The sequence below is a fragment of the Panthera leo genome, chromosome A2 (assembly GCF_018350215.1).
Source record: "Panthera leo isolate Ple1 chromosome A2, P.leo_Ple1_pat1.1, whole genome shotgun sequence".
In the NCBI taxonomy this organism is placed as follows: Eukaryota; Metazoa; Chordata; class Mammalia; order Carnivora; family Felidae; genus Panthera; species Panthera leo.
The window spans coordinates 96,085,058-96,229,236 of NC_056680.1; the positions used below are offsets into that span (position 1 = coordinate 96,085,058).

General features: G+C 36.9%; 3 protein-coding genes and 1 pseudogene across 4 annotated transcripts; 2 read left to right on the top strand and 2 right to left on the bottom strand.

Annotated features, from left to right (window-relative positions):
• Positions 1-69,441: 69,441 nt before the first annotated feature.
• On the bottom strand, positions 69,442-74,103 carry LOC122213172 (annotated as a pseudogene).
• A 3,992-nt stretch (positions 74,104-78,095) lies between these two features.
• Positions 78,096-81,772, bottom strand: TFPI2 (tissue factor pathway inhibitor 2). Its single transcript, XM_042917917.1, has 5 exons — positions 81,366-81,772; positions 80,881-81,063; positions 80,072-80,251; positions 78,684-78,854; positions 78,096-78,317 (listed from the first exon to the last, which is right to left on the bottom strand). Exons 1-5 carry the CDS (start codon positions 81,451-81,453, stop codon positions 78,235-78,237), a joined length of 705 nt encoding a protein of 234 aa, XP_042773851.1. The 5' UTR covers positions 81,454-81,772; the 3' UTR covers positions 78,096-78,234.
• On the top strand, positions 81,081-100,048 carry GNGT1 (G protein subunit gamma transducin 1). Of its 2 annotated transcripts, none has more exons than XM_042917934.1 (3): positions 81,081-81,104; positions 95,388-95,493; positions 99,920-100,048. In XM_042917934.1, exons 2-3 carry the CDS (start codon positions 95,398-95,400, stop codon positions 100,046-100,048), a joined length of 225 nt encoding a protein of 74 aa, XP_042773868.1. In that variant the 5' UTR covers positions 81,081-81,104; positions 95,388-95,397. The 2 variants fall into 2 exon arrangements, with proteins under 2 accessions (XP_042773868.1, XP_042773862.1); XM_042917928.1 differs by lacking the exon at positions 81,081-81,104 and adding an exon at positions 91,788-91,825.
• A 6,821-nt stretch (positions 100,049-106,869) lies between these two features.
• Positions 106,870-111,289, top strand: GNG11 (G protein subunit gamma 11). The gene is made up of 2 exons (XM_042927580.1): positions 106,870-107,374; positions 110,869-111,289. The coding sequence occupies exons 1-2, from the start codon at positions 107,279-107,281 to the stop codon at positions 110,992-110,994; spliced, it is 222 nt and encodes a 73-aa protein (XP_042783514.1). The 5' UTR covers positions 106,870-107,278; the 3' UTR covers positions 110,995-111,289.
• The last annotated feature ends 32,890 nt before the right edge of the window (positions 111,290-144,179 follow it).

A 144,179-nucleotide genomic window follows, 5' to 3' on the forward strand; every position in this document is an offset into this window, starting at 1 on the left:
AGGACTACTTTATTCTTGAAGCAAGAAAAATAATTCTGGAATAGAATAGTGATAGTGATAGTCAAGGTATGAGCACATGTCTACCTTCACTCATGTCTATCTAACACTGTGCTAGAGAATGCTTTGTAAAAAGCCCTTAGAGAAAGATTTTAAATAATAAGTTGTCCTGTTGAGGCAATTAGGTGTGCTGATGAAGTCACGCTGACAACTTCTTGTTTCGTATCATGTAAAGCAGGATGTTGTCAAAGCCTTGAATCTATTGTCTGTCATTGCTACCATATTTTATTTGGAGAATGTTAATATCTCCTAAAAGGTAAAGCTGAGAATCTTTTTTTATTGTTGTTAGATTTGCTTGAGAGATGGAGTAACATGCCGATTGTCTGTGGCGGTGGGGAAATGAAACTGTCACATCAATTACAAAAGCTGCTAAGTTGCCAGCAGGAAAAGCATTGATTCTCAGTGAGCTCAGATCTGTAATTTCAGATACCTTTGTCATCTCATTGAATGGAAAACTTTGAAAAGAAAATCACTTCTTCCATTCATAACAATACCCATCATTGGAGTCTTTGGAGGAACTGATAAGATGAAAATTTATTTTTGAAATGCCCTCAGTTGTTAATTTTTACTTATAATTTAATTTTCATTTTTCCTTTCTTTGAGGTATCAGTTTATCAGCTCTCTAGATTCCTAGCAGGACTCAATATGACCACACAGTAGTTTGCAAGTTTATTTCAATATGCAACTAAATAAGAGTGATTCAGAATTGTGTACATTAGTATCTCAAAAAAAATTTTTTTTAAAAAAGCATTTATTTCTATTAGCAGTTTAAATTCTGGCCGTAGTTTGTTTCTTCCCTCTTGTTGCCTCCATCTCTGGTCTCTTCACAAAATAGAAATCAAGATATTTAGAAAATTTAGAAAGTCTTTGCTCTCTACGAACCAGATCAAATTGTTCTAAAGTAGTCCAAGGAGACTTTTGGGGAGGGATGGCTGGCGGGGATGACAGAAGGAAAAATGAGAGACACTATGGCAGGAAGGGATTGGCTGCTGTTATTTATCAAACATCTTTATGTGTCCTGCCTGATACATTTATCCATTCCCAGCATCTCCCCCTTCTACCACTAATGACCAGGTTTCAAGGGTTCTGATGACAATCTGAAAAGTTTAGGAGTTGCATATTTTGTTTAGGGATTGTGACAGAATCATCATCTTCTTCTCCTTCTCCTTCTCCTTCTCCTTCTCCTTCTCCTTCTCCTTCTCCTCCTTCTTCTTCCTGAACACAGAGGGAAGGCTGTATTTCTGAGTCTCCCTTGAAGTTAGATTATGGCAACATAACTGGATTCTGGGTAATGAGTTGTGGGTAGAGCTGTTGTATTGATTTTGAAGCCTGCCCTAAAGATCTTCTGTGTGCTTTTCCATACTCTTCCTTCTGTGGTTACCATGGAGGCCATGTTTTTAAGATGGCAGTGTTATACAATGGAAGGAGCATAGATTCCTGAGACATTCTGGAAGGAGTACTAGCTAACGTGTAGCCAATGGCAACTTGAGAAAAATTTTTATCAAGCCACTGAGATTTGGTAGTTGCTTTTCACAGTGGGTGATATACTTCTTGTTCTAATACAAGATACTTTTGAAAATGAGAAAAGGTATCCTAATATGTTCAAAGTTTAGAATAATATGGGAGAAACAATAGAAATCCCTTCAAGTAGGGCTTCTAGACTCCAAAATGATACTTAAAATTGTTAATACTACATCATGACTTGCATAAACTATAGCTGTCACATGGGTTGAACCAATATTTAAGAATCCTTTCTAGAGAACTGTGGTCATCACTTTCCATCTTAGCTTAGAGATAGAGGCAAAGCTGTAGCATGTTTATTACATAAAAGTAATATACAAATCCAACGAGTCAAAGAATAAGTTATAGCAAGTGAAAGAAAAACTCCATAAAAGGAATCGTGACTTTTACTGACTCGTACTAAAGAAATATTTTTGCAGAGTTGACTTAATTCAAGGAATGAAATGAAGAAATCAGTTCTGCTTTTAAATTCATTACAACCAAGTAGCAATTTTGCATCACTAAATGTAGGTTCATTGAAATGGAAATGGTTTGTAGTATTTTACTTCTCAGTTTCAGATAGATTTTCATGCATTCCCAACATCTCATATATTTACTCACCTAGGAAGTCTGTCTTTTAGCCTTTTGTGTATAACTTAGGTGCTGAGGGGCTTGACAGTTGATTTGAGCAGCATGTTGGTATGACACATGCACAATTTTGAGCTGGTTGCATTGGTTTGTGTGTAGCCTTTTGATGAAAAGAAAAACAACCTCCTCATAATGCTGTATCAGTTCAATAAAAAAAATCCCATTAGGCTGCTAAACATCACTTTTTTGACCTTTTTGCTTCTGTAAGCTGTAATTAGAGTTTTAAAAATTTCTTCCTTAAAAGCCAAGTTTTAGCACAGAGACGAATGGGTAGTGATTCATTATTGGAAAATGTAGTATTTTTGGCATTTCATTTCCCAAACTATTTCACGTGTGGCCCACATGACAGACATATTTTAAAAGCCATTAGTTACTTTCTTTAACTTTAAAATCTTAAGTGGGTCTACGTGTTCGCACATTGAGTCACTCTTAGGGAATGGAAATGAACAATTTTTAAAATTAAGTTACCAAGCTAAGAAAGCTTATCAATTGTGGCTCTTGCATCTTTCAGTCTCATATACTTATAAGTAAGGGCTGTGCCATAGAAAAAGCCCTAGTCTACAAAACTGAAGCCTGACTTTTCTTCTAGCTCCCCACTTAGTGTGACCTTGACAAGGTCTTTCATAATGATAAGTAACATTTGAATGATACTTGAAAAGCCTCAAAGTATTTGTGCATATATTTCACCCTATTTATGAATCAGTTAGGATCATAATTTTAGTTTACTAGAGATTCATCAGAACCATCTAATTTTAGAGGAGAGCAGGTACTATCCCTACTCAGGTAAAATGTCATGTCACCATGAACTTATGTGACAGATCATGCTCATAAGCTATAGTATCTTTCTATAAACAGGATAATACTACCCATAATATAAGGAACCATCTAGTTATAAAGTCAAAGATCTCTTTTATTAAATTTTGCTACATTCAGTTGTTATGTTAAATGAGAACTCTGGCTAATTTCATAATTTGTTGTATCAGGTTTTTTTCTTATTATTTATGAGTAATTTATTAAGCCAAACCATGAAAGCCAAGCTTGTCTCACAGAAATTTATGGTAATAAATTCAACCCTTGGAAATATTTGATTACCAAAGAGATAAAACCTGGTCATACCTTTCTTAAAGTTCAATTTCACAAATAAAATCTAGAGAAATACACTGAAGAAGATTCAGACTTGATTGCCTTATGGTCTTTAGAATATAAATTCCATAAGAATAAAGACCTTTCTGTCTTTTTTTTTACTACTTTATCCTTAGTGCTTAAAATATAATAGATGCTCAGTAAATATTTGTTGAATGAAACAAATTATCTTTCTTCTGTTGGGTTCCTATCACTGATTTCAAAGAAATAGAAAATCGGGTGAGTATAGGATGTGAAGGGAGATGAATGAGGAAAATGAGCATATTATAGTGCAGCATGGGAGAGGGTGGGAGATGAATGACCATGTACCCATGTCTTTCCTCCAATATTTTGCTTTAAAATTTCTTAATGTGTATTCATTTTTGAGAGAAAGAGACAGAGTATGAGCAGGGGAGGGGCAGAGAAAGAGGGAGACAGAATCTAAAGCAGGCTCCAGGCTCCCAGCTGTCAACACAGAGGCCGACACCACAAATCATGAGATTATGACCTGAGTCGAAGTGGGACATTTAACTGACTGAGCCACCCAGACACCCCACTGAGCCACCCAGCTGCCTATTTTAACTACCTGTCAGTGAAGATGTTAACAGATGAAGTTGAGTCTCGCTCACCATGACTTTGATATAAATAAGGGACAATTGCAAATCTGAAATTCTTTACATCCCAACAGTGATAGGATGGATGGACATTTTGATCCAATTTTGCTGGTTTGTAAAAGTGAAAATTATTTATTTGAAAATATACAAGACATCGAAGATGGAACATTCTGCTTGTCACTATAATCTTATTTCTTTCCTATGATTGGAAGAGGAATTCATTTGAATTTCCTCTCCCTTCCCCCTTTGCCCTCTTCCTAGAGAAACCTCTAATCCATAGCATGCAACAACTAATGAAACAATAGAAGGGGTGGTTAGGAAGAATCTGAATTTAGAAATTAAGAGAACAGGCTCAGGAACTCTGGTTTTGAATATAACCTTTGTCTTGTAAGAGCTGTAAGATTTCTAGAAAAATGAATTCACTTTTGTAAGCCTGAATTTCATCTGTAAAAGTAGATAATAATGGTCCACAACTCACAGGATTAAATGACCTAGGAAAAGAAATGCTCTTAGCCCAGCAAGAATAAATAATAGTTATTATTTTAACAGTAAACAGAATTCTCAAATCTTGAATTATAAGAGAAGACTTTATATTAATTGCAAGTGCTAACTAACTAAAATGCATTCAGTACTATCTGTAGGTTGAGATGGCTACTATTGGGGTCTGTTTTATACAAATACCCAAGTATCAGCAGAGTAATGAGCCTAAAGTAGGATTTAGTCCTCTGCACAAACTGTAAAGTGGCAGGCTAGGGAGTGATCCAACGGTTTGCAGAAGAAGAGCAAGAATATCTTCACTACCAATTGAGCAATTAATGTTTCCATATGAATGTCAGTCTGAGGGCAAATGTTTGTGCTGTTGACATAGCTGGAAAACAAGGGTAACAGCACAGCAGGACACTGAAGTAGCAATAGGAGGTAGTTCTCCTTTAAGTTCAGACACATTACAGTTAATTGATTGGCAAAAGCAGATTCCTTCTATCCAAAATAAAAGAAGAAATTAAGCCAAAATGACTGTATGTAAACTTTTTGAGGTTCACACAATCCATCCAATCAACTCCAGCTCGTAAAGAAGGGACCAAATTCTTTTCTGTGTTTTATCATACGTCTGAAGAGTAAAATTTCTTCTCTAGAAAATAGTTATATCTTTTTTTGTTGTTATCAATACTTCATAAATACTTCAGTATACTTTTACCCATCACAAATTGTGCTAATTCATTTCATACTTGAAATAATGCCTACATATCTTAAAACCAATCCCAAATGGAGAAATAATAAGTCTTGCAGGTAATTTTTAGAAATCATATGATTTAAATTATTCTAATTCAATTTGTATTTTGGCATTGGCTACATCTAAGTTGACTTGGACATTTAGGTTTGTGTTTTTGTTTTTGTTTTTGTTTTTTGGTTTGATTTGGTTTGGTTTTGGTTTCTCTTTTACTTTTTGCTAGCCACCATCTGATCCCCCTTCCTGGGTTTGCAAACTCCCAAAATGAAAATTCCAGATACTTACTTTTTCAGAATCTCAGCAGCTGGTAGCCTCAGCTCAGGCACATGAAATGATAGTGAGGTAGAAAATACATATTTATTTATTGGGGCGCCTGGGTGGCTCAGTCGGTTAAGCGGCCGACTTCGGCTCAGGTCATGATCTCGCAGTCCGTGACTTCAAGCCCCGCGTCGGGCTCTGTGCTGACAGCCCAGAGCCTGGAGCCTGTTTCAGATTCTGTGTCTCCCTCTCTCTGACCCTCCCCCATTCATGCTCTGTCTCTCTCTGTCTCAAAAATAAAATAAATGTTAAAAAAAAAAAAAAAAGAAAATACATATTTATCTTCTAAGATCATGAAAGACAACTGATGCAATCCAGACATTTCCTTAATGAGATACTATATAAAATACCAATATTATTTGACCTATGTCTATATGTCTCTGTTACCTTGAGTCAGATTTTAAAACTCATGGTGAAATAATTCCCATTATAGTCAAGAATAAGAAGTTTATATTCTGTGACTGCTATTACTCATCAATGTTTAGGAGAAATTTACAGCTGTGATATAGGTATAAAAATTTTCTATATTAAAAAATAAGAAAGTTGTTAAATTAGTGATCTAACTTACACTTCAAGAAACTAAAAGAAGGGGCACCTGGGTGGCTCAATCAGTTAAGTGTCCGACTTTGGCTCAGCTCATGATCTCACAGTTCATGTGTTTGGGCCCCACATCTGGCTTTGTGCAGACAGTGTGGAGCCTGCTTTAGATTCTCTGTCTCCCTCTCTGTCTCTCTGCCCTCCCTCACTCCTACTGTCTCTCAAAAATAAACATTAAAAAAAAATTTAACAGCAACAACAAAAAACTAAAGGAAAAAAGAAAAAAAAGCAAACTGAATCCAAAGCAAACAAAAGGAAGAAAATAATAAAAATCAGAGTGGAATTGAATGACATAAAAAATACAAAAACAATAGAGAAAAATCAATGAAACCATAAGTTAGTTCTTTGAAAAGATCAACAGAATTGACAAAACCCTAGCTAACAAATTTGTATGCTAACAAATTATATAACTCAAATGAAATAGAAAAATTTCTAGAGATTCCTAGAAAGAAAAGTGAAATGGAAAAATCAAATAAGACAAACTATGGAGGAGCACCTGGCTGGCTCAGTCTATGGAGCATATGACTCTTGATCTCAGGGTTGTAAGTTCGAGTCCCATACTGGGTGTAGAGATTACCTAAAAACAAAATCTTAAAAAAAGAGAGAGAAAGTATGGAAACTGACTGGAGAAGAAATAGAGTATCTGAAAAGACCTGTAACAAGTGAAGTGACTGAATTAGTAATTTAAAAACTTCACTTAAAGAAAAGCCTGGATATACAAGACTTTACTGGAGAATTCCACTGAACAGTTAAAGAAAATTTAATACCATTCTTTCATAATTATTCAAAAAAAAAATGAAAGAGAAAGGAAAACTTACCAACTCTTTCTTTGAGGCCAGTATTACTCTGATACCAAAACCAGACAAAGTCAGTATGAAAAGAAAAACTCTAAACTAATGTCTCTTAAGAATCTTGATGCAAAAATCAACAACAAATTCAACAGCACATAAAAAGAATTATACACCATGTCCAGGTGAGATTTACATATGAAAATCAATTAATGCAATTCACCACATTAATAAAATAAAGGACAGAAATCACATGGCAATAATCTGAATATATGCAGAAAAAGCATTTAGTAAAACTATCTCTTGGTAAAATCACTCAACACATTAGGAATAGAAGGGGTATGAGAGGGACTGTTAATGAGCGTTGGATTTCTTTTTGGGGTGATGAAAATGTTCTAAAATTAAGGTGTGGTGATGGTTTCACAATTTTGAAAATATACTAAAAACTACTGAATTATGTACTTAAATGAGTGAATTTTATGGCATGTAAATTATATTTCAATAAAGCTGTTAAATATCCATGTCTAAGTAGCAATCTATGTCTAAATAGCAATCATTAGGTAAATATAATGTAATAAAAAGGTTTCCATATACAAAATATGTAAGAATAAGCTGTAGCAAAAATGGACAAAATATATATGAAGAAAGATTTAAATGGCTACTGAGAGACATAAAAAAGATAATCCTTTTATATAATAAAATCCACTATTATGAATTTGTTATTTTGCCCAAATTAACATTTGAGGCTACCAATAGAAAATACTAACATGGCATGTAGGCAAGAAGTTAATTTGATTCTCAGATTTATTTTAAAATTTAAAATGTGGCCAAAATATCAGAAAAAAAGTATAAGACAGAATTAACCTACTAGCTCTCAAACGATATCATAGAACTATAACAGTACCATTGTTTATATGGAACATATTAGGGTCCAAATAGCCTCAAAAGCCTCAAAAACATATGGAACTTTGGTTTCTACATTGGTTTACTGAGCAAGCTGAAATCAGAATGAGAAAGCAGGAGGGAAATTTATTTTTATCCTATTACTGTCTTTAACTCATTCCGTCAGATTTTTCTCCCACTCCTGAATTCATTTATTCAGTATTTTATAAATATATACTGTGGCTCCACCATGAGCCAAACACATTCCTAAGTTCTGGGTGATAGCACTGAACAAAACAGGCAAAATAACCTCCATTCCTCAGATTTATATTCTACTTTAGGGACACAGACACTAAACAAAACAAATAAGAAAGTTTATAGAAGGTTAAACGTGATAAGTATAGTGGAATAAGATAAAAGAAATGAAGAGGATAGGGAGAGCTAAAATAGAAAGGTTTTAAATATGTGGTCTAAAAGAGGATATTTAAACAGACACTTGAAGAAAGTATAAAGATAAGCCCTGTGGATATCTGGGGAAGCTTCTCCCAGGCACAGCAACCAGCAAGTGCAGAGCCTGAGATGGATGTTTGCCGGAGGCATTTGAAACTAGAACAAACTGGGGGAAGAGGGATTGATAGGAGATGAGGTCAGAGAAACAACAATAATCCACTGAAGCATAAGGGCTCCAGCTCACACAAACACCCCTCATCTCCTATATCCTACCTTATGTAGCACATAGCTGCTTTCTCTTGGGGTCACCTGGCCCCGACAAATAGATGTCTTTCAAAAGAGCTCTAGCCCAGTTGCCTTCTATGGCATTCACTTGGTTCATGAGAAAACTCAGGACCTCCGCCCTGTCAAACTCAGGTAATACAGACTGCACCTACTCTTGTCACCTACTGTCTTGTCACCTAGTTTTGCTCCTACTCTCTTGTCACCACCAGCTGCAGCCAGCTTTTCTTATGTGCTGTGTTCAAGTCAAGAGTCCAGCACCTTTACCATTCCTCACACTCTCCATGGACTTAGGTCAAAATCTCCCAAGAGCCATCACACCACACTTTATTCTGCTCTCCTGACAACACAAATGTCCATGAAATTCTGTAACTTGGCAAGTAGCCGAACAGGTATAAGATTTCCGTTTCCCCTGCTGGCTGACATTCTGCTCTTTATGAGTGGCTCTCTTTCTCAAAGAGGACACTAGAAACACAAACAATTTTGACAGTTCAGTTCAAAGAAACCCTTGTTGAACAAGTCCCTGATCACTCATTACCTTACTCTTATTATGATCTTGGGATGATGATGAGCTAAGGATTGCAGAGTTGGTCTGACAACAACTATTACGAAGACTTGCATAGGTGGCTTAACATGGGTGGCCGTTATTTGAATATGGAGATATGTGCCCTACACCATTTGCAGATATAACTTCTCAGCTGAGACTGGGTAGAATTTTATGTAACATCCTATTACAGTTAGCAAAGGCAGCAATTTAAATCAGTGGTTAAAAGATAGATTATTTAATAAATGGTATAAAGACATCTGGCTAGTTCTCTCTCTCTCCCTTTCTCTCCTGCTCCCCCCAAACACACACACACACACACACACACACACACACACACACATTTCTAAGATACCCAAAGATTTACATGTTAAAAAATGAAACAGCAAAGTACTAGAAAATGGATACATGTTACAACATGGAGGAACCTCAAAAACAGTGTACTAAGCAAAAGAAACCAACCACAAAATACCACATGTTGCCGGATTCCATTTATATGAAAAATCCAGACAAGGAAAATCTGTGGAGACAGAAAGGTGAGTAGTGGTTGACAAAACTACAGGGAGTAGTGTCTACAAATAGGCATAAGGTTTCTTTTTGGGGTGATACAAATGTTCCAAAATTAGGTTGTAAGGATGGTTGTCCAACTCTGTAAATTTTTAAAAAGTCATTGAATTATACACATAAAATAAATAGATTTTTGGTATGTACTTCCATAAAGCAGTTTTTTAAAAGTATTAGAAAAAAAACTTGAAGAAGTATGCCTTCCTAAGTATGACACAGCACCAGAAGTTATTTTTAAAAGTTACAAATTTAACTACACAATAATCTAAAATTCTTCTTTGACAAAAATTATAAAATGTCAAAAGATAAATGAAAAACTGGAAAAGAGAATCCAGTCAGGATTCAGGGCAAGAAACAGAAACTGTCTGAGGAATATTAAGAAGAAAGCAACTTGGTGAAGTAAAGTATGTATTTACAATGGCATTAGAAGGTGAAGGAATGACGGGGCGCCTGGGTGGCTCAGTCAGTTAAGCTTTCGGCTCTTGATTTCGGCTCTAGGTCATGATCTCTCAGTGTGAAAGTGAAATAGAGCCCCATGTTGGGCTCTACACTAACAGCGTGGAGCCTTCTTGGGATTCTCTGTCTCCACCCCCACCCTGTCCCTTCTGTGCTATCACTCTCTCTCACTCTCACTCTCACTCAAAAATAAATAAATAAAAATTTAAAAAAAGAAGGTGGAGGAATGAGCCAGAGGCTGGAATCATCAGCAGTCATCCCAAGAACACTGTTCCATTGTCCCACCAGAGATAGTTTTACCTCCAAAACTACCACTGTGAACAACCAAGAGCACACCCATGTAGCTGGAACTCAGGGATCAGGGAGATAGGGTCAGGAAGCTGCAACAACTATTTCTTAAAGACACAAAGCTGGCACACCGACACTGGAACATGAAGTTTACCTGTTAATCCTAGCACAAGTGCCTCTCACCACCCACAAAATTGGCAAATAGGCCTGGAAATACGGGATTCCACTGTGTCTGCCACCAAAACAGCCCCTTTTCATTGAGAAGATAAGGAATAGCCAATACTGTGTATAAACCTCACATTTCCATAATTTTACTTAAAAGCAAAATCCAGTCAAAATGTCAGGAGACTGAGTACAGATTCACTGTTAACTGTTTCCCCCAAATCTCATCAAACACCCCTAACTGCAATACCAATTTACTATAGAAGCACGGCTATAAGGTGCTCTGGAAACATAGCTATTAGTTTTCTTATAGTTGCAGAAAAGAAGGCATCCTAGAGAGAGGGGGAATAGAAGTAAGTAAACCAGTCCACATTATCACTTGTAAACATGTATAACAACCAGTGGCTCATCCTTCAGTGTGTAAAGAGATCTTATGAGTCAATAAACAAAAGATGAAAATAAATACAAAGTTCCCAAGAAAACAGATAGAGATCTTTTATAAACATGTAAAACAGCACTCAGGATCACTCATAATAAATAAATGCAAATTAAAAATATAGCATTCTACCTCTCAGATTTTAAAATATCAACATAATTGAATTGAAGAGAGGTTATGGAAAAAACTATCTCTGGAGGGCAATTGGTGATATCTATTAGAATTCAAAGTGCACTTATGCCATGGTTATCAATTCTAGGAATTATTACTGGGTACATATAAGTGTGTTTGCAAAGACGTATGTACAAGGCTGTTTACTGAAGTACTATTTATAATATCAAATACTGAAAACAAACCTAACATCCATAAAATGAAGTGTAGTAAGTCCTAACATGGAATGCCTGGAAAATATATTGTTAAATTAAAGAAGCAAGAAAGCAGAATGGTATGTGTAGCTAGTCATCATTCACACACATAGAAAATGGACAGATAATTATATATATATGATTGTATAGGAAGAAAACATTTTTTAATAATAGTTATTGCCTCTACGTAAAGCAACTATAGGCTTGTATATAAGGGGTGGGACAGAACTTATTAATTGTATCATATGATATTTGAATTGTTTCCATGTGCATTTATTATCTGTGCAAAAATACAGAAAATTTAAAATATAAGACACAGGTACCCATAAAATTAGTGCAAAAAAGGAAAGCTATAGCACATTATAAATTTCTCATTATATGTTTTTTTTAGTGAACTCCTGTCAGCCACGCCAAAATATTATGAGATTGACAGTTACTTTTGCTTATGCCTCCTGGTACTGATACACAGTTTGTAGAAGTATTGTCTGTTAAATAAAACACTAAGATAAAAGATTGTATTCTTGGGATCATTTGGGATCACTTAACAATTTTTTTAAACTACAAAGGTAATTTATAGGCTCATTTGCTAAAAACTCTAGAGGTACTGCTAGATTCACCTGAGTTTGATCAGAATTCTGTTTCCTTTCTCTGCTGTTTTCTTGACTCTTCTAGTTTTCTATTACCTTCTCTATTATCTTTATTCTCAAGTCTCCATTCCTTAAATTAGCTAACAGGCTTCATTCAGCTCCAGGTAATACCATCCAGAAGACAAAAGAATTTGCTGTGCTCAACGTGTAGGCACAAGTCCTGGACTTTAAGATGAGTGGGGTAACATAAGTCATACATCCCTCCTTGAGCCAATCACTGTAGCAAAAAGATGACATTCTACTAATTAACTTCAGGCAATCAGTGCTCATCCATAGATTTTCAAAATGGTGTCAACCTAACCAAAAGCACATTCCTGTTTTTATAATCCAAATACACAATAAATACTAAGTAAATACTTTGTTGTTGTGAGGGAAGGGTAGGAAAGGAGCCACAATATTCACTAATGTATTATTTATTTATTTTTAGGTTGCTTCCAGTGAAACACTTTTTTTGGAAAATATAGGATTTTAATACAGGTGGTGTGCTTATTTTCCATTGCTGGAAATTTATGTAGTCACCTTCTTTCTTTCCAACCTAGGGCAGAACACCAAGTCAAAGCCTGAGAGTTAGAGGGAAGAGGGTTTTCTCACCTGGACTATAATAATGGTAATAATACCTACCTCACAGATCTGCTCTAGGAATAAACCAATACATATAAAATGTTAGACTAGTTTCTAGTATATTACAACTACTGAAAAATAGCTACCAATATCTTTTTATTTTTATTTATTTATTTTTTTAATGTTTATTTTTGAGAGAGACAGAGACAGAATGCAAGTGGGTTAGGGGAAGAGAGAGAGGGAGACACAGAATCCAAAGCAGGCTCCAGGCTCTGAGCTGTCAGCACAGATCGCGATGCGGGACTTGTACTCACGAACGGCAAGATCATGACCTGAGCCGAAGTCAGAAGCTCAACCGACTGAGCCACCCAGGTGCCCCAGCTACCAATATCTTTTTAAACATGATTATTCATCCACAAACATGGCAGAAATGTTAGGCTTGTCTGACTTACCTAACAAAGATTTTCAAGTAGCCTTGACAAAGATGCTTCAACAAGCAATTACAAACACACTTGAAACAAATGAAAGAATTAGAAACTTTCAGCAAAAAAGCCTAAGATATAAAAAAGACCCAAATAAATATTTTAGAACTAAAATAAAAATACAAAAGCTGAAGTAAAAAATTTAATGGATGTATTTAACAGCAGAATTGGTAGAAAAAAAGGAAAGAATCAGTTAACTGGAAGACGAAAGAATACAAATCAATCAATGTTAATAACAGAGAGACAATAAATTGAAAAATAAAAGTGAACAGAGCCTCAGGCCTGTGGGATTATAAGAAAAACTGTAACATGTCTTCAGAGTGTAGGAAGGAGAGAAGAGAGAGGTCAAGATTTAAAAAGTACAGGAGAGATAATGGCTGAAAACTTCCCAAATTCAGCAAGAGAAATAACTCTACAGAATTAAGAATCTGAGAATATTACCAACAGGATAAATTCAAGGAATTCCATGCCAAGATACATTACAATTATACATCTGAAAACTAAAGACAAAGAAAAAATGTTGAAAGCAGCAAGAAGAACATTTCCCACAGGGGAAAGACAATTGGAATAGCAGCAAATTTCTCACCAGCAAATGGAAGCCATAAAAAAGTGGCACAGTATTTTTCAAGTGCTAAAAGGAAAAGACAATAAATTTATAATCCTATACCTAGTGAAAATATCCTTCAATAGTGGAGGGGAAATCAGGACATGTTTAATTTTTTTTTTAATTGTTTAACGTTTGTTCATTTTTGAGAGACAGAGGGTGTGCAGGGGAGGGACAGAGAGAGAGGGAGACACAGAATGTGAAGCAGGCTCCAGGCTCTGAGCTGCCAGCACAAAGCCCTACTCGGGGCTCGAATTCACCAACCCTGAGATCATGACCTGTGCCAAAGTTGGATGCTTAACCAACTGAGCCACCCAAGTGCCCCTAATTTTTTTTTAATGTTTATTTATTTTTGAGAGAGAGAGAGAGAGAGAGAGAGCGCAAGCAGGGGAGGAGCACAGAGAGGGGGAGACACAGAATCCGAAGCAGCTCCAGGCTCTGAGCTGTCAGCATAGAGCCTGATACAGGGCTCAAATTCACTGACCATGAGATCATGACCTGAGCTGAAGAAGGGCGCTTTATTGACTGAGCCACCCTGGCACCCCCAGTACATCTTTAGATGAGGTTAAAGTACAAAAATTTGTTACAAGTAAATCTACCCTAAATTAATGGCTAAAGGAAGTGATCTATACAGAAATAGAATAATAAATGAGGGAACCTTATAAAATCAGAAAGGAAGAAACAAATGATAAGCAATATGAATAAATGCAATAGGCTTTTCCTCTCCTCTTGAATTTCTTAAAGTATGTTTGATATGAACCAAAGTTATAACACTGCATGATGTGGTTCTAAATGTATGTAAAATAAATTTTTTTAACGTTTATTTATTTTTGAGACAGAGAGAGAGCATGAATGGGGGAGGGTCAGAGAGAGAGGAAGACACAGAATCCGAAGCAGGCTCCAGGCTCTGAGGAGTCAGCACAGAGCCCAACGCGGGGCTCAAACTCACGGACCGCGAGATCGTGACCTGAACCGAAGTCGGACGCTTAACTGACTGAGCCACCCAGGCGCCCCTGAATTTTTAAGATCGTTATATTATAAATGAGTGAAGGTCAAGGTATAAAAAGGTTTTTTGTACTTCAATCAAACTGGTAAAATGATGACACCATTATACTGGGATAAATGATATATACATAATGTAATATCCAGAGCAACCACTCAACACCATACAAAGAGAGAATTTCAAAAATACTCTCTTCAAAGGAGATTCTAAAAAATGTTAAAGTAACTCTTAAAGAAGCATTAAAAAAACAAAAAATAGAACAAACAAAACAAAAATTTAAATGGCAGACTGAAGCCCTAATATATAAATACATGACATTTTAAAAGTTGAAATACACCAGTTAAAAGACAGATTGTCAGAGTGGATTATATACATTGCTAGTTGGAATGTAAAATGGTCACTCCGCCAAAATAGTTTGAGAATTCCTTTACAAACTAAGTATGTAGTTTTCAAAAGACCAAGAATATTCACTCCTGGGCTATGAATGCTTGTAGTAGTTTTATTTAGAACAGCCCAAAATTGGTGACTTTCTAGAAACCATCAAGATGTCCTTGAACGGGTGAATGGTTAAACAGTGGTACATCAATAACATGGAATACTACAGGGCAATAAAAAAGGGAGAAAGCTGTTGATACATTCAAAACCCTGAATGAATCCTCAGAAAAAATATGCTGAGATTAAAAAATCCAGTTCCAAAAGGTACATACGACATGATTTCATATATGTATAGCATTCTTAAAATGAGGAAGATAGAGAATATTAGCGGTTGCCAATGGTTGAAGGAGTAGGGGTGGAGCTTTAACAAGACAACATGTAAGTGGTACCCTGGTTGTAATATAGTACTATAGTTTTACAAAATATTACCACTTTTGGATTTTTCAAATCTGATAGATGAGAAGTGGGTATCTCAGAACAATTTAAATTCTTATTTCTTTTATTATATATAGAGCTGGCAAGTTTATCATATGCCTGAGAATTAAAAAATATTTTTTTCTTGTATGCTCTACTCATATTCCTTGCGCATTTTCTTAGACAGGTTCTGGTCTTTTTCCCCTTTGATTTGTGGATTTCATGGTATATGATATAAATGGAAACATCTGTTAAAAAAATTTTTATGTGTCCTTCGATTTTTCTTTCTTTTTTTGTTGTTTACAATGAGAAAAATTTTGAGTGTAGTCAAATTTATTAATCATTTCTTGTTCTATATATTGAGTAATTATTAGAAAATATCTTCTATACTCGTTACAAAAGAATTAATCTACGCTTTCTTCTAGTTTATGTGTGGTCTTCATTTTATTATAGTTAGAACTGATCTATTGTGGAATTTATTGTAGTGTGAAAGTGAGGTACCAATATGATTTTATCTTTTCTTAAATGGCCAACCAGTTATACCAACAACAATTGCAGGCAGTCTCATTATTCATGGTTCAAATATGTATGGATTTCACCACAGTTCAGTTAAATAACACTTTTCCTCAATAACATAGTTCAAATTTCATTTATCACATTATATTAGCGGTGGATGATTATATACAGTACAAACTTTGCTGCAAACTCTTCATTTTGCAAATGACTATGTAAATAACAGATGCACATCGTGATTAGTGACAAATCACGCTCCTTCTTTCAGAGGCTATTGGTAATAAGGTCACTGTGTATCTATTATTCTGCTTATGGACAGACAGTAAAGCATGTAGTTGTGTTGCCTTCTTATCTCCCAGTGATAAATTCATGTGGCACTTTACAAAAATAGACAATCAAGAGAGAGTTGCTCAACAAGGATAAAAGTATGCTAAAGAAATAAAAATGATAACACTACAAGTAAATTTGAATCAAACATAAATGCATTTATAGAAGAAACAGTTGACTGGGAATGGTAACACTTCTGCTCTCTGAGAGACTGTATATGCAGCCACATGTTCCTGGTGATGGACATGAGGAACGGAGTTCTGATGAAAACATGAAGATGTCTCTGAGGAAGTCATGCTAGCAAAAGAAGACAAAAAATCATACTAGAACTCTCAAGGATTTCTCATAACATAGAAAGTGCAAAGGATAAAATTGTGGAAGCTGATCCAAGCTTAGAAAGGAGTAGCTCAAGTTTCCAAGACCTAAAAAAGGCACAATCTCTGTTTCATAAATCATATGACAACAAGAAGAAGACAAACACTGTTAAAACTACTCTTGGGGAGCCTGGGTGGCTCAGTTGGTTAAGTGTCCGGCTTTGACTCAGGTCACAGTTTGTGGGTTCAAGCCCCACGTCGGGGTCTGTTCTGACAGCTCAGAGCCTGGAGCCTGTTTCAGATTCTGTGTCTCCCCCAACCCCCCTCTGCCATTCTCCTGCTTGTGCTGTCTCTCAAAAATAAACAAATAAACATTTTTTAAAAAGTTCTTGATAAATTTTTATAAAGAAATAAAAAATTTTCATTCTTTTTTAAAGAAATATTTATTTATTTGGGGTGAGAGGGAGAGGGCAGAGAAAGGGAGAGAGAGAATCCCAAATGAGCTTCGGGCTGTCAGTGTGGAGCCCAGTGGGGGCTCAGTCTCATGACACTGAGGTCATAACCTGAGCTGAAATCAGGAGTCAGGCACTTAACTGACTGAGCCACCCAGGTGCCCTAGAATACTTTCATTCTCAATGTCTCTAATGTATTTTTAATTTTATTTATTTATTTTGAGAGAGAGAGAGAGAGAGAGAAGGGGAGGGGCAGAGAGATAGGGGGACAGAGGATCTGAAGTGGGCTGTGTGCAGTCAGCAGAAAGCCTGATCTGGGCCTCAAACTCAGGAACTGTGAAATCATGACATGAGCAGAAGTAGATCGCTTAACTGACCGAGCTACCCAGGCGCGCCCCTAAATGTCTCTAATGTTTTTTTAAATGTTTATTTATTATTGAGAGAGAGACAGACAGAGCATGAGCATGGGAGGGGCAGAGAGAGGGGGAGATACAGAATCTGAAGCAGGTTCCAGGCTCCGAGCTGTCAGCACAGAGCTTGATGCGGAGCTTGAAATCACAAACTGCGAGATCATGACCAGAGCCGAAGTTGGATGCTTTATGGACTGAGCCACCCAAACACCCCTCTAATGTTTTAAATTAGAGTGTACTAATTAGAGTGTACACTAAATTAGAGTGTAATAAACATTAGTCTTACCATTTCTAAATTTTCCTATACATTTATGATCTACATGGAAGGAAGTTATGGTGCTTTAACAAGAATGTTGAAAGACCATAGAACAATTATAATTTTCTCATTAACTATTAAGATTGTTTTACATGATGTCAGCTTGCATAGTCATTTTCTATGTTCTTATACCATCATGCAGTGTTAGATCCACCTGTAATTTCCCTGTATTTTCCCCAGGGATTTGAGAAGCCCCCTTATATCATACACTACATTTCTGCATGTACTTGGGTCTATTATTGGAATTCCTATTCTATTCCATTTGATCTGTCCCTTCATGCATCAACACACATTTTAAATTATAGAGGCAAGCTCATTGGTGTTGTTAATTTCTTTCCCAAGGTTTTCTGGCTTTTATAAGCAATCCTGCTTCAGAATACAGAAACATTTTTACTTCTTCCTTTCAGTCCACATGTCTTTTAATTCCTCTCCTTGCCTTATTATAATGGCTGGGACTTTCAGTACAATTTTTCATCATCAAATTGATGAGAGTAAGCATTATTGCCTTGTTCAATATTAGAGAGAAGAAATTCAGTATTTGAATGTTAAGTATGATGTTAGCTGTAGGGATCCCCTCCACCCTTCATACATGCTCTTTATCAGATTAAGGAAGTTTCCATCTTTACTGAGGTTGCTGAGAATTTGTATTATGAATTTCTATTTTCTTGACTATTCTTGCTGGGTTTTTTTTCCATATCAATTAAATAATCTAGTTCAAAACATTTTTTGAATTTTATTATAATTGTGTTACTTTATAAATTAACTGAGAACTGATACTTTTATGATGTTAAGTCTTTCTGTTCAAAAACTTAATGATTCAGTCTTTATTCAAGTAAAGTTTGTAATTTTAGTAATGTTTTAAAAGTTCTGTTAAGGTATTTTTATATTATGGCTTTGCCTAGATATTTTAACTATTTTTCTTCCTATTCTGAATGGGGCCTTTCTTATATTTCTAACAGATTATTGTTTATATACATGGAGACCCTATTAATTTCCTATTAATTTTAAACTCTTCTACTTTGCTAAATTCTTGTACATTTTAACACTTTTTTTCTCATAGACTCTTCTGGATTTTCCAAAAATCCAATCCTATCTTATTACCTACTAATAATACTAGTTTTACCTTTTGCTTTCTGCTTTTTGCCCTGTAATTGTTTTTTTCTTTTCTTTTTTTTTTCCCCTAACTGCATTAGCTAATATTTTCAATATGGTGTCTACTAGTGGTGCTGATAGTAGATGTCCTTGTATTATTCTTTAATTTTGTTGGGAGGTCTCTAGTGTCTCCCCATAAAGTAAAATGCTGGATTTTGGATTGTGATATAAAATTTGTTGAAAATGTCATCTGATGCAGCTGCTCTCGAAAACAGTGTGGAGGTTCCTCAAAAAATTAAAACTAGATCTACCCTATGACCCAGCAATAGCACTGCTAGGAATTTACCCAAGGGATACAGGAGTGCTGATGCATAGGGGCACTTGTACCCCAATGTTTATAGCAGCACTCTCAACAATAGCCAAATTATGGAAAGAGCCTAAATGTCCATCAACTGATGAATGGATAATTGTGGTTTATATACACAATGGAATACTACTTGGCAATGAGAAAGAATGAAATATGGCCTTTTGTAGCAACGTGGATGGAACTGGAGAGTGTTATGCTAAGTGAAATAAGTCATACAGAGAAAGACAGATATCATATGTGTTTACTCTTATGTGGATCCTGAGACACTTAACAGAAGTCCGTGGGGGAGGGGAAGAAAAAAAAAAAGAGGTTAGAGAGGGAGGGAGCCAAAACATAAGAGACTCTTAAAAACTGAGAACAAACTGAGGGTTGTTGGGGTGTGGGAAGGAGGGGAAGGATGGGTGATGGGTACTGAGGAGAGCACCTGTTGGGATGAGCACTGGGAGTTATATGGAAAACAATTTGACAATAAATTTCATATTAAAAAAAAAACCACTTCTGGTGGTATTAAGTATCATCTGATAGTTAAAACAAATCAATAAAAAAATGTCATCTGGGTTCTTTTTTCTTTTATAATTAATCAGTTTGGTTTTAAGGTGAGTTTCAGGGAGACTTTTTAAACCACTGCTACCATGATGATATCACAGAAAGTTCCTCAACGTTTACATTTTATTTAGTAAGAGAACAGAGAAAGAGAGAAACAGAGAGTGGGAGAGACCAGGCAGAGATGTATTTCCTCTGTGACTAGAGACAAATGACTCTAGTGAGGAGAATGCTTGCCTGAAGGAGACAGAAGTCTTGTTCAATCTGTTAATAGAAGATAAACCACTAGAGTGCTGTTAATGTGTGCAGCAAGTTAGCTCTGGAAGATGCAACATGACAGGAAAATCCCTATAAGCAAATATGAAGTACATCACTGGGAAATTGACCAAGAGCTAATATTAAAAATTCTGTCTGTAGATCACTCTAAGAGCTCATTTGATGCACTAGGTAGCCTCGGGATTAAATTGACCACATGTGAAAGAATTCGAGTCCTTTATCTTTGGAGTCATACTCCAGGCTCAATTGAGGCTCAGTGATAAGTAAGTAAGTTATTTTAAATCAACTAAAAAGCATTCAATGAGATTAATTTTTCATTTCTTCAAACTCTGTACCTGTTCACTCCAGACAATTTTGACTTCTTACATGTTAGTACTTCAACCTAGTGGAAATACTTTCTTATCAGAACTAAAATTCCTAGTTCTAATGCTCTTTCGTTGGGAACATTTTCAGAGGATACATAACTTATGCAATACTATACTAACCATCAAAACTCCAACTTTTAAAAGGATGGCAAATATCTCAAAGGCAAATGTAAGAAATAAACCTCCAGAAAATACTATAGTTAGTGGGAAGAAGAGATTGAGGAAGAAATAACATTTGTTTTCAAAACAAAAGGGTTACTTACTATTCAGATAGACATTTGCAGTTTTTCATTAATTCCTACTGAGTTAATAAACCCAAAAAACCAAGATGTTGAATCACAGAAAAAATTTATTTTGGCTTCAGCACCCACCCAGGTCATTCTGAGATTCCAACTGCACCATACCTCATGCAGGCAGATTGCTGTTCATCCACTTAGATAAAGGGATGTACCCACAAAGGAGAAAAACCTATCTCTTCTGCATCACACGATAACAAATGTATTTTCAGTGCCTTCTGTATTTACCTAAATTCAAAGTTGAATTATAGTTCCTGTTAACCTGTTGAAGTTCAATCAGTTCTTTATAATTTTCAGATAAGTTTTAGAAATGCTGATTTTGAGAATTGAGTTTTTATTTTTATGTATGTTTTTATTTTTTATTTTATATTTATATCTTATATTTTTATATGTTTATTTTTATTTTATATTTTTATATATGTTTTTATTTTATATTTTTATTGAGTTATTATTTTTTATATATAGGCATGGTATTGATTCAACCATCCAATTAATTAGCTTTTCTTGAGGAAAATAATAGTATAAGTCTATAAAGTTCTAATAACAATTTCAACACTAGGAATTTTTCTCTGAATATCATACAGCCCAGTTTATCAAACATGAAAATACCTAAGAACTAAAATATATGGTTATCTTTATTGCTTGGATATTAAATAAAGCCTCTGCCAATTAGAATGAAGGTTGATTGAGGGGTGACTACTAGATATTTGGAGAGGTCCAAGGAAGTATGCAGGGAAACTCCATTTTGACCTGGTAAGCCATGCAAACCAGGAAAATGGCTCCTTCCAGGATTGTCATCTCAGGGACCACTTTGCAAATGCAAGAGAGTTTGCCAGACAGCTGTTCCTGAAAGCTAAGTTTTTATTTTACTGTTTCCTATTTTTGTTTTGTGGAAAAATCTCCTAGACAATCAAATATTTGTGCTGGAATTTTTTCTTGTTCTGGCTCTGCCAGACACAAAAGCTGAGACAACATTTTATTTGTTTGCTCCACAGGAGCCATTATAGATGGCTAAATGGCAACACTGAACTATATGAAAAAACAAAAGCAGAAAGCATAATTAGTTTATGAGATAAAGGAAAGGGAGAAGGAGAGAAAGAAAGTGAGAAAGAAAAAAATGAAAATAAATAAATCTTTGTTTCAGGTAGTTCATCATTGTGTAACTTGAGGACAGTCACATATTCAAAAAAATTTATCTAGTTAGTTATTCTTTTTCAAGTTTTTATTAAATTCCAGTCAATTAACATACAGTGGTATATTAGTTTCAGGTGTACAATACAGTGACTCAAAATTCCATACATCACCCAGTACTTATCACAACAAATGCCCTCCTTAATACCCATCACCCATTTAACACCCACCCCTGTCTACCTCCCCTCCAGCAACCCCCAGTTTGTTCTCTATAGTTAAAAGTCTGTTTTACGGTTTTCAGATCTTTTTTTCCCTATGTATCCATATGGTTTCTTTCTTAAATTCTCCATATGAGTGAAATTACCTGGTATTTGTCTTTACAAAAGACAAGATTTCATTCTTTTCTCTTTTTTTTTTTTGGCTGAATACTATTAATACTATTCATATATATATGTGAATATACATATAGCACATCTTCTTTATCCATTCATCAATTAATGGACACTTGGACTGCTTCCATAATTTGGGTATTGTAAATAATGCTGCTATAAACATAGAGGTGTATGTTTTGTATTCTTTGGGTAAATACCCAGTGATGCAATTGCTTCATCATAGGGTAGATCTATTGTTAACTTTTTGAGGAACCTCCATGCTGTTTTCCAGAGTGGTTGCGCCTGTTTGCATTCCTACCAATAGTGCAATAGTGCACATCCTTACCAACAACCTGTTGTTTCTTGTGTTTTTGATTTTAGCCATTCTGACAGGTGTGAAGGGATATCTTACTGTAGTTTTGATTTGCGTTTCCCTGATCATAAGTGATGATGAACATCTCTTCATGTATCTGTTGACCAACTGTAGGTCTTCTTTGGAAAAATGTCTGTTCATGTCTGCTTCTCAGTTTTAAATTGGATTATTTGGGTTTTGGGTGTTGAGTTTTACAAGTTCCTCATATATTTTGGCTACTAACCCTCTGTCAGATATGTCATTTGCAAATATCTTCTCCCATTCGTAGGTTGCCCTTTAGTTTTGTTGATTGTTTTCTTTTCTGTTGTATTTTTATTTGTTGTAGTCCCAATAGTTTATTTTTGCTTTTGTTTCCCTTGCTCCAGGAGACATATCTAGAAAAAAGTTGCTACAGCCAATGTCAAAGAAGTTACTGCCTGTGTTCTCTTCTGGAATTTTTATGGTTTAGGATTTCACATTTAGGTTTTTAATCCCTTTTGAATTTACTTTAGTGTATGGTTAAGAAAGTGGTCCAGTGTCATTTTCTTTGTATGTTGCTGTACAGTTTTCCCGAAAGAAAGAAATATAAACGTATCACTAAAGGAAATCAGCAAACCATAAAAGCAAGAAGGACAAAAAAGGATCAGAGAAAATCTTTAGAAACAACCACAAACAAATAACAAAATGACAATAAATACATATCTATCAATGATTCCTTTGAATGTAAATGGACTAAACATTTTAATCAAAAGATATAGGGTGTCAGAATGGATTAAAAAAAAACAAGACCCATCTATAGGCTGCCTACAAGAGACTCATTTTAAACCCAAAGACACCTGTAGATTGCAAGTGAGGGGATGGAAAAATATCATGCAAATGGATATCAAAAGAAAGCTGGAGTAACAATACTTATATCAGACAAAATAGACTTACTACAAAAACTACAACAGAAGACAGAGGGGTGCTGTGTAATAATAAAGGGCACAAGCCAACAAGAAGATACAATTGTAAATACTTGTACGCCTAACATGGAAGAACTAAAATACACAAAGAGGTAAAAACAAACATAAAAGAAGTAATTTATAATAATACAATAATAGGGGCCTTTAACACCCCACTTACATCAGTGGACAGATCATCCAAACAGAAAACAACAAGGAAACAGTGTGAAGGAAACTGATCAGACTGGATCAGATGGATCTAACAGATATATTCACAATATTCCATCCTAAAACAGAAGAATACACATTCTTTTTCAAGTGCACACAGAACATCCTCCAGAATAGATCACATATTAGGCCACAAAACAAGTCTCAACATAAGAAGATCAAAGTGATACCATGCATTTTTCTGACCACAATGCAATGAAACTAGATGTTAACCACAAGAAAAAATCTGCAAAGACCCCATGGTCTCCAAGACTACATGGAGGTTAAATAACATGCTACTAAACAATGAATGGGTCAACCAAGAAATAAAAGAAGAGATTAAAAAGTACATAGAAACAAATATTCAAAAATTTAAAATCTTATTAAGTAGTCACCTTTGCAAGAAAATGTTTTTTTTCTCATTGTGCTCTTATTTTTTTTTTTTAAATTTTAAAAATTTTATTTAATTCCAGTATGGTTAACATATATTGTGCCTATCTGTAATAGATTCCTACTTTGGATTGAGACAGTAGAAAATATAACCATGTGTTAGTAAAACATATACACACACAACAGCAACAACAAAGAAACAGTCTCTTCTTTGAGCCTGAGTGGCTCAGTCAGTTAAGCATCTGATTTCAGCTCAGGACATGATCTCACAGTTCGTGGGTTCAAGCCCTGCATCGGGCTCTGTGCTGACACCTCAGAGCTTGGAGCCTGCTTCAGATTCTGTGTCTCCCTCTCTCCCTGCTCCTCTCCTGCTTATGCTTTCTCTCTCAAAAATAAATAAGTAAACCTTAAAAAAAAACAGTTTCTCATATACGCAATTCTCAAAATTGTTAGATAAATATTCTGAGGCTCTAAGTATATGATGTTATTATCATCTGGTATAGAAAATTAATATTTTTCTAAACTGTATTATTTCAAGAAGAGTACAGTTTTGTGTCTACATCATTCTACACTATTTGATAGGAAGAAAAATAGTTTGTGTTAGGATTTTTAAAAATCTATATATCAAGTTTGGAGCCTTTTTTTTTGAAGTATTCCATTAAATAAAATAGAAACCCCTGAGATCTGGGGAATAATGCATGTGGGAGTGGGGAAGGAGGCTCCTAGGAGTTGCCAATGAGTATTACTCATCAAGAGTACTCTCCTAATTTGAAAGTTGCCAAAAGAAGTCTATTGGAAGAATATCTCCACCCATGTGCTTAGAATTTTAAACAGAGGGTTAGTGTGAGGAAATGTGAAAGGGGTCTCCCAGATAAAATGAAAAATAGAGGAACACCTTTAGGAAAATCATGGAAAGATAGTGCAATGAAAGATGGAACATAAAAGAAATCTCTTCCTTTCTCTACAGACCTATGGGATTATGACAAAGGAGTTCCATGTAGGATTTCATTTGAGAAAAAGGAATATCAGCTACTATGATTGAGAAAACATTGGATTAAACAGAATTCATGGTCTCTTTCAATTATAAAATATGTAAGAGTAGAATGTTTATTGTAATAATATTCATTGTAGTGAAAAATGTTGTGCCCTGGGCAAAACTTCATGGGAGAGAGAGAGAGACAGAAAGAGAGAGATATCAGGAAAATGGGAACACATCAATACTTATCTCCTAGGCTTTTCAAAAAGTTAGACACACATGTCCTCTTCAACAGCTCTTGTCAAGCCTCAGTTTCTCTGCCTGGTGGGTATCTGGCTTTGTTTATGGCCCATCAGTTGGCCAATGGGAAACTACCCTCTGAGACTAGCTGCTCCCCTATTCATATAATCAAGTCTGTATCATTGTGCAAATCTTTCAGGAACATTGTTTCAGCAACAAATCTGCAGGAAGTTGAGAAGTTAGAGAAACAAATAGAGTAATAATACCATAATTTTTTAAACCCCACAGAAAAAGGAAAAGACTAACCAAGAAAATACTATGATGGTTTTCTTGGAGACTGAAGGGAAGTCTGACATTCTGATGTTCTAACCCAGATAAAGCAGCAAGTAGTTAATAGTTGTCAGTTGAAGGGAAAAACCCAACAACAGTGTTATCTATTTTAATGGACACCTTCCGTTTCCTTTTTTCACCCAGGCATGGTTCCTGTCTTTTAAAGGAGGAAATTTGGTCATCCATGGACTAATACATCATGAAATTCTTCCTGTCAGACTTTATGTGGAAATAGGGTCTGCCAATTTGGCTTGTGGTTTTATGCTTACATAGAATCTTCTGCAGAAACTCATTCTTTGCTTATCAAAGACAAATTCTAACAGGCATTGTTGTCCTGTCAAACCTTTTATTCCCCTCATGACTGCTTAAGAGATACCTCTAAACTCAAATTTGAAGACTCAAAATTTATCATCTATTTTTTCTACCCTCTTGTATCCCTGCCCCACAGGTATTCAGGTTCCTTTATGAGGGAGGTATTCTGATTCTAGATTTTCTAGGATCCTATGTCTAAGATCCTATGTCTTTCTATTGATTCACCTTCTCATAGGCATTTTAAAGTTGCTGTGCTTTCTATCTCTGTGGTCAAACATCTTTTGTTGCCCTTTTCTTTTACAACCCTGATTATGATATCCTAAGTGGCATCCTTCTAATAGTAGTTAATTCTTTATAAAATATTAATGTCTTCATCCTTCCAGATTGTGAACTCCTTCTGTCCTAGAATATTGACATTAATTATGTGAATGATAGCGCATTCAGGTAGGAAAATATCTTTAAAATATACAACTCTCAAAAAGTCACTCAAAGTATTCACCAAATGCTATGATGGATCTTACTAAGATTATACCTGAGTTTTACTGATAGGAATCCATTGTGGTAGATTAACTTTGTTCTAAGTTATCTCTAATAACTTAGTGTTTCTGACCAAACTAAAGGAATTATCTGGCAAATATTCAGCTTATATAGAGACTATAAAATTTTAATTTGAGTGACTTCCTTCCCCAAATGCACTCTTGTCCAAAATTAGCCAATTTAGTTGTCCTCATAATTTAATTTTTCATTCAAAGTGCAGGAGTTTTATTTACTTTACTAGTATAAAAATCTAGTTGATGTATTTTTGTTTTATTTTTTCTGGAATTTAAGCTTCTATATATTTGCTAAGGTACCATAGGAATGGCATCAGGAAAGGTATTAAGGAAAGGTATTAAGCCAAGTGAAAGATTTCCAGATTTCCACGGGCAAGATATATTACCTATGTATATACACAGGCAGATGGGCTTGGCCTAATCTCCCCAAATCCACTCTAGAAAGAGGGGTTATTGCATTACTTAGTCACCCTCAATTCTCATCAAAGACTCACTAGTAACAGTTGTTGGCATAAGAAATCACCCAAAGCAAAAAGTCCATCCTGTAAGTGTGACTTCATCGGGGATTTACATATATAGCAACAAAGTCAGAACTTACTTCTTATTTACTCACATTCATTTAGTTCATTTCATCCAAGTAGTTCAAAGTGATTAAACAGTTAAAAAATTGCTAGAAGTCAAATCTCCTTTAAGAAATTAATTTTGATATAAGGATAAGTTTGATATGTTTGCTAGGAAACTAATTTATAGTATTTACAAGTTAATTGATCTTAAATGTGTTGTATATATTATCACTTCAAAGGTAAATTGAGAATAAATAAAACTTGATACCTAACTACTTCAACTGTGCATCTTCAGATAATTTCTTCTCTAGTCTCTGACTGAAAAATAATTTATTTGCATATTTCCTCACAGTCTGTTGATTAAGGGACCTAATACTCCCACAAAGTAATTTACTTAACATGAGCAATTATGTACATCTCAAGCATTCCCATTCACAATACGTGTTCTGGGACTTCCAAAAAGATGACTTAATTTCATGTTAATTAGTTTGAAATTAAAAATCCCACCAGAAACATAAGGTCGTGTTCCCAAGATTTACCTCATTTCCCTTCTCTGAGTAAATATATGGGAAGATTTACCATTCTTCTACATGCAGCAAGGAAACTTTTAAACAAACTAATCTTTGGTAGCTAGGATTTTGTGTGAAAAATATTAGACTGTTTTGGTGGACTCAGTAATGTTTTAATCATTCCTGAGGCTTAATGTGGATATAACTCTGTTGTGTGTGTGTGTGTGTGTGTACACTTGTGACTTATTGCTTCATCAAAAAATACAAAAGATCATTATGTTGCTTTGTAGGAAGTTAGGTGAGAAGCAGCTGTGCTGGCTTCCGACAGAGGATAATGATCTCTGGAGATATTTATAATGGACTCCCTTCTGATATTATGTAACAATTTGTGCCTCTTTTCTTGGTATGCCATGTCATTTACACTGTAATTATGCCTTACAGGTTATTTAGTTGGACTGTTTGGTTTGTATACAATAGGTTGTTGTATGGTTTTCTTACTGACGTTTTGTTTTGGGTGTCTGTTTGGTAATTTTTTTGTAGGATTTGTATTATGTTGATCTAAGTTGACTCATACTTATCAAAATTCCTTAGGATAACATAATGACCTCCTTGATGCATTTTGTATTATTCTTATTTTATTTGGAGTCAGTGGCCCTTGAGAATAAATGAACACAATGCTTTTAGGTTTTCTCCATTTCTTTGTATTATCCTTAGCCTTGAGTTCATCCCAAATTTTACATTTGACTTGGTCTTTAAAATATTTTGCATTTTTGGGTTAGGAAGACTATGAAGGCTGGATGATGAACCACTTCTTATATCCAGATTCACAGAATTCCAACTGACCTGGACTTTGGTACCAAAAGGGTGCCTAACAGGATGATTTTTAGATCTCCGGATATTTTTTTAACCTCTGGATTGACTCACTATAACCATCTATAATGAACTAATTGGCCAGAATCAATTATAGTTACTGGATTAAACACAGAGGCTTTGGGGGATATGATATAAAGGCATAACTCTATGGGTATATCTTAGGGTCATGAATAAATTTACCAGATTTGCCATTATGGCCATTACAGAAATCTCAACATTAGATCTCTGATGAGTTCCCTGTGCTCTGAATATATTCAAAGAAAAGTTATTTACTCCTTTGAGATGTTCTGGAGACTTTCTTGCACTTTACCAAAAGGTAACCATAATAGTTATTACAATTTTGTTGTTTCGTTTCTGTGACTGCCATACTTTGCTTTCCTAATACTGCCAGAAAAGCAGTTGGACTTATATTTCTTGCCTTTATGAGCTTGGTTTTAAAGCAGAATCAAGGAAGGAAATACAGGAAAAATTTCCTCCTATCCAGTAAGTCCTTCTCATCCAAAAATAAATAAATAATGCTGCTACTCTCTCTTTGACATGCTGTATAAATCAACTCTAGGAAATTATATTTTCATCTTGTACATGAAGTTATGAACAAAAACCGGGCCTCTTTTAAGGAAAAGGAGCCAATTATATGCAAGGATGTGCTTGAAAATAAGCAGCAATCATGGCGAGTTTTTTGTTTGCATGTTGCAATCTAATCCTTCTTGCTTTCAATAAACTTAGAGAGTTTATTGGCATCCACATAATTTACTCTGGAGATAATGACATAACAAGCAAACCATTTTATTTTCTCTAGCTTAGCCAAGAGAACATAATCAACAAAAAGATTTTATGTAACCGTGGAGTCTGAGGATACAATTTCTTTTTTTTTCCCAAAGATGTTCCAAATCCAAGGTGTCAAGAGAGAAAACTCCATTACTTCAAATTAGTTATTTCCCCAAAGTTAAATAAGTGGTGATGGTTGATCTAAGAATATACAAGATGGTGTATTCCAAAGATTAATCATTTTTGTCAGTTTTGCTATTTTTAGAAATGAAGATATCAGATTTGTTTGTTAGAAATGACTGGCACAATATTAAAGACCAGTTAATTTTATTAAATCTTATTATAATAATTCTTAATTTCACCAGAGACTCTCATGGACTCATTAAGAAATTATCTCACATGTATTATTAAACGCAATAATTATTCATCATAAAGTCCCTAACCATTAGCTGTAAATGCATTTTTTCTTCCTGGAATGTTGAAAACTGGATGGTATTAACAAGTGAAAAATATACACCGTATTTTATTTCTGAGAAATAGTCTCTCCTTTGGTATTTCTTTCTTAGTTTCTAGTCATATTAAATTTGCAGCCAAATGAATTCAAATAGTTGAAAATGCTTGAACATCACACAAGCAAAGTATAAGTAAAGATAGTATATATGATATGGACACGATGGTTTGTCAGTGGAACCTTTTTAAAGGCTATTAGAAAATGTGAGGAATAAAAGAAATACTTTATTTTCTAAGTTCACATGGATTTATATACTGTGGAAGCAGATATGATGGCATGATTTTAAAGTCAAACGTACCATTTACTTACATGCATCTGGGACTAGACCTTTCCAATACTTTACTGCTACTGTAGCTGTGTAAACTGGCTTCAGTGACTAAAACAGTCTGAATCAATACAGTTAAATATCCTTCACTTTGTTTACTTATCTATCCATAAGCTCCCTCATTCATTTGGCATACACTTATTTTTTAATGTTAATTTATTTTGAGAAAGAGAGAGAGAGAGAGAGAGAGAGAGAGAGAGAGAGATTGCACGTGCACACATGAGCAGGGGAAGGGCAGAGACAGGGAGAGAATCACAAGCAGGCTCCACACTGTCAGCACAGAGCCTGAGAAGGGGCTCAATCTCACCACCGTGAAATCATGACCTGAGCCAAAATCAAGAGCAGGATGCTCAAGCAACTGAGCCACCCAGGTGCCCCAATACACCTATTGAATATGAACCATATACCATATATTGTATTAGGCACTGGAGATACAAAGATAAATAAGACACAAACCTTGCCCTTCAGAAGCTCATAGAGTCCCAGAAGAAAAGTGATACGTTAATAGTATAACAAAAGCAAAAATGGAAGCATGTATATAAATCAGCAATTTTACAGGTTAGAGGTTGATTTGCTCTATATAGAAAAACCAGCAAATAATTCCTGGAAGAAGCAATACCTGAGTTGGACTTTGAAGCACCATTAAGGGGCACTGAGACCCAAATGGGTCTTGAAAGACTTATAAGAGTTTAGACACACAAAAAAGCAAGATGAATTATTATGAAAAATACACAGTCATGGAAATAAATTGGTTTATTCAAGGAGCAAGGAAAAACTAAGACGAAAATGGTGGTAAGTATAGGATGCTGGGAAACACCACTATTTCAGGAAAGAGGACAGAGCTAAGCAGATGAAGTCAGAGAGATAGCAGGAAACCTGGATAGAGCTGTGTTTCCAAATTCAAGGGAAGAGAAAATTTCAGAAAGAAGTAGACAGTCTATCAATGCTGAGGAAATGGCAAATAAGATAAAAGCTTTAAAAATGTACGGCAATTAGATCAGTGGCACTTTACCAAAAGCAGTTTCAGGAGTGAAGAGGGTAAAATTACCAACTATTTTTCCTGTTCTTGAGGAAAGCTGAAGATAAAGATAAAACTTTCACCAATAGAAAGCTCCCATTGTCCTTAAGGATGTAAAATATAAATGCATTTGTCGTAAGAGTTAGCCTTGTGCTACTGTGGAGTGAGCATGATGTGCTAATTAGGGAAAGGATAAGTTTTGATGGAAGCTGGAAGAGGAATAAGGAAAGAAATCAAGCCTGGGGCTCTCTACAGATAAGGAACCCCAAGCCAGGGGAAGTGGTATCTGAAAACCCACAGGGACTCTGGGAATTGCATGAAGGAGTAAAGATATAAACTTTATAATTTCACTTGACAGGAATGAAGTATAAGTACAAGCTTCATAAATGAAAGTACTTGGGGATTACCTATTTAGAGAGTGACATCCTATCACCTCTAAATAGGGAGAATCATTTTCTACCAAGGCAGATCCATGAAAGCTGTAACAGCTGACATGACAGGAAGGGAAAAATTTGGGAAAACAATGCTGAGGATATTTAGATGCATTGAAATAATTAATACTCTGTGTGATTTACTTTTACCTCAATGCCTTACGAATTAAATACATTTGGTAAAATGTCACCATATGATATCATTTGTAACTCTGTCACGCCATCAATTCTCTTCTCTAGATATTGGCAGGAATTAGTGACCTTATTAGTGATGTATCTTTACTTAAACTTCTAAAAGTGTTTCTGAGAAGATAGATATTATCAAGGAAACCTGATATTCTTGTATTCTTACTCTTGTATTCTAACTCATCCTTACTGAAGCCCTTGCATTATTTGACTTACCCCCGAAAATAAGTGTGTGCTTACAGGTTCTTTTCCATGATTTAAAATTCCCAACAAAAATTATATATTTATCTATTACAAGGCCACATGAGGTACTGTACATCAAATGTGAGCTTTGGATTAAAAATGTTTCTTAAAACACAAGTTCATGGGAAGAAAAAATAATGGGGAAAAGGGTGCTTCCTTGGTGGAAAGTTTAAGAAAACAGCATTTGGTGCTGTTTAAAATTCATGCTGACAAAAATCAATAGCTAAACAGACTCAAAAGTTCAAACCAACAGGAAAGATGATTTAAGCCACATCTATCTAGATTTAGGACATTTGGCAATTTAGCATCTGTGTTCCCAATAAAGGTCAATAAAATTCCTTTTCCAAACTGAAAAGCAGGATAAAGAAAGAGAATCTTAACTAAACTATGGTCTCAGGCTCATGTTTCCAAGAAATAAGGAATTATAATGATTAAAATTCCTTAAAGTCAAATGAAATATATTTGACAAGGGAAAATGCAGTGGCTCAATTACTTTTCCTCAATCTGCAAATGGAAATGAAATAATGTGGAGTATATAAATTGAAAAAAAGTAGGCTGAAATACTTTGAGAAGGTCATAGATTTAATTGTCTGAAGTATGCATTTCTCAAATTATTCATCATTATTCCTTGTTCTTCCACTGACAAGTGGGACAGAGAGATACAAATATAACGATATATTAATATGTTCTAACCATTATCAGTGCAAGTAACTAATAAATATCTGTCCTTGGACAAAAATAAATCTGGTTATACATCAAAGATAAGGTTTGTTGATCCAAGAGTGAGTCACTCAATCATTTGTATTCCATCCCATAACCAAGAGTGGGAAATTGTTAGATGGAAATAACTTTGTACCAGCTGAATTGGCTTATTCTTTTGTTCTTCCTTTAACATATTCTGCAAGTTATATCACTCACCACTGGAATAGCATAAGAAGATGCAAGTCAAGTTCAAAGGCAAATGAAAACAAAATCAGTAGTTCAGAAATGTATATAAACTGCTCTGTTTCCACTTTGTAATATTATTCATTGTTTCCACCTTTCCCCCATATCATTTGGCCTTCCGTTCTGGCTTCAAGTCTTCATCCACTTCCTATAAAAAGGTGACATAATTTAAAAATGTTTATCTTGCCTCTTATGATACATTCCTTGGAGATACTGCATTGGCTCTTTGCTTGTGGAAAATGGGTGTCTCAATTCTGAGGAATTCAGATGTGAAAGAAGATTGTTGACTAGGTGAATTACAGTCCTGTGAGTACCCACCCATAATTAGGGTGGGTTTCATTTATAAGAAGCAAATATCAAATTGGCTGTAACTCTTCCTTATTCAGTTTCAGAGACTCACAGGCATCAATCTAAGTCAACTTGCATCATTTGATAGCTAGTTTAGCATGAGCTGCTCAATCTTAAAAGTCATGTAGTATTCTGTTTATGGTAAAGGAGAAGTAGCTTGTACCATCATAACCATTCTTCAGGTATCAGTGATAAACTCTCAATAAGATATAAAAAAACAACTAATTTTGACTCTTCCTCTGAAGCCATTAAATGTTATGAGAGTGAGATAATACAGCCGGTGGCAGCCATAACAGCTGGAAAATGGGAGCAAAAACCTCAAAGTAAAGGAGCCACAAAGGAGAAAACACAAAAATATAGGTATAACTCAAACACCTAAACCATGTATGCACAGGGGAGACTGTACTGAGCCCTCTTGTAAACATCGGTTGGAATTCTAAAAGAACAGAGTGGAGATGTCAACTGCTGCCCCCTAAGGGGAACACAGAATCCAACACTAATATCAGTCAAGATGTCTGCCTGCAAGAATAAAAGGCAACACTCTTCAGAGGAAGATAACAGAAACTAGAGTCTCTATACCACATCATGCATATGGCTAACATAAAAAAGACTGACCATACCAAAGGTTGGTGAGGATGTGGCACAACTAGAACTCTCATTAGCTGATAACAGGGTTGCAAAATGGAGCAGCCACTTTGGGAAACAGTTTTTCAGTTTCCTAAAAAGTGAAACATACACCTAACGTAGATATAATCCAGGCCCTCCTTCACTATGTATTCACACAAGAGAAAGAGATATGTATGTGTATACAAAATGTTTACATGCTTGTCCATAGCAATTTTATTTGCAATGAAAAAAAGCTAGAATTGCCTCAAATGTTTATCAGTAGATGAATGGATAAACAAACTGTGGTATATTCATACAATGTAACAAAAAGGAATCAGCTGTATTTAAACAATGTCAAAATAATTATACTGAGTGAAAGAAGACAGGCAAAAAGTGTATGTACTGTATGATTCTATCTATACATATTCCATATATTTATACATATATTCCATATACTGCATATATTTATAGACAATACAGACTAATCTATAGTGATAGAAAGTAGATTAGTAGTAGCTTGGGAAAGAAAAATAGTGGATGGATGGATGAATGGATGGATGGATGGATGGATGACAAAAGGCCACAAGGAAAGGAAACTTTTGAGGATAGAGAATTTGTTCATTTCTTGACTGTGGTGATCGTTTCAAAGGTGTGTGTGTGTGTGTGTGTGTGTAAATAAAGATTTACACATTGCATAAAGATTGCAGTTTATTACATGTCAATTTCTCCTTGATAAAGTCCTGAAAAAATTCTTAGATAAGTAAAAATATAAGATATTAAAAAAGGATATAAAAATGGACTATTGATAGAAACAAACCCTGAGATATTGGAATTAACAGACCATGGTTATATGATCATCTTGAATGAACTTATCACAGATGGATAATACCAGTGGAGAAATGCAAACTATAAAAAAGAACTATTTCTAGAACTGAAAAGTATAACATCTGAAGTGAAGATTTCACTGGATAGACTTAACAACAGATTGGACATATCAGAAGACTTGGTCAGTGAGCTTGAAAGTAGATAAGCAGAAATTATGTAATCTGAAAAAGAGAAAAAGGGCTAAAAAATTTTTAATGTTTATTTATTTTGAGAGAGAGAGACAGCAACCAGGGAAGGGACAGAGAGAGAGGGAGGGGACAACTCCAAGCAGGCCCCCCCAGTGTGGGGCTCAAACTCACGAACCATGTGATCATGACCTGAGCCTATATCAAGAGTCAGGCGCTTAACTGACTGAGTCACCCAGGCACCCCAGAAAGGCTAAATATTAACCTAGCCTCAGAGACCTTTGGGAACATATCAGCCAATCTAACATGTATGTAATTGGAGTCACAGAAAGAGAGGAAAGAGAAAAGAAGACAGAAATTTTTTTTGAAGAACTAACGGCCCAAATTTTGCCAAATTTGGTTAAAAAATTAGAACAAGAAGTCTCCATAAATCTTAAAGATAACTGCAAAGAAAACTACAGCGAAGCACATTTTAGTCAAACTTCTGAAAATCAAAGATTAAGAGAAAAGCTTTTTTTTTTTTTTTTCAGAGAGAGAGAGAAAGAGACTGAGCGTGAGCAAGGGAGTGGCAGAGCGAGAGGGAGAGAATCTCTAGCAGGCTCTGTGTGGGGCTCAATCTCATGAATCTGTGAAATCGTGACGTGAGCTGAAGTCAAGAGTCAGATGCTCAACCGACTAAGCCAATCAGGTGCCCCTAATAAAAATCTTAAAAGCAGTCAGAGTAAAATGAACATTATATACTGGAAAACAACAGTACAAAAGAGAGCTAACTTCTCATCAGACACAATGTATTCCAGAAGACAAATAACCACATCTTTAAATTGTCAAAAGAAAAAGAAATCTGTAAGCAGAGTTCTCCTTATCTAAAATAGAAATGAAAAAGATGTTTTCAGAGAGCCAAAAACTGAGGGAATTCATCACCAAAACACTCGCATTATAATTAAGTAAAACGCAGTTCTCCAAGTGGAAGAGATCTGTCATCATATGGAAAAACCAGTCTGACAGAAATGATTGAAGAGAAATTCAGAAATTATAAATATGTGGGTTAATATAGAAGAGATTTTTTTCTTCTCTCACTCAAAAAATATATAAACTATTGTGGATTTCAAAATATAAACAGATGTAATATATGACAACAATAACATAAAGAATATAGGTTGCATACATGAAAAATATTTTTGCAAGATTCTTATATGAAGTAGTACAAAATTAACCCTGAGTAGGCAGTAATAAACTAAAGACACATAAATGCACCCCCTAAAGCAACCACTAGAAAAATAACCCAAGAATAACAGCTATAAAAGCTGATAGAAAAATAAAGTGAAATGCTAATGTCTATTTATTTAACCCAGAATTAAGGTAGGAAAGACCAGAAGAGGAAAAATAAAGATAGGAGACAGAAAAAAAATAGCAAAGGGTAGACTTCAAGATAATCATATCAATAATTGCATCAAGGTGGAGATTTTTAGATGGGATAAAATAGTAAAATCCCATTATGTGGATTCTGCAGAAGATGCACTTTAAAAGAAAGACACAGATAGATGGAAATAAAAGAATGGGAAAAGATAATTAAAGCAATCAGTATGCATAAGAAAGCTGGAGTGGTTATATTGATATCAGGCAAAAAATTCAAGGTTAAAGATACATTTTACAATGAAAAAGGATTTTGACCAAGAAGGCGGAGCAATCAGAAATTTATATGCATCTAATAAGAGAGTTTCAAAGTGCATGTAGCAAAAACAGACAAAATTAAAGAGAGAAATAGGCAAATCCACAATCATAGTCTTTAGGGGCCTGTCCCACACAGTGACAAACTGGAAGAGTGGGAAATTTTTCTCTCCAGCCTTCCTTCAGTCCCTGTCATCTCCAGTCATGCTGGCACGATAGCCCTTCTACCTGTGATAGATCTGCAATGGAAAGGGATCCATAGATTGATTACCTGTGTCCAAGTTATTCTGTGAAGGCTTGTCTCTTCCCCATCTCTAGTCTATTCTCTCTTCCAATAGCCAGAAGTGATGTTCAGCATGTTTTACATTTAAGTACCTGTGCATTGTGGAACTGTCAGAGAATTCTGTGGTTCAAGAGGTAAGCAATGGTCAGTCTGAACTGAGAAAAGCATCCCCTCCTGCTCTAGCTCGAGACTCACAAGGGGTCCCTCCTGACAGATACACTTCTCACATTTACCATTGCTCCCAGGGCAGTTTTCTTTTTGGCATTACTCTGCTTTGTGCTACCATAGACTCGTCTACATAAATACCTACAGCCCTCCGTCACCACTGGTTAACTGTTCTCACCATATTCACTCCACACTGTGGCTGCATCTAACCAAAAGTGGGGTCTGCATCTGTCCTTTGCCTCTGGAGAAGCAAGAGGATGCCCCAGAGGGGATGCATTCCAGACTCTCCTCATTTTATCAGATGATTCCTGTGCTGTCTATGGTGGACTCACCCAAGTAGTGGAGCAAGATAAAAGGCAATTCCTTCCCCTTACATGAGGACACAAGTTGATCCCTTCACCAGGAACTGGCTGAGAAAAAATTAATTCATGTTTATTCACACACATGTCATCAGCTTTAGTTGTCCCTGACTCTGAGCCATCACATCTCAAAGAAGCTTCTGCATTTATTTCTAAAGTACTGTCTTTAGCAGGAGGACATCTAGCCATTCCTATAAGAAAGTGCTCAATCCACCACCCCAGAACACTGGCAAGTCTTATTCCCAGGGCTTTTTAAAACAGAACTGCTCACTCTGCCTTAAAATGCTCTTTGCTATGCTCCCCAGAAGCATGGCACATCAGCCACTCACCTTCAGCCCTACCCATCCCAGCTTACTGTTTTGCAGCTGGGTAAAGCTTACTTACTGTCCCAGGGACCCTTGACCTTGTAAGCTAAGCAAACTGATCCAAGGTGATTATGCTACCACACCTCACTTAAATAGTGCACAAGTCATTCTCTACAAAACGCAATTCATGCACTAGGGAGTATAAATCTCAGCATTGAGCTATCCACATCTCTCTGTTTAATTATGCTTTGTATTACAAAGAACAAAAAGTTACTTTTTTCCTTCTCTTTTTAACATAGGAAGAAATGTGAAATTATTCTGAAGGGACAAAGTTGATTTTTTTTCTCCCATAACAAATGTAGTTTTGCAATTTCTATAGAAAATCAAAGTATCTATTTGTAATCATCTACTATTCATAGTCTAGGAAAAGCTTTACTAAGAAAAGGCAAAAAGTAACCACTATTGCATGCAATTTGTACTTCTTAACGTCCTTGATCCTTTACACCTTCATTCTGAAAGTAATAGACCTGAGCCCCATAGAACTTAGACTGATCTGTTCTTTCATTCTACGTGGTTGAAAGGCATTTTGCTTTCCATGAAGTTAGCATTTCGTGCTCTGGACTTCTCTAAGAAAGAAAAAAACGTTTGTAATATTTGATTTATAAGTTCCGCGGGGGAACAAGTGCTGTCTGTACAAGCCTCTGTGGTCCAGGTAGTGATTAATCTCCACGTAAGAATGGAAACATGGCAGGTAGAGGAAGCCACACTAGTCACTTCTTGCTCAAAATAGGTATCTGTGGCTATTAAGCAAGAAGCAACACAGTCTGACACAAATTAACTTCTGCTTTTTATTACCAGGGAAGGAAAAATTGGCCATTTATATCATCAGATAATTGCCCCCTACCCCCATGTGGTTTTAAAGTCCTTTTTACAAACCAGTGAGTCCAACCTGAAGTGGAGGGGGGGGCATAATACAAGCATATGATGAAGCTTTGAAATGTGATTGTTTCCTGGAAATTCATTTATTCACTCATTCAAAGAACAGTTGTTGATTGCCAATAATTTGCAAGGCATTACGATAAACATTTAAACCTACAGGAGGAAAAAAAGAAACAAAAAACCTTACACTGAATATATCTGAAATTACTAAAACCCTCAGAAAAGATGACTGGGCTGTGGAACATAAAATCTGGGCACTGCTGGCCTGACCTTTATAGATTATTGAAGGTCATTTCCTTCATTTCTTTCACCATAAAATAGTTACATGATTTATTTAAGAGAGGCCTTCTAGGAATTCCTTTTTAAAAATAATTTACATTAGCAGTCTGTTTGGTGAAGTGGCTTTCAGGATATCAAGTACAGACAAAACAACTGAGCACCTGGCCCTCCTATGCTGCTAGTGTGCATGCATTTCGTTGCCAGCTCTTACAAAACAAATTGCAACTCTCTTCCAAAAGTGAACGTAAGCACACTTCACAACTTAGCAGAACTTAAGAACAGAACCACTGCAGATTTATGCTCCCTTTCCACAGTGTACGAGTAGTGCCACTGCTGCTCCCTGGGACAGGGACGAGAAGCCCCTAGAGTCCTGGTACCTAGTGTTGATCGTATGCTTAGTTCTGGCCCACAGAATGTGAACAGAATCTGTGAGTGGCATTCCCAAACCAGAATGGTGATCTGTTGTCTTTCCCATGATCCTTTCTGAGGCCACTGTAGGGCCAAGGGTAGAAGACTGCAGCAGTACCACGCATAGCAATCTGCCCGTGAGAACCAACCAGCACTATTCACATGTAACTTGGAGTGAGTGAAACGTAATGTTGATAGTGTTCAGTCATTGAGATTTTGGAATGGTTTCTATCAGCAGTTAATCCACCCTTATGAATACCAAGTAATTCCATCTTAGGTTTGCTTTTGGGAACCTCTTTCATATGTGCATGAGGAGACATGTTAAGAAAGTTAATAGTAATATCATTTATAATGGCCAAAATCTGAAAATGATTCACATGCTCTCTGGAAAGAAAACGGATGAATAATTGCCATGTAGTCATATAATAGAATACTATACAGCAGTGAAAATGAATGAACTCAAGTGCCTCACCTTGGATGAAATGCAGAAACATAAATGTTGAACAAAAAACTTTACTGAAGAATAGATACAGTATGCTTACATTTATGTAAAATTCAAAAATATGAAAAACTAAAAATTTATTTAGGGATGTATATATATGTGGTAAAATTAAAAAGGAAAACAGTCAAATAATGAACACAGCCTTATAAAAGTAGTTACATTTGAGGGAAGAGGCACATGGGGACTTCAAAGTTAATGGCAATGTTTTCTTTTAACTTTATCTCCAACCATGCCATAAAAATGTAATCTCAGCAAATGAGAATTCACTTAAATTTCCCTGGGGTTATATCTAAGATTCTGAGGTCTCATGTAGTTCCAAAGCATCAGGAGGGGCACTTCTGACTTCCATGTTTATCAACAACCGTGTATATGCCTTCTGACACTTTCTTATTCTGGTCTCCAACTGCCAGCCACACAGATCCCTTTGAATCATCCTTCAGTCCTATCTGTAAGGTGTTGCCAGATTTTGCTCTGTTCCTGACATTTCAGTCTCATTCTTGGATGTACTGGAATCACCAAGCTGCTCCCATGATATGGGAGACCATCTAAAGCCTTGTGTTTCTTCTAGGAGTAGGCAATCTAATGCTGCTTTACCACATCCTTTTTCTATGTTCCAAGTTATCTCAAGGCCCAGGCTTTTGAAATTACAAAACCTTTTCCCAATTTTCTGTTGTAAACTCCCATTCCTGAGGATTGCCACACAGTCTAGTTCCCTGAATGGAGGAAAAGATCAAGAAAAAAGAATAGCTTATATTTCCAAATAACATCCATTAGAAGTTTTGGGTATTGTGCATTATTTTGGTAGTCTCATATATAAATGAGAGTCTTCTCTTTGTGAGGGACAAACACTTATCCAAGCCACATTCTGGAGATGAAGGTTACAGAGGATGGGTGCTTAGTCTATGAACACATCAGTGGTAACTGGAAAGAAAAGATAATTAGTTTTCTAGGTAACTCTGCAGATGAACTTTTCCCAATCTCTGTCTCTCCCTGTATCTCTTTTCCTCTCTCCTCTCTTTCCATTTCTTTTCCCCTCCCTTCTACCCTCCCTTCCTCCTTCTCTCTCTCTCTCTCTCTCTCTCTCTCTCTCTCTGTCTCCTCATGATCTCCCTCATTGACTTTTCTTACTGCTATTTATACAGTTTTATACAAATAAATTGTTCAGAATTTTTGGATAAAAGCTAGTCTGATTGATTTAGGAAATTTCCATCACTGAGCAGTGCCCTTTCTTTTGGACCAATAAATAGTCAATCAATAGCATATAACTAGACTGTTCTTTCTTATATAATATGCTTGGTCTAACCAGTGGCCACCTCTACACAAAGAATCACCCAGCACTGCACATTTTCTAAATAAATAGGTAGTAGAGTTTGAACTATACTCAGGACTGATTATGTCAAGTACCATGTCAAGGGAAGTCTGTCAAGAAATCAAGAATAGATGAATGAGACTAATAAAATGGCATAGACTCATTTCTCCCTGCTCCTCTTTGATGAGGCACAAATACAATCCCTGGAAATAACGTAAGCAGTAACCAAATGAAAATTCTGAAAGGCGGTGAGAAGGAAAGTGGTTTGGGAATCCAGCACTAGTGGAATGATACAGCAACAGGGAATCTTATGTCCCTTGCATCAAACAAAAGACAAAGCAGACTCATTATTCTCTGACCTCTAACCTAGCGACAGAAGGCAGCCCACATAGGCTCATTTCCCTGTGGAGCTTAATGGAAACCCCTTTGACATTAGGTGAGCCTGACACCACCACCAAGGAGAATTGATCAGCCAACTTTAAGTGACTTCTAGGGAAATTATATAACTGAAACGTATAACAAACACACACACACAAATGATGCATGGACTCAGTGGTACAGTGGAGATGACAGAACATATAATCAGTGAACTTGAGACAGATTAATAGAATTTGCCCAATCTGAAAAACAGAGAGAAAATAGATGAAAGAAAGAAAGAAAGAAAAAAGAAAAGAAAGAATAAAGGAAGGAAGGAAGAAAATGAACAGAGCCTGAGACCTATAGGCCCATAACAAAAGATAACAACACTCATATCATAAGAATTCCAGAAAGAGAGGAGGAGTAGGAGTCTGAAAGAGTATTTGAGGAAATAATAGATGGAAACTTCCCAAGTGTGGAAAAAGAATAAAGCCACAATTCAAAAAACTAAGCAAACTTCAAACAGGGTAAATTAAAGAAATCCACACATCATAATTAAACTTCTGAAAACTAAAGACAAAGAAAAAATCTCTAATGCAGCCAGAGAAAAAGGACATATTGCCCACAGGGAATATCAATTTGCATGATCTCTTGTCTGAAGTCATGGAGATCAGAAGGAATTGGGACATTTTTCGAGTGCTGAAATAAAATAACTTTCAGCTGCAAATTCTACATCCAGTGAAATTATTATGTAGAAATTGAAGAGAATTAAAGACATCTCAGATAAAGGAACACTAAAAGGTTTTTTTGGTTTTTTGTTTGTTTGTTTTTGCTAGCAGGCCTACCTTTAAAGGCTGGCTAAAGCAAGTACTTCAGATAGAAAGGAAATTATAAAATAAAGAATCTTAGGTAGCAGGAAAAAAGAAGGAATAGCACAAAGAGAAGAAATAGGGGTACATATAATAGCCAATTCTTTCTCTCACCACTTTTTTTTCTTTTTGAGAGAAAGCACAAGTGGAGCCAGAGGGCAGAGAGAGAAAGAATCCCAAGCAGGCTCCACACTGCCAGCACAGAGCCTGATGCGGAACTTGAACCCACAAACCATGAGGTCATGACCTGATCCAAAACCAAGAGTTCAACACTTAACTGACTGAGCCACCCAGGTGCCCCTTCTCTCATCAGTTTTGTAAATTATATTTGATGATTGAAATAAAACCTATAATACTACCTGATACTCAGGACAATTACATTTTAAAGTGGAAAAAGTCAAGGGACTCAATTGGAAATGAACTTTCCACACTTTGGTTCAAGTGGTAAAATGTTGGTATCAGTAGACTATGTATTGTAATACTCAAAGCAACCACTGTGTTAACTATGCAAAGAGATGTACTCAAAATACCTTAAATAAATCAATGTGGAATCTTAAAACAATATTGAAATACTCCATAGGAAGGCAAGAAAAGAGAAATAGAGAAACAAAAACAAGAAACAGAAAAACAAATGATAAATGGCAGATTGGTTGTAGCATGTTAATAATCATGTTAAGTGTAAATGACTTAAATACACTGAGTAAAAAACAGGATGGATTTTAAAAAATGACCCAGCCATACACTGTTTACAAGAAACACTTCAAAAAAAAAAAAAAAAAAAAAAACCCACTTCAAATTCAATGATGTGGATAGGTTAAAAGTTAAAAATGTGGGAAACTTAATGTTGAAAACTTAAACATTATTTTTATTTTTTAATCTATTTTTTTATTGAAGGATAGTTGACACACAATATTACATTAGTTTTAGGTATATAACACAGAGATTCAACAAGTCTAAACATGATGCTATGCTCATCACAAGTGTAACTACCATTTGTTATTATAAACATTAATTTTTTAAAAAGGAAGAGTTATATTAATGTCTGATCACATAGATTTCAGAGAAAAGAAAATTACTAGAAAGAAAGAGGGACATTACATAATGATAAAAGGATCAATCCACCAGAAACATGTAATGACGCTAAATGTGTGCACCAAACAAAAGAGTCTCAAAATAAATGAAGCAAAAATTGATGGAGCTGAAAAAAGAAACAGAAAAATTGACAATCATAGTTGGGGAACGTTTACCAAGATACCAGAACCTGACCCACGAAATGAACATTAATAAATAAAATAATTGAAATCATATGTAATTAATTTTATTATAGGTTCAAGATTCTGGTTCAAAATTGAGTTGGCTTAATAATTCTATTATATATTTTACCAAATGATCACAAAATATGTATGAAGATACAGAAAAATAAACTCATAATGATGTGAAAACTAAAATTGCTAGGAAATCTGTTACCAGGGTCTGAAAGACATTTGCACTAACTGCAAAACTAAAGGAATTAAATTAAAACAAACTCCTGCCCATTTGTGCAGCCATGCTCGAAAAAAGAGAAATTTTCCTTTTCTGAATGAAAGATCCTTTACTGTCTGTTTCATATTTTAGGGGGAAAAAAATTTTTTTTTGGCTAAACCACCACAAAACTCATCAACAATCCGTACACTTTGTGAGTACTAATGTTTGAAAAACATACAAATTATATCAAAATTGAGCAGCTTAAAATAACAACCATTTCTTATCTCACATAATTTCTGAGTGTCAGGAATCTGAAAGCAACTCATCCGGGTGATTTTGGCTCAGCAGCTCTCATAAGATTACAGTAAAGATGTCAGCCAGGGCGCCAGTCATCTCGACGCTTGACTGGTTCTGGAGAATTCTGTTCCTCACCAAATGGTTTTTTCCACGGGCTACCTCCGTGTCTGGAAGATGTAGAAACTGGCCTTACCCAGAAGGAATAACCCAGAAAAGAGAAATAAAGAGAGTAAGAAAATGCTCAAGATGGAAGCTTTTGGAATCCCAGAAGTTACATGCCATCACCTCTGCTGTATGCTGTTGGTTTCACAGACCAATCCTGATCCAGTGTGGGAAGGAGCTGCACAACAGGGAGAAATACCAGAAAGCAGGAGAGTATTATTAGGGCTAACTTGGAAGCAGAATATCATAATCTCTCATCAGTAGCATTCTTTTTATATGTAGCCAGTTAGAGAGTGTGACTCCCAGTAAACAATGCAGAAGGAAATGGGGAAGGGAGAAGAGGGATGATCACAGAATATTGGATCATAGGAATTATGGTTTTACAAACAACTGCTATTGACTAGCCTGAGAGGAGAAGAGCCACTGTCTGAGGTCTTCTGTTTTGTCTTTATTTCTTTATTCCAGTTCAGAGTGTCAGGAAGCCTTTTAGAGTGGAACATAAGAATACAATAAATCAATGTAGCAAATCTATGTTAGTGTATTATCTGCTGAACTCTGATCACTGTTCTCTGCATGTCAGTCCATCTCTAGCTGCAGCTCTGAGGTAGAGATCTGGACACTAGACAGAGTGTCAGTGAATAAGAACAAGGGAAGCCTATACACACTATTTTAATGGGCTGGAGTGATTTCTTCTCATACCAAAAGGCATAGAGTGTACAACCAGCATAGGATCTATGAAACCACACTATAAACTCACGGTAGAGGAAGATAGCTTTAAAGACTCAAAGTAAAACAAACAGCAAAAAATGCTATACCACAGGAATATACCACTGATAAGACAGGTATGTTTGAGTTCTTTTATAGTGTATTACATTGTGTCGTCTTTTTAATTAATTAATTGACTTTATTTTTTTAAAACAGCTTTAGGTTTATAGGAATATTGAGCAGACAGTATGGAGAGTTCCCACATATCCCCTCTTCTCCCACACACAATTTCCACCATTATCAACATCTTGCATTAGTGTGGTATATTTGTTGCAATTGATTAAGATTGATCCATTATTATTAACTAAAGTCCAAAATTTGTATTAGGTTTCACTCTTTGTGTTGTACATTCTGTGGGTTTTGACAAGTATATAATGTTATGTATCCACCAATAGAACATCAGAAAAAATAGTTCCGCTGCCCCAAAAATCCACTGTGCTCCACCTATTTATCCCTTCCTCTCACCCCTCAAATTCCTGGCAACCACCGATTCTTTTACCGTCTCTACAGTTTTGTCTTTTCCAGAATGTCATATAGTTGGAATCATACAGGATGTAGCCTTTTTTAGGAGGCTTCTTTCACTTAGCAATATGCATTTAATAAATGTTCCTCTGTGTCTTTTAGTGGTTCGATAGCTCATTTCTTTTTATTGCTAATAATATTCCATTCTGTGGAATGGAACCACAGTTTGTTTATCCATTCACCTGTTGAAGGACATCTTCCAACTTGTAGCAAATATAAATAAAGCTGCTATAAAGATTCGCATGCAGGTTTTTGTTTTGACATAACTTTTCTTTTTTAACATTTATTTATTATTGAGAGACACAAGGCGTGAGCAGGGGAGGGGTAGAGAGAAGAGAAGACACAAAATCTGAAGTAGGCTCCAGGCTCTGAGCTGTCAACACAGAGCCTGACACAGGTCTCGAACTCACAGACGGTTAGATCATGACCTGAGCTGGTCAGTCTCCTAACGAACTGAGCCACCCAGGCATCCCTTAGCATAACTTTTCAACTCATTGGGTAAACTTCTAGGAGCATGAATGCCGGGTTGTATGGTAAAATTACATTTACCTTTGTAAAGCTGGGTCCCCAGGAGTTTTTAATCTCTCAAACTAGCCCATGCTCAGTTTCCAGCAATTAAGTTGATTTACCTTTCCGTGTTCCTACCAGTTCCTGGCTTCTGTTGTAAGCTGCTCCTGGGGCTCTGCTCCTGGTAAGCTGTGATTCTCTGTATTTACCTGTTTAGTTTTCAGGCTGGCAGTTTACCCTGTGACATCAGTTATCTGATGGATCTAAGAAGAGTTGTTGGTTTTGTTTGTTTGTTTTTGTTGTTGGGAGGACAGAATGACAACTTTCAAGCTTTTATAAGAGTCAGACTGGAAACCAGAAGTCTCTTCTGTTTTTTAAATATATATATTTCACTAGGTGTTCTAGGTTTTTTGCTTTTTATTCCAGCTTTCTGATATTTCTTTGTATTTCTTTTATTGGGTACTTTGCAATTTTACTTTTATAAAATGCCCTCAGTTCTCTCTTTCTTTAGCCCTTAACTATTTGTTCCCTACTATGAACTACAATAAAATTAACTCATATCTTCTACCCTCCCCTGGTAATTTAATTGCATAATTTTACTCAACAGGGTGACGTTAGTGTTTATATTTATGAATATGCTATTATTCCAACTACTTGATGTCTCAGCTATAAGTGGTTTCCTCTGAGTCCTACCACAGCTGATTCCATTTTCCACCTTCTCTTTCCTTTGCCTCCTGATTTTTGTTATGTGTTTCATTTCTACATTGACTGAGCGTATAACAAAAATCATTCCATTCTGTTACCCTTGTTCTCACTTCTTTTCAGTCTTAAATTCTACCGTTAATGACATTCAGAGCTCCAATCAATCCTTTTCCTGTTTCTCTTTATTACTTGCATGGTTGAAGATTCTCCTCTAGGGTTATGTTCATTCAATTTAAGATTTGATATATTGGCATAAAAATAGGCTCTTTTTTGTAGCAAATAGAGTATTATCCTTGTAACCTGTATTCATATCTGTACTGATGTCTTCTGATAGTGATTATTTTTGCCTTGTTTCCTTGTTTTTGTTCTGTTAATCTTGCCTGAAGTTTGTCGATTTTATTGATATTTTCAATTAACAAAGGTTTCTTTGTTTGGCATTGTGTATTTTGTCCATTTACCTTTGTTTCCACACCATTAATCCTTCTATGGCTTTCCACTTTTTGAGTTTTGGGGGTTTGGTTTGTTTTTAAATTTATTCCATTGTTCTGACTGGTTTCTTGGGAAATAAATGATTAAAACAGCAGGTCTGCAATGCATTTGCTCTCCTGACCAGAGGAGGAGTTGCCCTGGAAAAGAAAGAAGGCAAATGCCCTAGTTTAATCTCCTTGTAAACAAACCAATGACAGACCTCATAGCAAATAGACTAAATGGTTTGTAGAAGGAAAGGCTTTATTATGAAAGGCTTTTAGCAGGGTGTGCCTGGCCATTTACAATTGCTTAAAATAAAGAACCTGGAATCTATAGATTTATGGGACATGATTGATTGCCTGAAATACATCATGTAAGCTACAACTATCTGAGTATAAAGCAGAGATGGGTTATGACCTAAATAGCTGCTCCAATATGGGTGCTCTGGGCCAGAGAATTTCCAATACGGTTTTAAAAAAAGACCTGAGAATGCCCACCTAAAAGTACTAGACTTTTCTATGGGTTAACTATGCTCTTTGATTATTTGCATCCTTGATACCATTAATAAGGTTTGGTCTCTTGTGTCAGTCTTATTATGACAATCCAATCCTTTTAAAAATTATTTTGCATTGAAGTATATTTAACATACAATGCTATATTAGTTTCAGGTGCATAATACAGGGATTCTCAAAAACTCCATATGTTAAGTTATGCTCACTGTAGTAAGTGCAGTCACCATCTGTTGCCATACAAAGCCATTATTGACTGTATTCCCCATACTGCACCTTCATCTCCGTGACTTCCCCATTCTGTAACTGGAAGTTTGCAACTGTGACTCCCTTTCACCTGTTTCCTCCATCCTCCTAGCCTCCTCCCCTGTCGCAAACACCAGTTCTGTTTTTGTTTGTCTTGTTTTTTAGAGTCCTCATATAAGTGAAATCATATGGCATTTTTCTCTCTCTGACTTCTTTTACTTACCATAATACCTTCTAAGTCCATCTGTATTGTCACAATTGGAAAGATCTCATTCTTTTTTATGGTTGAGTAATATTACATTGTATGTATATCCTACATTTTCTTTATCATCTATCAGTGGACCCTTAGGTTGCTTTTATATCTTGGCTGTTGTAAATAATGCTGCAATAAACATAAGGATGCGTATATCTTTTCAAATCAGTGACTTTGTTTTGTGTGTGTAAAAACCCAGTAGTGAAGTTGCTGGATCAGATGGTATTTTATTTTGAAGTTTTTGAGGATTCTCCATGCTCTTCCTCAGTGGTTGCACCAGTTTGTATTCCCACCAACAGTGCACAAGGGGCTCCGTTTGCCCCCACATTCTCATCAACACTTACTTTTTGATTTTAGCCATCCTGACAGGTAAGAGATGATATTTCATTGTGGTTTTGATTTGTATTTCCCTTATGATTAATGATGTTGAGCATTTTTTAATGTGTTTGTTGGCCATCTACATTTTTTCTTTGGAAAATGTTTGTTCGGGTCCTCTGCCTATTTTTAATTGGATTGTTTTTGTGGTGTTGAGTTGTGTAAGTTCTTTATATATTTTAGATATTAACCCCTTAGTATATATTCCATTTGCAAGTAGATTCTGTTACTCAATAAATTGTTTGCTTTGTTGATGGTTCCCTTTGCTGTTCAAAAGCTTTTTATTTTGGTATAGTCCCAATAGTTTATTTTTGCTTTTGTTTCCCTTGCCTGAGGAGACATATACAGAAAAAATGTTTTTAAGGCCAATATCCAAGAGACTATGCTTTCTTTAAGGACTTTTATGGTTTCAAGTCTTACATTTAGGTCCTTAATCCATTTCGAGTTTATTTTTGTGTATGGTGTAAGAAACAGTCTAGTTTCATTCTTTTGCATGTAGCTGTCCAGTTTTCCCAGCACCATTTGTTGAAGACTGTCTTTTCCCCATTGTATATTCTTGCCTCCTTTGCCATAGATTAATTAACTATATAAGTACGGGCTTTTTACTGTGCTCTCTGTCCTGTTCCTTTGATCTTTGTTTTTGTGCTAGTACCATACTATTTTGATTACTTTATCTTTGTAGTATATCTTGAAGTCTGGGATTGTCATATATCCAGCTTTGTTTTTCTTTCTTAAGATTACTTTGGCACCAATTCTTTTATTTTTGTTAATCTTGATTCTTAACTTGGATGCTCAACTTATTAAGTTAAAACTTTCATATTTTCTAATATATGCATTAAGTGCAAACCTTTGTTTCTGAGTATTTCTTAGCCGCCTTCTACAAGTGTTGATAGGTATGTTTTCATTATTATTCAGGTCAAAATATTTTCTAATTTACAATTATTTCTTTTTGACCCATGAGGGTTTTTCTAAATTTCCAAACAGAAGTAATTTTCTAGTTAACTTTTTATTGCTGATAACTAACCTAACTGTATTCTTTTCAAAGAATGTTACCTATATGATATCCATACCTTAAAAATGGTTGAGTTTTGCTTTATGGTTAGGTGGTAATATTCATTGATATTATATGTATGCTTTAGAACAGGGATCAGCAAACTATGGCCCAAAGGCTGAAGCCAGCCAGCCATTTGTTTCTGCAAATCAAATTTTATTTGAATGCAGTCAAACTTATCTATATGTTGTCTGTGGCTGTTTTTATACTACAGTGGTAGAGTTGAACAGTTGTGGTAGAAACTGTATTGTGGATGGAACTAGAATACATCATGCTAAGCGAAATAAGTCAGTCAGAGAGAGGCAAATACCATGATTTCACTCATGTGGAATTTAAGAAACACAACAGAAGAACATAGGGGAAGGGAGGGGAAAATGAGATAAAAACAGAGAAGGAGGCAAACCATAAGAGACTCTTAAATACAGAGAACAAGCTGCGGTATACTAGAGGGGAGGTGGGTGGGGTATGGGCCAAATGGGTGATGGGCATTAAGGAGGGCACTTGTTCAGATTGAGTACTGGGTGTTATATGGAAGTGGTGAATCACTGGGTTCTACTCCTGAAACCAATACTACACTGTATGTTAACTAACTTGAATTTAAATTAAAAGAAAGAAAGAAACAAAAAAAAACAAACTGTATGTCCTGCAAAGCCTAAAATATTTGCCATCTGGCCCTTTGCAAAGAAAGTTTGGTTACCCCTACTTTAAATTTTTTTTTTTTACATTTATTTATTTTTGAGAGACAGAGACAGCATGAGCAGGGGAGGGGCAGAGAGAGAGGGAGACACAGAATCAGAAGCAGGCTCCGGGCTCTGAGCTGTCAGCACAGAGCCCAATGTGGGGCTTGAACCCACGAACTGTGAGATCATGACCCGAGCCGAAGTTGGACACTTAACTGACTGAACCACCCAGGCGCCCCTGGTCACTGCTACTCTAAAAGTATGTGTATTCTGTAGTTTTGGGGCAGTGTGTCATGTGTCCATTGGATACAAACTGTATTAATTTTGAGTGTTTTAAACAATCTGCATATCCTTAGTGATTTTTTTTTTTGTATCTTGATCTACCAATTATTGAGATAAGTCTATCAACATTTTCACCTATGTTGGTATATTTATTTATCCTTATAATTCTGTTAAATTTTTGTTTTGCTATGCATAGATAAACATAGATAATCTGTTCTTAGGTACACAGAAATTTAGAATAGTTATATTTTCTTACTGAATTTATTTTTAAAATATGAATAGTAGATGAAATTTTGGCCTTACATAATAGAGATATACTAACGTTTTTTGGTTGGTATCTTCCTGGGATGTATTCCAATACTTTTTAGTCAGACTTTCTATTTGTCTATGTTTTAGATTTGTCTCTGTTGAGCAGCAAAGAACTAAATTTATTATTTATTTCAGGAAGATAATCTTTGTCTTTAAAATATTTTCCAAGTGCATTTAATGTAATCATCATTGTATTTGTTTCTATCAGCTTTTATTGTGCTATTTGTCCTAGCTTTTGTATCTTTTGATTCTTTTTTGCTCTTTTCTTGTCCTCATGTGAATTGTTTCTAATTTCATTTTTTTCTCTTTGATAATTTGAAAACCACACACTATATTTTATAGTAATCTTACTTAACCTAAAAAAATAAAATATTAGTAAATACCTTTACTTTCCTAGAATACTTTTATCGCAGTTTCTTTTCCACTTACATAAAATATTTCAATCTAATTCTATTATTTTAACTCCTCCTAAAATTAGTATTATTGGGTTTTTTTGCATGAGTTTATTTAAATTTAACCACAGATTTATGCTGTTTCATTTCATTTCTTATTACTTTTCAAATCTTTCATATAAAGCCCTTTCAACTGAGGAAAGAAAACTAGGTACTTACAAAATCAAGATGGTGAAATTAATAAATATAAACCAAAAATTGATTTATTAGCATATTACAAATGATAGAATCATGTTTCATTGAAAATTTGTTCATTTAAAAGTGTAATGGGGTATCTGAGTGGCTCAGTCAGTTAAACGTCTGACTTCAGCTCAGGTCATGATTTCACAGCTTGTGAGTTGGAGCCCCATGTAAGGCTCAGTGCTGACAGCTCAGAGCCTGGAGCTTGTTTCCAATTCTCTCTCTGTCTCTTTCTGCCCCTCCCCCATGCTAGTGTGTACATTCTCTCTCACTCTCTCAAATATAAATGAACTTTAAAAAACAAAACAAAGTGTAATAAAGTAGGGAAAGCCATAATTAAGGATAAAATAATGATTTTTTTCCTTAAAAAGATGTGATATAAAATTTAATGTTAAAAACTTCAAAAGCCTAAATCAAATTACTTTAAAGGAAAATTTTAGTTACCAAAAGCAACCCAAGAAGATATAGAAAGCCTGAATAAATAAAAATTCATAAATAAGATAGAAAATTTTATATAACTTTCTTTAACAGAGTGCTAGGCTCACACAATTTAAGGTATGAGTTATTAAAATCCTCCAAAAACCAAATAAACCTGATAATATGATTAAAAAAAAATACAGGGCATAGAAAAATGATAGAATATTTTAGAATATACTTTTTTTTCTGACATACCATTAATGCCAACATTTTAGAGAGCATTAGAGAAAAACTACAGAATTTAGACTAAATTTTTATAAAAATTATCAAATTAAGTTTAGCACTGTTAAAATTTTTAATATTAATATGTGTTATATTTTAGGATTTATTGATAAACCTATGTTGATATATCTATTAGATAATTTATCATATCAAAGTATCAAAGGAGAAAAATACCATATTTATATGCTGAATATATCAAGCTAGATCCATGATGTATTCTTGATATAAGGAAAAACCTCCTAGTAAATTAGGAAGAAGATTATCCTTCATTAATCTGATAAATATTAATTTCAAACCTACACTCAATGGCATAGTTAACTGAAAAACACAAAAAGTATATTGATAAAAGTCAGAAATAAACAGAAGTACTTTCCTCACTATTATGTATCACTGTTTCTGAAAATTTCAGCCAATGCAACAAGACAAGAAAAAGAACCAGTTGTTTAGATATTGGCAACAGGAAATATAATTATTACTTGCAAATTTTGTGGTTTACTCTGTGGAAAAACTTTAAAAGTCATGTTAAAATATTTTTTCAGTTAAGAAATATTTAGTATTTGATTAATCAGAAAATAACTAGTCCCATAATAATAGCTTTTCAACTTAACAGTAATTACCAGTTAGAATATGTAATTTATAACACAGTTCCTCTGACACAAACAACAAAACTTTTTAAAAATGAAAAACAAAATTTAAATAGAAAAGATTTAAATGAACCATGATGTACTAAGGAGTATTTTTTTTGTTATTCTAATATAATTCCCAACAAGTCCATGTGTGTTTTACCCCTGTATTCGTCTTTAAGATAGTCAAGGTAGCTCATCTTTAAATTTTTTTTTTCAACGTTTTTTATTTATTTTGGGGACAGAGAGAGACAGAGCATGAACAGGGGAGGGGCAGAGAGAGAGGGAGACACAGAATCGGAAACAGGCTCCAGGCTCCGAGCCATCAGCCCAGAGCCTGATGCGGGGCTCAAACTCACGGACCGCAAGATCGTGACCTGGCTGAAGTCGGACGCTCAACCTACTGCGCCACCCAGGCGCCCCAAGGTAGCTCATCTTTAAAAGAAGCAGGTCTCAGGTGCCTGGGTAGCTCAGTCAGTTAAACATCTGACTCTTGATCTCAGCTCAAGGTTGTGAGTTCAAGCCCCACATTGGGCTCTGTACTGGGCATGGAACTTACCAACAAAAAAAGAAAGAAGCAGTTTGATATTTAGGATTGTCATCACTAAAAAGAAGTGAGATGCATGGATTTATGGTAGCTGTCCTTGAAATGTTGGCTCTACCTCCATTACAGGAAAGGGAGTTTTGTCAGCCTTTTATTTCCATAGAGTGTAATAAATAAAGCATGGAATTCTGACGAATTACTGGCACAGGCAAAAGGGCAAGTGTTACACACATACTAATTGAAACATGTCTGATTCCATTCAGACAACACCTCCAGGGAACATCTTCAGAAGAAGGTGACTATGCATGAGTCAGTAAGGGCAGGGCGTGCCTGAGTGAGGAGTATCCTTGACTTCAACATTAGTAAACAGGATATGGATTCATTGTGGGCCTACTCTCCTTTGTAGGACCAGTTGATTTGGACAAGTGGCTGAGTAAAACAACTCCTTCATAGGAGTTGCTTCACAGAGAAGCAAAGCGGAGGTGCAGATGTTTGCTGACAGTGCATCCTGTTCCATAAAAGGACATATAGGGACCATGGACAGAAAGGCGACTTCTCCCTGACTCTAAATATCATTTGTGACTGAAGAAGCCTCTTAGCTCCCAATAGTCTTAAAATATCACAAATTAGGGAAAGAATTTTCATAGATTGGTACTGGACCTTCCACCTGTCTTGATAGTAGGATCTAGAAAAACATCATAATATAATTTGATAAAATAAAGAAGATGAAAATATGACCCTAATTCTATCCTTTGTGTTATATATGCATACATATTATGCAAATGCACTTACTGGCATGGGATTGTTTTTAACATGAAAAACAGATTCTAAAATTAACTTGAATAAATATATTCAAATAGTGAAGAAATTACTTTTTAATTTTTTTATTTTTTTAGATTGTAATTTGTTTAGATTTAAGTTAGTTAATATATAGTATAATGATGATTTCAGGACTAGAATTTAGTGATTCATCACTTATATATCACACCCAGTGCTCATCCCAACAAGTGCCCTCTTTAATGCCCATCATGCATTTAGCCCACCTCCCTGCCCAACACCCCACCAGAAACCCTCAGTTTGTTCTTTGTATTTAAGAGTCTCTTATGGTTTGTCTCCTTCTCTGTTTTTATCTTATTTTTGCTTCCCTTCTCTTCCCTTATGTTCTTCTGCTGTGTTTCTTAAAATCTATGTATGAGTGAAATGTGCTATTTATCTTTCTCTGACTGACTTATTTCTCTTAGCATAATACATTCTAATTCTGTCCATGTTGTTGCAAATGGAAAGATTTCATTCTTTTTGATCTCCAAGTAATATTCCATTGTGTGTGTGTGTGTGTGTGTGTATACATATATATATATATATATGTATATGTGTATATATATATATATATATATATCACATCTTCTTTATCCATTCACTAGTCAGTACATTTGGGCTCTTTCCATGCTTTGGCTATTGTTGATAGTGCTGCTATAAACATTGGGGTGCAAGTACCCCTTCAAAACAACACACCTCTATCCTTTCGATAAATACCTAGGAGTACAATTGCTGGATAATAGGGTAGTTCTATTTTTGGTTTTTAGAGGAAGCTCCATACTGTTTTCCAGAGTGGCTGCACCAGTTTGCATTTCCACCAGCAGTGCAAAAGGGTTCCTCTTTCTCTGCATCCTCACCAACATCTGTTGTTGCCTGAGTTGTTGATTTTAGCCATTCTGATAGATGTGAGGTGGTATCTCATTGTGGTTTTGATTTGTATTTCCCTGATGATGAGTGTTGTTGAGTATCTTTTCATATGTCTGTTAGCCATCTGGATGTCTTCTTTGGAAAAGTGTCTATTCGTGTCTTTCGCTCATTTCTTCACTGGATTATTTGGTTTTTGGGTGTTGAGTTTGATAAGTTCTTTATAGATTTTGGATGCTAACCCTTCGTCTGATATATCATTTGCAAATATCTTCTACCATTCCATCGGTTGCCTTTTAGTTTTTCTAATTGTTTCCTTCACCATACAGAAGCTTTTTATTTTGATGAGGTCCCAGTAGTTCATTTTTGCTATTGATTCCCTTGCCTCCAGAGACATGTCTAGTAAGTACTTGCTATAGCCAAGGTCAAAGAGGTTGCTATCTGTGTTCTCCTCTAGGATTTTGATGGCTTCCTGTCTTACACTGAGGTCTTTCATCCATTTTGAGTTTATTTTTGTGTATGGTTTAAGAAAGTGGTCCAGGTTCATTCTTCTGCATGTCGCTGTCCAGTCTTCCCAACACCATTTGCTGAAGAAACTGTCTTTTTTCCATTGGATATTCTTTCCTGCTTTGTCAAAGTTCAGTTGGCCATATGTTTGTGGGTCCATTTCTGGGTTCTCTGTTCTGTTCCATTGATCTATGTGTCTGTTTTTGTGCCAGTACCATACTGTCTTGATGATTATAGCTTTGTAATACAGCTTAAAGTCTGGAATTGTGATGCCTCCAGGTTTGGTTTTCTTTTTCAACATTACTTTGGCTATTCACGGTCTTTTCTGGTTCCATACAAATTACAGAGTTGTTTGTCCTAGCTCTGTGAAAGAATGCTGGTGTGATTTTGATAGGGATTGCATTGAATATGTAGATTACTTTGGGTAGTATCGACTTTTTAACAATATCTGTTCTTCCAATCCATGAGCATGGAATGTTTTTCCATTTTGAGGAAATTACTTTTAAAAAGAAATACAACACTGTTACATTATTATAAAAATTGACACAAATCCTTAGAAAAGAAAGTCAAGAAATAACCATTTGTCTGTTTTTTAAAAGGGCAAATACCTGGCCTTTAGCAGTTAAATGCTTTAATACACTTTAGGACTATTGACCTAACATAGAAATATCCTGATTTTAAAGATAATTGTCTCCTTGAAGCATAATGCGTAATATTAAGCCACCCTTGATTATTAGTTATGAGAAGTGACATTTACATACAAAGGTTGATTTAAAAAATAACATTTTACCACATTTTATTACAGACAGCAATATTTGTTAGAAAGTTGTAAATAGCTTTGGTTGTTCATTTAAAATTGTAGACTATATTTGCAACAAAAGTTTGTTTTTAGCAGGTAATAATTAAACTGATGATATACCATCATTCATGTAGCTCCAGTAAACTCAAGAAACATAAAAGGACTAAGAATATATTAAAATTATAGCTGAACAACTCTATTTTTTTATTCCTGTAAAAAACAATGTTTTATAAGTTATCTGAAAAGATTACAGCACAATGCAGAATATCAATTTGTCATGAGAATTATAGCACTGATTCAGATGAAAAATTTCCAGGGGAGGATGGCTAAGAACAAAGGGCAGACCTCTTCAGTATCAAATATCAAAAGAATTGTCTAAGTAAAACATGCAAGATTAATATAAGCTTAACCTCCATTTAGGTCTCAGAGGGGAACTGCTGGCCTCTGATGCAAAACTCTAGTCTAGGACTATATCAATTTGCGTCTTTGCTGAAGAATCTATTAGCATCAAATACTAAATAAGCTAAAGTTACAAATTCATTCATGGGTTAAGGAGCTTAGGCTTTGAAGGTAATGTCAACATATAATTTATATTCTGTATGCAGTAAGAGATGTGAATGTAAGAATCAAAGCAGGTTTAAAAAAGAGGAAAGGAAAATTATGGTTTTTAAAACAAAATATTATTTTAGTTTTAACATTATTTTGGACTTCAGATTTCCCTTGGATAATTGTGGATACTTCAATAGTAATCTCTCCACACACCCTCCAAAGACTGTACAGATTCATAAAGAGATCTACTAAAATCACCCAAAACTTATATGTAGAGTGAAACTAAGAGAAAGGGAACACACAAACGTTTATTTACATGTAACTGGGGAAAAATGTGAAGATTATGCATGAAAGCAGAGTGTAGTAGGATCCTGCAGTTGGTGAAGTGTGATGATGTAACCCCCCAAAAAAGAGGGTTTTACCTCAATGAGAGTGTGAAGCCTAGTGGATCAAAGCCACAGCCTTTGAAGGAGTTGGGAGAGAGAAGGGCTAGTGAGTTGTAGAACCAGAGGTGGCAGTGCACCAGCCCTAAAGAAGCAAATATCCTTTGAAGATCTGATAGTGAATGGACGAAGAAAGAAATAGAAAGCCAGAATCTCAGAGAAAGTAAAAGAATCACAGAAAGTGGAAGACACCAACATGCACCAATGGCCACACTTCCTAAAGACCTCTGAGTACCAACAGAAGAGTATGTTCTTGAACTAAGAAACCTAGTAATCACCCAAACCTTTCATCCTTCTCCATAGGGATGCTGGCTGTTGCTGATGTACAAAAATCCAAGACATTTAAAAATGGTCAGAAAATCAAACAACATCCTTATGAAGCTATAATAAAGAGAAAAGGCTCAATTTTTTTCACGGGATAAAAATATCCCTAAAAATGTAGCATAGAAAAATTACAAAATTATAACCCAGTGCTCAAATACAAAATCCATAATATTAAACCAGCAATGGTAGATAAGAGAACACACCATAAAATAAAGGCTAAGAAATAAGAATAAAAAATGACTTGAATAACAATAAATAATAAAGATGACAAAATATAGAAAGATGGAAAAAACTAGAATTGACTAAACTCAGGAAAGAAATGGAAAAAAATCATTTTGGAACTCAAGATAATTACAAACTGTTCAACAGAAAGTAGCTTTGGCATTAAAATAAGGAACATTTGAATAAGGAATTAAAAGACCCAAGAGAACATACACAAAATGGGAGAGAGGGAGAGAGAGAAAGGTATTCAAAAGAAAAATTCTAGATACAGAAAATAAGCAAAACAAGTAGTGTGTGTGTATAAATTAAATATATGTGGCAAGAAGAAAAACAACTATGAAAACAGATCTTTAAATTCTGATCAATTATGATATGTTACCTAGTAAAATTAATAGAGTCTAAAATGAAAGAAAACCCTTTGGGGCTTCAGGCAAAAAGACTGTCACAGAAGGGAAAAAATGCCAGCAATGCATTTCTTTTGTTGTTGCTGTTTTTTGTTTTTATTATAATTCCAGTTAACATACAGTGTTATGTTAGTTTCAGGTATACCATATAGTAATTCAACACTTTCATACATCATCCTGTGCCCATCATGACAAGTACACTCCTTAATCCCCATCACCTGTTTAACCCAACCTCCCCCCCCCCCACCTCCCCTCTGATAACCACCAGTTTGTTATTTATAATTAATAGTCGGTTTCTTGATTTGTCTCTCTCTTTTTTCTCCTTTTCTTGTTCGTTTTGTTTCTTAAATTCCACATATGAGTGAAATCATATGGTATTTGTCTTTCTCTGACTTATTTTGTTAGCATTATACTCCCTACCTCCACCTGTGTCATTGCAAATGGCAAGACTTCATTCTTTTTTGTGACTTAATACTACTCCACTGTGTGTGTGTGTGTATACGCACACACACACTATATATATATATATATATATATATATATATATATATATACACACATACACACACACACACACACACGCACACACACACACCACATCTTCTTTATCCATTCGTCTAGTGATGGGCATTCGGGATGCTTCCATAATTGGCTATTGTAAGTAATGCTGCTATAAACATAGGGGTGTATGTATCCCTTTTAATTAGTGTTCTTGTATTCTTTGGGTAACTACCCAATGGTGCAATTGCTGGATCATAAGGTAGTTTTATTTTTAACTTTTTGCGGAAACTCCATATTATTTTCTAGAGTGGCTATACCAGTTTCATTCCCATCAACAGTGCATGAATGTTCCTTTTTCCTCACCAACACCTATTTCTTATGTTACTGATTTTAGCCTTTCTGACAGGTGTGAGGGGATATCTCATTATAGTTTTGATTTGCCTTTCCCTGATCATAAATAATGAACATTTCTTCATGTATCTGTTGGCCAAATGTATGTCTTCTTTGAGGAAATGTTTGTTCATGTCTTCTTCCCATTTTTAAGTTGGATTTGTTTTTTGAGTGTTGTATTTTAGAAGTTCCTTATTTATTTCAGATACTGTTTATCAGGTATGTCATGTGCAAATATCTTCTCCCATTCCATAGGTTGCCTTTTAGTTTTGCTGATTGTTTCCTTCACTGTGCAGAAGGTTTTTATTTTGATGAAGTTCCTATAGTTTATTTTTTGCTTTTGTTTCCCTTGTCTCAGGAGACATATCTAGAAAGAAGCCGCTAGAGCCAGTGTCAAAGAAGTTATTACCTATGTTCTCCTCTAGTATTTTTATGGTTTCAGGCCTCACATTTAGGTTTTTAATCCATTTTGAATTTATTTTTGTGTATAGTGTAAGAAAGTGGCCCAGTCTCATTCTTCTGCATGTTTCTGTTGAGTTTTCCCAACACCATTTGTTTAAAAGACTGTATTTCTCCCATTGGATATTCTTTCCTGCTTTGTTGAAGATTAATTGACCATATAATTGTGGGTTTATTTCTGGATTTTATATTCTATTGATCTATATATCTGTTTTTGTGCCAATACCATACTATTTTGATAACTATAGCTTTGTAATATAACTTGAAGTCCAAAGTTGTGTTGTCTCTAGCTTTGCTTTTCTTTTTCAAGGTTGCTTTGGCTGTTTGAGTTCTTTTCTGGTTCCATAAAAATTTTAGGATTGTTTGTTCCAGTTCTGTGAAAAATGATGTTGGTATTTTGATAGGAATTGCATTAAATGTGTAGATTGCTTTAGGTCATATAGACATTTTAACAGTATTTGTTATTCCAATCCATGAACATGGAATATCTTTCCATTTCTTTGTGTGGTCTGCAATTTCTTTTATCAGTGTTCTGTAGTTTCAAAGTATAGGTCATTCATCTCTCTGGTTAGGTTATTCCTAGGTATCTTATTAATTTGGGTATAATTGTAAATGGGATTGTTTCTTAATTTATCCTAATTCTGCTTCATTATTTGTTGTATGTAGAAATGCAAAAGATTTCTATACATTGATTTTGTATCCTGTGACTTTACTCAATTTGTTTATCAGTTCTAGCAGTTTTTTAGTGGAGTCTTTGGGTTTTCTATATACAGTATCAGGTCATCTGTAAATAGTGAAAGTTTTATTTCTTCCTTACTGATTTGGATGCCTTTTATTTATTTTTGTTGTCTGATTTCTGTGGCTAGGACTTCTGATACCATGTTGGATTAAAGTGGTGAGAGTAGATATCCTTGTCTTATTCCTGACCTTATGGGAAAAACTCTCAGTTTTTCCCATTAAGGATGATGCTAACTGTGGGTTTTTCTTAGATGGCCTTTATTATTTTGAGGTATGTTCCCTCTAAACTTACTTTATTGATAGTTTTATCATGAATGGATGTTGTGCTTTGTCAAATGCCTTTTCCTGTGTCTATTGAAATAATCATATAGTTCTTATCCTTTCTCATATTGATGTGATGTATCACATTGATTTGCAAATATTGAACCACGCTTACAACCCAGGAATAAATCCCACTTGATTGTGATGAATGATTACTTAAATGCATTGCTGAATTCAGTTTGCTAGTATTTTATTGAGATTTTTTGCATCTATGTTCATGAGGGTTATTGACCCTAGTTCTCTTTTTTAGTGTTGTCTTTGTCTGGCTTTGGTATCAGGGTAAATACTGTCCTCATAGAATGGATTGGGAAGTTTTCCTTTTTTTTTCCTTATTTTTGGAATAGTTAGAGAAGAATAAGTATTAACTCTTCTTTAAATGTTTGGTAGAATTCATCTGTAAAGCCATCTGGTCCTGGATTTTTGTTTGTTGGGAGTTTCTTGATTACTGACTCAATTTCTTTGGTGGTTATTGGTTCTGTTCAAATTTTCTAGGGGCGCCTGAGTGGCTCCCTCGGTTAAGTGACCAACTTCAGCTCAGGTCATGATCTCACGGTTTGTGAGTTCAAGCCCCGCTCTGTGCTGTCAGTTCAGAGCCTGGATGAATAATATGAATAATAATAATGAATACATGTTAAATTTTTTTTTTAATTTTCTATTTCTTCCTGTTTCAGTTTTGATAGTTTATATGTTTACAGGAATTTATCCATTTCTTCTAAGTTGTCCAATTTGTTGGGATATAGTTTTTCATAATATTCTCTTATAATTGTTTGTATTTCTGTGGTGTTATTTCTTCTCTCTCATTTGTGATTTTATTTATTTGAGTCCTTTCTCTTTATGTCTTGATAAGTCTGGCTAGAGGATATCAATTTTATTGACTTTTTTCAAAGTACCAGCTCCTGATTTCATTGATCTGTTCTATTGTTATTTTAGTCTCTATATCACTTAATTCTTCTCTAATCTTTATTATTACCTTTATTATTACCTTCTTTCTCAGCAATATATTTCAACAGCAATATACAATAGACTGAAAGTCTGTTGATCCTACCACTTTTTATGCTCTCCCCTGATGCTTTCTCTTCTCTCTTCATCTAGCTTACATTTCACAGATAATAATTGTAGTCGTATCCTTCCATTTATCCTGCATCTATTCTTCTCTCAATTCCATAACTCCATTCTGTGCATTCCTCAGTATTGTGCTAACATCACAAAAATTACAACCCTGGTTAAATTAATCTCTCCACTTGCTTTATGTCAGCCCATGAGCTGGTAATAACTGTAGAAAAATTCAAAACAGTATTCGTGAAAACACACTTCAAGCCAGCCAGCTAGGCTGTCAGACCATCAAAGTGTATGCCATAAGGCCATTCATCTTTACCTTCTCCTGAAAGTCTATTTCATATATTCTCTTTTGTCCTCAAACCACCTCAACCTCCTCTCCCTCATTTTCGACTGATAACTGGCTTCCTTACTGAGAAAATCAAACAGTTGGAAGATAACTTCCACAGACACCTGCCACCACATCTTCTCACTTCCGAGTATCTCCATAACATACCTTGCCCTGCCATGTGTTGCCACAGATCAACCACCCATGAGCCAATCCAAGGCAAATCTCCTCACTTGTGCTCTAGATCCCATCTCCTGTTGCCTATACAAAAATATAGCTCCAAATTTTTTCTTTCCCATATTAGCTCTTTACTAGATCATTGCCCTCAGCATATAAATATCTGTTATTTCTCCTAACCTATATAAAAAAAAACCAAAATGCTTGATCCTACTTCTACGTGGCATAACTTCTTTCCTCTCCTTTGCATCAAAACTTCTTAAAAGAGATGTCTATAGGAATGTCTCCAACTCCACCTTTCTCTTTCTTTCTTTTTTTTTTCTTTATTTATTTTTGAAAGAAGGCAAGCTGGGGAGAGGTAAAGAGAGGAGGATGGAGGATCCAAAGTGAGCTCTGTGCTGATAGCAGTGAGCCCGATGTGGGGCTTGAACTCACGAACCATGAGATCATGACCAGAGCCAAAGTTGGACTGAACCCCCACTCAGGTGTCCCTCTTTCTCTTTCAAATTCACTCCATCCAGATTTGCATTCCCTCTATGTCCCCTAAACTGCTTTTTCCAAGGTCCTCGATGATATCCTCATTGCTAAACTAATATTCAATTCTCATTCCTCATCTTACTTATCAATGGCATCTGATGCAGTCAATTATGCTCCTCTCCTTGATATACTTTCATTACTCGGTTTCTAGGACATAACCCTCCTCTTTAGTTGCTCCTTCTCAGTTTGCATTGCATTGCATTGCATTCCACTCCACTTCCCTTCTTCCCCCTCTTTGACATGACAGCACACCAGAGATCCATCCTTGCTTATATTCTCTGTCTATCCTTATTCCTTTGGTGATGGCATCCAGTCTTAAAGCTAAAAATGTCATCTATATGCCAGTGGACAGTTTGCTCCTGAACTCCAGATCCCTATTACCAATTACACATTGAATTGGAGATCTAATAGGTATCTCCACATGCAGCACGTCCAACACTGAGCTTTCAGTCTAACCCATAACATATGAGTTAACATATGGTTAACCCTTCCCCATCTCAGTTAATGATAATGCTATTCTTCCAGATTCTAGGCTAAAAAACAAAACAAAACAATAACAAAACCTTGGCATCAATTCTAACTTCTCATCTTAAAAGTCTCACCCTTCTGTTTTTAAAAATATTTTTGGGGGCAGCTGGGTGGCTCTGTTGGTTAAGCATCTGACTTTGGCCCAAGTCATGATCTCATGATTTTTGGGTTCAAGCCCCATGTCAGGTTCTGTGCTAATAGCTCAGAGCCTGGAGCCTGCTTCAGATTCTGTGTCTGCCACTCTCTCTGTCCCTTCTTCATTCGCGCTCTGTCTCTCTCTCTCAAAAATAAATAAAAACATGTAAAGATTTTTAAAAATATTTTTTCATAATGCTTTTTGAAAGTGAGTTATAACTTACATACAGTAAAGTACAAAAAGTGATTTTTTTTTTTTTTTTACTAATTTATGTCCCTATATAACAACCATCCAGATTGAGACATGGACTGTTATCACCACCCAGAAGCCTACCTCATTACCTTTTAAGGTTAATATACTCACTTCTGACCTTTAACAAAATAAAGAGTAACTTATCTTCTGACCTTTATCACAATAGATTAGTTTTGCCTATTCTTGACCATCATATAAATGAAACTATACAATATGTATAGTTTTTTTGTCTTAGTATTACTTCTGCTAAATTTATCTGTGCCGTTGTGTTCAGTAGTAGATTTTTCTTTCCACTACTGTGTATTATTTCATGTATTCACTCTTAAGTTGGTGGATAGTTGAAATGTTTCCAGATTTTTACTATTATGAATAAAGCTAAAATGACCATTTTACATGTCTTTTGATAGACATATGCATCATATTTCTGTTGGACATATACTTGGAAGTATAATTGCTGGGGAATATGGTACCTGTATGGTCAGTTTTAGCAGATTCTGCCAAAGAATTGACTAAAATGGTTGTATCGATTTACACTCTTTTGAACAATGTGTGTTAGCCAGAGTTCCTGTGCATACTTGCCAACACTAGATATTGTTAGCTCTTTTTAGTCATGCTTATGGGTAGATAGTAGTATTTTATTATGGCTTTCAAATGTATTCCTGATGGCTAATTCTGTTGATCACCTTCTCATATGCTTATCTGCAATTTGCACATTCTGTTTTGTAAAGTTCCTATTCATATTTGTGTCCCATTATTTTTTTATTGATTTTTTTTCCTATTGATTTGTTGGAAATTTTTTATAGTCCGGATATGGGTTCTTTGTCCAATATATGCACTGAAATTAACTTTTTCCAGTGTTTGATTTACTTTTAAAATCTCTTTTGATGAAAAGAACATCTTAATTTTTATGAAGTACAATTCACCAATTATCTTTTATAGTGTGTTTTTCGGTCCTATGTCCCTTGACTACTCCAAGGTCATAAAGATATTCTCCTACATTTTCTCCTTGAGAGCTTTATAATTTACCTTTCACATTTCAATTTATGCCCTATTTCCAGTTAATTTCTGTTTATTGTGTGAAGTAGACATTAAGGTTCACTTTTTTTTTTCACATGGATATCCAATTGATTGATCGCCATTTATTTAGATCTTTAATTTCTCTCAGCAATGACTGTGATCTTCATGGTAGAGTTCTTGTACATATTTTGCTACATTTATTCCTAGGCATTTGATTTTTTGGACACTTGTATATTATATCTCATTTTCTAATTGCTTGTTTCTGGTATATAGAAATACAATTTATTTTTATATTGATCTTGTATCCAGTGACCTTGCCGAACTCACTTATAAATGATATAATTTGTAGATTCCTTTATATTTTCTAGCTATTCAAATATGTTACTGAATATTATAAGTTTACTTTTTTCTGTCCAATATTTATAGATTTTATGTCCTTTTCTTGAAATTTTACAGTGTTGAGGAGTTCCAGTAAAATTTGAATAGAAATGATAGTATTGGACCAATTTGTTTTATTCCAAACTCACCGGGAAAGTATTCAATATTTCATTTTTAGTTACGATATTAACCATAGGTTTTTGTGGACTTCCATTTTCAGATGAAAGAGGATCTCTTATATTCCTATTTGTTGAGATTATTTTTTTTATCATGAATTGCTGTTCAATTTTATCAGATATCTTTTCTGCATCTATTAAGATGATGGTATGGTATTTGTCATTTTTTTGTTAATGTGGCCAGTTACAATTACTGAATTTTCTTATGTTGAAAACTGTCTTACAAACTGAAATGCACTTCACTTAGTCATGATGACTTACATATTGCTGGACTTGATTTGGTAATATTTTGCTCAGGTTTTGTTCATCTATTCACAAGGAAGAAATTGGCATGGAACTTTTCTTCCTTGCAATGCTTTTGCCAATTATTACCCTATTAGAGACTTGAAAAATAGGAAATGTTATTATTTGCTGAAAGTGATTTTGCAAATTGGGATTATTTCATGTTAAATCTCTGGAAAGTTGAAAATTGTGGCTTCATTTTCTTTAATGGATATATAAGTGATCAGAATTTTCATTTGTATGTCAGTTTTAGAAGCAAGGCCAGCCCATGGTCATATAATCTGGGAAATGACATGCACTTATAAATGTCTTGTACTAATTTAATGCTTTACTGTCACCATATTTAAATTTTTTATCAATGTTTGAACAAAGAAACTCTCATTTTGCACTGGACCTCTCAAATGATATCGTTATTCTTATTTTGTCATGTGTGGTTTTAAAGGTATTTGCTTATTTAAGTTATCAAATTTATGGGTATTAATTTGTTAATATCCATTCTATTTTCAAGATCTTTAGGATTTGTAATGCCTTTTTTTCCACTTATGATATTGATAATTTATATTCTTTATCTTTCTTTAATATCTTGCTATTAACAAAATAATTGATTTTTTGAGAAATAATTTTTGATGTATTCATTTTCTTTACAATGATGTCTGCTTTTTTATTTTATTTTTTTATTTTTTTAATTTAATTTAATTTAATTTAATTTAATTTATTTTATTTTATTTTTAATTTACATCCAAATTAGTTAGCATATAGTGCAACAATGATTTCAGGAGTAGATTCCTTACTGCCCCTTACCCATTTAGCCTATCCCCCCTCTCACAACCCCTCCAGCAACCCTCTGTTTGTTCTCCATATTTATGGGTCTCTTCTGTTTTGTCCCCCTCCCTGTTTTTATATTATTTTTGTTTCCCTTCCCTTATGTTCATCTGTTTTGTCTCTTAAAGTCCTCATATGAGTGAAGTCATAGGATTTTTGTCTTTCTCTGACTAATTTCACTTAGCATAATACCTTCCAGTTCCATCCATGTAGTTGCAAATGGCAAGATTTCATCCTTTTTGATTGCCAAGTAATACTCCATTGTGTGTGTGTGTGTGTGTGTGTGTGTGTAATATATACATATGTACGTACATACATACCACATCTTCTTTATCCATTCATCCATCGATGGACATTTGGGCTCCTTCCATACTTTGGCTATTGTTTATAGTGCTGCTATAAACATGGGGGTGCATGTGTCCCTTGGAAACAGCACACCTGTATCCCTTGGATAAATGCCTAGTAGTGCCATTGCTGGATGTAGGGTAGTTCTATTTTTAGTTTTTTGAGGAACCTCCATACTGTTTTCCAGAGTGGCTGCACCAGCTTGCATTCCCACCAACAATGCAAAAGAGATCCTTTTTCTCCACATCCTCGCCAACATCTGTTGTTGCCTGAGTTGTTAATGTTAGCCATTCTGACAGGTGTCAGGTGGTATCTCATTGTGGTTTTCATTTGTATTTCCCTGATGATGAGTGATGTGGAACATTTTTTCATGTGTCAGTTGGCCATCTGGATGTCTTCTTTGGAGAAGTGTCTATTCATGTCTTTTGCTCATTTCTTCACTGGATTATTTGTTTTTTGGGTGTTGAGTTTGATAAGTTCTTTATAGATTTTGGATACTACCCCTTTATCTGATATGTCATTTGCAAATATCTTCTCCCATTCCGTTGGTTGCCTTTTAGTTTTGCTGATTGTTTCCTTCACTGTGCAGAAGCTTTTTATTTTGATGAGGTCCCAGTAGTTCATTTTTGCTTTTGTTTCCCTTGCCTCCAGAGACGTGTTGAGTAAGAAGTTGCTGCGGCCAAAATCAAAGAGGTTTTTGCCTGCTTTCTTCTCGAGGATTTTGATGGCTTCCTGTCTTACATTTAGGTCTTTCATACAATGATGTCTGCTTTTAAAACATTTTCTTCTATTCTTTAGGGAGTACTTAAATATGTTCAATTTGTAGTTAATTTTCTAGTTCTTTGAGATGGTATATTGGAAGATTGATTCTCAACTTCTTTTTCAGTATACTAATTTAGAGCTAAGAATTTCCCTTTGGCCACCACTTTAACTGCTTCTTGGAATTTTTGTCATGTCACATTTTTTTCATTCAATTTAAAACATAGTTCATTGTGATTTCTTTTTTGACACATGTGCTATATAACTGTGTATTTAATTTCTTTTTTTTTTTTTTTTTTAATTTTTTTTCAACGTTTTTTATTTATTTTTGGGACAGAGAGAGACAGAGCATGAACGGGGGAGGGGCAGAGAGAGAGGGAGACACAGAATCGGAAACAGGCTCCAGGCTCCGAGCCATCAGCCCAGAGCCCGACGCGGGGCTCGAACTCACAGACCGCGAGATCGTGACCTGGCTGAAGTCGGACGCTTAACCGACTGCGCCACCCAGGCGCCCCCTGTGTATTTAATTTCTAAACACTTCGAGATTTTCCAATAATCTTATATTAATTTCTAGTTACCTATTATTACCTATTATATTACTGAGATGGTTGAGTTTAAGTCAACCATCTTGCCATTGTTTTCTAATTGTTTCATCTTTGTTTCTTCATTTATCTTTTCTGGTCTTTCTTTTATTTATTTCTGGTCATTGTTTTATTTTTTTATTATTCCATTCATTACTCTATTAGCTTTTAGCTATATATATTTTGTTATTATTTCACTGATTATTCTTAAAGTCACTGTATGAGTTCTACATGGTAAGTTGTAATACTTCCCAAAGCATACAAGAAACAAGAATAGTTTAATTCCATTAATCAAAACACCTTTGATGCCATCAATTTCATATATTTTAAATGTAAGCTTTTATATGCATAAGATATAATACTCAATGCTTTTAAACAGAATGTTCATTTATAGTTTTTTTCCTTTACTGGAAACAACAAACTTTATAGGAAACTGAAAAAAGGAGCAGAGTGAGAATTACTTATGAAAGACAAAAAGCACATATACAATTGTATCTTCAAGAATTTTAACAGAGGGGTGCCTGGGTGGCTCACTCGGTTGACGTTGGACTTCAGCTCAGGCCATGATCACACAGTTCATGGGTTCTAGCCCCGCATCTGGCTCTGTGCTGAGAGCTCAGAGCCTGGAGCCTGCTTCCAGTTCTGTGTCTCCTTCTCTCTCTGCCCCTCCCCACTCATGTTCTGTCTCTGTTTCTCTCTCAAAAATAAATAAACATTGGGACGCCTGGGTGGCGCAGTCGGTTAAGCGTCCGGCTTCAGCCAGGTCACGATCTTGCGGTCCGTGAGTTCGAGCCCCGCGTCGGGCTCTGGGCTGATGGCTCGGAGCCTGGAGCCTGTTTCCGATTCTGTGTCTCCCTCTCTCTCTGCCCCTCCCCCGTTCATGCTCTGTCTCTCTCTGTCCCAAAAATAAATTAAAAATGTTGAAAAAAAATTTTTAAAAATAAAAAAAAAATAAATAAATAAACATAAAAATTTTTTTTTAAGAATTTTAATGGAACATGATACCCATCAAATTAAGATATCCACATTCTCTAACAAAAATAAACTAATCTGGGAAAGGGCAGCATGAAAATATTCTGATGCAGTGTTGCCCAAGAGAATTTTCTGTGATGATAATACTAGCCACATGAATACTCACAACATAACTAATGTAATTGAGGAACTGAATTTTTAATATAAACAGTCACATGTGGCTAACAGTTACCAACAGAGCAGCACCATTCTAATGCTTCATGGGTCAAAACCAGTGGTTTCTCTGGAGCCCTTCTCTAATCACTGCTGAAAAGTGTAGAGGGTTGGGAGTGGAGAGAAAGGAAAGCTCTTTACAGATCTGTTTAGCTACTTAAACAAGTTCTGAAACTCCACAGCTCTCCAAAGCTGAGGGTAAGGAAAGGACTCTAAGTATGCCCTTGAACTCTTGGCTAATGCTGACAGGAGTCAAAGGCCTAGGATTTGGCTCACTCAGATGGGAAGAGGCTTGGGCCGTCTGCATGGAAATCATCACTGTGGGACTGACAGGGAGGTGGGGATGCTCATTTCCAACAGGGTTTCCAGGGCTACAAGAGAATTTAGATGTGAAGGAAGGAACTGAGGGCCCTTTCTGGCCACCTGCAGGCTGGTTGGGCTCTTTCTTTTGGGGGATTAAGGTCTTGTTCTTGCTCTTGAACACTTTGCTGCGATCCAGCTTGTTCATGAAGGAGTTGGTTTCTTCTGTGAGCTGGTTTGTGTTGTAGGTGATGGGTTTATAAATGTTGAACCATTGCTTGACTTGTGGGATGCCATAGCTGGTGAAGTCATACTGCCACTGTGGCAGGCCCAGATATATGAGGAGCAGGACATAGTAAGCGGTAAAGGTATCTGTGAGAAAATGCGAGAATAGGGGCGCCTGGGTGGCTCAGTCAGTTGGGCATCCACCTCTGGTTCAGGTCATGATCCAGCAGTTCTTGGGTTCAAGCCCCCGTTGGGCTACAGCTTGGAGCCTAGAGACTGTTTCAGTTCTGTGTCTCCCTCTCACGCTCTGCCCCTCCCCAACTCTCTCTCTCAAGAATACACATTAAAAAAAAAATTAAAAGAAAAAAGAAAATGCCTATATAACTCTCTATCTAGTAGCCAAATTTCAGCATCTTGTGCTATTGCTGGCTTCCGTCTTTTGTAGGCAAGGCAAACCTTCCCTTCCCATTGCAAGGATCCAACTCAATATCACACTGTAAGAATCAAAGTGAGGCTTCTCTGGACATTCTCACTGGCTTCAAGTGCATCAATCCTCCAGGCCTGCCAAGGTTGGTGCATTAGGGAGTGAATGCATGGAAGACTGGTTGAGTCAAGTTGGCTTGGAGATGCTGTTAGGTGCCATGCTGCCCACTGGAATGGTGTGCTCGTCCAGCCATGTGGCAGCCACTGGTCATCAGGAAAAAATTTCTTCACATCCTCAGGTAGCATGCAGTTATTATTTTGTTCCCATGGAGAAACCCATATGATGTTCAGCAGGTGACTTTCCTATGATAGTAGCGTCTGTCACACCTGGGGGTGACTCTAGGCTTCAAGTGATCCCCCACAGCAGCTTCTCCAGGTGTGGCTTCCTGCGGCCTGAGGGCGGCGTCTCCAACACAGCTATGTGTCCCAGCTCTGCACTGTGAGAGCAGCAGCAGAGATGGGCTCATTTATAGTTTTTGATGTTTACATCTTCTAGTGTTCTCATTCCATTTTGCAGTTATGTGCTTCCATCTGGAATCATTTTCCTTCAGAATTCCCAATAATGTTACTTGTAGTGCAAATCTGCTGGCAGCAAATCCTCTCAGCTGTGTTTAACTGTAAACATCTTTACTTATCCTTCGATTCTGAAGGATTTTTTGCTGGATATAGAATATTGGTTTGCAGGGTTTGTTTGTTTTTCTTTAGCACTTTAAAATGTTAATCTGTCATTTTCTGACTTCCATAATTTCTGTGGAAATGTCAATCATCAGCCTTTTTGATGCTCATTTGGAGGTATTATCTCTGTTTTTCTAGGTATATGAAGATTGTCAGTTTGTTTTTAGCATTCAGAAGTTGGACTGTGATGTGCTTAGTTGTTTATTTTCTATGTGGGGTACACAGAGCTTCTTGAATGTATAGTCATGTCTTTAATTAGTTTGGGGAAATTCCTAGCCAATATTTCTTCCAATATTTCTTTTTATATGCAATATAGTACTTCTTATAATACATAAAACCTTTCTTATCTCTTTGTTCAAATGTTACTGTTTTACTAAGGAAGTAGCACATGATCTGGGCTTTGGCACAAACATCATACTTCCTGCTTTCTTGTAATGAGGCTACATAATCAATTTAAAAGTTGAGAAAGTGCTAAATTAACCCAGATTTCTGACATTTTATGCAATAATGTAACATCATAATCCAACAGGCAAAGGGAAAATAAAACAACATCACTGTTTACACAAATTGGAAGAAGGTATCTCTATATTATATAACTAACAAGGAATTCTTACCCAGAATGCATAAAAAATATGTTAATTATAAAAGACACAAAGTGAAATGGAAAAATGGGAAAAGAGTATAAAGAGGCAATTTATAGAAGAATAGCCAATAAAATGTGAAAAAATAATTTTCAATCCCATTACTAATCAGAAAACAAAAATGAAAACAGTAATGAGGTATAACTTCTCACTTATATGAATGTCAATAAAGACATCACTGATGCACAATGTTGCAAAAAACTTGAAGAAATATAAATTTGTATACATTGCTGGCTACAAGTATTTGGAGAGCAATTTGGCAAAATCTAGTAGGTTGAATGAACTTGTCTTTGACAATTTCACTTTTATGCACATATATGTGTGTAATGAGATATGTATATAAATATTCATTATTGTTTATAATAACCAAAATTTGGGAAAAAAGTAAATATCCATCAACAGGGAAATGAACACACCGTGCTATATTTATGTAATGGAATACTATAGAGTAGTAAAAATAAATGAAGCAGATCTTCATGAAACAAAATGGATTTAGAGGGTATATCCTCTAAAATGCATGTATGTAATGTAAAATTGTATGATGACAATTTTATATTGTATGTAAAAATGCATGATGACAATGGATATATATGGTGTGATACCATATGAGTAATTTTAAAGCACATAGAACAATACTTCATGTTGCTATGAGTTATTATATTTATAATACAAGCATTAAAATATGCAGAGAATTGTGGCACCTTAATGGCTCAGGTGGTTAAGTATCTGACTTTGGCTCTGGTCATGATCTCGTGGTTCATGAGTTTGAGCCCAGCATTGGGCTTTGTGCTGACAGCTCAGAGCCTGGAACCTGCTTCAGATTCTGTGTCTCCCTCTCTCTGCCCCTCCCCCACTCGTGCTCTGTCTCTCAAAAAATAACTAAACATTAAAAAAATTAAAAAGAAATATGCAGAGAATGTATACACTCCAATATCAGGAGAGCAGTTACTTCTCATGAGAGAGGAAAATAGGATGAGGTGCATTTTGAATCTTGAGCTCCATTAAAATAGAAAAAGCTCCTGAAACAAATCTGACATCTTTTCTAAACTGGGTCAATTATACTAGTTTTCTGTAATTTTCTGTACAGTTGAAACCTTTCATGATTAAAATTAAATTGTAAAATTTAAGCTCTATTTTTATGTTAAAAACTTTGAGCTGAGTTTAAAGGAAGTATTAACCTTTAATGAAAGAAAATGTATAAAATTTGTAAAGGTTCAACCTTAGTAATAATCCTGGAAATGCCAATTAAAATAATGATGAGATATAATTTTATTATGACAAAGAAGTGAATTTATTTTTCTGTTCGTTTAAAACCCAGTGTGTTGGGCATTTGCATACATTCTTAGATTCTTAGATGGAGATAAACTGATAGAACTTTGTAGTGTAATTTGTCAGCATATACTGAGAGCATTAACATGTTCATACCTCTTGACTAAGTTACTTCCACTTCAAGGGAACAGAAGAGTGGTTGTTAATTACTTAGTGATGAAATTTTGGATTATTTTTATTCTTATCTTTGTAGATACTTTTAATTTTCTAAATAGTATACAGTGAGTATAATAACATATTTTAAAATCAAAATATAACCTATTAGTTTTGCATGAAAAACTTGAACACCCTAACAACAAAAATCCTAGGAAAATAACTAAATGCTATCTTAGTGCAACTAGGAAGTTGTATTAGATATAGCGAAGCCACAGGACAAATGATTAAACCTGGTTGAGGTAACTCAAGGAATGCCGCCAATAAGAAGATTCAGCTTACCAAGTGGTTAGTAAAGAGGGAAGGCTATTCATTTCAAAGAAAACAAAAACTTAAACTGAGGCATACAATAGTGTTCCTCAAAGTGTGGCACAAGTGTACCTTCTAATCATCTGGAGTCATTGTCTGTCATGTACATCTTTGCTAACTCAAACCCACTAAATCAAAACCCCTGGTCATTGGGCATAGGAGCCTGCTGTATAACTGGCTCCCTGGATGGTTCTCATGTGCAAAATTCGTTAATTACATTACCAAAAAAGCCAAAGCAGTATCACATTCTTTGGAAACTGAACATAATTTAGTGCAACTGAATTGTAGCTTACTGGTGATGTTGGAATGGGGGAGATACATCTGGAGAGGAAGGTCATGGCCCACTTTTAAGAAGCCTTAAATGACACACTAGGGGCTTGGGCAGTTAACATGAAGATTCAACAGCATCTTCATGGCATCAGCCATGGCATCAGTGTGGATGATGGATAGGGAGCAGACAGGCAGGGAGGAAATTTGGGAAAATGTTTTAATTTTCCTGGAATAAGATAAGCAGCATTAGAATAGACTTGAACAGATATACTTGGTTACCAATTGAATACTGAGTGAAGACAAAATAATTTTGGATGGTTCCAATGCCCACATTTGCTTGCCTTCATTCTAGGCTTAAAATACCTAGACGAAGAATCTCTTAAAACTACAAACTCCACTTTTCCACCTTTCCTTATTTTTATCACAAGACCCATATTTTACTGGAGCCACTATTACAATACAGGAACAGATACTCCAAAGAACATGACGGAGTTACATCATTAGCTAAATGTCTACGAGACTGTTGGCAGAGATAGCATGTATATCTAGAGATGCTGTGATCCAGGCAGTTTTAAAGGCTCCACTGCAGTTTGTATGGTTAAACATGTGACAGTGTGTGTGCATAGAGCAGGAATGAGTGGCGGTCCAGAGTAATTTTTTTTTTTTTTAATTTTTTTTTTCAACATTTTTTATTTATTTTTGGGACAGAGAGAGACAGAGCATGAACGGGGGAGGGGCAGAGAGAGAGGGAGACACAGAATCGGAAACAGGCTCCAGGCTCTGAGCCATCAGCCCAGAGCCTGACGCGGGGCTCGAACTCACGGACCGCGAGATCGTGACCTGGCTGAAATCGGACGCTTAACCGACTGCGCCACCCAGGCGCCCCTAATTTTTTTTTTCAATAAAAGACTATGTTATTTAAAGCCAGCCTGTTCTATTTTGTGTCTTTTTGTACCTAGAACGAGACATTCCTTTTAATCAGGCTGTCTGGTGAAACCACAGCAGTGACTTGTCTTCAGGCTGTGGCGAGAAGGAATTTCACTTAGACTGCAGGATGACCTACAACAGCTTTATATACTTCTTCATTAAAATAAAATGGCAGAGGTTTTGGCATATTAGAAAATTGTTTTCAAAATTCCTACCCAAGCTGGACAGAAAGCTGCAGCTGTAGCTGAATGTAGGCTGAGCCATCTCCTGAGGGCTTTGGCTGCAGGGGACTTAAAGGCAGCAAATACCAAATCAAGCTTCCCTGCAGCACTTGGAATCCCCAGAATTCCCAAAGGTTCTGTACATAAGATTCTCAGAGTACATAAGACCCTTTTGCTCTGATCATTCTCAAAAACCACCAAGAGTAGTCACAAATACAGGTCTTATTCCACCAAAAACCTTTTAATGACATGCTGCATCCCATATAAAAGCTATAAAAGCATTGGCTCCTCCTCTCACTCCTTTTAAAAAGTTCATTGGTTTGTTGGAAAACGTAAGGTATTTTTCCTGTAGAGTGGCCAACATTATGGATTTGGCTGGTTGACTTCCCCTGGTTTCTTCCAACTTGTTCCTTTATCCCCAATATTGCCTCATGAATGATAGATCTACAGGTTTGATTAACTTCAGGTTCAATTTTTTTTCTTTCTTCAAGATTTCTTCATGGGGAGGAGGTGTGTGCTGCTTCATCATATCAAGAAGCAAAGAATGTCTGTTGCCACTGAAATTATCCGTGGATTCAGAGACATAAGCCTAATTCCTCTATCAACCTTTTGAGCCACAGCTTCGGCATCCACAGATGATCATTACCCAGATGCATACTTTCATTAGAGGTATCTTCTAACATCTTCATGCATGTATAAGGTGAGATTCTTCTATGAATAACTTTTATACACTATTTAGTTTCCCGGTGGTATAAATTTAAGGATAAATAAAAAAGGATAAATACTTTATTCTTTCTGTTAACTTATCAGTTTTCAAAGTAATGGGAGAGTGCCCTAGCAGTCTCCAAATGTGACCAAGGAGGCATGCACGTGTGTGTAATTATTAATTCATTTTTATATATTTATATATATTGTGGTCATTATTTGTTTTGATGTTCATATTGCCTTATTTTAGATCATTGAAAGGCCCTTGTTGTTACCCTCCTGTTTTTATGATATGATTCATTAGTCTTCTTTTTAAATGGTTTTTAATGTTTCTTTTATTTTTGGGAGAGAGAGAGACAGAGTGTGAGGGAGGGAGGAATAGAGAGAGAGGGATTCACAGAATCCAATGCAGGCTCCAGTCTCTGAGCTGTCAGCACAGAGCCCCATGTGGGGCTCAAACCCACACACTGTGAGATCATGACCTGAGCCAAAGTTGGATGCTTAACCAACTGAGCCACCGAGGTGCCCCTGATTCATTAGTCTTTGATAGCTTCCTCGCTATCTGGAATAAGATGGCCTAAATTCATCTTACATATTTCCAGTTCTAGACCTGGAGTTGGTGATTTCTCCTCAGAACCCTGGTAGGTGTACTTACTGCCACTGGATTATCATTGCTTCAAGGACTTTTAAATGGAAAACACTTTTATTTTTTTAAAAGAGAAAATATACTTTCAATTCATACTAATATTTGTAATTCCAATTTAAAAGTTAAAGGCTTTTTCTTAATTTCTTAATTTCATACTTCTGTCTTTTTCTCTTAACACTGAAAATCTTGACTTCTAAAGAAATATATTTCCTATATATGATAGGTTCAAAATAACAGTACCAATATTGCTAATGACTACTAATCTGCATTTTCAGATTTCTTCGGAATTTATATGACCCTTAGATTATAGCCTTTAAAAGACATATAGTCAAAATACTGGCTTTGAAAGTCACCGGAAACAATTACATATTCTTTGTATAGTTATGCCACCATCTGATATTCATTTGGGTTCAATTGTTTTAGTTTATTTCTAATTGCAGAAGGAATGCTTTCTATTCTTTTTAATTTTGGTTTTAAATTATGCAGTGTTTGCGTGGTATAAGATCAAAACTATATAATATCTCCATACCTGTCCCATCCTCTGTTTCCTCCTTCCTGGTATAGGCAACTATTTTTAATATCCTTATGTCCTCTGTGATGTGTATATTTTATTCATATTGTTCTAGACACTGTTTTTTAAATGTATTCTGAGGATAACATGATACCCATATGTAGATATTTTGCTCATTTTTCATCCATAATTTCTTCAACCAATCCCCTATTGATGATTATCTGGTTTGTTTCCAGTTTTCAGTTGTTCCGAATAATACATCAATGAATGTCCTCAGGCTTATACCATTTTGTACTTTTCTCACAATACCTTTGGGATAGATTTGTTTGTTTTGATTTTATTTGAGTGAGAGAGAGAGAGAGGCAGAGGGAGAGAGAGAAAGAAAGAAGAGAGAGAGAGAGAGAGAGAGAGAGAGAGAGAGAGAGAGAATCTTAAGCAGGCCCCATGCTCAGCACAGAGCCTGATAAGGGGTTTGATCCCATGACCCTGGGATCATGACCTGAGCTGAAATCAAGAGTGGGATGATCAACTGTGACCCCTGGGTCACCCAGGTGCCCCTGGGCTAGAATTTTAAAAGAGGAATTGTTCAAGCAAAGGGCAAATGCATTTATAATTTTTCTAGATTAGGGGAATACTTTTAAACATATTAATCTTGCCATGAAAATGTAGGAATTAAAAAAAAGTCATTACAGAAAAAAGAAAAAACTGTTTAACTGGAATGATCATATTTATCAAGAATATTTCATTAGTGGAACTTAAATTATTAAATTCATGCATGCTCTCTGGTTTAATATAAATAAACACCTTGAACAGTTAAAAATTTTTAACAATTTTAGTGGTCTCCAGTTTATTATATCTTAGGAAGTAAGGTAACGATAGAATATTAAAAGCCATCTATTCTATATGTATAAACATATATATACATGTGAACGGGGATGATGGATGGAAACACAGTTAAAGAGAGAATTTTATACCCAGAAGAAAACATTTCTGATTTTAATAAATTTGCAAACTTTTTATTCGGTCAAAAAAGTTATTTTATTATCTTTTAAATGACACAATAGAAATAGAGGTTAATCATGTCTACCTAACAGCACTTGTAATATTTTTCTCAAGTGTTGATAAATCCGCAAGTTTGTTTCCTTGGACTTAAAATATAATTCAACTTTTAAATGCAAAATGAAATGTATTTGCTGGTCCTTTTTATGATAATATGTATTAAGACAACATGATTATACTGTCTTATGCTTTTCAATTGCTATCACCTTCTGATTTCAGGAAGAACAACCCCAAGAACTGGGTGAGTCATATTTGCTTTTATATCTTACGCACAGTAAGAATTCAACTTCATATAGGTGAACGGTAAATTAAAAATAATTGATTCACATTTGAATAGCAGCTGGTTATGTATAAAAATATACAAAAAAGTAACCTGTAGCAATAAAAACTGGCGAGTAAATCATTAATGATTCATTTACCCATGTTATCATATTATTATTCAGATATAACTGTAAAGGCAGTAGCATTCACAAAATGAAATATAGAAAAAAAAAAGTTAAAATTGCCTCTCCCAAATCTTCAGCCGTCTGTTAGCAAAGAAAAGTTTTGGCATCTTCTTATTCTTTTCCTTCTTCAAAGCTAAAGTCAACAAAGTAAAAATAAATATCATATATCTCCAGCCCATACGCTCACTTTAAATTAACAGTGCCGACATGCTTACCAGCTCACCTCAACTGTTTTTAATGATTATAAAGTCAGTTTTACTCACTACCCATTCAAGTTAGTAACTTTCTACCTTTAAAATGCAAGGATACAACTACTGTCTATTGTAGCTAGACAGCATTAGCATTTGACAAAACTGACCAGTACTAAAATGCTATTTATGTAGAAGTAGTCTTGAAATGTCAATATGCTATTAGGAAAATGGATACATAAAAATATAAATTTGCTTATAAATTATTTATAAAATTAGTTTAAAAATGGAATGAAGAAAAAAATCACTACCTTTTACACAAACATGTTTGCAGTCCTTCATGTTAATAAAGTTATTCTCATTCCCTCCACAGCCAGTATAGGTAAAGGCCTCACAAGCTTTGTGTCTCGGATTAAAATAATAGCGAGTCACGTTAGCCGAGCAGAGTCCTTCATCTTTTGGACTATAGCAAAATGATGGACCTTTATAAAAAGAGAAGATAAAATTAGAAATGCAGTAATACCAGAATTAATAAGCTGTGATTACTGAAGTAACTGAAGAAAATCTAATCCCATAGAAGCTTCATTCTGAATCCAAAATATCATACTAAACCATTTAAAAAGTGTGTCTCAATTTTCAAGAAAGCTTACATGCTATACTTTGCTAAATCTAAAATTTTCATAAACTGGAGAGAATTTCTTCCAAAGCTATGTCGTTGTATCAATTGAACGTGTAAAAAAATTGAACCCAAAGAACAGATATGGTCTGTAGAAATGGGCTATGTTTCAAGGGCTGATATATGTCATGCTTTAGTAAAGTTTCTTGTGTTGGTAGGTTTATTTTAAATATTTTTATCAGCTCTCCTTCCACTAGTAATCAAGAATGCATGTATCTATTTCCCAAGTAGCCACTGGAACATTTACATTTACACAAAAAATTTAAGGAAATACCAGCAACCACCATCTGTCCATTAACTCAAGATTTTACATTTTGAACACAGCAAATAGCTATAGAGCTCCCTCAAATCTCTGCCAAAGCAAGTTTTCCTTGTTTGTTAAGTTTGTATATATTTGTGTATGTCTGCTATGCTGAGGGAAAATGCCTATATTGTCTCTCTCTACAAAAATGCTGCCCTAGTAACACATCATTTTTAGGGAGTGAGGGGGTGAGGATGTAGGTAAGAACAAAGAAGGGGAACAAAGAAGGATAGAGATCTCTTTGTCCTGCAATTTGCAGTTACTAAAGGATACAGAAATCTAGCCAAAAACTTTAGATAGAAATTTTCGAGTTTCACCATCTTAAGTCTGTATATATTCCACTGTCTCCTATAATAAGTGATTCCAAACCTGAGGTCATGACATTCAGAATACTGTAATTTTTATGTGTAAATTAAGTAGTAAGAAATAGTTCTAAAGAAACAATCCAGAAGAGGAAGCAAAAACTAAAATCATGCATGGCTTTGTGACTTTCCAGCCCTGAGAACTTGGCAAGTCATGAACTTCTGGTAGCCTGTCCTCTCATATGTAAAAATGGGAATAATTCTACTTCCTCACAGGGCAATTGTGTGAAGATCGATATCATACTATATGTGAAATCACCAGAACACAAGCCATGTGAATTCCACATCAAATTGTTGATTTTTTACTCCTAAAGTCTTAATAAAGAAACGAAATAGAAACACCATAAAAGTAGTATTTACTTTTTTTTGGTGCACAGAAGCCCATACAGGTAGCCTCATCTGGGAACCTGTTCTCATTGCTGTGACACCCGCCAGATAGGAATTTTTCACATGTCATGGAACTGAGATTGAAGAAATACTCTTCTCTGGGCTCTCCACACTGCCCCTCACTGACTTCCAACCTGCAAATTTTGGGAACTTCTAGGAAAAGGAGGGCATAAAACAGTGTTAGTCAAAAATTATCTTAGTATTACATCAAAACTTTACTATATTTTCAGAAACAACTGGGGAGAAAACAGCATCACATTTAGTACTGGGATAGTAAATCCCCAAGAGACTTTTCATTAATCCAGTTATTTTAGCTTTTTTTTTTTTTTTTTGTAACAGTGGCTCCAGACCCGAGTCAGCCAAATGTAGTGGAAATTCTGTGTTCTCACAGGGTGTTCTGATTTTTCTACACATGAAGTTAATTAAACTTATTCACACGGATGGGTATTTTTGGCTTACTTCCCTGAATCGCAAAGTCCCATGTTCTGTTACTGGCCTTAACAGATACAATAAATATAATTAAAGTAAAATAGAAAACATTATCATGAATCTCCACTATATCCCTGTACTAAGCCAAAACATGTTTGGGCATCCAGGGACAAAAGGAAAATTTATAGTTAGCTAAATCATACTTTAATAATAAAATCCAGTGAAAGTATTTCAGATTGATGGATGATCGACATGAGGAAACAGTGTCTTCAAGGAGGCATAAAATTAAATTACCACCAGCCCTTCCCTGCAAGGAGCGCGCAAGAGTTCTGAGCTTGCGTGCGAAAACTTACTCTCTATCCTCCAGCAAGCTTCGTCGCAGGCCTCCCAAGTTTCGAAATTGTTGTCGTTGCCCTCGCAGCCTCCGTACATGAACTTGCGGCAGCTCTGTGTGTACCTGTCGTAGTAGTAACTGGGGATCCGGGCCCGGCAGGGCCCTTCGTCCGGGGGCAGGAGGCAGATCTCCGCATTGTTTCCTACAGGAGGGTCAAAAGGAGAGCCTGAGAGAGGGAAGGAGGTCAGCCACGTCTCCTGTCTCCCGGGAAGGTAGAGGCTTCCCGGGGGAGTTCTGTTCCGAGCAGCGGGGGAGTTTGCAGGAGAGAAAGTACAAACTTCGGCGGGAGTGCCTCTTCCCACGGCTCTAGACTCCCGTGCGGCAGGGGCCCGGGGAAATCCGGGTGGAGAGGGTGGGTTCTGGGGGCCCCACTGCCACAGCGCCCTCACTGCCTACCTCAGCGGAAGCCCGGCGCAAAGAGGGGGGTCCCAGACCAGCCCATACCTGGTGACTCCTGAACACCATCTCCCAGCACGGTTCCCATCAGGAGCAATGGCAGAAGTAACAGCCCGAGAGGTCCAGTAGGCTCCATGGTGTCCGGTTCAATTGGCCCTCGGGGCGAGGCGTTCCTTGAAAGTCCCGTTGGAAAAGGGTGCACGGAGTCCAGCCTCTAGGCCGCCTGGGTGCCGACGTGCTGGGTGCTTGCTTTATGTAGTAGGGTAAGCCTCCTCCGACCCCGGACGGGGCGGAGCGTGCCTATGCGGAGCCTGGAAGGGAGGCTGATTCATGCCCTACTGGGCTGTGTGACCCGCCACAGCAGGGCGCTGGAAAGTGTGCGGGGGAGAGGAATTCCCCACCAGGTTGAACCTGCCTCTCCCAAACTTTCTCTCGCGGCCTGGCGGGGGTGGCCAGATGTGGCGTTGTGTCAGTGATGGGAAGTCGGCAAGCTAGAGGGAAATGACCTGGGGGTGATTGCACAAGGTTCCAACTTGCAGCATCACCCTGAAGCCTGAGTCCATGTTCTGAAAGCTCGAAATCCAAGTACTGCAAGGGCAGAAAGACAGTGTGAAATTCTTTGGGCTGAGGGGAGCCTGGCTCATTGCAATAGATTCCTTCATTAGATTAGAAATTTGAGTATGTATATTTATTTACATTTATATGTATGTACACATTTCAATCAAGATCTAATCTCCATTTAATAAAAGGCTCATAATATCTCAAGTGTACAGCACTATTCCAAATCAAGAATTCGAACATTTACAGCACTCCAGAGCATTCTCTCATACCCTTTCCCAGTCAGTCCTTCCCATCCCAGGCAGGGGCAACCACTTCTGATCCCCAGACGTCCGTTTTGCCTGTTCTTGAATCACATGCAAATGGAATCCTAAAGTATGTACTTTATAAAGTTTTGTACTTCTTTGGCTCCACTACTGGTTTTTTTTTCAATATATGAAATTTATTGTCAAATTGGTTTCCATACAACACCCAGTGCTCATCCCAAAAGGTGCCCTCCTCAATACCCATCACCCACCCTCCCCTCCCTCCCACCCCCCATCAACCCTCAGTTTGTTCTCAGTTTTTAAAGTCTCCTATGCTTTGGCTCTCTCCCACTCTAACCTCTTTTTTTTTTCCCTTCACCTCCCCCATGGGTTTCTGTTAAGTTTCTCAGGATCCACATAAGAGTGAAACCATATGGTATCTGTCTTTCTCTGTATGGCTTATTTCACTTAGCATCACACTCTCCAGTTCCATCCACGTTGCTACAAAAGGCCATATTTCATTCTTTCTCATTGCCACGTAGTATTCCATTGTGTATATAAACCACAATTTCTTTATCCATTCATCCGTTGATGGACATTTAGGCTCTTTCCATAATTTGGCTATTGTTGAGAGTGCTGCTATAAACATTGGGGTACAAGTGCCCCTATGCATCAGCACTCCTGTATCCCTTGGGTAAATTCCTAGCAGTGCTATTGCTGGGTCATAGGGTAGGTCTATTTTTAATTTTCTGAGGAACCTCCACACTGCTTTCCAGAGTGGCTGCACCAATTTGCATTCCCACCAACAGTGCAAGAGAGTTCCCGTTTCTCCACATCCTCTCCAGCATCTCTAGTCTCCTGGTTTGTTCATTTTGGCCACTCTGACTGACGTGAGGTGATATCTGAGTGTGGTTTTGATTTGTATTTCCCTGATGAGGAGCGACGTTGAACATCTTTTCATGTGCCTGTTGGCCATCCGGATTCCACTACTGTTTTTAAGACACACCATGTTTTTTTTTTATTTTTTTAATTTTTATTTTTTCAATATATGAAGTTTATTGTCAAATTGGTTTCCATATAACACCTGGTCCTCATCCCAAAAGGTGCCCTCCTCAATACCCATCACCCACCCTCCCCTCCCTCCCACCCCCCATCAACCCTCAGTTTGTTCTCAGTTTTTAAGAGTCTCTTATGCTTTGGCTCTCTCCCACTCTAACCTCTTTTTTTTTTTTTTTCCTTCCCCTCCCCCATGGGTTTCTGTTAAGTTTCTCAGGATCCACATATGAGTGAAAACATATGGTATCTGTCTTACTCTGCCTGACTTATTTCACTTAGCATAACACTCTCCAGTTCCATCCACGTTGCTACAAAAGGCCATATTTCGTTCTTTCTCATTGCCATGTAGTACTCCATTGAAGACACACCATGTCATTGATAGTTCATTCCTTTTAAATGCTGAGTCCATTCTTCCAATGTTTGAATATATTACAGATGTCCTGTTAGTGGACATTTGTGTTGTTTCTAGTTTGGGACTGTTAGGAATAAAGCTACTTTGTGTGCACACACAGCTTTTATTACTCTCGGGTAAAATATTTATGAATGTTAAAAACTGCCACTTTTCCAAATTGATTATACCATTTTATACCCCCTCTCCCCCGAGGCACGTGTAAGTATTGTAGCTATGTTTTTTGAGCTGGAACATCAAAGTCCAAAGAGAAGTGGGCTTAGGGGATCACAGATTCGCCCCTTCCTGTACATTTCCTAATTGTCAGTGCATCTTTATTAAAGTTCACTGCTCCTTTAACATGTCAGCCCCAGTCTAACCTTTTATTTACACAAAACAAATTATTCACGTTCGGTTTTCACATAAAACGTTAAAGATATTTTTGGAGAATATTTTAATGGGTTCTCTTGATGAATGTGTCTTCCCTTCCTCCCCTTTTTCCTCTTGTTGTATTTAATATTTTCAAGAGAATAATTATTCCTGTCTTCTCCTGAGGGTCTGGACGGAGTTTACGGGAGTTCTCTTCCAAGTTTCTGAGAAACACTATGCTCACACTTAACAGTCTGGGACATTTTGCACACTATATCCCTCGTGCCAGTTTTCATTTATCCTGATGTCACAGCATAGGATCATATTCTTAAGAAAACTAGCCTCTTCTGGAAATATTCAGTGTTACTGATGCTGTCAGATTACCAAATATCTGTGATTAAGACTGACAGTCCAAGATATAAAGATAAATGTTTAACAACCAGCTCTCAGGAAGGGGAATACCGGGGGTGGGGAAGAGGGAGGTGGTGTTTTTGGTGTGTATAGTTTACTGATTTCCATGGTATAAATGCTCCCATCATGGCCAGTTTCAGGCTACCAGAGTTGGAAATAGATAGGTACAGTCAACCCACCAGAGCCAGCGTGAACTGGCTTTAGCACACCAACTACTGAAATAGCCAGCTGGTTTGGGAAAGACACATTCCTAGGAGAAGCAGATTAGACCCTCTCTGTACCTCTCAAATGTTAATAGGAGAGGGAACTTTTACCAAACAGCCAGTATCACATTCAGGGGAAAATTCAACTTCAAATTTATCTATTTTCATTCTTCTGAGTATGATTACATATATCTTACACGTGGACTAAACTAAATTAGACTGATTCAAACTTGTCATTCAGCAATGGCTGTTGTCATGTCTGTTCTTTGTTCTCAGGTGCTGGTACTTTTTGATCATCTTTTGCTTCATATAAAATGAGGAATCTTTTGGATTAGGGCAGATTGTTTTGGGAAATTGCATGCTGCAATGGGAAAATGAATTTTATTCCTTGCTCCTTCAGACAAGTCACATAAACTCTCTGAGCCTCAGTTTGCTTATCTGTAAAATGGGTGAAATGACTATTCTTGTTTACATGTGTGTTATAAGGATTAAAAGGCAAGTGCGTAGGCATGCAAAGAGATGTGCTTCAGCTTCTCACACACAGGCCCAGACTCCCATTGAAAACCTTGGCACAAAACTTTAAGATCGAGTATCAACCATAATCAGGAAACAGCAACATGATCAGACAAACAGCAATACAATCAGAAAACTGGCCTTGTAAGACTGAAACCTGTGACATTGTTCCCACCAGCTCTCCTCTTGGCTGAGCTCAGAGGCTACCCCTCTGACTGGGAAGGTGTCACACAATCAGGCATCTATCCATGATGGTTTCTTCTGGGGAAATGAGCCTCAGGATTCTTTCAGCCAGAGCAGTGTACTTAGTCCTGCTAAGTACTCAGACATGCTATGTTACAAACACATGGAGGGGAAGGGGAAAGGGCCAAAACCAGGTTTTTCACCCCTCTGTGGTGTAGAGTCTGTGGACACAGGTCAAAATTCGAGTTCAGAGATATTCTAGAAATGTTAATTTCCTTCCTTTATTCTGTGTGCTGTAGGGTGCATCTCTTATTTTTTTTTTTAAGTTTATTTATTTATTTTGAGAGAGAGAGAGAGAGAGAGAGAGAGCAAGCAACAAGCAGAGAAGGGGCAGAGTGAGAGGGAGAGAAAGAATCCCAAGCAGGCTCCATGCTATCAGCAAGGCCCTACTCAGGGCAGGGCTCAATCTCACAACCTTGAGATCATGACCTGAGCCACAATTAAGAGTCAGATGTTTAACTGAATGAGCCACCCAGGCGCCCCATAGGATGCACCTTTAACACCCCTGTGACCACTGAGCAGAGACAGGGAAGGAGAATTGAACAAGTGAAGACAGGTAGAAGTTTGAGATTTTCAAGCCAGGTTATCAGGAAGGAAATTACTCCTCTTAATTGCAAAACACTTCAGTATTTTTATATCTATGAAAAAGATACCATGAAAAAGATATAAGGGGAATCTAAATTTCCTGGGACTACTTTAAATTAATGAATTTATACTTAGGACCATGTGGAAGGGCCAAATGACTACTACAGTCAGCCTCCATAGGGACGTCATATTACTTCTATATCCTTAAACTAGTATCTAGGCCAAAGTTACCACATAGCAAAGGAAAAGAATTCCTTTATCCAAAGTCAACAGGAAGTGCAAGGCTGGAGGGAACTGGGAAGAACAGTCACCCAAATTGATTTGTCATTGTTATACCAAGTAATAGCTTTAGTAGCTGTGGCCAAAAAGTAGAGGTTCAAAATAGTTTGGAGTTCTGTAAAATAAGGCATGGAATTCTTATCATTTGAATGCTAAAGGAACTATAAATATCATCTATTCCACTATTTTCACTTCACAGAATTATAAATTGAGACCTGGAGAGATAAAATGGCTGGTCATGTTTATTTACCTTAGTTGCTGGCAGAGACTAGAATCCAAGTTCTGATACGCAGCCCTGTATTCTTTCTAAGCCCATACATGGGCTCTTTCTACTGTACAAGGCATTGGAGGAAAACACTAAAAACCAGAATTGAAGCACACAGAAGCTACAGTGACTTCAGGAGCACCTGTGCATGTGTCAGATCCTTGCTTCTGTTCTTTCTCACCACCACCACCCCCGACCCCGTAAAAAATGGATATGAAGTTGATTTGGAACACATTAGCTCCTAGAATTCCCAGTCCTGAAGTATGATGTTCTGTCTTTTGAGAGCCACACATGCTTGGACTGTCATCATGAATTTTAGGAAAGGATTGAGGCAGATGGTCCTCCCCTCTGTCAGACACCTTAGAGAGAGGTGGCATGGTTAGCTCATGAAGGAATGAGGAGAATTAATTGAGTCCAGTGATTTGGGGGATATGTATTATATAACATAATCACTTAAGGAATTACACTGATAACTCCTTAGTAAACAAAATTCTTGCTGCCTTTTAGCTTAAGCCCTCACAAAATAAAATCTGAAATGAATCCAGCTGGCTCTAACAAGAAGTTTACACATTTGATAAGAAAGGCAGTTAATCTTTTCTGAGAGATTAGGGATCACGAGGATTTTGTTAAAGTTTAGGCAACTCCTTCACCAAGAAGGCGTTTTTCTCGCGAGTTGGACCACATACGAAATGTTTACTCTATTGCGCCCTCTGTCGGACATAGTGTGCATCTGTGAGTCTTCTATAATAAGATGGAGCCACATAAGCGGATGAGACCTTCCCTATGCCTAATTTTATTATTCTTGTTCTCCTTAGGGAGAACGAGATAATGGAGTATTTAATATGTCTTGTACCATGGTCATTTTTTTCATTCACCTATTTTTAAAATAAGCAGAATTAACATTTAACATGTGCCAAACCTTGTGCTAGGTGTTTGGGATACAAAGACGAACACATTAGGGATCTCATAGCATAATAGGGTAGACAGATGAATATCACATAACCAAATTGCAATATAGTGTTTTTGGTACAATATTGAATTATGTACTAGGTTTTATGGGATCATAGAGGAGGAAATAACATTTTAGCAAGAGCTCAATTCAAAATAATAGGCAATCCATATAAACATATCTAACATTGTATCTTCTATGCCTATGGGACACAGAGACTCATTCTTTCAACAGCTAGCTTTTTTGGTTGGTTTTTAAAGATGCTGTGGCTCTAGCAAAGCGTTGCCTTCTGTAGGAAGGTAGAATCTCAGAAATCCCCTTTCTCTTCTACCCAGATGTATGTTCCCTCAGCTATCATGCCTATCTAGGAGGCAGACCATCTTTTCTCTTGCTCAGGGTGCTACATATTTAACTATGTAGGGCATCTAGAAGGTTGGGACAAATTTGGGACTATTTCATCCAAGATGTTTCAGGCACAGTACAGTCTTACCATCTGTCCAAAACTCTAGCCTGGGCTACCAATCCATCAGAGAGTGGCATGTCAGGAAGTGGGGAAGACAGAGAAAATTGTCTCTAACTCCTGAATATCATGTGGGAACCTCAATAGCAATAACTATAATGATGAATGTGATGTTTATTGAGAGTATACATTGTATTTTGCATACATTAGCTCATTAAATCTGCCACAGTAACCACTGAGGGAAATACTTTATTCTCCTCACTCTGCAAATGAGCACTGAAACTTCAGGTGAATATGTGTGTTGGCCAAAGCTATACAGCTAGTTCAGGCAGTCTGAATCCCGATCCCATGTTCTTACTCACTGTGTGCACTTTTCTTTTTCTTACATAGTAGTGGGGACCCATGTCAGGCTTATCATATATAACACTTCCTCATGACCTTAGTTCAGTACCTGGGCAATTTTATCTCAGATTTCCTTTTTACTCAAACATAAAGTTTATCACTGAAAACAAATAGATTACTTTAAATACAAATAGATACAATTTAAATACATTGCTGTAATGCTCCAAGAGAAACATCTGCCAAAGTTAGTAATCAGATTAGAGGATTGAGAGAGTTAATCACTAAAGTCCTTATTTTAAGGGTTATATTTAGCAGAAAGTAATGGACCTTGACCTTTCTAGTATAAAGACACTCTTTCTTACAAAAAATATTGTCATTTTTATGCTCTAACCCAAATCTCATGTTAGTTACACATTACTTACTAAAATGCCATAAACCCTTCAAATGTTCATTTGTTCTGGTTTTGTGTGGAAAAGCTTTTGTATCTTAAATCACACAGGAAGGACAACCTGCCATTTGGGGGTGGGGGGAGGCGGTAGTTGCAGCTTGAAAGGGAAATACATCTCCTAAGACTCTTACAATTTTTTTTTTCTTTCTTGACTATTAGCCAAGGAAAACACTGAATCAAACTGAAAGGTCTGTATTAAGAGGGAGTTGAGTAGAATGGCATGGACCAGGTCTACTGAAGGAGCCAGAGAAGTGTGAGTTGTTCCTACAGGTCAATGGGATCTCTGGCATTCTCTGTCTTCCTGTCTCTTACCATAGAAGTTATGCCCTGGTCCAATCAGACACCAGCCCCTTAGCAACTGCTCTGGGTCTTTTCCCCTCTTGCCTTCTCAAGGACTTGACTCCTGTCACTTTTCTGTAACAACAGTGCTTCATCCCAGACTATTTTCATCCCAAACTTAAAGTTCATATTTAACTCTCTATCCCTTTTCAGTTAGAGCCTTATTTCACTGCTCCCTTTTCCAGCAAAACTTACCAGAAATGTTTTCTTCACTATCTGCTCCAATTCCTTATCTTCCTTTCTTTCCACATTGCACTCCAATTAAACTTCCATTTCGGGAAGAAGAAGAACAGGAAGTACTCCTGTCAAGGGCACCTCATTATGTTTCCACATCTTACTGGACCTCTCAATTCATATGACAACCAAAACAGCTGCCCCTAAGGTCACCAAGGACCACATTTTTTCCATCTACCTTTTGTCTCAACAATGTTTAACAATTTCAAATCTTTCCTCATCCTTGAAATGCTTTTCTTTTAGTTTTTATGACCACATTCTCTGGTTTTCCCCTATTTACTTGGTATTCCTTCTCAATCTGTCCTTCTCCTCTGCCTGCCCATTAAAGGTTGGGTGACTCAAAGCTCAACCTTGAGAACTCTTCTCTAACTGTACTGTTTTTCAAATGTATATTCATACATATATATATGTATATATGTATATATACATATATATACACACACACACACACACACACACACATATACGTATATTTGTGTATAGTCTTGATCTCACCTCTGAATTCCAAACACTTACCTCTACTTAATATCTGTATTTGGATGTCTAATAGACGTCTCAAATATTATGTGTCTTAAACTGAAGTCTTAGTCATAAACCTTGATCTTCCTTCTTTCTGTCAATGACACTTCTATGTAGACTTTCAAGCCCAAAACTGGAATTACTCTTGACATGCCCGTCTCTTCATCACCCAACCCACCAATAGTCCTGTCGGTTCTATCTGTAAGTCACATTTTTAATCTGCCCATATTTCTTTATATCCATCGCCACCAATATAGTTCAAATCTATTTGTTCTTAAGGGACCATTGTGTTAAGTTCTTACATAAATTCCCAGTTTCCACTTTTGTTCCCCACTCAGCCCCACACAGCAGAGTATTTTTAACATATCAGAGCATGTCACAATACCTCACTTCAAGATAAAATCTAAAGCCCTTCATTAGCTTCTCATTTTATTCCTCACCATTCCTCTGAGTGACTGTATGTGATCTGACTGCTACCTCCCTTACTGACCTCACCCCCTCACTCTCCATCGAATCTCCCTCAAGTTACACTGTGTTCTCTATTCTCCTAGTACAACAAATTTGTTTCTACCTCAGGTCCTTTGCATGAGATCTTCCTTCTGCTTAGCCTTTCTCCTTGCATGAAATGCTCATCTCCTTATCTTTACTGGCTCCTTCCTGACAGTCTTGGTCCCACTGACACTACCTCTAACCAGTCTATATGATGTTGCTTCACATAGCGGTCACTCTCTATCATAAACTATAGCCTTTATTATCTGACATCACTTTGTTGGTTCCTTTTGTTTTACTTGTCTTTTCATTATATCTAAGCTCTGCAACAGCAGGGAACTTACCTGTTGTATGCACCATTGCATCCCAGTGCTAAGAGCAAGACTTAGAAAGTAGGAGCTTATAAATGTCTGTGAAATAAACAAATTACTTATTATACCTCCCCTAGCACTTATCACAATCTAATATATGGTACATTTTATCTTGTTTATTGTCTTTCTCCCTCATTAGAATGTACATTCCTCATGGGCAGTGTCTTCTGTATTTTTCTCTGCTCTACCCTCAAGCATCTGGCACATAATAGCACTCAGTAAATATTTGCTGAATGAATGAATAAAATGTTAGCTATTTTTATAGTCCCAAGTATAATGTCAGGACAAAAAATAATAGTACAAGATAAGAAAATTTATAGCCATATGATTACAAATTTGTTGTACATAATACAGTGGATTTGTTTCTGAAAAGGTGTCAAATTCAATGTTTATAAGTCAAAATATTTAAAGTGTGCTAGCAATATTTCTATTTCAAAGAATGTGCGATTGGTCCTCTATCAAATGGGGGACTTCTATAAGTAATTTCAATAATTCCCCCTAATATAGCCCTTATAAGTTAAATATTTTATTTTATTTTTTTACTTTTTAAGTTTATTTTTGAGAGAGAGAGAGAGTGTGTGTGTGTGAGAGAGAGAGAGAGAGAGAGAGAGAGAGAGAGAGGAGAGGGAGAGAGAGAGAGCAGGAATGGGGCAGAGAGAGAAAGAGAGAGAGAGAGAGAATCCCAAGCAGGCTCCGCACTGTCAGTGCAGAGCCAGATGTGGGGCTCAAACTCACGAATTGTGAGATTGTGACCTGAGCCGAAACCCAAGAGTGGGATGCTTAACTGACTTACCCACCCAGGCTCCCCATAAGTAAAATATTTTATCAGGTTCCCTTACTTCAAAATATGCTTATCTATAATGTGTAAAAACAAACAGAAAACAGGTAGCTTTTGAACTTTATACTAGCCCACTTTAATTCTAGAATAAATCAGCAAGAATCCTAATGGAAACACTGAAGATATTAAGCATGAGACACTTAAGTTACTCTACACAGATTTATCCTCCCTACATCCCTCCCCCACATCCACAAAACCAATGAAAACCATTAACAACCTAACATATTTTCAAAAGTCCCTGGAGGGGGCAGTATTGCCCCCACTGAGAACACTGCTGTATTGATGGGGCACAACTCTGAGATACTTCCTCCCTCTTCGCTTCCCTTTGCCGGTTTGGACCTTATTTCTTCTGATGGTAGTGAAGGATGGAAGAAGAAGTAAAAAGGCAAATATCTTCTACCAGGGTATGTTTCTCCCCTGAGTTAGCCATAAATTGCTACCTTAGCTTGTTGGTTTGTGTCTTCTGTCCTTCCCTTTTATATTCTGGTAAAGATGGGGTGAGTAATTAGGTGAGCTTGGTAATAGGGGCAGGGGCAGTTATAAGATCTAGCCCCTCTTAGGACTTTCCATAGACAGGTGAGTCAACTTGGAAGCTTTGAATATAAGTGACCCAGGTATGGGCGGGGGGTGGGGGGTGGTGGTGGTGATATGGCAGAGTGGGCTTAATGCCCTTTGTTTTCAATTTTGTGCTTTCTTTCTGTGTAATTCTAGAGTATGAAAAAACAAATCTATTCTTTTACACTAATTTGAAGAAGGGTAACAGTGTGCTGAAAACAAAAACAAAGATAAGTATGCTGGAGTCAAAAATACCCCAGACCAGAAAACAAACACTTGTGTTATAACCCCAGCTCGTTTGCCACCCATTGTATGATTTGGGGCACTTCAATCTCTGGACTGCATTTGCTTCATCTGTAAAATGGGATAAGGCATGATTAGATGATGCCACATCTAAATTCATTCTAAACTCTCAGTGCAACTCTGAGCCTTTGGTCTCCATGCAGACAATATACACTGCCCTTCTCTGTGTGTTGGGGTGTCCTTGAGGGAGGTTAGAGTTTTGATATTCGCTCTTTGAGTTTTCTCATGCAAGTCCTGTGGCATCAAATTTGGCAAGCGTTCTCACATCTTCTAAGATTCACCTCCATCAAAGGAAATGTGTTTTACTTAAAATATTATTAAATATCGTGAATCACAGCGTTTTAGAGTTGGGAGATCATTTGTTAATAATGTTAGAACTTTGCACTTTTCTCTGTGTCTAGGTGAATTTTCATGACATAGGTTGCAAGTGACTTTTTCAACTTCAAGATCCTCTTTTATGTATTGAACAATTCAGGAGAAAGGACATAAAAGTTATGAAAGATATGAATGCTCTTATAAAGGTCCTTACAACCCATTGTGCCTTAGATTTTTTAGAAGCAGAGCCTAAGGCTTTCCTTGTTCAAGTGACTTATCAAGGGTGGGCTCTCAGGAGAAACCTCTGAAGGAGGGTGGAAAGCATGATGAAGCAGAAGTTAAGCAAAGTTGTAGTTTCAGATGTCTAGCTGATCCTGATCCCATGGGGAGCTCTGGAAGGTTCTCAATCATAAGGTTGTTCTGCCCAGAGGCAAGTGGTCTGAGCTATTAGAACCCCACTTCAGCCAGCCATGTGCTACATGGGCCAGCTGAAAGCATAATCTCCCAGACATCACCAGCTGAAGTGCTTTCCATCATCCAAGAACAAACTTATGCAGAAGGCTTACCCTTGGCAGTCAACACCTGCAGGTGTTAGGGAGATGAATACCCCACCCTGGAAAGGGAGATCTAGGCAGGGTACCAACAGTGTCTGCTATGCATGATATTAAATGAGTGAAATTATGTCCGCATGATATCCTTTAAAAGCACTTATAAAGCTACCTATCAGCAAATGACATGTAGGATAACACAGTCTGAAAACCTGGAGGTACCCAGCTAACATGTACTGAGCACTAGCTCTGTACTACATACTCTATGTAATCTTTATTCCTCTCAAGAAATCTACAATGTAAGTAATAATATTGCTTCTATTTCCTAGTAAACTGGGGCACAGAGAAGTTAAGTAACATGATCAGGGCCACACACCTATCAAGAGCCAATGAGTGACTATTTCATTGGCAAAAATATGGTAGGGATTCTCTAGAACAGAGAAAATTAAATTCTAAACCCTGTTCCAAATCAAAACCTCTTAGATTGGATTCATATTTTAACAGGTCCTAAAGTGATTTTTACACACATTGAAGTGTCAGAGCCATTACCAAATGGAATTAGTTTTCCAAAATGGAGAAAAGTTGTGCAAAGGCCAATGTCAACAGCTGAAAATGATCAGCAGAGATAGATACACTTGTGAATGGTTATAGATAGTCTAAAGGTAGTGAGAAGGAAGGGGAGAATAAACTTGAGCATGGGCTCTTGAATACGAGGTAATAATTACATAGGAAGGAACAAACTTTTTGTTGTCATTGTTTCTTAAAATAGGAACAAAATAGCAAAAAAACAGTATAGGGAACATTAACTTTGGGTACTGATAGAGTGTTTTTTTCTATATTTGTGCTGGCATTTATTCCTAAAAACATACTAAAATGTCTATTTCTGGGGTGCCTGTGTGGCTCCCTCAGTTAAGCATTAGACTCTTGGTTTTGACTCAGGTCATGATCTCATGGTTTCATGAGTTTGAGCCCCACATTTGGCTCTGTGCTGGCAGTGCAGAGCCTGCTTAGGATTCTCTCTCCCTCTCTCTGACCCAACCCCACTCATGCTGTTTCTCTCTCAAATAAATAAAAACTGAAACTTAAAAAATAAATAAATAAAATGTCAATTTCCCAGAGAACAACAGTCTATTATAAGACTGAGAAAGGAAATAATGTTTCCTCAAAGGTTTTAGAAATGATAACACTGTGTAAGCATAGGGAAATAAGTTAATTTCTGATAAATTATTAGCAGAATATTTTTATGTAGGTGTACAATGTTTGCTGAAATAGCATGTGACCTGAATGTGTCTACTTTAATAAAAATATGTCATTATAAAAATTGGACCAGGAAGACAAAGGAGAAAAAGAGAGGACCAAAAAAGGAGAGATTATAAGTGATGCCACTTGGCTACAATGAAATATTTTCCAGAGAGTTGCATACGGAACTGGACAGTTCCAGCAACTGGACAGTTGCTTATCTTCCCCTTTGCCCACTGATAAAATCAAGGAGAAGAGATTTCTGAGAGTGCAAAAGATCCTTCTTCTATGATGAGCATCAGTAGATCAGACCCACTATGCTACCTTTAACCTGCTCCATTTGCTCATCATTGTTATCCAATGCATTGACAGTTATTACACACTTCCAAGTATTGTTTAGAGTAACATGCTAGTTTATTTTTGATTAATAAGATTGTTTGCTGTATTTCTACTCTATTGGTTCATAGTTCAATCTATTATTTATAAAGAACTCATAATAACAGTTTTTGTATGGTTCTCTGTTAATACCAGATTAAGTACTCTAGCGATTTAGGGGATTAATGGGCAGTCCTCAAAATGACCTCAAACTAATTTAAATGGCATAAATCATATGATGGAGGGCTTTGGTGTTGGAGAAGAAGGTTGGAAACCCAAACTTTTAAATTGTGTCAAAAAAAAAAAAAAAAACAGGGAAAAAGAGAGGCTTTTGGTGTTGAAGATTACATATGATTAAACTGACCTCTCCCCACAAACCTACTAGCAGGTGTTTAGAGTCCAATGCTTGGTTTAATCATATTAGTGAAGATTATAAAGGAGCTTTAAAATTGCAAGGCTAGCGTGTAGTGCTAGAATTGTTCAGAGAGCGTTCATAAGAAATCCATTATCACAGAAAACTAAAACAAAGAAAGAATTCACTTAGTAAGTTAAGAGTGGAGGGAAGTGTTGGCTAACATTGGCTTTAAACAAAGGCCAGCAATTCAGGTGCACGAACTATCTATTTTTTCAGCAGGCAAAAGATGCCAGTGATCAATATTGAGGACCTGACGGAAAAGGACAAATTGAAGATGGAAGTCGACCAGCTCAAGAAAGAAGTAACACTGGAAAGAATGCTGGTAAACTGCTGTTCTCTTTTGAATTTTATTTTAAACAGTAGATATAGTAGGAATACTGGGTCAGAAACCATTGCAGGGGAGCAGAATTTGCCACCCCAAAATATGTTCCTTTGGCATAAGCATTATTTTAGGCTGATTATTTTTAAGAAACAGCAGATAGTAGAGAAGCTCTGGAAACCAAGTAAAAGCTGCCCTTTTGTAAGAGACGTTTACAGTTATAAGAGAACTCTCCATTTGTAAGGGTGTCTTCTTCTGAGAAGGCATTTAGAGACTTAGGATTTAGAGAAGACTCTAAATCTCTAGAAACTCATATCAGTAGAGAAGGCAAGGACTTAAGTCCACTTGATTTAAGTGGGTTTTTGATGACTGGTTTTCCTGGAAACCTCCCATAACTGGCCTGCTCCCCATATCCCCCAACATCTTTTGTCTTCAGCTGGAGGTAGTATTTAATGGGATATCTTAGGTCATTTTGGAGAGGTTATTCATTCTCCTGGGTCTCTCCCATATATACAGGAGGTACACGTTATTAAATTTCTGTGCGTTTTTCTCCTGTTAATCTGCCTTTTTTTATTACAGGGGTGTCTCAGCCAAGAACCTAAAAGAGTAGAGGGGAAATTATTTGTCCTCCCCCACACCATTTACTGGAGAAGCTCAATGTAGTTAAAAATAAACTGTTCGGGTAAAAATTCATCAGAGATTAAGAAAGTTAGTAATCATAATTATCTCTTGATTAGACTATAAATCAAAGATTCGGCAAACTATTTTTCATGGGCCAAATCCAGCCTTTAGCCTGTTTTAGTATGACCACTAAGCTAAAAATGTTTTTTACATTTTTATAGAGTTGTTTTAAAAATGAAAGAAAGAAAGAAAGAAAGAAAGAAAGAAAGAAAGAAAGAAAGAGAGGCAGAAAGAAAGAAGATGAGACAGAGGCCATATTTCAGTTAAGCAGTAAAGTGAAGCAATACATATAGGCATTTTATTTTTACTTTTCTAAATTGATAAGCTTCTCTTTATTTAATGCAATAGTTTGATGTTTAAATACTTTTAGCCAAAACCTCATCCCCCCCAGCACTGTCATGGCTAGTAATGAAGGAGTACATTCTATTCCTTCTTTGCAAACAAAAATGAGTTCAAGCACAAGAACTCACTCGTTCCTCCTAAAAACATATGACAGATCTTGGAAACGGATACCAAGAGTTCTCTGCTGTTAAAAGGACCAGAAATGGCAAAGGAATAAAAGTTTCCTCCAAGCAAACAGTGACTGAAGCTTGGAAGATGTAGATATGTATTTTAGATCTCTTCATTTTAGGAAAGTAAGTAGAACAAAAACTCCTCCATGAATAATAAGAGTATATTTTATATTTTTTCAAACATTTGTTTTATCAAGCCAGAGCAAAAAAATGGGGAGTAGTTTGCATTATCTTTGTATTTTGCTCAAAACTCTTACTCCCAATACATATGGGAATTTTGGGGATTTTTTCCCCTTTATAATTGTCTCAAACTCCCCTGTTGCCCTTTCCATACAGGCAAGACATATTTTGTTGTAAAAAAAAATTAAATTTATAAATATCAAGAAGAGCTTGGAACTCACAACAAAAAAGTTAAAATCTTTATAATTTAGGAAACATAAACTTTTGGCATAAAGGAAAGTTCTTTTTTCTTACTTGAAACATCCAAAAGCTGTTTGATTACTTATATCCTCAGGATTATTGTTTTGAAGGCAATTTGGTTGTGTTCATGTTTATTATTCACTTATGGCAAGCTCACCTGGGAATTTTTATTTTTTTTTATTTTGGGTAAACATCACATACATCTTACCATCTGTCAGGTTTGGGGGTTCCTTTTCCCTACTACTCAATGTCTCCTCGCTCTTGGAAGTCAAACTAATTTAATACCACACTGCCCAAACCACACACACCTACATACAACCTACATGCACACACACACACACACACACACACACAGAAATTTTAGGTCCTGAACCGACATTTCTGATACAGGATGGTATAGCATCCTTATAGTATGGTCCAGTGGATAGATACTGGAACCATATCCCTGGCTCAGATTCTGGCTCCACAGCTTTCTCTCTGTGGAACACTCACCTGAGATATTTTCTGTAAAATGGGAATAGTAACAAAATGTAATTCAGAGGACAATTGGGAGGAATAAATGGGATAATATATATAAAGCTCTGAAAACAATACCTAGGACATAGCAAGTTTTTTCTGCTATTATTACTACTTTTTTAATTATTATTTAAATTAAACTACCCAGACTAGTTTGTAATATGCCTCAACCTCTTTTGCTATCAAGGCACTATTGTCAGAATAAGACAACTGCTTGCATCCCACTTTTAGAGGACAGATTTGCAATGACTATATGTCAATTTATTGGGCAAAGATTGAAGATAATCTTTGTGGTAATAGCTAAAAATAGCTGCCATTTGATTGAGAATCTGTTGTATGCTGGGAACTTAATGGAACTAGTGTTGCTGTTCCTATTTCGTAGATAAAGTAACTAAACCTTGGGTGAACTCTCCTAACTAAGGGTCTATTGTGGGTAAGTGGGTAGAGCCAAAATTCAGACCTGGAGTGGCCCGAATCGAGTTCATGCTTTCCACAATGCCATATAATCCTATATTAAACTATCTATACTTATAATAAGCTTCACTGAAATACATTTTGAACAACACACTCACATGGGTTTTGGGTAATTTATTGCTCCTTGTAGCCCCAGATCCTAGACATTGTCAAAACCAACCCCTCACTGACTCCAGAATTAGGACAGCAGTTAAACGTCTATTCCTGACATCTGATTGGGGCCCAAAAAGCTGGTGTTCGGAGAAGTATAAAAAAAAAGTGAATCTACATGCACCCCCATGTTTATAGCAGCACTATCAACAATAGCCAAAGTATGGAAAGAGCCCAAAGGTCCATCGATGGATGAATGGATAAAGAAGATGTGGTATATATATAAAATGGAGTATTACTCGGCAATCAAAAAGAATGAAACCTTGCCATTTGCAACTATGTGGATGAAACTGGAGGGCATTATGCTAAGTGAAATTAGTCAGAGAAAGACAAAAATCATATGACTTCACTCATGTGAGGACTTTAAGAGACAAAACAGATGAATGTAAGGGAAGGGAAACAAAAATAATATAAAAACAGGGAGGGGGACAAAACAGAAGAGACTCAAATATGGAGAACAAACTGAGGGTTACTGGAAGGGTTGTGGGAGGGGGGATGGGCTAAATGGGTAAGGGACACTAAGGAATCTATTCCTGAAATCATTGTTGCACTATATGCTAACTAACTTGGATATAAATTTTAAAAAATAAAAAAAATAAAATTAAAAATATATATATATATATAAAGTGAATCTAAATCTTAGTTTTGAGAAAGAACAAATGTGAATCTGAATTACTGCATATTTTAAAATTGTATATAAACTCCAATTGAAGGAGCCATCTGACCAAGGTCTTGCCTCAGTTAGGAATGATGTTTTCTAATATGTACATAATGAGTTTACAGAGTTAAAAAGTAATCTTAAGTCTTATATCTAATGTTGCTGGAAATTTTCATATAAAAATAGCATAAATATTTTATTAAAAAAATACAATACCTAGATAGCTTATGGAATGGCCACCTAATGGGCTGCCGGAAATGAAGTAGTTTCATGTTAATTTCATGAATGATGTATTAAGTGAAAAGGAAACAAGCTGAAAGTTAAAAGGAATGATAACTTGATCCTGTGTATATATGCATGCATATGCATGCATACACACACACACACACACACACACACACACATTTGTATTTATATATGTTATAGAACATTGACTCTAAAAAGTGGGTTAAATGTTACATGGATCATTCAGGCTCTGGCTGAGCCCATTAAAGTACTAAAGCCTGATTTTTCATGAACTCATTATTATAATAGTGCATATGAGGGAAGGTCAATCTCACAAAAAAAAAAAAAAACTCAGTTCAACAAATACTTATTTATGGAGCACCAACTAAATGCAGTCTGTGTTCTCGATACATGTGAACAAATCAGCCAAAGGTCCCTGACCTTTTGGAGGTCACCTTCTAATGCACTGTCATCATCAATCATTGTAAATGAGTTTAAAATAACATTACATATGTATACTTCTGAGAATCCAGGAGCAGTGATAAGCCTGGAATTTAACAATTATTCATTCCCTTCCACCTTTACAGGTCACATTTTTGGAAAGAGGAAAAATATTCAATCAGTGTTCACTCTGGTGAACAGCTATTCCTTCTTCTCTCCTAGAAAGTACATACGCATTGGCGGAAAGCAGAACCACATTTAAAAGAACACAAAAATTATAATAAATACATTCTTGGATTCTGCAGCAATTGTATTGAACCAAATGTGTCATTTCTTTCTCTTTTCCTTTAAGGTCTCCAAATGTTGTGAAGAAGTAAGGGATTATGTTGAAGAAAGATCTGGCGAAGATCCACTAGTAAAGGGTATCCCAGAGGACAAAAATCCCTTCAAGGAGCTCAAAGGAGGCTGTGTGATTTCATAAGAAAAAAAAAAAAAAAAAAAAATCCTTGGAATATCTTGAGCTTTAATGACAGTACTAGTTTTTGGTCATGTATAAGAATTCTATTAAGCATGTACGTAAAGCTTTAAATTTATAATTATAAACTTTAAATAAAAACTGGGATGTGATAATGTATAAATCTGTTTTTCTTCAACTGTTTAGTACAGTGAATTTTGATTGACCTTTTTCTTTTAACGATACCTACTGTTTCATGGGGCGCCTGGGTGGTTCAGTCGGGTAAGTGACTGTCTCAGATCATGATCTCACAGCGCAGTTCCTGAGGAAACGTCATAAGAAGCCAGAAAGTTCTGGCCCTGGCACTTCACTGCCTCTCTGACTTTGGATAAGTTACTTAATCTTTTTAAATCTCAGTTTCTTCTGCTGTAGGAAAGAAAGAATAATGGTTCTATCCCCTTTTACTTGGGGTTAAATATTACACTAGAGTGATTATGGCATTTAGTGTACCACCTGACACACAGTAAGACCCAACAAGTGTTAACTAGTGTTACTGAGAAAGGAACTAGATGCATATCCAGAAATCTTTAAGATACGTGCTATTCCATCCCATCTCTAAGAAGACTGTCACCAATACGGTCCTTTTTCCTATAGCAGTGTAAGAGCAAAATGGTAGAAAAATAGCTTTGTTCTGCATCATCTTCCTAATCAGTTTCCTCCTGGCATCTTATTGAGTTGACATAAGCCAAATCTCACTACCTTTGTGCTAATGACTAAGATAATTTGCCTCTGTTTCTGTAACAAATGATAAGTGTTTATTACCCCAACTTGGAAACTACTTTTATTGTTACTGTTTCCTTATCCTATCTCACACGTACAGTGCTATTTTTGGATACGTCAGTGATCAGAATACAAGGAAATGTTAATTAATGTTCTTTTTGTTTTATTTTAATGACTTATGGGAGAGGGAGAGCGGCAGGGAGAGAGAGAAAGAGAGAGAATCTTAAGCGGGCTCCACGCACAGCATAGAGCCTGACATGAGGCTTGATCCAAGGACCCTGGGATCACGACCTGAGCTGAAATCAAGATTTGGACACTCAACTGACTGAGCCACCCAGGCACACTGATTGTCATCCATTTTTTGAAAATTTTTAAAAAATACTCATTTATTTTTGAGTTACAGAGAGAGACAGAGCACAAGCAGGGGAAGGGCAGAGAGAAAGGGAGACATAGAATCTGAAGCAGGCTCTAGGCTCTGAGCTGTCGGCACAGAGCCCAACGCAAGGCTTGAACTCACGGACACTGAGATCATGACCTGAGCCAAAATCAGACACGCAACTGAATGAGCCACCCAAGCACCCCTGTCATCCATTTTAAAAACAAGGTAAGAATTATCTTTATTTGGTCTGGAAGGGAATGTCAATGTGGTCCCAAGTTTGGCTCCTAGCACGGTGTTTTCCCACTCTGGTGGTAGTAAATGCTCAGCAAAGATCTGCTGACTCCTGCTCAACCCTTTCATTTTGAAATAGAGGAAATCCAGGCTCAGAGAAGTGAATTGGCGAGTTTCTCAGGCCCAGACTCCGGATCTCTGGCTGCGTGGTTAACAACACACTCTATCACATATAGACATGCTTTCGGTATTAAGGGATTCCAGGATAAACTGTTGGATAAACTACCCTTTCCTCAGCAGAAGCTCTTTTCCCCTGTTTAAAATTATAAAACTCCTTTCCAAGCACCCCTTCAGCACTGCCTGTCTTCGTGTTCCACTCTATTTTCTTCCATAGCTCCCACCACCATCTAGCATTCTATATATTTTACTTGTTTTACTTCTTTAATTGTGGTCCATCTCAAGGGTTTTTCCATGTGCAGTTTGATGCAAATTAATGTTTATTAAGTGTTCCATTTATTTTTTTCCCCCTGATTAAAAAAATACAGAGTCCTTGCTATGGCACTTAGTAACACGCATGATCCTAACCAACATCTCTACATGCATGGTCCTAACTAACATCTCTAACAACTGGAAATAGATCTGAGAGCCAGATAATTCTAAGTTAAAGCTTTGGTTTGTCCACTTTCTACTTCAACTCTTTGAACATCATGAGTTTTTTTCATGTATAAAATGAGAGCATAGGATGGATTCTTATATGAAAATTTAAAATCACTTAGAATAGAGATGAGCAAATGTCCTCTATTATAATAAACCTTGGAGACTTCCTGTAGCCAACAAACTTAACTATTAAATGACCACTGACATGACACCCCATTTCCCCACCTTCTGCAGTTTTAGTCGTATTGATCTCTCCACCTGAAATGTCCTCTTCTCTAACTCACTTCAGCCTTTTGAATCCTACTCCTTTCTGAGACTCACTAAAAACTATCTTTTCTGTCCCTCACTCCATCCCAAGAGTATTCTGTAAATCTTTTAACTCATTTAACATCGCTTTGCTTTCTCTTATTACAGTTGGTATGGTTGTCTTGATCTCAATTCTGTATTGTAAATTCCCCAAGCCAGACGCTCTGTTTATTATTGAAACTGCCATACCAACTAATAAATTGTCTCTACAATTTAATTGACTAAGTGTTCAATTAAAAGCAGGAAAGGGTAATACTTTTTATATTGGATAATTCAGAATTCTTATTAGCTTAATTGAGGAATAAATCGACAGTAGGGTAACATTCGTATTGCTTAAAAATACAGATTGTCAGCACACCTGGGTGGCTTGGTTGGTTAAGTGTCCAACTCTTGGTTTTGGCTCAGGTCATCATCTCATGGTTTCATGAGTTCCAGCCCCATGTCAGGCTTGGTGCTGACAGTGCAGACCTGCTTGAGATTCTCTGTCTCCTTCTCTCTCTGCCCCTTCCCCCACTTGCACTCTTTCTCTCTGAAAATAAATTAAAAAACTTAAAAAAAAAATACAGATTATCTGCAGAAGTTGGAATAAGATAAAAATCATAGAAAGGAGTGACAGAGAAAGATGGTTTAGGAAGAAGGATGTGATAATCATGAGTGTTCCACAGGCTATACAGCTACAACAGTGAGTGACCTTTTTTTTTTTTTTTTCTTTCTAGAAGTTGTTATTTCAGGACCATGGATTACTAGGTAAAAAGGAATGAGGTAAGATTACAGGGAAACAAAAGAGCCTTAGCATTTGGCTCTTCAACAAAACTTCCTGGGACCAGTAGTGAGAATGAGTTAAGTATACATACTGCAGTATACCATTTGAGATACTTGCACTTTGAGGGTATTTTGTACACATAAGTGAGTTTAAGCTTTAGCAAGAAAAAAAAAAACAAAACAGTTATTCTAATTTGGACTGATTTGATTTGAGCCAGATTTGAAAACAAGGCTAATATCAAACTTCCTAAATTCTTAAAACAATATTAACATGAGGAAAACAGTAAAATGAGTAATAAGAATGACCAGTTAAATGGAAATTAAAGTCTTGTATAAGCACAATTGATAAATCATATTTGATATGAATTATAAGTAGTTGTTAAGATAGTTGGGGCATTAGGGGCACCTGGGTGGCTCAGTCGATTAAGCATCTGACTCTTTTTTTTTTTTTAATTTTTATTTTTGAGAGAGAGAGCACGAACAGGGCAGGGGTAAAGAAGGAGGGAGAGAATCCCAAGCAGGCTGTGAGCTATCAGCGCAGAGCCCAAGGTGGGGCTTGATCTCACAAACCATGAGATCATGACCTGAACTGAAATCAAGAGTCTGAAGCTCAATGGACTGAGCCACCAAGGCACCCCTAGATTTTGACTCAGGTCGTGATCTCAGATCATGAGATCGAGGCCCATGACTGGCCCCAAGCTAGGTATGAAGCCTGCTTAAGATTCTCTGTCCCTTTGTCCCTCCCCAGTGCACTCAAGTGTGCTCACTCTCTGTCTCTCAGAAAAATAAAAAGGATAATTGGAGCATGAGACACAGGTCATCCTCTTACTTCATATTATCTCCATCTAGAAAAGGAAGCTTATGCACACAGTTGAATGGGTCAGTTGTGAAATTTTCCATGGGATTGTTATAATAAGTTGAAGTAAAATAAAATGAACCAAGTGCATCAAATATTTGTTAAATATGTTCCTTAAAGAAACCATCATTTTAATGGCCTAAACAGTCATCATGAACTTTATAAATTCCAGAAGAGCAGAATTTGGGAAATAACCTAGTTTATTTACACTAACAAAACAGAGGCAGAGAGAATATATGTCCTGTAAAAACAAACAAAACAAAACAAAACATAAGATAAAATAAGACCAGAATCCTGGTCTTTTTGAGTTCAACCTAGCATTAAATCAACTCCAATATGACACTCTTGATATTTTCTTATATAGTTTCCTTTATATGCATTTTTAACAACATACTTAATACATTCAGAAACATAGCCAAAGAATTTTTTCTTTTTTTCTTTCCTTTTTTCCTTTTTTTCTTTTCTTTCTTTTTTTTTTTTTTTTTTTTTTTTTGCATGTCAAGGTAAATATTTCATGGTCTTTGCTCTTTTATACTTTAAAAGTAGAAATAGGGGCATCTGGCTGGCTCAGTTGGTGGAGCTTGTGACTCTTGAACTCCAGGTCATGGGTTCGAGCCCCATGTTGGGTGTAAAGGTTTGATAGATGATATATAGGTAGGTAGGTAGGTAGATAGATAGATAGGAAATAAACACATGGTTAATTTTCTTAAGCAGTTTTCTTTAAAGCATTTGTCAGAAGATAATGGGCTAATAAAAGTTACTTTCTGGTTATACTTGTTATTTTCATTGCAGAATGGTTTGTACACATAACTATTTTGTAAAAAAAAGACACAACAATCATAACTTCTATTACTTATATGTAAAATATAAGTAAAAAGCTTACATTACATTTGGATATAACTGATATGGATTTTAAAATCTGTTTATCCAAACGGTTTTGTTGGTAGAACATTTCTGTGAGAATGCACAAGAAATTGCTTACCATGGTTGCTGTCTGGGAGGTACATTCCATGCTAGGGATGGGGGCTACATGCTCTTCTAAAACGTGTTCCCAGCATCTTACCATTTAAAACCAAACAAGACAGTTTTCAAAATGTTGTGTGGTCATGGATTTCAGCATTTCTCAATTCTTTTTAGTTTAATCAATTAACTTAATATGATATTAGGACCCTGCATTATTTGATAAGAATAAAAACAAAAAATAATAATATGTATTTCATCTCTAATTTAAGTTTCATAATACTGTGGAAGAAGTGAAAGAACCACTGTGGTTTTATAAATATTTATCACTGCATGCAAGTTGATGATTTCATAGAGGAAAAATTTCCAGGCTAAAATAATTCGGCTTTTATGATTTGGACCAAAAAGAAATACATTAAGTTACTTAAACAACTTATTTAATTTGGGTGCTGAGTTTATTTAATTTGGGTCACGTTGACTACTTTCACTAACTTGTTTAAGTTATTTTTAACCAACGTTTTAAATCTGAGCAATGGGGAATCAGAAAATACAAATTGCTTTTGGAGGCAGATGTTAGTTTTTTGTCTTGGCTCACAGCTTACTAACAGGGGAAAACTTTGGCAGCTGATTTGACTTCTTTGAGCCTGGGAGATCCTGGAATGTGTGGTATTTCAAATATAGAAAAAGAAACTCCTAAACAGTTTTCTTTGTGAAAGTGATTTATCAGATGTGGATACATACATACAATTAGAAACAAAACATACCTTGGCTAATCCACCTCTCCCCTTCCCCATCCTATATTGTATAAATTAGAAAGCCAAAATCCAGAAAAAATAAATAAATAAAGGACTTTTCCAGTGCTAGCCAGGGACAGAGCTGGGACTAGACCCAGAGTAATCACCAAGTAGCTTGTTGTCCTTCTTGTTCCAAGATATTCATTGAAGATAAGTGGGTGGAACATAGAAATTGTGAGCAAACAAAACCTCTGCTCACAAGACAGGGAGTGACAATGGGTGTCTCAGGTCAAGTGCCCTGAAAAACTCAGTTCATGCCACCACTCTTGAATCTGGCTCTGTAGGCAGGAGGTAATATCTCCAAAAAGAGAAATATCTGACTGGGAAGGTTTCCTACCCTTAATGCTTTATTTTTCTTCTAGTCTGTTGACCATCATTAAGAAGGCTTTAGTTTATAGTCAAGGGAAACCTTACATTGCAGGTAAGCATTTGTCATAGCAGACACTTTTCCTGGCAGCAAGATGAATACTGCTTTGCAGATAGTGGAGAAACCAATACTTAGTGAATCTGCTGCCTATGTCCAGAAAGGTGCTGGAGCCAGGAATTCAAGACCCATGGTGTCAACAGTCACCCAATCCTTGGTTGATAGGGAGTGGAGAAATACTTTCTGGTAAGAACTTTAAGACTGCTGCTTCTGTCTTCTCTAGTATCATCCGCGTGTCCACTAAATCATTACAAAACACTCCGCTAAAGAAAGAACAAAAACTCTGCTGTGGAGGATGCAGACGATTGCCAGAAAATGGTCCTGCAAGTTGTAAACAATATTCACATCCCAATGACTCCTCGATCCCCCAATGTGTAAATATGTATCAGGCACACAACCGACTGGGTCCATCAACAGACGTGGTGTGTGTTTCTGAGATTACAGGTCAGTTTCACTTTCCTTTTGGGCCTTTTCTTAAGCGTTCACATTTCCCACAGTACACATGTATATTAACTGGGGAAAAGGAACATGCTGTATATTTTTGAAACTCTTGGAGAGGTGAAGGGTCGTTATTTCCTGCAGGGTAGTGTCCTCCTTTTCTTGCTTCACAAACAAAACCCGGATGTGACTTGGAAACGGAAAACAAAACAAAACAAAAAAGGAACAAAAAGTAAAACTTTACAGTTGTTTCTCCAGGAAAGTGGGTTAGTGCAGCCCCAACCCTCGAGCCGCAGCCCTGGCCGGTCCCGCGCGGGCGTGGCCGACTCGGGAGCCGGCAGAGGGCCAGCATCCCGCCCGGAGATCCCGCAGCACCGAGCTTCTCAGGCTCCCTCCCAACTCTACCGTCCCCGGGCTCGCAGGGCCCGGCCACCCGGGGTCGTGGGAGCCCTAGAGAGATCCCAGGGCGCTGGGCAGGGCCAGCACGTGGAGAAGACCCGGGGACAGCTGAGCGCTCAGGGCTCTGGGGGCCACCTCGGGGAGGCGGTCCCGTCCTGAGCCGGAGGGCGGGGTGCGCGGGCACCACAGTTACTTGGGGACGCGCCCTGGTTCGCCGCACTTCAGCCACTCCACTTGCAGAGCAGTCCTCGGGCCCAGCTCTGGGCTGAAAATGCCGGCCCTTCACATCGAAGATTTGCCAGAAAAGGAAAAGCTGAAGATGGAAGTTGAGCAACTGCGCAAAGAAGTGAAATTGCAGAGGCAACAGGTAAATTGTCCCAGAATGTTATTCCCTTCTCTGAAATGAACCAAGGGTGGTTTTGCCTGGTTTGTTACAGTAAAACAGTACAGCTTTTTTGTTCTTTGGTTTCTCACCCCACCCCCCCGCCCCCCCACCAGCGTCTCTTGAAGTGGGGCTTTGGTTGTACCTGGCAACTGCCAGTTGATGTGGAGAAATCACAAGAGGGAAAGGAGAGCGCAAGGATCCCATGAGTTAATTCAAAGCCAACTGTCAGAGCATCTGAGCCTAGCATGGGGGACCATGGACAAAAAAATTCTGCCCGCTGTTAGTTGGTTTTAAAAACTCAAATTATAGGAAGAAGGCAGATGGCTATTTCATTCCTTGATCTTTTTCATTAAGGGAAAGACTGGTATTTAAAGGTGTTTTTGTTTTATCACTATTTAATTCATCACAATTTAGGTAATTTGAATTACATAGTTTTGAATTTCAGGAGGCCTCTCCAGAGGTATGCAATGAACAGTTCACTGGGGCTTGGAAACAAAATCTTACAATTCCTATTTTTATTTGTTTGTAACTCTCATCCCTTTATACTTTCCACTTTGTTTTAGAAGGGCGCACAATGAACGAATACAGCATTTTTACACTTATATATAAGTAATAATATATATACTGATGTGCATTTGAAAACTCTTTTTAGTGATCATGATTAAAAATCTTAGAGACCACTAAAGTGGATTACAAATTCAGTGAGAACATATGCCTCGGTGTTCAGAAGTCTCCACTGAAATTTGTTGGAGATTTTGTAAATTTTACTTCAATTTCTTACTGGTATTGTGAGCATGCATTTCTTCCTTTTTTCCTCAATCAGGCAACCTGTAGTCCGGGAATAGGTTTTAGGATAAATATTTTTTAAAGGAAATGCTCTAATCCTTTCTCCCCAGCAAAAAAATAAAAATAAAAATAAATTAATTTCATTTTTCTGTGCTTTAATACTAGAAAAAATTAAGGAAAAAATGGAAATTAAGCAGGTATGGTAAATATGCTCGCTTGCTTTCCTGCTCTACTTTAGTAAATCTATTCATGACACAGTCCTGTTACTCAGGATGAACATTTTGAGTAATAATTGGAAGATGCAGGTGTTTTTGAGTTTTACTCTTTGTGCATTTCTTTTCTCAAATTTAACCTCCAAATCCCTATGCTTCCTAGATTTTGGAGTGCAAAGTTACTTCTATCCTTGTTCAAAGTTTTTGTTGCTTTAAAAATACTGCTGTGTTTAAAGGAAAAAAAAACAAAGTTATAAGACCCAAACAATAGGGTAATTTATTGAAACTTTAAGGGACCCATTTTGTGGATGGCACAGTGCAGTATGTGTTGGCCGCTTAGATTTTTTTCACACACTGCTTCGTAGAGGTTACATATTAAACAGTTGCATATACTGAAGTAAAGCATTGTACAAAGTTGTAATATCCTAGTAACAGAGTGTGCAGAACTTACAGGAGAAAAAGAGACAAATGTCTTCTAGGTATTTTAAGCTTCAAATTAGAAATCGGGCAGGAGCCTGGGTGCAGCTGACTGTGTGGAAATTAAAGGTATCATTCATTACCCTGTTCCTCCCTGGCAGCTCCCCACCTCCACTCTTTAGGACACACCCTGCTGGATCTGTTTTCCAACTCCAAGTGTATGCCGAGGGCGAAGAAAACATGAGGGATAGCCTTAGGGGATACAAGGAGAGGTGTCTAAATCCTAATAATAATAATACTCAAACATATGTTATCAGACACTTTGAATTATAGAGTATTAGTGCTATACAAACATTATGATTCTTAGAGATCCTTCTGTGCTTTCACTTTTAAGGATAAAAAACTGAATCCCAACTGAATCCCACCTTCTTATTTAAGACCTCAGAGATAATAATAGAGCACTTACTGAAACACATGTGTTCTGATGCCCAGTTCATTATTCTGTCAATAAATTGTACATGTCTGAGCTGTGTGCTCTGCTCAGGCCAAGGACACAAAATTCACAGGCTGAATTCTGGCTCCAGCTAATTGTTCAAACCTATCTTCTTGATCGTGGAAGGAAATGCTCAGAGGAGTAATTATTCACTTTCAGAGGCTGCAGATCTCTTCGGAAACTTAATGAAGAAGCCTCTGTAAGAAAGACACAATTTGGGGGAACTCTAATCTTATCCACAAATAGCTCTGGGGAGACAGACCCCAGGTTAGGGATACTTGTATCTGTACTTTTGACAATTCACATAAAATGCATGCACTATAAATGTCAACAACAAATAAAAGCAATTGTCACCTGAGAGGGTGGCACTTGAATAGATGGTTATTTCTCCACATTTTAAGTCGTATAACTACATCAGCTAGTTTTAATTTTTTAGAACAGTGGTCTTTACATTGTGTGCAAAGAATCTTTGGGGTATGGGAGTAAGATATTACAATTTCTACTTTTGGTTAGATTTTAAGCCTCATCATTTGACAGTTTCCAGTTTATGTTTTATAATTATGCATTATGTATTAACACAGTAGCATCTGTGCTTATTTATAAGTAAATAATTACATATTATTTATAATTATATGCATTTGGGGATAATTATGCAAACGTGTTTTAGTGATTACCATTGAAACAATTTGAAGATTGCTAATCTAGATTATAAACTCAATGGGAACAGTTTCTTAGGGCTAAGAAGTCTATATTAGAATTTGCTAGAGCTTCTGTAATTTTTACTTCTAATTTCTTATTCATCATGCAGACCTTCACTAAGACACTAGTCCTTCTTTTCCTTTCCTTTTTATTCCTTTTTCTTTTTTAAACTCATTCATGCAACCTGTTTCTAAAGGATAGAGTTTCTGAGGAAAGTATTCAATCCTTTCTCCTTTGTAGGAAAAGTTTCAACTAATTACATAAACACAAGAGTCTCAGATAAGCCTAATAAACCTCAGATAAATCTGTTGTTGTGATCATTGCCCTCCAGCAGTGGGAAGGGATTCTGAATAGAGACACAAATGGTATGAATAGGCAACCTCCACCTTCCCAGCATCAGACCTTCTCCAGTGTTTCCATCATTTTGTAAAATTGCAGAACATGGCACACGCCCATAATAAGTGAGAATTTTGGCAGGATGCAGCCCAAAACATTTGGGGATTATCTATTACTGCACCTGTTCATTAGCATGGGAAATTGAAAACGGGGTATGTTTCAGTTCCTAAAATATTATGGATACACCATAATTGTATTTTAGCAGTGGCAGGAAGTCATATGAGGCACAATGGGTAGAAATTGCTGGGGATGATCTGTTTAATATGGTGACTTTCAAACTTTTTGGCCCTCACCATAGTGAGAAATGTATTTTAGACTGTGTCATTCATATGTAGCATATGTATTACACATGCTTTGTGCTAATATTTTCATATTATTTCATTTTTTAAAGTGCTGGCTGTACTCAATTAAATTAATTTCACTAAAGTGTAGATGATCCTGACCTGATTCATTCTTTTTTTTTTCTTCTTAAGGTGTCTAAATGTTCTGAAGAAATAAAGAACTACATTGAAGAACGTTCTGGAGAGGATCCTCTTGTAAAAGGAATTCCAGAAGACAAGAATCCTTTTAAAGAGAAAGGCAGCTGTATTATTTCATAAATAACTGGAGAGAAATTTCATCCTGAGTAGAAGAACTAGCTTGTTTTGGTTTTCTGAAATAAAACCAAAATTCTTTTCAAAGAAAGAAAAACAAAATTTAAAGACTTTCTTAAACACTTCTATTGATATGATTATGTATAAAAACTGTTTCTCATCTTTGCTAACTACACACCCTTTTCAAGAGGGCAGAGAGTATCAAACATACAATTATGGAAATAAGGACATTACTTGTGCGTGACTCACCTCTTTTCAGTGTATTGCTTGATGCCTTAAATAAAGTTTTATCTCTGGAAAATGCCTGTTGGTGATTTAAAAAGTGTTTTAGTTTTCTTTGTTTTGTTTCTGTGTTTGTTTTTGGCATTTACTTTTATGTTTTTCCCCTTAACCTGTCACGTGCTCGGGACGTGTATCAAAAGTTTAGATGATTTGATCAGCTCTCCAATCCAGCTCTCTCTACTTCAAATCTCGGTTGGTTTACCGTGCTGAATTCTGACTCCTGGGATGTTTTTTACCTAATTGTAACTCTTAGGGAACGGAGTGAGTAGAATTCCTAACATTGACAGGAGCTGGAGTCTCTGAGTCAGGAGCCACTTTAGTGCTTCCCAGGTTTATCATCAGGCAGATCTTGTTCAAAGTGTTGCTGCAATAGTGGCCTTGGGAAAGGGCCAGGTTTGGGGTGCTGGAGAAATACCCAGAAGGTCAGCACTGGTATGTCCCTCCTCGGGGAGCTGCATCTCCCACAAGATCTGCAGGTCCTGGGTATGGCGACACTCCAGCTTTGTGGCATTGGCATGGACACTTGGCTCTGCACCTACTCTAACCAGCCTTTTCCAGCAAGCCCAGGCCAACCATACTGCCTTTTCTTCTCCTCCAAAGGGACCAGGTAGTCTTTTTCCCTTTCTAAAATTAGCTTTTACTTCTCATCAATCTGTAGGCATTCTTCACATAGTTTGACCATTCAGCCTTTGTCAGTGATAGGTGTTGCAAATAACCTTCTCTGGCCCATGGCTTAACATTTCATGGAAGGATGGTAGCTGCTATAGTTTTAACCCCTGGGTGCAATGCACCAAGGTACATGACCCACTCAAGTACTTTATGAAGGCACCCGTAGCACTGACCTCAAAGAAAGGGACCTTTCTTCTTTGAGCATTTCCCCCCACCCCCATTCTGTTGAATGGAAATTGCTCAAGGTTTCAGCCAAAAGAAAGACCAGCACAACCCTTACAGGTTAGTTCCATTCAAATGGGCTTAGTTGTTACCTTGCCTTGCAATTTTAAATGTGACACCAGAAACCCAGGTTTCTCCTTGACTAGGTTTTTTCTCTTGCCTAGACCCATACCTTATCAAACCAGAGAGGCATCTGTGACCTCTAGCAGCTTCCTAAAGCATAGCAACCTCCTCGCTCTAAAATTACTTTTCTTTCCCTCTCTGAGAGGGAACAGGATGCTCCAGGCTTTTGAAAGAGCAGGTTACAGCAAAACAAGAGCAGGGACTATTTCCTTCAGTTTCCTTCTGTTTTCCAAGTGTTGACGCCATTTGGGATTACTGAGAACCCAGGGATAATTTTAGCCCAAAGCATGATCTACTCCAAGATGAGATTTAAGAACAGTAAAGGCATAATTTTTCCAACAGCCAAAGAACAATTAGTATTGGAATGTCATTTCACATTTAAAGTGGCCTGAGATTTTAAGAGTTTGGGGCTTAGGAAGTCTGACTTTAATGAGCCATTCATTTCTCAAGTCATGGGGTTTTCTTGTGTTGCATGAGGAAACAAGCATCTATTCTTGTTCTTGGTCAGATCAGATCGCCTGCTTCCTTCATGGAGGGCCAGATCAACACATTTATCCTGTAACTTCTTGAGAGTTGTGCATTAGAAGGCTATCCATTTATGTACACCTCCAAGTCCTAGCCTTGACTTTTCATGTACTTTCAGCCAGATGACAGCTTAGCCCACTTTTGGTTTTTCCTTAATAAATCTCCAATCTTATAGATGTTTGCACTAAACCTAATTCTGTTCTTTTTTTCTTACTGTTTCATCATAGTAATTCAGCAAACATGTAGAAGTATAATAAAATCCTCTTGATTTTCAAGTGTTCAACTGCTAAAAACTTATTAGCTTGCATTAGGAAGAAAATGAAAAATATAGCAACTATATATTTGGGTTTATTATAAAAGTAACCTTTAGTGAGTGGGACTTTGTTAAGTAGAATTTAAATCATGGGTTCAATTTCTTCCAAGTGTATAGTTGTGTTAATCATTTGGTATCTGATTAAATAGTGACTATGCTTTGTGTATTGAGACTCAGGTTCTATGAACTCATTAAATTAGCAAAATTGGTTTTCCTATTTCTAGGCAGAATCTACATTACAAGCTCACTAGTACATGATATTTTAAGATGGATTATTTTACATGTTGGATGCAAACTGGTGTCTTGATATTTTCTAAATTTGCATTTCTTTGATTTCCTGTATTTTTAAAGTGTGATTTCACGTGCCTTTTGACTACCTTCACCCATTTCAATGACCCCAGCCCCCGCCTCTTACAACTACCTCTGTATCTATAAGCTTGGGTGTTGTTGTTGTTGTTTTTAGTCCATAAAAAAGTAAGATTATATGTAGTATTTGTCTTTCTCTGTCTGACTGACTTCACTTAGCATAATGCCCTCAAGGTCCATCCATGTTGTTGCAATGGCAAGATTTCCTTCTTTTGTTATAGCTGAATAATACTCCATTTTTCATAGCTATTCCATCTAATTATAATACATTTTTATCCATTTGTCCATCAATGGGCACTTAGATTTTTTCCATATCTTGGCTATCGTAAATAATGCTTCAATGAGCATGGGGGTACAGACGTCTTTTCAAATTAGTGTTTTCATTTTCTTCAGATAAATACTCAGCAGTGAATTGTTGGATCATACGGTAGTTCTAGTTTCAGTTTTTTGAGTAACTCAAAGTTACTGTTTTTCGTAGTGGCTGCACCGATTTGCATTCCCACCAACAGTGCACAAGTGTTCCTACTCCACATCCTCACCCACACTTGTTATTTCTTGTCTTTCTGATGAAAGCCGTTTTCACAGGTACAAGGTGATATCTCGTTATAGTTTTCATTTGTATTTCCTTGATGATTAGTGATGTTGAGCATCTTTTCATGTACCCATTTTTATCTGCTTTTATTTGTTTGAAGGAACATTTTAAGGTTATACAGGAAACCAATGGTAATTTTATAAAGTTTTGATTTTTGTACCCTGTAAATGTATTATCTACTTTAAAAAGTAAAAGTAATTTAAAAATAACAAATGGAAGCAAGTTTTATACTTACTATGTTTAGGATTTGGTGAGTAAGTGTATTTTGGTATTAATGTCCTATGAATCAGAAACAAGTTTGTATAGTTAACATGATCTAATAGTATATTTTGATCTATTCAGCTTATCCTGATAAGACAAAAATATTAATAATAATAGTTATTATAGTCTGTTATATTCATTATAAATGAGTCTTAGAAGGATGATAATCAATGAAAAATAAGCCCCTACTTGTAACAGTCTATGAGAGCAGGGACTAATCAGAAGGTATTTCTCATTTAATAGGGAGGAGAGGGATGGTCATGGAAGGAAAGTACTGTGGGATATCTCCTGTTAGAATGAACCCTGATACCCTGCTCTGTGTATCAGGCTGTCCTGACCAGGGAAGACCAGGGCATCATCAGCACCTTTTCCATCTGGGCTACATTCAGTCTGAGGAGATGAGTCCACAGACCATAAAAAACCATCCACCGGCACTAGGAGAATGTAGAGACTCATTAATGTCATTTCTTCCTTCTCCTTTGAGTTCACACATACATTAAGTGATGACCTCCTTTTTAAACCTGACATTAAAGAGTACCTAACTTCATTGGACAGGATAATAGGAAAGGGGGATTAAAACAGGTGATTTATAAATTTCAGAAATTGACCTTAAAGTAATTGTGCAAAAATTACACTTAAAATGGAAGGAAAGATCTTTGTAAAACTAGCAGTCATGAAAAATAATTCACGTTGGCATATATAAAAATGTATGCATTTATTTATTAAAAACCAAAAATATTTGGAGCTCTATGTGCCACGTATTGGTTTAGGCCCAAGGGATATAGTGGTGAATTAGACAAAGTCCTTAACATCATGGGATTTACAGAAATTATAATTAATCAGATGTAGGCGGAAATTACAGAGTATATTATGATGTATAGGTTAGGATAACAGGAAAGTGTTTTTTTCTACTTTTTACTGATGACGCTGATGATGGCATAACGATGATGATAGCTTACACAAATGAAATGCTTAATATTTTTTGGACACTGGAGTAAGCCTTTTTACATAGATTATGTCTTTTGATCCTCACAAGTACCTTATATATAGGGAAAATGATTTACACAAAGTCATAGAGCTATTGTAACTGGTAACTGGCAACACAGACTGTGCCTTAAACAATATGCAGTACTGCCTCTCTTACACAAGCCAATATATATGTGCAGAATGAGAAGAACTATTAGCTCAACCATTTTCTGAAGTGGTTTTTGGCACGTGTAGAGCCAGCTCCTATCACCTCAGAAATATTTAGCCCCGATGTATGACATAGCATTTTACAGTATCTTATTTCAGTTGCTTTTACTGGTTGGCTGGTTGGTGGGTGGGCGAGTTGGTTGGTTTCCTGTAATCACAGCCTAACATAAAAATTTTAACCTGTACCAAGTGGGTGAATTTTGCTTTCTTAGTAAAAATCATATCACACCCTAAATTTTTATAACAGTGATAAACTCAAATTATATACCAAATAGCATTTGCTCATTTGCTGATTAATGTAATCTCTCAGTTTAGTACTGGAATCTATCTGATAGAGGCTATATAAATTACGGTAGAGTATCTAGAAGAAAGAAATCAGACTCTGTAAGGACTTACATTCGGTAAGGACCAAAATTATTAAATCACAGCCCTAGAGAATTGCGTACAGGTACTGAAGAATATTTTCTTTTTTTTTTTTTTAATTTTTTTTTAATGTTTATTTATTTTTGAGACAGAGAGAGACAGAGCATGAATGGGGGAGGGTCAGAGAGAGAGGGAGACACAGAATTTGAAACAGGCTCCAGGCTCTGAGCTGTCAGCACAGAGCCCGACGCGGGGCTCGAACTAACGGACCGCGAGATTATGACCTGAGCTGAAGTCGGACGTTTAACTGACTGAGCCACCCAGGCACCCCGGTTAAGAATATTTTCTAAGTGATCAAATTCAGTCTCTGAAAAAACTTGGATGTTTTCTTTAATAAAGTTAGCTACAGGCTTTAGCTTATGTCATCTCATCCTCTTCTTCCTGCCAGCCTGAGACACCATGTTAATGACCCACTTAACCAGAGTTGGTTTGGGAATTGTTAGGCTGGATTCTCTATGCTATGAGTAGAGCTGTTTGAATCCATAAAAGGTTCTCATGTTTTCATATTGATCAGCATTTATCAGTAAATATCTTCAAATCCCATGTGGAAGTATTCAGATGAACTATAAATATGTAAAAAAAAATATTTATCCTGCAGAAGTAGTGTATTCATTCAAACTTTTGTAGCTCTGTTTGGTGTAGCATACGGAAGGAGAGAAAGAGAGTTGGTCTTGGCTTATTGAGTGTTTTGAAATAGTATTGAAACCTGTATGTGTCCCAATCTAAAAGTGAAAAATGAAGAGAGGAGAGAAACATTTAAACATATATTAAATACTTTGAAAACATAGTCTAAAAACTACAGTAAATATTAACATAGGTCACTGATTACTTAAGAACAGTTCAAAGGCCGTTGGTGGTAAATGTTTCATCTTTATAACTGAATTTATGCATTAGCAAGGAACACCACAACATGGATGTGGGTGCTCTTTAACTGCGAATACTGAGACTTGCCTTTTTTTCTTTTTTTGTTTTAATTCATCTTTCAAAGATCACAAGCAATTGGGGTTTCAGCTGAGTCTTATTTACGTATGTTAATATAAAAGATATAAGGTAGAATAAATTAATATTTATTAACGTTTGGATTTTTCAGTTGGGACAATGAATAATTTAGACATTTAAAAATAGTTTGTTTTAATTTGATTCAACAAATGGGTTAAGGGCCTATAAACATGACACTCTTGGACAAGTTCAGCCAATATTTTTTCTGCATTCTAGGAATTGGCAGTCGAAACAAGTGGTAGTGACATTTATCAAGTCCAATTAATTAAATCAATTTATGTACAAAGTGTAAGTGAATTTAGTGAGAAAAAAAAGGATAATAAGTGAATGATTACAGTAAGACTAGGACATTTTCTACCTTTTGGGGGAAACATTTCATGGATGAGGCACAATACCTTAAATGAAGGAAAATAATTTGTAAAGTATTAAACTAAGGGAAATTTCACTTATTGAGTGCAACTTAGCAGATTAAAAGCATTTGTCAAATGTATAAATCAAAAGCAGAAGGAATCTATAGTTAATTGGACACGCTGTCTTCGGTAAAAAAGAAAAAAAAGTCTTTGAAATGCTTTTTCCGTTATTGTGGGTAATAGATTACCCAAATTCAATGACTGAAAACAATATATTAACGGGGTGCCTGGGTAGTTCAGTCAGTTGAATGTCTGACTCTTGATTTCGGCTCAGGTCATGATGCCAGGGTTGTGGGATCGAGTGCCTCATTAGGCCTGCTTGAGATTCTCTCTATCTCTCCCTCTGTCCCTATCCCCTATTCATGCTCTCTCTCTCTCTCTAAAATAAAATAAACTAAAATGTAAATAAATAAATAAATAATAAAATAAATAATAAATGAGACAATATATTTATTATTGCTTATGAGTCTACCAGTCAGTTTATAAGGGCCTTGTTCTCTTGATCACAGCTAGCTTGATTGATTCCTCTGTAGTCACCCAACGGATCAGCTGAGAGCTAACTGGTTAGCTGGGAGTTGGCTAGGGCAAAGTTGGTGACTGGGTTATATGCCTTTCATCCTTTAACAGACTTTCCTGGACTTGCTCTCATAGCATGGCAGAGTTCTGAGAAAAGTGGAAGTATAAAAGGTATCTTAAGGCCTAGAAAAAGAACAAGCACACCATCACTTCCCTGCATTCAGTGAAGGAAGACACAAGGCCAAACGAGAATCAAAGGGAAGAAAAATAGAAGCTCCCTCTTGAATGTAAGAGCTGCAAAATCATATGGCAAAGGGTGTAGATACAAGGAAGGGTAGAAAGTTAGGGGCAGTTTACAATCTATCCAACACATTGAGTGAGGATCTTGGCCTTGACCTGGGGCAACAGGAAGCCAATAGGAATAACCTAGGGATACGTGGGAAAAGACACTTTGTTAGAATAAAAGCTAGAAGGTTCCAATGATAAGGCAAAACGTGGGATAGTCACGGCACACACTTAGTAATTCAAAAAATTAGGAAGGGGTGGATTAGAAATCTATTGTGAGAGGAGAAGTAGCAAAATGAATTTGAGAGAGTTTCAGTAACTTGACAAATCCTCATAGCTACTGTGGCAAATCCAAACTGCATGAGAAAATGAGCAGCCTCTTGAAAATTAATTTTACTAACTCAGTTTATAAAAACAACAATTTCTAGGAAGTGGAAGACTGAGGTTCTGATTATGCCCTTTTCATCTTATGTTACAGAATAGAAAAGCCTCCTGCAATCCTCTGACCTCTTCATGCAGAAGGACTCATTTTCAATGGAGCCAACCTCTGAGAAGTCACAAGATTTATTCCCAGCAACTGACCAGCCAGTCTGGTTGAGGGTAAGGGCTATTATAAGCCAATCCTGCCAATATTTCAGAAACTAAAAATATCATGCCACTCCTTGCTCATCCTCTGGCAGCCTGCGTTTCTTTCTAGTCTTTTCCTAATGTTCTATCTTAGATGGTTGTGATCAGAGAGAAATCCAGAGAATTCGGTTTGCTGTTTAATTTACAGTCACCTCCCAGATTTGCACTTGTTTTAATTCTTCTGAACATTCTGCTTGAATCTGGACTTTAGAGGGTTCTACTGATACTTCTTTGGGTATTTGTCTGTGTTGGAATTTTTTTCTTGGCATAAGACTTCTCTTACTAAAGTTGAACTCCTTCTCTTTAATCCTGACCACTGTTTCTGAGGCTGCTGATTTCTTTTATTATGCCTGAAGTTTCTCACATAATTCCTCATACTTTGTTGTAGTTGAAAGAGTGCAATTTATCTGGAAGGGTAAGAGTTTGCAAATACTTTTTGATTAGTGAGTAACACAATCACAAGTTTGAGGGCACACAAATCATGAGCTTACAGTCTTAGTGCATCCATTGCATTGGTAGCTAACTCTGAAAATATGTGATAATTTATCCTATTTAGAAGGACATTTTCAAAGTAATGGTTAGAGACTTTCCTTTACAAAATTTACTTGAGAGCCTGTACTCTAAACTTTGTGTCATTATCATGTATTTGTATAAACTAAAAACTGGATGTAAGGTTATGTATTTGTCATATATTAAGAGGGCCATAAGGCAATAGTATAAATGCATTTTCCTGAGGTCATAAGTCATATTGGTACACTAGATGGAAGGTTGTCAAACTTTTTCTTTTATGGGCCGCATGGTAACTATACTAGCCTTTACAAGCTATACTATCTCTGTGGCAACTACTCCAATATGGAAGCAGCCACACACAATAAAGTAGATAACCAAAAGAGTGTGGCTACGTTTCAATAAAACCATTTTTATACAAATAAGCAGTGGGCTGGATTTGGCCCACAGGACTCTGCTCTAGATCAGTGTTTCATGTCATCAATTTAGTGGAATGTTACCAATAATTTAATAAAAAATAAAGTAACATAAAATAAAACAAATAACATATCAGCCTACATTCTATATTGTGAAAGGGTAAGTATTTATCTTTTGAGACATATGTGTTCAGGTCGACATGTAAAAATTCATTTCTTTTTGTAGGTTCCAGTTGATAAAAGTTTGAAAACTGTTAGTCTAGGTTGTTAGAGCTGAAAGTTCAGTTTTTGATAGTATATAGTAAAGACTTTAACCCTGACCAAATTGAGGCATGGGTTTTCCCTGCCTCTCATGCCCTCCCTCCCCCCACCCCCAGGTGATCTCTAAGCCCTTTGAATGTCCTAGCCGATCGGAGCGTCTTTGTTTACTTGGGGACTTTGGACCATGCCAGGAAATATAATAATGTGACTTATAGTGAGTCTTGGAGTCTTGTGGTATCAGCTGGATCTCTCAGGAGGCTGGAGACAGACCAAGCATGTGGATAGTTGACTGTGGGGCCCCAGTAAAAACTCTGGATACCAAGGCTTTGGTGAGTTTCCCTGCTGGGCAATATCCTGTGCATATTGTTGCATGTTGTTTCTGAGAGAGAAAGGTGTTGTCCATGATTCCATTGGGAGAGGGCAACTGGAAACTCCATCTTTGGAACTTTCCTGGACTCTGCTCCATGCATCACCTCCCTTGGCTGATTTTAATCTGACTCTTTCAGCTGTGATGAACTGCAGCTATGAATATAACAGCTCTCAATGAGTTCTGTCAGTCCTTCTAGCAAATTACTGACTCTAAGAGTTGTCTGGGGTACCCCTGAACTTGTAATTGGTATCAGAAATGAAGGGGGTCCTGAGGACTATGTCCTTCTAGTTTACAAGCTGTGGAAGCCATAGGTCAGTGAAATTTATAAGTGTTGTGCTGGAAATTAGTGCAGCGAAACCACAACGAAAGTATCCGGTCTGTAGTCTCCTTATTCAGAGGCTTCTTCCTATTCCTGTGCCTATCCCTGATATTTGTTGACATTTATTGAGTTTATCTGACTTTGTGCCAGGGGTCTTGTTCACATTAACCTGTTTTATCCTCACGAGGACCCTATAAGATTTGTACTAGTGATGCAGGCCCGCCAGGTCCAAAGACCCAGAGGGGATCTCGCAGGACAAGCCAAGAGGGTCCTTGGCTTCATGCAGGATAGAAATCAAACATGAGCAGTGATGAAGTGGGAGCAGAGTTTATTGAAATTTATTGAAGAGAGAGAGCAGGTACAGGGTGTCTGAGAGACTCAGAAAGGAAAGGAGAGAGTGTCTCATCTTTGCTTGGGGATCAAGGGTATATGTCTGCATCACACACATCTTCTGTATTCCCCTTAGTACCTGGCATAGTCAACCCTTAATAAACAGAGGGTGAAAATGAATGAGGATAAAAGATAGAAGGTATTGGGTTAGAATCTCGTGTATCAGGCACTGTATAATTCCTGTTGGTATAATTTATAATGCACTGAAATTTAGGGGCTCCTGGGTGGCTTGGTCAGTTAAGCTTCTGACTTCAGCTCAGGTCATGATCTCATGATTTGTGGGTTCAAGCCCCACATCAGGCCCACATGAGCACAAAGCCCACTTCAGATCCTCTGTCCCACTCTCTCTCTGCCCCTCCTCTACTCATTCTGTCTCTCTCTCAAAAATAAATAAATGTAATTTAAAAAATCATAATGCACTGAAATCTAAAGTCAAAAAGACTATTCTAACCATCTAATTAATAATTTGGGCCACTTAAAGACTCTAGAAGAAATCTCCCTTTTGAAATTTATTTCCTCCATTTGAAATATATTTAATTGAATTTCTTTTTCCAGTCCTGATTTCAGGGCATGGATGAGGAGATTCACCCATTTACTCACCAGTGGGAGGAAGAAAGTTGTTTTCCTGCTCCTCATGTAGTTGATATTCTAGGAAAAACTAGATTCTTGGGATGAATAGACCAACAAGTAATAAATAAGTGTACCACTAATAATGACTTCCATTTGTATGGTTTTTTGATATGTTTCGTGCATCATCACATTATTTCATTTGATCCTGAGAGGTACACAGTGTAAGTATTAAACCTGGCGGGATATTGTGATTTATGAATAAATATATATTTGGTCTTCCTCCTGTTTCACAGAGCTCTTAACCCTTCAAATTTCCTGTGTGATGAGAGCAACAAAGGTGTCTATTGCTATGTTAATGAGGTGACTTTTAGAAAACACCTAAGGATGGGACTGGTTGCCAGGAGAATCAGCCAGGTGATCAGAGGGTTGGAACTTCTAGTCCTACCCCCTGCCCTCAGGAGAGGGGAGAAGAGAGGGGCCAGAGGTTGGATCAATTGCCAAAAGCCAATGATTCAATAGTGCCTATATAATGAAACCTTAGTGTAAAAAAAAAAAAAAAAAAAAAAAAAAATTAAAAGGACAGGGTTTGGAGAGCTTCTAGATTGGGTGTCTAAGTGGAGATTTAGGGAATGGGAGAGAACATGGAAGCTGTATGTATCTCCTCCACCTGGCTGTACCTGAGTTGTATCCTTTTATAATAAGCCGGTTATCTATTAAGTAATGCTTCTCTGAGTTCTGTGAGCCTCTGTAGCAGATTAGTCAAACCCAAGGAGGAGGACATAGGAACCTCTAATTTATAGCCAGTCAGAAGTATAGGTAACAATCTGGACTTGTAGCTAGTTCCTGAAGTGGGAGGGGGCCAGTCTTATAGCACTGAACCCTTAACCTGTGGGATCTGATGATGTCTTAGGTAGACAGTGTCAGAATTGAGTTGAATTCCAACACTCCCAGATGATGTCCAAGAATTGCTTGGTGTTGTGTGGGAAACACCCCACACTCCCCTCCAACACTGAAATTGGTAGTCTCAGAACACCTAAAGACCCTATGATTTATTTTCATCCTAGAGATGACAAAATTAAGCCCCAGAGGTCAAGGGGTTTCCAAAGGTTATACATCTAAATCAGGACTTTGACTTTCCTTTGTTTAAATAAATATCCTCAGTTGATGAGCTATTTCTTCAAACATACTTTTTCTTAAACCAAAAGCTCTTAACCTATAGTATGCATGAATATATGTGAAATGAGTTTCAGGAGTCAGCCTTCTGAAATTAATTTAATATATTGTGTATGTATCCTCAACATATCTCCTTACTGATGGTAAGTCAGTCTTATTTTATTTTATTATTATTTTATTTTATTTTATTTTATTTGTCAGTCTATTTTAATCTCAAAAGTGTTAATAAAAAAAAAAAAAAAACAAAAACTAAAACAGGATCCTTCCTTAAGAAGGAGATTGCCTACATAACCCATATGAAAGAGGTTGTGTGGACCCTTTAGTTGAGAACAGGTACTGTCTCATTATATTGAGAACTTCCAGGAGACTTGGAGTACAAGCCCTGTGTACCCCCCTCTGTGCCCCGTCTACCTCCCATTCCATAGTCATCAGACTGACCCGTGTTCCCAATGATCTCCTTCCATTAGCTTTTGCTATTATCACAATTAGTCCAAGAGACTGCTCCTTCTTCTATTCATTTCCCTTCATGACTTGGGGGCCTCCATTGCCATATCCTCACCCTAACCACCACCTCATGGCCTTCATCTATTGGTGTTTGGAAGTTCAGACTGCCTGCTTTCACCATCCTCTCTTCTTGAATGCAGTTACTTACCTACCATCCTTGCTTCTTCCTTGATCACATCAGAGAGTTTGACTCTATCCTTCTCCCTAATCTGTCAGCTCCTAAGATGAGGTCCCTTTTAACACTTCAAACTTAGAGGTTCTCATTTCCTTAACCCAAGTGATTACAATACTAGTTTTGCACATCCCACTATTCCATTGTACTGCGTCACTTTAATGTATTAAAATACTAATATTTTTGTTGGCATATCACCAATTTGAGATATTCATAATTTCTGTCTTGAGCTATGCCCAGAGAATATGAAAAATGTGAACAAAATGACAGTGAACTTTTTACTTTTTTTGTGTGTGGTTGTTTTGATTTGTGTTTCTTTAATGGTGAGAAATTTGCATGTCTTCTCCTTTCTGCTTTTTGGCAGTGAATTTTTCTAAGGTAAAACTAACCTGTGGTATAAGAAACCAAGATTGTGGTTGCTCTTAGGTGTATGTGTGACTGAAAGGTGATGGAAGGGAGTTTCTGGGATGCTGGTAATGTTTTTGATGTTGGGTGAGTGAGGTCCTTAATCACACAATTATGCTAATTTTGTGAAATATTTCTTTGTGCTACATTCTCTCATGATACATACGCTTTTCGCTACCACAGAAAATATTCTGAGCTCCCTTCTCCCCTTTGAAACTATCTAAAAGATAATGTTCTTATTTTAATTCTGATTTCCCAGGTTACCAATGCATTGTGAATCTTATGTTTTAATCATTTGTAGTTCTCCCAAAGCCAGTTTCTTCTGCACTTTCTGGGATCCATAACAGGATCTTGAAAATTGTGGGTGGAGGGGAGGGACAACAGGGAGATCAGGGGAGTATGTGGCAGGGGGCTATGGGAGTAGAAGAGAGTAATGGAGGGTGGGGGGTCACCACCTCATGTAATTCCCAGGCCGTCACTGCAGGCTGATTACTGATGCACTTCACTCTCTTCCTCTTCTTATTCTAAGCCTGGTAAATTGTCATGGGCCTGACCCCTGGTGCTCTTAGATGATTTATTTAAACCAGGATTTTTTTCATCAATCATCTGAGCCAGAAGGTCAAAGGCACCTCAGGCCTGGACCCTGACCCTCTTTCAGGGGAAGCAGCACCTCGGGCAGAATATAGAATATGATGACAACCACATCCTGCTTTATGATAAATCACCAGCTTAAATATCAAAATACCAGCATTGTCCTTGTGCTTCAGTATTGCAGCCACCACTTCATTTCTATTATCTTCTGTTCCCCTTTACCTCTGCGAGCACTGGTGTCACTGAAAATTCTTTCACCTTCAATCCCAACCTTGTGAGTTTTCTAGGCCTTCATTCCTCCCTTTCCTTTATATAAATCTGGGTGCTTGTCCACATCCCCCTCTAAGAGCCCCCCAAATTTCCCCAATTTTCTCCACATTCTGAGTCTCTTTGCCTCCATCCAGCCTGGCCTGGGGAGTCAGCCATTTTAACATCATACTTGGATCACTCCAATGTCAGGTAATTTCACACCATCCTTTAAAAGCTTGATAAAACTCACTCAGCTCTCCTATGGCAAGTCTTGTGGGAAGCCAAGGCCCATGGATGTGAATTCCTGAGACTTACTTTCTCAAGGACACCTCTGGTTCTGAATTCTACCCCACCTACCCCCTGCCCCTGCCCACTCGCATTTTATTTCCTGCTGCCATGCTGTTCTCTGAGTATTCTCTTTATTTCCCCACGACTCTTCTTACAAGGCATTTTTGTATGTAGCAAATACTATTCACTACTTAAAGTGAAGAGGAAGTTACAAGATATGAAAGGAAACAACCTCAAGTTGAATGTCTGCTGTCTCTGGTACTGTCTTCCTGCTGTCCTTTCTCCAAGCCTTGCTATTCCGTCCTCCAACATATCTCCTCCACATCCTCTATTCACTGCTTTGTTTCACTTCCAAATTCCAGTTAATTTCTAATGAAGATCAGTCTCTCCACCATCATAGTCTGGAGTTTCTTCAGCTTCCAGGGTATTGACTAGGTATAGAGAAAACCTCACTAACCTTGGCTAGGCCCTTTGCTGCACTGGGATTCTTTTACTTGCTATTTGAATTCTCCACCGCATCAGTTACCAACTTTCTCTCTTTTCTTCAAGAGTCCAGCCTTGCTTCAGCCCGCCATCTTGCTGGCAGGTGCCCTACCCTCTTACTCAGTAGAAAATGTATCACATGTACACTCTTCCTACTTTTTCTCCTTCCTACAGGAGAATGGTCATCTTTCTTTATTGGTCCCTCTCTTTTCTGATAGGGAAGCAAGCATTTTCCTTTTTTTTTTTTTTTAAACTAAAACTATCTTTTTGAGCTCTTAAATCCCTGGATCTCCTGGGATATAAGACCACAAGTTATGCTGTCTCCTTTATATTTTCTAATTCTCACCCTTGATTGGTTTCCTCTTTTCTGCCTAAAAATGTAACTTGCCCCAAATCAATGATAAAAACAACAATTGTAATACTAAAACAAAAAGAGAAACTTTCCCTCGTTCCTGCTTCCTGTGTGAGCAATACCCTCCATGCTGTCATTCAATTTCCACTGTTGAGAGCATTGCCTATGTTTCCCTCACTCCACCCCTTACTAACTTCTCGTTCTTTGAAATCTTGCAATCCCACCTCCATTCTCACTGCCCACTTTCTTCACATGACTCTCTGTCAAATCTAGTGCATTTAAGTTTTCCTTCACTCATGACCATCTGTATCATGGGAAACTGCTTTCTACTCAAAGCTCTTTCTTCCTTTGACTTCAAAACTTCATCCACCATGCTCCTCTGCCTGCTTCTGCCTCTTGGAGCTTCTCCATCCTGTATGATAACCACTCTTTCCAGCCTCTTATACACAAATATGCCATGACCTCTGCCCTTCACACTTTTTTCTTTATCCCTCTCCATGAAGAGTGTCCCCAGAAATCCTATAATATGCTTCTTCTTTCAGAAACCTCCCATAACCTTATTTTGCCTGCTTAATGATGTAGGTACAAACTACTCAGCCTGGCTTCAAGGTTCCACAGCAAACATTTTTAATTGATTATGTCCTTCCATTGTTCTTCTGTATATACCTATCCAGGGGACTGCTGGCTGATAGCTAAGCAAGCCTTAAGCTTTTCTGTATCCCAATTGTTGCAGATGCCATTTACTCAGTCTGAAAACCTGTCTTCCCTCCCCACCTCACCCCTGTGCAGGTGGCCTCAGCATTAGAATGCAGGCTCAGCAAGGGCACTACAACTAGCTCTGGGTTATTCAGATAAGAAACTTGCTTGGCCATTAGCCTTTCTTAATATATTATTCTTAACATGTTAACTTTTTCTCTGTCTAATCTCTTTAGTAATTTTCCACTTTCAGTAGAGAAAAAAAAATAAATTCTATTTATGGAAGTGTTACATGATATTAGAAAGCAAGTCTATTCCTTTTTTGGATTAAGAATTCAAATATGACCCGTGCATCTTCTTTTATAAGAAAGGTAAAATAATAATATTAGAAGGATATTCCTCATATTCCTTTTTTGGATTAAGAATTCAAATATGACTCCTGCATTTTCTTTTGTATGAAAGGTAATATAATAATACTAGAATGATGTTCCTCATTTTTGTTTTGTTTTATTTATTTTTCTAACTTTTTAAATTGTACATTTTGCTGGGTGCTAAAGCAGTGGACTCTTATTAGAGAGGCGCTGTGGGTGGTATATAGCTCACAATTATGTCAGTGAAAGCATGATCATACTGTTGACTGGCTTGGCTTAGACAGTAGGAAACATCTGGTAGTTTCCTGATATTTATCAAGACAGAGCTGTGTTTCCTTTAAAAACAGCTTCACATGAACAATGCACTACATAATAGCAGAGGAATTTTATAACACAAGTATAGAAACAAGGATGCAACTATTAAATATAGAAATTAGTTTCAACAACATTAATCAAAAAGTTAATTATACTCAAGAAATACATCAATATTTGTATCTTAGTAAAACATCTTTACTGAAATGATGGTCCTTCTGATTTTTCTTTTCTAGAGCTAATTTCTATATCCAGTTTAAATTAAGGCATTGAAGCAAATGAAGAGGACTACAGGCCCCCAACCACACCCTTCTTCCGAGGTCCACTGATGGACATTTGCATCTTTGATAGGGACTGACACTATAGAACGTGTTTTACCATGGCGACCCCACCTACCCCGCCTCATCTGTAGAGACTTCTCTATGTATAGAAATGCTATTGCTCTCCACCCTCCCTGCCATTCTCTCTCTCTCTCTCTCTCTCTCTCTCTCTCTTTCTCTCTTTCTCTCTTTCTCTCTTTCTCTCTTTCTCTTCATCCTACTAAAAAGAGTACATTTTGGAAACTATTTCAATCTAGAACACTGTTTGTTTTTACTGGGGGAAAAAAGCAGACAACCAATCCTGGATAGTGCTGCAAACTTTGGTCATACTTTTCTAAATGTAAAGTCCAAATGTGTTTCCGCACCAGTTCCACATGAACTTGGAGGGAAGGAGCAAACGTGAAATCTGAAAACAGCTTAGAGAAATGAGTGGGGTCTGACATTTCTGCTTGGACTCTGCACGTTTCAAAACTTGGGTTCCAAAGTCCAAATCTTTCAGCTAAGAAATCTTAAAGTAGGATGGCTTTGCCTGATATTTCCACTTTTGAAATGTTTTTTTTTAATATGTATTTATTTTTGAGACACAGAGCATGAGCAGGGAAGGGTCAGAGACAGAGAGAGAGAGAGACAGACAGACAGACAGACAGACAGACAGAATCTGAAGGAGGCTCCAGGCTCTGAGCTGTCAGCACAGAGCCTGATGCAGGGCTCAACCCCACAAACTGTGAGATCATGACCTGAACTGACGTTTGACACTTAACCAACTGAACCACCCAGGTGCCCCTGACATTTCCACTTTGATATAAGCCTGTGCTGAATATCTAAATGCTGTCTTCCTTCTGATCTGTATATCAGAAAATTGGGCTAAATAGCTTATAGTTATGGTTCCAGAGTTAGCAAATACATCAACCCTCTATGCTTGGCCCAAAGTAGACATGGCTGACCAATCACAGGGTACCCTCCCACTGAGCTAGAACAGGCCTCATAGTCCTTTTCAATGGCATTGCCGGCCTGCTGATCAATTGGAGTTGACATGACAGATTAAACCTATTTGCTTTCTCAGGTTTAGACTTTTCTAAATATAACAGATACAACAATTATTTGGGCAAAACTTATCATTAATCACTTTTCAAAAGGAATGCTGGACAACTATCTTGGCAGCCCCTCTCTTCTATTTGGTACATAGCCATTTTAGGAGATGAATAACTGCGGACGATCCGATTCCTCCCTTATCTTCCTTTTCCAACAGTGCCTTAAAACTTTATCTCATCCATTTTGAATAGACTTCTGAGCACATCATTCTCAGGTCCTCACAACTGATCTATTTGCAGCAATGGTTGGAAGGACAAGGCGTCCTTCCTTTTTTCTGGAACTTATCTTTCCCTGTTTCTTACATTCCTTTTGTTTCTTCCACCCTCCAAACTGTTTTTCACTTCATTGTTTCTCTACTATATTATGTCTCCTCTCTCCAATAATTGTCTTTCCACACTGTATAAACGTGCTGTCAGATTTTCCTTAGCCTAAAATAGGCAAGAATATCAACTTTTCAGCAATTCTACTTCCTCCTTAAACTAACGGAACTTTTTTTTTCCTTTTAACCGCAACGTTTCTTCAAAGACTGAGCTGTTTTCATCAAACTCTTCTTAATCCTTTGCAAGGATTAAAAACACTCAGAACTTGCCAAGTGCTTTTCTCTCCCCCTCGGTGTCTCAGAACATTCTTGACATGCTTCCTTTCCTTCGCTTCTCTGGCCCTGCACAAATTAAATTTCTTCTTTGCTTATTCTTTCTCATTTCCTTCCTTAACATTTTATATGCCTTCTAAGGTCTTCTCCTCCACCTTCTTCTCTTCCCTTTTTCTACCTCTACCTTTGGAAAACTCAACTTAGAAAAGTCAGCTATCACCTCTTTGAGTGTGACTTTTAAATACATATGAACACCCCAGGCTTCTTTCCTAGATGCTAGGTTCACATATTCAAATCCCCTTCTGAACATTAAAGAGTGAGTCTCTTTTTCCAATGACTTTCAACCTTCACAAGACTTTTTAGCCTGGATTTTCATCTGCTGCATATCCTGCACATCAAATTTAGTTGCCATCTTTCACGGTGTTTTCTGGCCCATTCTTTCTTCCAGTTCTCGTTGCCATCTTGAATCAGGTCTTTACCCCCCCAAAAACAGAAAGTCTCAAATAGTTATATTCCAACTTTGTGTTCTAGTTTCTATTGTCTCTTTCCATAGAGCCACCTCGCATGAGGGCCTAAGGTTTGTCACCTTAAAGCACTGTTTTGATACCATTTATCCCGTGTTGAAACCCTTCATGGGATTGCTGTTATTTTTTGGGTGGGGCCTGGGTGCCTCTCTGCCTCCATGACCAGGCTCAACTTATTTGTAAAGCTTGTGCTCATTCAAGCAGGTTACTTCCTGATTCCAAAATTCACCTTGATCTTTTATTCTTATGAATTTTGCCCTTGTTTTGCCATTTTCAGTATCTGGGATAATTTTCTCTACTGCTATGCTCTGCCTTGTAAAAGTCTACTCAACCTGTAACACCCAAATTAAACAACCCTGCAGGAGAGCTATGCCCAGGTCTAGGTGGGGTGCTGAGAAAAAAGAATAAGGAAGCAGTTGAGGGACATCTTAGGAGGTGCACAAGATTTATGTCCCATAGAGACATGAACACTAATTAAAACCATGGAATTGCTTAGAGAAATAAGTAAAAGCAGAAGGGAGCCTGAGCCTGGCCTGGAGAACAGCCAAATATTACCTCCTGGGTAGAAGAGAAAGAGCATACAGGAAATAAAGAATTAGAAACAGTAAAATATGCACAGTGTTTTTGAGAAGTTTGTTGTAGTTGAAGGGGAATGAAGGATCAGGTAAACATTTTTATTTTTTCTTTAGGAGAGGCTTGAGAGAACTTAAAAGCGATTGAAAATATTCAGGTTTAAAGATAAAACTAGAAAATCTCGCAGAGAGCGAAAAAAATATTTGATTGACTGAAGTTTCTAAGCAGGTGCGAGATGATAGGCTACAAATCACAGCTGGGAGATTTTGATTTTACAGGGAACAGGACCAAGTCCTCTCCTGCAAAAAAGACAGAGAGTGCAAATGGATGAAGAGGGAAGGAATGTGTTGGGAAGAAATTACTGACTGATCGCATCTATTTTCCCTCTGAGATAGTAGGTGATGTCACATGCTGACACCAAGGAAGAAGTGGGAAGTGGCAGAGATGAAAGTTTCAGGAGAATAGAAAAAATTTAAAAGAGTCACCCGTGAGTAAAGTGACGGCAGAGTAATATGAAAAAAAAAGTTATTGGAATGCCAACAAAGAATACAAGAAAGAGGCCATCAGCAGGTGGGTTTATCTAGGACTGGTATTTTGCAAAGCTGATGAGATCAAAATGGAAGAAAATACAGACGTTTAGAGTGAGACCAAGAGTGTTACTGAAATGTTGGATGATGGAATACACACATTCTGGTTAAGAGGAAGGCAAAGAAAAACAGAAGGCTAGTGTATTTTTTAAAAAGGAGTTCTCATTGGGTTGGCTAGGGTCTCAGAGAGGTCTCAGAAACCTTATCTCATCACCTCAGCTAGAAGTTCTGGATGAAGATCCAGCCTCACTTACCGTGGTTGTTTGGGTGTTATCTACCATACGCTGCTGTATTTCCATGTGATGTCCTTCTTTCTGAAGTGTGCTGGCGGCATAGCACACATGGTCACACCTGGCGTTGCTCATGATAGGTGCTCCAAAGATATTTGCTGAATGAATGAATGAGGGAAGTGAGGAAGGAAAGAGGGCATACAAATAAGGACAATACACTTTAGTTTGTTTTTTATTTGCAGGTTGTTGTCAACACATATCTTACTGATACCATTTCCTTTTCTTGCTACTTTAAGAGTTAGTGGAAGGTGTTAGTCTTTCATCAATCAAAAGATTGAAGCATTAGATCGGGTCACTCAAGCCAACAAAACAAATGTTTTATTTGGTCATTAAACATACATTTGTGCTTTCTTATTATTCACATCATGAGGCAGAAAATTGTGAAATTTTCCAGTAATTACGATTGTATCCAGAGGGCAAGTCTGAGAATGACTCACCAGCTTGTCTGGACAGCAACAGACCATTATTTACGGGGACAGACCCTGTGGCTATGCCTGCAGCTGACCCTGAATGGTAGCAAACTGCTGCTCTTCCAGTTACTTTTTAGTTTCCTTCTTTAAGAAAACAATTGTATGTAGCAGGCTAGAACTACGCTGAGCATCACTGTTAAGACAATGGCTTTCTGACTTTGTTGCTATTGGTAAGAAGGCTGCTGTGATTAACACTAACAATTACTTATCTGCTAAAATGTGAATTTTTCCATTTTTCCCTCTGAATCTGTAGAGAATACAGGCAAATCTGATTTATCTCTTTTATATTTTTTATTGTGATTGTTCAGTCCAGTCTACCTTAACTTACATTTATTTTGCCATTTTCCTGTTTTTTGTTTTGTTTTGTTTTTTAATGTTTATTTATTTTTAAGACACAGAGAGAGAGAGACAGCGTGAGCAGGGAAGGGGCAGAGAAAAGGAGACACGGAATCTGAAACAGGCTTCAGGCTCAACACTGTCAGCACAGAGCCTGATGCAGGGCTCGAACTCATGAACTGTGAGATCATGACCTGAACCAAAGTCTGATGCTCAGCTGACTGGGCCACCCAGGGAACCCTACCATTTTCCTGCTGAAACACATTTTATATAGTGTCAAATATGCAGTTAGAAAAGTAAAAAGCTTAAAAAAAATTTTTTTTAATAAACAACTGTGACCTAGATTGTGCAGTGTTATCTTAATGACAGTACTGAATCAATATCTGATGTTTTATTACCAAATTGCTTGAATTTTTTACTTGCCCAGATAATGTCTGACCATTAAATAGCACATCTATTTTACAGAACACATCAAAGTGTGCATATTTTATGCCTGAAAAACAATATTATGTCCCAGGAGTAGAACGTTGGATTCTTGATGAAGACTAATTCTTCATCATAGGAATCCTCCTCCTCCTCCTCCTCATCACCATCATCATCAGGTACCTCAAGGCCATTGTCATCACCAGTAGGTGATGTTGAGTACTTCCTTTTATAAAGGCCTCATGACCAAAGTGATTTCATATATTATCTCTCACAAGGCCAAATTCTCTCTAGTGTTTTTTTGCTGTCTATTAATTTTCTGGAGATGCCAGATATCTAAAGAAGAGTTAGTATGGTGTCCTTTAAGAGGAATGAGAAAAATATTCAGAGCCAGTGATCCAGGTTCAATTCTGGATGTACTATTTGCTTAATTCTGAGTAGATAATTTTGCTTTCTTTAATCTCTGTTTCCTCATTTATAAATCAGGGATAAGAATAGCTACCTGAAAGTGTTCATTCATTCAACATCTAATTCTTAGAAATCTATGTGCTAAGCCCTGTGAGCAAGGTAATTAGTTGGCTGGCTTTATGAATCCTACAGTTTAATGACGGCATTAAGCAAATGACTAATATGAGTTGCAGTATATACATTGTTTAAGAGCTGGGAATCCAGGGGCTCCTGGGTGACTCAGTTCAGCGTCTGACATTGGTTCAGGTCATGATCTCATGGTTTAGGGGTTCCAGCCCGCATCAGGCTCTGTGCTGACAGCTCAGAGCCTGGAGCCAGCTTCGGATTCTGGGTCTCCCTCGCTCTCTGCCCCTCCCCCACTTATGTGCGCGTGCTCTCTCTCTCTCAAAAAAGTAAATAAACATTAAAAAATTTAAAAAACAAAAAGAAAAAACAAAAGAGCTGGGAGTCCAGAGCTGGTCTACCTGGGTTCAAAACAGCTCTTCCATTTAACTAGTTATAGCACTTTAAATTGCAAGATCTCACTTTGACTCAATGTCCTTATCTATAAAATGAGGATAATATTAGTATCATATCACAGGGCTGTACTGAGGATATGAATTATTATAGATAAAGGTGGGTGCTTTTCTTTCTGATGAGAGAATAGGAGTCCAGAGAGCTTGAATTAAGGACTTAGGAGTAGTTCATATCTCTTAAGGCAGATTTTTAAGGAAGAACACCTCTTATCCTTCCAAAACCTGAAGACAGGTAGAGAAATATTGTACTTCTTTAAATGGAGTTTTGATTTTTAGGGTCTGTATTGGGAAATATTACGGGAACACAGAGGTCCAGTTGGGAGCACTGAGCCACATCAGAATGTATGTGCTTTGGTGATATGTGGTGCTGTAAGCAAAGCCCAGGTCTCATTCAGATGGACACATAACATTAAAAAAGATAAAAAGGGATCCCGATGTGCAGACAGATCAAATACATACACCCTTACTCTCTCTCAGAAACGCACACATGCACACCATCAAAAACTTGTATTTTTGCTGCAAAGATTTTTAGTCTGAAAATACGAAGGCATTATCCATTTTTTAGAGAGAAAGACTATTTAAAATTAAAAGTACTTAAAATTAATTTTATGACTCCAAATCTCTCATTTCCTGTACTGAAGTATTCATAACATCATTAAATTTCAAAACTAAGTGCAAATAAAATTTCTTTAAAAATGTAGAGATCCATGGGAAAATATAAAAGAACATCTGTTGAACATGTACTTTCTGCCAGGATAAAAGTTAATAGTATATCATAAATTTTCACATGTGGTTACTTGTAGCATATCTGTAAAGACAAATTAAAAATTTGTGCAGTTTTTTTTTTTTCAAATCCTTTTTAGTGCTTACTTTGTACCAGGCACTGTTCTGAAAACTTTATGCATAATGTTCCACATTTAAGTAGAAATTAGCTGTTGGTTTTTGTAGACTCCTTTGATCAGATTTAGGACTTTTTCTTCTATTCCCACCTTGATGGGAAATTCTTAACATTAATGGGTGTTGAGTTTTGTCAAATGCTTTCTCTGCATCTATTAAATGGATCGTATACTATTTCTCTTTTATTTTGTTAGTATGAACTGCATGGTTGATTTTCTATTGTCAATCCAACTTGGCATTCCTGGAATAAATCTCATTGGTCATGATGTGTTACCTTTTTTTAAAATGTATTGTTAGATTAATTTATCGAATATTTTGTTAAAATTTAAATATATGAGTTCATGAGGGTTATTGGTCTAGAGTTTTCTATCGCGGTGATATCAAGGTTATGCTGGCCTCCCAAAATGAGTCAAAATCGTTCCACCTTCCTTTATTTTCTGAAAATGTTTGTGTGGCACAGCTCTTTTCAGTCTTGTGTTTATTTATGGTAGTGAATTCAATGTCTTTAGTAGAGTGGTTCATAAGTTTTAGAACACACAACAGCCACCTGGCAAGCTTGTGAAAACACAGATTTCTGAGCCCCCTTCCAAGATTCTGTAGGTACAGGGTGAGCCCCAAATATGCATTTCCAGATCAGCTCCCAGGAGATGCTTGCCGCTGGTGGTCTCCCAGGTGTTCTTTGAGAAGCAGTGTTGGAGTAGCTAGGGAGCTATTGATGGGATACTGCTGGGGGTGGTCCAAAGTAATAGTTATTTGAAAGTCCCAGTCTGATCAGTTTTAAATCTGTGCCGTGCCTGGGTTTTTGTTTATTGACTGTTTATCCTGCTGATGTATTTTCTTGTTTTTTTCATGTCTGTTTATCTTTTTTAATTGAATCCTGGTCATTGTGTGTAAAGGACATATTTAGTGTAAGATAGGGAGTGCTGGAGAATCATCGCAGGTTCTCTTCCACCCCCAGACACACAAAAAAGGCCTTAATTTATTGCACCTTATTGAGGGTCTCTATCTGCAAGGCCAATAGAGGTTTGCCATCTATCCCCGTGAGGTAGACCATCACTGCCTTGTATTTAAAGCAAGATGTTCCTCAGTTCTCCTGCTCTGCCTCAGTCTTAGGCAAAGCCTGGGGTGAGGGTGAGGATGTCTCACTCAGAAATTCCTCATGCCCTAAATGATGCTTTGAGTTGGTCATGGCAGTGATTTGTGTGGGGACTGATGTGCCTAGCTTTTTTCACAGGAAGGATCTAAGGCAATGCAAAAAATCCTATGCATAGGATTCTTTTTAAATGTATATGATATTGTAATACTGGGAAATGATACTCATTTAACAAGAACATCCCCTTACAGGAAGAATGGGAGAAGGGCAAGGAAGACATTTTCAGTTGTGTATAGAACTGAAAAACTTAAACCAGGGAGGGAGTGGCTTCGGTGGATTACATATGAGTCTGATAACAGTGCTATCCAAATGAAGTAAACACTAAAGTCTCACCTAGGAGAGAAATTCAAAATTGGACAGAGAGGGTAGAGGCAAGATCTTGGGGTGGAGTGTGCTTGTAGAAGGTACAAGGCTGCTGGACCAGGTAAATTTTTTTTTGTTTTTTTTAATTTATTACATGTGGGTCATGGTCAGGTTCTCAGACACAAAGCAACACTCACTGGAGAGGTCACAGAGAGTAGTATGATTGAATCTACTTAGGAGTTCTAAACTAACAATAAAGAAGCTGCACATCCCTGAAGGGCAGCACCAACTGTAATTGTGTATAGCATGGTTTTCCTAATCAAAACTGCTTCAAGAGGATAAAAAATGCCTTACATTTGATCACAGTTACGAGTTGACAGAAAAGTTAGCATCCATAGTGTTAATTCTATAACAGCCCTATAAAGTCAGAGTTACTAATCACATTTTACACATTAAAACAAGTAAATTGAAACAAAAATTGAGGGTGCACAGATTACACATCATAGCCAATCACACACATCCAGTATAAGGCAAAACTAACTCGAAATCAAGACGGGTTAAGCTTACATCTCATGCCTTTGCTGCAACTGCTTCTTTGTAGTCTTTAGATATCCTAGACTGGACTCTGCCACTTTCCAATGTATTTTAATTGTATGGTTTTGCATTTTCTTTGTTTACTTTTGTTATTTCTTAGAATAGTTCCTTTTGGAAGTTGCATCCTGGCTTGACAGCATTGCAGAGAAAAAGGAAAAGGAGCAGACTTGGTCATGTTGTGCCCACAGGGACCCCTAGTTCACAAGGCTGCATCTAAGCCGAGGTGGGAAAACCCGGGGCCAGGGCATTTATTATTAAGTTCTCCCCAGAGAATGGATGGGACAAAAAATACTGTTCTTTTCTCACCTACCTGGGGCAGTTTTCTTGCAAAAGCACAGGTGGAAATGGTTGAAAAGGACAAAGTGCTATTTAAGTGTGCCAGATACGACATCTTTAGTGCAGGTGACTGTGGATAGATTGAGTCTAAAAGAGCATAATGGTGGTTTATACACAACACAGAGTCTCCTAAAAACAACACAAAATTGGAACTATAGCAGAGAACACCTAAATGCTATGCATTCAATGCAGTTTAGTTTCTGAATGATGTACTTTTAGGCTCTCAGTAATGGAAATAATTTTATTTTTTAAAATTCTTTTATTTGAGCATGGTTGACACACTAGAAAAACATTTTTATAGTTATAATACCTAAGTATATAGTTCTCTAAAAGAAAAGTAGAATATTTTAATCCATTTCAAGTACATCTACATCCCCCACAAGCCATTCTTACTCCTAAACTTACAGTACATTTTTAACCCTTTGTATAGTTACAAACTTCCATTCCCCCGGAAATTAAATATACCTCTTAAAAGACTGTTAGCATTCATCTCAATTTTACTGATTGCTTGACACCTTATAATTTCCTTGAGACTTACATTTTTGGTTCTTAATTCAAATGAGTTTTGCCATTGCTCTCAGCTTACTGATAAGATGATTATGTATTCTGCATCTAAGTGTGCTTTCTGGTGATAAATTATATTATAATTGTCCCTGCCAGAGCTGCTTTAGTTAAGTGCCTGGTAGCATTTTCATTATACAAGTCATTTTCCTCCCGAAGGGTTTGTAACTTTACCCTTCCAAAATATGTTTTTGTTATTCAGTTACTAATAGAATATGCATATTGGAGCAGGGCAAAAAGCCAGATATCCCTAATATTTAGACCTACTCTCAAAGGGGAACTTCTATGATAAGAACTTTTACAATGGAAAGGAAGAAGTCCTCCTTCTCCTTATTAAAGAAACAAGGATGAAGGTTTAAATGTGTAGTTGGCTTGAAAAACATGGAGAGAGGCAGAGTTTATTCTAAGCCTGAATGTTCTCTCCCTCTTACACACATACAAATATGTAACCAGGAACCTGCTATTGGTTGTTTTCACAATGGTTTGACAGAGTTACATAAAAGATAAAGAGAACTGCTGAGATGCTAGAAGATGGGCTGCTTAGCAACACAAGTTACTTTATGGACTGTCAGCATTGCATGGTTAGGACATGGCACTTTTGTTGAAAACAAAATTGTGTGCACCCAGTGGGACACAGAGGAAGAGACAGAGTTTCTGGCATGCTGTAATAGTGGGAAATCACAGATATATATTTGCATGAATTTCTATGTATTTTATGTAATGTTGTAGCAAATACTTAAAAAGAGTTGCAGGTGAAGAATTTACAGAGATGTACATGTGCTAACATTTAAATATAACGTATATATTCTTGTTCAAACTATTTGATCTAGAAAAATAGCAACATAAGTTGAAATGTATATATTTACATATGTATGTATGTGTATATGTTTGTATGTATATTATTATAGATCCATTATAAATGGCCTGCGAATTCCTTCCTTCCTCCTTTCTCTCCTTCCTTCCTTCCCTTCCTCTCCCTGTCTATCTACCTAATCTAGTTCTTTTCTTAGACATGGATTACACAATCATACCATTTGTGGATGGAGATACTTCTAGTCTCAGAATAAATAAATCATTCCTTCTTAAATCTTTACCCTTTAGAGGCTTATTTAAAAAACAGCACGAGATCCTTTACGTGATAAACAAACAAACTAATAAGCAGGTTGTACAAAAATCTATTCCCTTCAAGTTCTTATTGCTATTTACCCACATTATATAATTATTCCTTGGTGACAAATACCACAGTGCATCAGAACGACCATAGAATCTGGAATTAGGCAAACTTGTATTTGAATCCTCATTTTCTATGTAACACTGAACAATACTTCTCTCCTTGGAGTTTTAGTTTTCTCATCCGTAAAATGAGTGTAATAATTTCTGCCACGCAGGGTTGCTGTAACAATTAAATGTCATGTAAAGTACCTAACCCATTTTTACCACATCATAGGTGTGTAATAAATACTAGATCCCTTCCCTGTATCACCTAAGAAGAATTTTAAATGGAGGGGGAGTTGGATTAAACTAATTACTTACCATTCCAAGATATATGAAAAATATGATTTAAAAAGGGCAAGGGCAAATGTGTTTTAGGTAATGTTTGTAACAGTTCTTGGAATGTAGGTATAGAATGTGCTAACTGAATGCCTAAGTTTCCTTGGATCAAGATTACAAAAGTTTGGTTTTATCTTTGTGCTACTGCAAGTTTTCAATAGGCTTATTTTTATTAAAATATTTAGTACAAAGGTATATTTCAGGGGCCCCTGGGTGGCTCAGTCGGTTAAGTGACCGACTCTTGGTTTCTGCTCAGGTCATGAATTCATGGTGTGTGAGTTTAAGCCCTGCAGTAGGCTCCATGCTGTCAGTCTGGAGCCTGCTTGGAATTCTCTCTCTCCCTTTCTCTGCCTCTCCCCTGTTCATATTCTCTCTTTCTCTCTCTCTCTGTCTCTCTCTCAAAATATAAAAAAAGATACATTTCAAAGATATATATAATAATTGGGAGACTGCTAATGCTATAATCAAGGAATTCACAAGCTAGTAAGAAGACAAACGTGTTAGCAAACAATACATTGTGAAAAGTGTGGTATTAGATATTTGGTAGACATCCTGCTCTCTGGAGCTCCTGGGTGGCTCAGTCAGTTAAGTGTCCAACTTTGGCTCAGGTCTTGATCTCACAGTTGGTGAGTTCAAGCCCCACATTGGGCTCTGTGCTGACTGCTCAGAGCCTGGAGCCTGCTTTGAATTCTATGTCTCCCTCTCTCTTTGCCCTCCCCCATTCATGCTGTGTTTCTCTCAAAAATGAATAAAAGTTAAAAATAAAAATAAAAATAATAAATTAAAAAAAGTCCTGCTTTCTGATGTAAAAGGACCAGCAGTTGTTCAGGTAATCAAAACAGTTGATTAAACTGTGAGTCACACACACACACACACACACACACACACACACACACACATACACACAAAGGTACATATAGTCTCTGAATATTATATGTAAATTTAAAACTTACAAAGGTATGTTCATTTGATGTAGTGCCAAGATACTTGCTTTGAATGTGTTTCTACTGAATGGAGTGCCTACTTTTTTTTCCTCATAAACCACAACCATATGCAATGCTTAGTGCCCCATTCTGTCTTTTATGAAAAACGAAGCAAGTGTTTGTGTTTACAGACTTGCAAAGCAATTTGAATGTTGAATGAAATTTTAGAAATTTTATAATATCTTACCCATACCTAATTTAATAGAAGTATTAAACAATTCATATTCATCCTTTTTTAAACAATCCATCTTCTTCAAAATTATTTGTAAATTTTTTCGGCTTTGTTTTCATTAAACAGCAACCTCCTTTCTTTAACCCTTCTCTACCACTGATTTATGTAATGTTAAATTAAGTCACAGAATTAAAATGAAATGTAAAAATGGCATAAGCAGGTATGAAAATAAACACAAACTGCGTCTGGGTGAGTGCACGGGTTCACCTGCTGGAGCAGAAGTGCAGGGACATCCTGGGCATGTTGTGCAGCATGCGTAGGGTATCAGCTTGTGCTGTTAAGGAAATGGAGAGTATCAATTCGTCCACTTGTTAGGTGGAGGTTGGTTAAGACAGCTTTTAGTAAGTCTCAAGTTCTGGTGGTAGCACAAGAGGGGATGTTACAGTAGTTGTGATGATGGAGCTCTTGGGTTACATTTACACGTGATGGTGATCATCAACATTTAATAATTATGTGATCTGGGGCGCCTGGGTGGTTCAGTTGGTTAAGCATCAACTCCTTTTGGTTTTGGCTCAGGTCATGATCTCATGGTTTGTGGATTCGAGCCCCGCATCAGGCTCCATGCTGACAGCATACAGCCTGGTTGGGATTCTTTTCTCTCTCCCTCTCTCTCTGCCCCTCCTCCCCGTCATGGTCTCAGTCTCTCTCTCTCTCTCTCTCTCTGTCTCTCTCTCTGTCTCTCTGTCTCTCTGTCTCTCTCTCTTTCACAGAATAAATAAATAAACTAAAAAAAAACAAACCCACAATTCTTTTAAAAAAATGTGACCTTGGGCAATTTGTCCTAACCCTCAGTTTCTGCTTTTTAAGATGATTATAACTGAGTTGTTAGAAGGAGTAAAGGCACTTAGCACACATGATGTTCCAAAATGTTAGGGATGAGGCTGATGATGGTAACAAAATATCAAAGAAGACTTTAAAACTAAGAAGATGCAATCATACTTGATCAGATGCGTTATTTGATGCTTCTCTTGGTCTCTTCTTACATGTTTTTCTGTAACAGTTGCTGTAGTTGTTAGCTTGTAAAAATCATCTAGCAAACTTGTGACCACATTTTCAGTGGGTACTTTAGGGTCCAGGCACTTGCCATCACTAGGTGTTTCTAGGGACAAGAGCTGTTCTAAAGACAAGACCACATACTCTGGAAATACTAGCATCTGTTGCAAGACACAGAAAACTTGAAGTGTCACAGGCAGAACCACAAGCAAAGATTTGGTGGGGGTGGAAGGGTGTATGGTGGGGGGGGAGTGATTAAAAACGAGAATGAGTTCATGGAGACACAGTTCCTGCTAGACTGATTTACTTTCCTTTTATGGTGCAGTACCTTGTTTTGTGTACAAGATAAATATGCTGAAAGTTTGTACCTACTTGGTATCAAATATTTCAAAGTATTTGATTATACCCATTCTATGAGTATTACTTAAACAGGAGGCTGGAATCTCTTCCTTTGTTTGATTCTCAAATATTTGTGTCTGCAGGCTTCTGTCTTTGACCCCTTCTTACTCTAAATGCTTTTAATAGAGAAATAGATTTACTTCCATAGCCCCAGCTCCAACAAAAAATGTGTGTCTTTGTCCTACTTATGAGTCTGTACCAGCAGCCCACAGACATCTTGCATACAGCATGCTCTGCTCTATAATGTAATAGTTTTTTCCTTCACTCCTTTAACATGTTCTTTATCAGAGGTCATTTGCTCAAGTCAGACACCTGGAAACCAACCTTGGCCCTTAGGTCTTCTTTACTCTGCACATCCAAATAGTACCCCCCCCCCCCTTAGACTTGTTGGTACTTCTTTGAGAAAAAATTTTAAAGTTTTATTGCCAAAAAATAGATATGTTTTGTTAAGGGTAGCATTTAAAACCTAAAATGAGGGGCTCCTGGGTGGCTCAGTCGGTTATGCATCCGACTCTTGATTTCAGTTCAGGTCATGATCTCCTGATCTGTGATTTCAAGCCCCATCTAGGGCTCTATGCTGATAGCTCAGAGCCTGGAGCCTCTTCGGATTCTGTGTCTCTGTCTCTCTCTGCCCCTCCCTGGCTCATGGGCACGTTCTCTCCTCTCTCTCTCTCTCTCTCTCAAAAGTAAATAAACATTAACAATTTTTTTAATTTAAAAAATTAAAAGATTAAAAAAACACCAAAAATGATTAATTATAATGGGAAGGATTCCTGTTAACAGTGGTAGAGCATAATTCTATGATGTAAGAATTCAATGACTTAAAATCTTTATGGATGGAGGAAAGTTTGAAATGAGGTTTAAAGGTTTAAGGCAACTCTCTCCCTCTCTCTCTCTGCCCCTCCCCCACTTGCTCTCTCTGTCTCTCTCTCTCTCTCTTAAAATAATAAACTTTAAGGGGCGCCTGGGTGGCTCAGTCGGTTGGGCGTCCGACTTGGGCTCAGGTCATGATCTCGCAGTCTGTGGGTTCGAGCCCCGCGTCAGGCTCTGGGCTGACTGCTCAGATCCTGGAGCCTGTTTCGGATTCTGTGTCTCCCTCTCTTTCTGGCCCTCCCCCGTTCATGCTCTGTCTGTCTCTGTCTCAAAAATAAATAAACGTTAAAAAAATTAAAAAAAAAATAAACTTTAAGAAAAATTAGGGAAAAAAAACTGTGCCTGGGTGGCTCAGTCAGTAATGCATCCAACTCTTGGTTTCAGCTCAGATCATGTTTCATGAGTTGAAGCCCTGCATCAGGCTCCACACTGATGGTGCAGAGCTTGCTTGAGATTCTCTCTCCCTCTCTCTCTGCCCCTCCCCTGCTTGCTCTCTCCCTCTCTCAAAATTTATAAATAAACTTAAAAAATTTAAAGGTGAGTGAGATTTTGGGGGACTGATATAGGGAGGCAGATGGAACATCTTAACCAAAAGCAGGAGAGATAGGTCAGAGCATAGGGAGGACTTGAGGAACAAGCACTCTCAAATGGTGCTTGGAGATGGGGCTGAATGAGGACTGAAAAAAGGCACAGGATCTGGGCACCAGGGAGTCACCAGTGGCCTTTGAATGGTGCCACTGGAGTTGTTACATGAAACCTAACTGAAACACGAAACATAAAAACACTATTTAAGAATCTGGAAAGATGGTGGGGCACCTGGGTGGCTCAGTTGGTTAAGTGTCCGACTTCGGCTCAGGTCATGATCTCATGGTCCATGAGTTGGAGCCCCGTGTCTTGCTCTGTGCTGACAGCTCAGCCTGGAGCCTGTTTCACATTCTGTGTCTCCCTCTCTCTCTGACCCTCCCCCGTTCATGCTCTGTCTCTCTCTGTCTCAAAAATAAATAAACATTAAAAAATTAAAAAAAAAAGAATCTGGAAAGATGGTGAAGATAATGAGCTGATACCAGAAGAGGAAGTAGGGGAAAGGGAAGATTCCTTAACAAAAAGTTGTTTGAGGCAGTTTTTAGGTTCAGAAAAGATAGAAGTTGAAATGAGAAAGAGAAGTAACAATAGCAAATTAGTGTAGCAAAGAGCAGATGATGGAATCAGGAGTACAAATAGAGGAGTTATCTGGGAAAGGATATGTGATAATTTACCTGTAAGATCTTAGAGAAGAAGGGAAGTGACATACTACAGCTATGAAGAAATTTGAAGCATAATAAAAGAGCTTTTATCATAAGCTCTGATCAGAGGAAGTAGAAAGTGAGCAGACTTCAACTCTGCTGGGCAGCTTTTTAAAATATCAATGCTGGGGGTACCTGGGTGGCTTAGTCCATTAAGCGGCCAACTTCAGCTCAGGTCATGATCTCACAGTCTGTGAGTTTGAGCCCCGCATCAGGCTCTGTGCTGACAGCTCAGAACCTGGAATCTGCTTCGGATTCTGTCTCCCTCTTTCTTTGCCGCCCCCCTCTCAAAAATAAATAAATATTAAATTTTAAATAAATATTAAATAAATAATAAATTATAAAATATCAATGCTGAGTTATACTATCAGAGATTCTGATATATGTGGTCTGATGTGGAGCCCAGGCATCAGTATTTTTAAATATTTCCCAATGATCCACCCGGGCTGAGAATCATAACCTAGAGAGAAAGTCTAGGGTGGCCGTATTTACAGGAGGTACAGAAGGTACAGGAGGTTTGAACGCCTGCTGAGATTAAAGAACCATTAAGGAATAACATCTTTTCACTGAAAATCAGGAAAAAGTGGGACTGGAAGAAGATAGAACA

What these genes read in the sequence shown, in the direction of transcription:
- TFPI2 (XM_042917917.1), bottom strand. Translation starts at nt 81,453, where the DNA reads ATGGAGCCTACTGGACCTCTCGGGCTGTTACTTCTGCCATTGCTCCTG. An exon ending in TGGTGTTCAGGAGTCACCAG is followed by an intron (nt 81,064 to 81,365) that starts GTATGGGCTGGT and finishes ACCCTCCTGTAG; the next exon opens with GAAACAATGCGGAGATCTGC. An exon ending in AGCTTGCTGGAGGATAGAGA is followed by an intron (nt 80,252 to 80,880) that starts GTAAGTTTTCGC and finishes TCCTTTTCCTAG; the next exon opens with AAGTTCCCAAAATTTGCAGG.
- GNGT1 (XM_042917934.1), top strand. Translation starts at nt 95,398, where the DNA reads ATGCCAGTGATCAATATTGAGGACCTGACGGAAAAGGACAAATTGAAG. An exon ending in TAACACTGGAAAGAATGCTG is followed by an intron (nt 95,494 to 99,919) that starts GTAAACTGCTGT and finishes TTTTCCTTTAAG; the next exon opens with GTCTCCAAATGTTGTGAAGA.
- GNG11 (XM_042927580.1), top strand. Translation starts at nt 107,279, where the DNA reads ATGCCGGCCCTTCACATCGAAGATTTGCCAGAAAAGGAAAAGCTGAAG. An exon ending in TGAAATTGCAGAGGCAACAG is followed by an intron (nt 107,375 to 110,868) that starts GTAAATTGTCCC and finishes TTTCTTCTTAAG; the next exon opens with GTGTCTAAATGTTCTGAAGA.